Source organism: Cheilinus undulatus, linkage group 6 (assembly GCF_018320785.1).
Source record: "Cheilinus undulatus linkage group 6, ASM1832078v1, whole genome shotgun sequence".
NCBI classification, from domain to species: Eukaryota; Metazoa; Chordata; class Actinopteri; order Labriformes; family Labridae; genus Cheilinus; species Cheilinus undulatus.
In genome coordinates, this window is record NC_054870.1 from 17263472 (window position 1) to 17367221 (window position 103750).

Here is a 103750-nt window from a genome sequence, read left to right on the forward strand (position 1 = left end):
GGTGAAAAGTGACAACGTTGGGAATGCATGTCTCCTGGGTCATCCAGGCATTTGAGAATGCCTTGGATGCCACCATCAATTCTGTATCAGTAAATGGTAAGAGCGTGAAAGCTGTAGAGCACTTCACTTACCTTGGCAGCCTAATCCATTGATCTGCTGACTGCCGGGCTGAGATCAACTGCAATCTTGGACTCATACATGGGGTGATGGGTTTGCTGAGAAAGACAGGCTGGTATCTAGGCATGCAGAAAAGTTAGTGCATCAGCCCTTGGTCCTCCAGATCTTACAGTATTCTTGTGAAGCCTGGGCACTAACTGATGTCTAGAAGTGCCGGCTGGACTCTTTTGTGATAACTTCAGCACATCCTTGGCAAGACTAAGACACTAATAGGGTCTAATGATGATGTGCTCAAGAGAGCAAGGATGGGAAGGGTCAACCGCTTGGTACAGAAACAGCAGCTGTGCTTTTACGGCCTGGTCCAGCTCATCGCATACTGGGTGCCCAGGATCAGGTGGACTGGTCCAGACACTGGCGTGTGTTAAGGAGGGGGGCAGCTAGGGGATTCCTGGAGACGTGGGGTATGGGCCTGGCGCAGGCCTGGACGATGGCCATCGGGAGACCAGAGCTGTGTAGGATCAAGACTGACACAGCGAAGTTCTGAACCGGCACATGGTCCCATACCGTAGCAGACCTGACCACTGAGAGTAAACATTTCTAACTTGTGTTTTGAGGTTTACTCCCTAAGGATGCACACGAGTACTGCTTCATTAGTTTGGTTGCTGTGATTGGCCTGTGATGAATATGACAGACAGAACCTTGATCAAATCATTGTCCTGGATTTTTGAAAGGTTCCTCCCTTCCCAAACACAGACCATTGGCTCTTTCTCAGATGGATGTGAAATATATCTTATGCTATGGATATGTGAAACAGTCTATGTGGTGCATCAAGTCAGTCTTTTTCACAAGTTTCCTATTGAAATGTTATTGTTCTCCTCTGTAAACTGATTCACCTAAGTGCTTTCATGTTACATAAATAAGAAGATTTATTGTTACATTAAAACTAACACAGCATACCTTAAATCTAACAACATACCACCATCATTTACATTCCAAGTGTCGGTTTATGATGCCTGACATGACATTTGTTCATCTTCTCAGTCTGTTGAATTGTTGAGCAACTTGATGCAGACAGATTTTTTTATCAGTAATCTGCAGCGGTTATCACCCTCACACCCCTCCCTTAAAGAAAATTAAATTTGAGTTGGCTTTGATGAAACATTCCAGTCTTGTCATGTCTCCGCATTTTACTCATTAACCCTTTATTCCAAGCAGCACTCTATCTGACTTCATCATTAAAACAATAAATGAAGAGGGCTGATGCGCCAACTTGCTGAGTGCTGTCTAGTTTATAAGACAGACATTAATAATAAAAAAGAGATTATTTCTTTTTCTTTGTTTGAACAGCTTTTTCCCACTGGCTGCTACAGTAAACAAAGCCTTTAGGTGTTATGTAATAAGTAATCTGGATTTTTAAATTTCCTTTTAATCCATTGTCTTAAAAAAATCTATGCTAAAAGGAAAGTGGTGGGCCAGGTCCGGCCCACCAGACCAAATTACCTGGCCCACAGTTAGTCACATCACAACGTTAAACAAAGAGGAAAAAGCATGAAAAAAAGGCCACAATATGAAACACACTCCTATTTTGAGCATATGCCACTCCGTAGACTTGATACTTTCTCATGACACTTGACCTTTTATGCGTTTGTGCACTCTTTGCTGCTCCCAGACAAGCCAAACTGACCAGCTCTCAAACAATTTAAGTCACTGAAGTTCTGCAACTGTTCCAAGCAGTAACAACACGGCCAACTTAACAAGGCTTAAATTTGAATGGGGAGAATTGTCAATTTAAATCTGACTGGACTGAGGGTCTTTTTTTAAAGCGGCATTTTAGCACCCTACATGCTTCCAGTTTAATCCCAGTTTGTTGTGGATTGCAAATGTAAAACCCACATGGTTAAACTTTACATTAATTTTTTAACATTTATATATATTTTATTAGAAACAATATCTGCACACAAAAAAAAAATGAATGGCATCATGGGTGGGAAAAAAATTAGACCTCTGGCCCTTGGCTTTCTTTCCTTAAAACATTTTTGCCCTTGGGTAAAACTAACTGGGGAACCCTGCTCTACAGGGTCTTTTCCTAGTGATGATCACCTGCACACGCTTGAGTACTTAACAGCAGCTGCACACATGGGGGTCGGTGTCCATGGTTGTAGACTGAGGGATGTGGCATGCTGCTAAGTCCATTTTAATTCAGGACATAGCTATCTTAATGCTTAGCTGACATGACTTTACTCAGAGGGGGTGAAGAGGTAAAGAGGAGAGATAAAAAGACTCAGCTGACCTGAAGAAAGATCGGGGATCTCATTTATAAACATTGCATTCTCACAAAACGAGGCCTGAAGCTGGCGTGCACCACTTCCCACACAAAGTAAGGGATCTACACTGAGAAAAATGAATCTGGGCAAAAGTAAATTCAACTTAATTTAATCTTCGATATCAACAATAAAAATCCAAGTTTCTAGCTTGACATAAGTACACCTAATTTTGTTGTCAGTTTATTTTGTTAAGAATAGAAGACACTGTGAAATGTTTCCTAAACATGAATAATTTAGGTAATGTAAGCCAATCTTCCAAAGTTTATCCACACAACTAAGCCTGACTTTGTTACCTTTACTTAGTTTTATTCTGCGTTTCAAAACTACAAAATACTACATTATCCATGGATAAATGGCCCCTGTGATGCATTGTGGGTATTTCAAATAAGTGATAAATGGCTTTTCTAACAATCAGCAATAGATGGACTGCTAACTGAAGACATGGCAGTGATGATAGATCAGATTGGTGGGATTCAAATCTGGAGATATGTAGGCAGAATTCTCCCATGAAGCCCTGGGGCAGAGTGTTTCTATGTGTTAAGATATGTTTAAATGTGATCAGCTGAGATTGAAAAAGGGTGTTTCTTTTGGCTATCAGCATAGCCTTTTTTATTTCGGCGGTGAGAACATTTTCTGCCTCATCTGTCCTTTAGTGGCATGTCCAACATTAAAATCCAACTGGCAGACCTTATAGAAGGCATGACAACTATCGACATGACTGCATGTTATAATAATAAACTCTTCTGTGAAGCTTTATTTAAATCTGCATGTATGATTTGTTTTGTTTCCTAGCGCTGTCTTCTGACATTGATCCACTTGTTACTTGTTCGTCCATCTCCATCTGCTTCCCTCTAGTGCATAATGCAGCCATGCTGCAGACACACCTGTTATATGACGTTGTGGGTTGCCAGGTCACCGGGAGAGAAGCATTTCAATTTCATTTACTTTTGTGGTGTAAATGTGTTCCATCACTTGTAGATGACCTGGCAACTTTGAAGTCTTAGAAAAAAAAATACAAACCTTTTTCATGTGTACATGGATTTTCATTGTAGGGTTTTAGGACCATGAAAATCCTGGGAGTTTCCTGGGAGAAACAGCTAAACAGGAGAGGGGCAGGACATGGCCACGAAAATCAGGAGAATCATGGAAAAAACAGGAGTGTTGGCAGGTATGCCTACTGCTGTCTGCAGAGCACTTTGGCATAAACCCTGTTTGTTTGAACCATGCCTATAAATAAAGTTGACCTCACCAATCACAGATGTTTGTCAAGAACCTCCACTAAACTTTCTAACTCCTGAAAGCCACTCTAAGATGAAACGCTGTAGTGGATTTGAGAAAAACATGAACTCAAACTGCTGATGGGTGAGTGTTTTCTTCATGTGAGGCAGGAGCGAGCAGAGAGGTGCTGAAGCTCAGGGCTTCATTAAGTGAACTCATGAAGTGTGTGAGAGGTCAAAGCCCACGCAGCGCTGCCTAATAAGAACACCTCCACCCCTCCACACCCCTCTCAGACCCTCCACCACCACCATCCGCCTCCCCCTACAGACATCAGGCCTGTCAGTTAGCATCTCAGACCTCCTTACTGGTCCTCTGTTCCGCACCAGTAAGCTTGCCTGGTTACCACTAACCTCTGTGTGAGCGTAGCAGCACGTTCCCACAGGTTCAACTAATCACAATCTGCTGTAACTGGCGGATTTATTTCTTCTAATCTGAAATTGCATTGGCTTAGATCTCTTTATCTGTCTCTTATATGAAAAGTTAGCTAAGGTTGAGTGTAAACTAAGGCAACTGACTTCCTGCTTGAAAGATATTTTGAGAGAAACTTAGTAACTTTTGGTAGATCATGAAATAAATGAAACAATAATACTTCTAATTTCCACATACTTTCACTTGCTGTGATCTGCTCACAAAGCAAAGCAAATCACTCTCTCGTCATTCTTAGTAGCTGCATTACAGTCTGTCTCTGGTGTACTCCAGAAGCACCACTCTGCTTTACTCTGCTGCAGGTACACACCAGGTCTATTTCCAGCATAAGCCACTACCAAACTGCATAAATCCACATAGAGCAGAATGATCCAAACAGCCAGAAAAATGTGCAAAGCATCCAGTCAACTGTAACATAAAACACAACGCACGAACCACTGATAGTATATCATCACTACAGTCATGCACAAAAGTATTGGCACTTCTGGAATTTTTCCAGAAAATACACCATTTCTCCCAGAAATTGTTGCAATTGCAAATGTTTTTGGTATACACACGTTTATTTCATTTATGTACATTGGAACAACACAAAAAAGCAGAAGAAAAAAGCCAAAAATGACATAATTTTACACAAAATTCAAAAGATGGGCTGGACAAAATTGTTAGCACCCTTTTAAAACTGTGGTTTAATCATTTTATTTCAAGCATGTCATACTCATTTAAACTCACCTGAGGCAGTAACAGGTGCTGGCAATTTCGAAATCACACCTGAAGCCAGTTAGAATGTATAAACATTGACTTAACCTTTGTGTTGTGTGCCTGTGCGTGTCACACCAAGCATGGAGAAGAGAAAGAAGAGCCAAGAATTGTTTGAGGACTCGAGAAGCAAAATTGTGGAAAAATATGAACAATCTCAAGGTTACAAGACCATCTCCAGAGATCCAGAAATTCCTTATTCCACTGTGTGTAATATAATCAAGAAGTTTATAACCCATGGACCTGTGGCTAATCTCCCTGGACGTGGATGGAAGAGAAAAATGGACAAAAGAATGCAACGCAGGATAGTTAGAATGGTGGATAAACATCCTCAGTCAACTTCTACACAAATTCAGGCTGTTCTGCAGACTCAGGGTGCAAAAGTGTCAGCTCTGACCATACGTCATCATCTGAATGAGATGAAACGCTATGGCAGGAGACCGAGGAGAACCCCACTGCTGACAAAGAGACTTAAAAAAAAAGCCAGACTGGAGTTTGCAGAAATGTGTCTGAGTAAGCCTCAAGCCTTCTGCGAGAACATTTTGTGGACAGATGAGTAGAGCTTTTTTGAAAAGCACGTCATTCTACCGTTTACAGAAAACAGAATGAAGCCTACAAAGAAAAGAACACAGTACCTACAGTCAAACATGGTGGAGGTTCAAATATGTTTTGGGGTTGTTTTGCTGCCTCTGGCACTGGGTGCCTTGACTGTGTGAAAGGAATCATGAAATCTGGAGACTATTGAAAGATTTTGGGCAGCAATGTAGTGTCAGAAAGCTGGGCCTGTGTCAGAGGTCATGGGTGTTTCAGCAGGACAATGACGTGAAACATACGTCAAAAGCACCAAGAAATGGTTGGAGACAAAGCGCTGGAGAGTTCTGAAGTGGCCAGCAATGAGTCTGGATCTAAATCCCATTGAACACCTATGGAGAGATCTCAAAATTGCTGTTGCAAGAAGGCACCCTTCAAATCTGAGAGACCTAGAGCAGTTTGCAAAAGAAGAGTGGTCCAAAATTCAAGTTGAGAGGTGTAAGAAGCTTGTTGATGGTTATAGGGAGCCATTGGTTTCAGTTATTTTTTCCCAATGGTGTGCAACCAAATATTAAGTTGAGGGTGCCAACAATTTTGTCTGGCTTGTTTTTTGAGTTTTGTGTAAAATTATGTCAATTTTGGCTTTTTTCTTCTGCTTTTGTGTTGTTCCAATGCACATAAATGAAATAAACATTTGTATACCAAAAACATTTGCAATTGCAACAATTTCTGGGAGAAATGGTGTATTTTCTGGAAAAGTTCCAAGGGTGCCAATACTTTCATCCATGACTGTATATCAATATTATGTCTCAACCTGTGGCACATGCAACAGGTCATTGGATCTGTGAGTGTTGAGTGGAGTGGTACTTGCTCTGCAGACCTGTTTATCTGTTGCATTCTGTCCTTGCCCTGTTTGGTGGCAGATCCAAACCAGAAAATGATCAGCAGCTCCTGGGGCAGGTTGAACTTCCTGAGCTGCCTCAGAGGTACAACCTGAGACAGCTTTATGGCCTTTTTTTCAGACAGAGTCTATGCAGGAGGTCCACTTCAGGTCCCGGGAGATTGTAGATGCCAAAAACTTGAAGGTGTCCACATAGACACTGTACTGTTCAGGATGGTGTGGGGGATGGTAGAGGGGGACTCCTCCTGAAGTCCACTGTCCACAGGAAGTCCATATTTTTATTTTAAGAAAAAATCAAGACTGTGGAACCATTTCATATTCACCAAGTCTCTTCCTGCTTAAGAATCAGTGTGCCACCTACAACTTTGTTGTGCCCCCTTTCACACATGCACCGCACACCTGACAAATTCCAAAATCTTGAGCTGCATGTGTGAAAACATGTGTAAGTGAAAACATTGTGGAAAATTTATCACTAACACCTTGGGGGAAAATGTCCAGCTGTAGGAAGCATAAAAGGGTAACTCTGGAGAATTTCAGGGCAGCCTGAATTGAATATAAGTTGTCAGGAGTGCATGAGTGAAAAGGACTTGTGACTGTTTTCGAGGCTTAAAGTCGGGAATGCTTGTATCTGTCGTATTAAAATGAAAGTACTTAAAGTGCTGTAGGCAGTCTTTGGATTAAGTTTGTGCACATGCATACATGCATACATCTTGCATGTGTGCACGGGTCAGTGTTTTTCGGATCAGCTTGCATAAATCAGTGAGACAGGAGGCAGCAGCTCTGTCATCAGCTCTGTCCACTGACCACACACAAACACAAGTCTGACTACGTGCCTAACCACACACATACACACTTACACACAGGCTGTCCCTGCTCTGTCAGTAGCTGGCAGCCTCTCGCTCTTTCAGACTCAGAGCTGATGAAAGCGGTGAAGCGGTTTCTGTGGTTGCAGCATTTTCAGGGAGTGAGAGAGAACTTCATCAAGTGCTACAGTTTGTTTCCACAACAGAATATCAGTGATTATTTTAATGTGTTACTTCCTGGTTTGGCCTCCCCACAGTGACAGAAATCCAAAACTATCTATGAGGACGGACCAGTCAGGCGCCCAACACCTCTGAAGCGTGCTGACAAGAATACAACAAATAAACAACAGCTGCGGGAAGTCTTGTCTGGAATCAAAGTTACACCTCCTATAACACAAATCTTCATGTTTCCTTTATGTGATCATTCAAAGGCTTTCTCTTACAGACATTTCACGTGTTGTAGAGGTCATCAGGAGCACAACAGAGGCTTGAAGTTCATTTAAAGATTTCTAAATTTAAAAATGTATCCACTGTATACAACGGTCAACTAGTTCAACAAAACTGCAACAGCCCTGACAATTTACATCAGGAAAAACATGCTTTAAATTCTCTACTCAGTTCTTAGTTGAAGCACCTTTGGCAGCAATTACAACCTTGAGTCTTTTTAAATATGACGGGACAAGCTTTGCACTTGTGGATTGGAGAATTTTCTGCCACTCTTCTCTACAAATCTTTTCAAGCTCAGTCAGACTGGATGTTCTATAGAGGGCCACTCTCCTGACTGGACACATCACAGCCAGATTGGGATCAAAAATGCGATGTTACTCTAATGCGCCTTTCACTTTTCTTTTTCTTTCTTTTTTTTTTTTAATTCTCTTTTTATTGAGATAAGTTTCATTACATGCATCATTCAAACTTCCCACACTCCCATTTTTATCTCTCTTTTTGACACTATAATCAACCATTTTTTAAACAAAATAAAAATACAGGACATAAGCCAATAGCTGAAAATAAAAATTCCAACATCCCATCTCTAAATCCCAAGTCCTCATAATACTCTTGTTCTTCCTCCGTTTAGTTCGTATAAGGACTAACTAGAGTTCTAGATCCTTGTCCAGTCCTGAGAGATGATACTTTACATTTTAAGTGCATTAAAAAAAATTCAATACAAATAAAATAATAGTATATATCATACAAAGGAAAAAACTACATGAGCATGTTGTAATACTTTTAACATCGTAGCTGTAAACCAAGGGGATCTTCAAGAGGTACTTTTTTGTTTTTGTCTGTGCTCAATTAAAATCAGGTCTAACTGGCGCTATAAACTCAATTCAGTTTTTCCACACAACCTCAAACTTGTCCTGCTCCAGTTGGAGAGAAAAGGTCATTTTCTCCATAATGTAGATATTATGTATGACGCTATACCAGTCTTCCACCTTGGGTGCCTCAGCCCTTATTCCTTGTTATAGCCTTTTTGCTTGAAATTAGCATAATCCTCCACATGTATTTGCTTGCAATACCCTTTTGCTCAATATCTATTTTTCCCAAATAAAATGCTTCAAATACAAGTGGGATTTTCATCTTTAATACCTTTTCCATAGATTTCTGTAGTTCAGAAATTAGTTTACACTTAACTTTTTTGGATTTCTTGTCCCTGGATCTCATTTATCTCCCCTTTAATCCTACTAATATCTCTAATTAACCTTTCCTCCATACTATCCTTGTTTTCTTCCCAATTCTTTTAACTCCGAATATAGACCCTTAAGTTGCTCGTTTCATCTTATTTGTATATGCAGTTTTTGCTGTTATTTTTCCCCTCAATACCACTTTGCAAGCATCCCACAAGACTGATGGAGACACCTCACCATTATCGTTATCCTCTACATATGTCTGAACTTCTTTTATTATTTCCTCTGTCATGTGTCCTTTGAGAACATTTTAATTTAATCTACATAAGTGCTGTTTTCTTTTCATTTATCAAGTTTAAAGTTATGTATACTGGACAATGATCTGATAGATCCCTTACACCTATATTACAATTCTCTACCCTGTATCGATCTTTATTGTACATCAAAAAATAATCAAACCCCGAATAAATTGAATGTGGTGCTCAACAGAAGGTAAAGTCTTTACATGTGGGCTTAAGATCTCTCCAAACATCTAAAATGCCCAATTCCGACATCATCCCTGAAAATTTTGTACTTATGGTATTTTTCTGTTGCTCTCCTTAAGATGTCTCCAGGTGTGGATTTCGTCATAGATTTAAATCTCCTCCCCCTATCAGAACACCTTCTACCTCTGAGGTCATTAAGTCAAAGCCAGATCTTTTAAGTTTTTCATGTTCACTCTGTGTTAGGTGAGTCTCTTGTAAAAATACAACTTCCACCTTGTCCTTTCTCATCTTTGATAAAATCTTAGATCTCTTTGTTGGATTGAGTACTCCATTAATATTATAGGAGGCTATCTTGGTCAGACCCTTATTTATTATCATTTAAACTATACAGATTACCTGTTGTCTTTTCCATCTCCTCTATCCACAGATACCCCTTTTGCTACTAGAACAACAGATAACATTTAACATCTTAATTCCACAGTTAACATTAAACAATCTTAAACAATATAAAATGAGAACTTCCTTAGGTGAGGTCAGTTTTACGACCCTGTTTGAGTCCGGGTGTCTAGTAGGCTCGGAGGGCCAGCCTCTGAATCCCAGGATCAGAGGGCTCTCTTTGCTGTTATTTTGGTCCATATGTCCTTAACAGCACACTAACTAAAAGTGTCCCCAACTTATAAATCAGACTCTATTCCAGGGGGAAAATAAATAAACAACTAAATAAATAAATAAATATAAAGCTTACATAAATTCTCTTGTATAGAGGGCAGTATCTGTACTTTACCTTAATGCTTATTGACAAAATAAGCAAACAAGCATAGATATTTACTGGATCAGTCCTTTCTCCCTTCCTGCTTGTATCCGGAGCTCGCCTCCTCAGTGTGTTGTCCATTCTTTGCTTGTTTAGTCTGCCAGTGCAGCCTGCTCTCTGCTGGTTTGACCACTGTCACCTGTAAGCCCCTCGCCACCATATCCTTAGTCGCCACCTCTGCTGAGTTGTAGGTGCAGGTTTCTCCCTCATAAAACACTCACAGTTTATCGCTGGAAAAGGTGTCTGGAAGTGGAGTTTGTTTTCTTTGAGAGCCTATTTCACCTCGGCATACTCTTTTCATTTTCTTAAAATCTCAGGTGCATAATCGTGATCCAGAAAGACTCTCCTCCCCTCATACTCGAAGCCCCTCTTCTGCCACGCCATCTTGATAAGTTCCTCCTTATTTCTAAAGCTTGATAGTTTAATCACAATAAATCTCGGTGGTGCATCTTTCGGGGGTAGAGAGGCCAGTGCTCGGTGGACTCTTTCAATGTTAAACTCAAAGGTTGGAGAAAGTTATGATTTTTCTCTTAACAGAGCTTCGATGAATGCAGCCATTGACGGTGAATTCTTTTCTGCTTCTTCCTTTACTCCGTGAATCCTAATATTCTCCCATCGCGATCGGCCCTCTTGGTCCGTTTGCCTCAACACAAATTTTTGTTGTAAATCCAAGAGGTCAAGAGTTACATCCTCAACCTCTTGAATCCGTTCCTCTGCCTCCCCAATTCGCTTTTCCGTGTCATCAATCCTACTGTTCGCTTTGAGTACGTCCTCTCGTATTTCTCTCAGTTGCACCAAGTTTTCGTGGCAAAAGTCTCCTATCTCTTTCAGAATGGTGTTCAGGTCTGCCATGCTTTGAGAGGTTAAATGTGTATCCTGCTCACTCCGGCAGCTCTGGGTCTCCTCTTGGGTTAACCTAGGCTGCTCTTCCCCTAGCTTCACCGTATTCCCTGCTAGCTTTGCCGTCCCCTGCTCCGATGTAGTTAGCACAGCCGTTAGCTTATCTTCTCCGCTACTTTCTTTGAGAGTAAACTTCTCTTCTGACGTTTTCCTTTGTCTCCCTCTAGGCATAATCGAACGCCCCACTGTGTATCCAATTACACTATACTTAAATTTCTTTATCTCTCAACTGTTTGGGGCTTCTACATCTCAAAGTCGGGGAGCTCACTTGTTAAGCTGCTGCCATGATGGTGGCACGCCAGAAGTCCCATTCTTTTTCTTTTTCAAGTTGTTCAGACTTATGAGAACTTTAGAGAAGTGCCAGTGGGGAAAGCGAAAGCATTTGGACTTTTCCCTTGGACAATGATAAGGAATGTGCAAAATGACAAGTGAAATGTAAATACAAGGGACGAGATTGCATTATCATTTTTATTTATGTGTCACAAAATACGTATATTTTGAAAATGATAAAGCATTTCTGGTACTGCCTTTTAACTCATCGAGTGCCATGGACGTATATATACATCATTTAAAAGCCGATGCTTGAGTGCCATTGACGTACGTCAAAGTGTTTTTTCAGCAGCTGGCACAAGGGGGCGCTCTCACGCTCCCTGTGAGTAATTTTGGGGCTTCTGGGATACGTAGTCAGAGCACTTAAGAGACGGTAGATCAAAGCCATAGAGATCAGAGGTGGAGACCCTGGGGTCAAAGAGCAGAGCGTTCGTTACAGAGGTAATCTAAGCTAAAAGTTCTAAAATAGAACTAAACTTTTGCCTTAGAAATTGCTTACTCACTGAAACCGACACTGAACTTAACGACAGCAAATCCAGGGATCAGCGCTTTCATTCATCTGCCTATGGCTAAAGAATGCCGCGAGGTCTCCCCCCTGCGTCGGAGAAGAAAGGCAGCCTCTCGCAAGCTGGATGCATACAGCGACGACACTTCAGATACGGACTTTTCCGATCCAGACTCTGAGGAATGGCAGCCAAGTGAGCGGAGAGGATCTTGTTCTCCATCCCAGAGCGATGGAGGTAAGTTAACATTAGGAACCCACTGATTATCCAGCCAGATTTATCAAATGAAACCATCACTCATGCTCCTGTGATTTCAAAAGCAGACTTGAGAGAAGAGCAAGCCCCATGCAGCTCTGCAACACCGACTGTTGGCAGAAAAGAGGTAAGAACAAAAAAATTCTATATTATAGATTATATATAATACATAGCTTACATAGCTATTATATTACTTCTATAATTTACAGGTAGTGCCAGGGGACCGCAAGCAGGAGAGGACGTGGGCGTATAGGGGGTCTCGTGGAGGCCTTGCAGTTCCAGAGTGTGAATGGCATGACAGTGACTGGAAGCATTGTTATTTATTTTACAATAAAATAACATTTGTAATACAATTTTCAGATGTCTTTTATGTCACTGAAGGCAAAATTATAACATTTTAATTTCTGTTCTGCTTCATAGACTCTCTTTTACAAAAATGCATTTTTCTTAGCTTTCTTTTTGGTGAAACTCGCCTCTATTCAAGATAAATCAAGAACGGAACAAGGTGCAAACAAAAGGTTTTTTCCATGATGAAATAGAAAGTTTCTTCTTTCATTTGAGCTATTTGGTGTTTTCAGAGACATAGTACAAAATAATCTGTGGGCCAAAAACGCTGGCACAAGCCACTTTCCATTTTATAAAGGGCTGGCACTCAATGAGTTAATTTGATAAGCAGCCAACCATTTGAATAATGAGTACAATATTGCAGCGCATTTTCAGAAAACTAAAGTAAATGTCTTTTTTATTTGAATAATATCAAACATTGAGCAAAATGAAGATGAAAATTCAAATGAAATCTGAAAAATTGAATATTAGTTTTACTTATGGGCCAAAAAATGCACACACATTTTGAAAATGAAAAAGCATTTCTGCTTTTGCCTTTTAATTTCCAAATTAGACTTTTCATTTGAATAATGAGAGCTAAATAACAGAGCATTTTCAGAAAATTCAAATAACTAATGTCTTTTTCTATTTTATTTTAATAATCTCAAACATTTTGCAAATTGAATTTGAAAATTGATTGACATATGGGATAATTGAAAATTCTTATTTTGGCGTCAAAAAATGCACACACTGTGAAAAGTAAAGGCATTTCTAATAATGGATTTACTATTTGAGTTATGAGACCTATTTAGCGGATCCTTTTCTGAAAATTAAAACGAAAACGTCCTTTTCTTTTTCAATTGAATTATGTTAGGAAAATTACATGCTTGAAGATGAAAATTTAAATGAAAATTGAAAAATTTGAATTTAATTTTATTTATGAGTCAAAAAATGCACACATTTTGAAAATGTAAAAGCATTTCTGTTATTGCCTCTTCAAATTAGACTTTTCATTGTAATTTTGGGCATTATACGCTTCCATATCTTAGTACCTTCTTTCATCTACAGACCTGAGTTAACCTTGCATCAATCACTGCAGGATTAATAGACGTTTTTATCCAAAGTGATGTACATGTACAGCAAGAACAACACAAGCAAAGATCTAGACATGAAGAAACAACATCAGTAAGTGCCACAAAGTGCTTCAGGTCAAAAAAAGTTATGCATTAATCTTTTTGCGGATCTTTGTTCTGTACATGTGTATGAATGCTCGCTAACATTCTGCTTTCTTTAAACCATCTTATGCAATCTCAGACACGAAAAATTAACACTGTCAGTATGACCAGTCTTCATGTTCAAGGTCTCATTTGTTTGTGTAGGTTATTAAGAGACACCCCTATTTCGGTTTGTTTCATATCAACTAAAAACTCCTCAGAAACAGGAACTTTGAGTTAGTGTCTGGACAGAGGTTGAAATCTCATACCACACCTCACATCAGTAGCACCTGTCTGTGTCTGTGCGCATCTTTCTTCTGAGTTACCTCAACATCTCAGAAAGTGATAATAGATGAACACAAAGTGTGTGAGAGAGAAAGACAAAGAAAAGCCCTTTTCAAACCTGAAATATCTCTTTCCGTCTGATGTCTGTTAAAATGATGACCTCTGACCTCCACATAGAGGAGATCTTTCCCTGCACAAGCTCGAACCCAGCTGATGTTAAGCTTGAACATCTTACACCTCATACAATGTATTTAAATTTCACACAGCAAAACTACAAAAATCAACTGAAAATAGCCTTTTATTTACCCCACACTTCTTTTACATGAGCAAATATGGACATCTGTCGCAGACATTAACGCAATTTATCATCTATAATCTCTCGAACCAGCAGAACTGTGTGCAGTAGAGGATTAGTTTTTCTCTTCTTGTGATCTGACAGTCAGATTTATTGCAGAATTTCTATGTAATACAACAACGCTGTTGCCAATTTCAGTACATTTTTCAGAAATAAAATTCATTAAGTATCAAATTGGGATTTTAAAACATTAAATGGTTACAGATATGCATGTAAGACTAAACTATTTAACATAAGAGTTAAAAGTGTACTTGTCTTATTTGAATAACTACGTTTTTTTTCTGGGTGCTGTCTGTGGAAGCTCTTACGAGGTGTCCTGTAATTGTAAATGTTATATTCGTTGTCGTTATTACAGGACAGCAGATTAAATTTACAGATTATGCTTATTTTAGCATATTGATGTGTATTCAAGATCTGTTGATATTCTTAAAATTATCGCTTGTGTTTCACATCTAGTTTTAAGTTTAATTTTTAATTTTCCTTGTTTTCTTGTGTTTCTTAGTGTTTTTGACACAGTTTTCACCTTTAGTTTGTTGTTGTTTTGTTTGATTTCTTTTTCCCTTCTTTTCTATACTATGGTCCTTGTGTTTCTTTCTAATTGTTCCCCAATTTTGTTTCCTGTCTTCCCTGTTTGATTTTATCAGTTTACCCTCACTGGGTTCCTTGTGTTACTTTACATTATTCCTGAAGTTCAGTTTCCAGTGATTCCTGTTTTATTTTCTAGTCCCTAGTGTTTCACATGAAGTTTAACTTCTTTGTCTTTCCTTTTTTTATTTGGTAATTTTCCCGTCTTGTGTTTAGGTTTTTCTTGTGTGGTTTTTTTTAACTGTAAAACCTCTGGTTTGTGGTGTTTTTTGTTTGGATTTTAATTTTTTGCTTTCTTTTTTTATACAATGTTCCTTGAGTTTCGTTCTAATTCTTCCCACATTTGGTTTCCTGTCTTTTCTGTTAGATTTGGGCATTTTATCCTATTATTCATATTCTTATTCTTCTTATTATTATTATCATTATTATTATCCCGCACTGTGTTCTTGTGTGTTTTGTGCAACTTTTTCCAGCTTTGGTTTATGTTGTTTTTCATTTGGATATTTTTTCCTTTCCATTCTTTGTTCCTTGTGTTTCTTTTGATTGTTCCTGAATTTGGTTTCCTGTCTTTCCTGTTATATTTTGTTGTTTTATCCCTGTGTTCCTTGTGTTACCTCATGTTATTCCTTACATTTAGTTTCTAGTGATTCCTGTTTCATTTTACAGTTCTTGTCCCCAGTGTTTATGGGGACTGTGTGCTTGTCTCCTATGTAATTAGACTCCATTCTGGTGTTTGGGCTTTTTTCAGCTTGTTTAATTAAGTTTTCTTTATATTTATAACAAATAATTTTATCATTATATTTTATCGATAAATATTTTTGCTTCTTCTATGATTTGGTCCTTCATTTTGTGTATTTAGATTTTTTCCCCAAATGATCAGATTGTCCAGCGTACTGTAAATCAGTCCTTTGACCCTGTAATGGGTATTGATGTCAATGAGTCCATCAGTAAATCTCTATATGTATAGCATCAGTTTATAACACATTTGATCTCTGGACACTCAGGTCAAGACTGTACTCTAAACAAAAGACTCATCTCTAATCTACAATGAGCACAGCACTAAGCAAAAACTGCCTTTAAACAGGCAGAACCAGACTCATGTTGAACTGCCATCTGCTCAGATTGTGCTGGGTTTACAGAGAGAGAAGGTGGGAGAATGAAAACAGTCAAACAACAGTATAAAACTAGTTTCCAACCATTAAAGATGGGTTAAATAAAGCACAAAACCTTATAATGCAGTTTGCTTTCTTGTAGTGCTGCTCCCTGTTGTTTTAGTATAATCTTTGTGAGGTTTAATCACTCTCCTTTTCAAACAGAAACACGTGCAGACATTTCCTCTCTGTTTTCAACAGCAACTCTATTGACAGGAGCCTCTCATCCCCTCGCTCCCCCTCTCCTCCCCCCTCCGTGTCTCCCTCCATTCTTCAGAGGGGCACAACCTGCACTAATCTGCCACCCGGCGCTGGTTCGTTCCCTCGTTCACCCTTCTCATTCGTGCACAAGAAGAATACCGGCTCCTCTTCCCTCTGTTTTTCTTTCTCATTCTGTTTCTGCAGCTCCGGGGTGAGCGGCAGGTCAGGCCTATTAGCCTTTTTCACTGTACACAGCCCACTAAACAAGACAAGCTTTTATTTCATTCACAGAAAGAGACACACACACACACATGCATGCACACACAAACAAGACAGGCACGAATGTCTTTACACCAACAGGCTCTGTGGATTTCTTTGTTCTTTTGTCATTTATCTTTTTAGGCTTTTTTCATGGTCATCTTTAAAATCATTTACAGATCTAATATCATTTTTACACTCTTTTCTTTCATCACTTCCTCTTAGTAAAGCGTTACTACGAAAGCTCATTAATTAAAGGGATAGTAATCAAATTACTCCTTCAGTTGTATACAACTTGCCTAATTACTGCACTTTCTAAACTTAATCACTTGAAGTGCCCTTTGACCTGCTATTTTTATCCTGTTTTCAGCATAAATGTTGTTCAGCCTTTGTATCCCTAATACCTGGTGCATTAAGCCAAAGACCGTACCAACATCAGACTACATGATTTTTTTGTATGTTACAATGCTCACCGTGTCAGATAAGACCATCACAGAGCCGTGCCTTCACTGACAGACATGACAGACTACAAACCGACAAGTCATCAACACCAACATGAGGGCTTTGGCAGGGAGAGGGCTTGCCCAGGAAAGAAGGCTGTTAACAAACATGCTGTATTTAATGTGCAATACTGCACTTGTCCATAAGTGGTATGATGAATGATGTTAGCATTACACTAATGCTAACAAAGGTTACGATTCTTAACCTTAATCAGCCTTAATTTTCCCTGTCTCATATTTAACTGTTGACCCACATGTGACTCTTTTCGGACTAAAGAGTGCTGCCGAAGAGAAGCAGGAGGTCATAAAACCCTGAGTTATCAAAGCCTGACAGACCCACTGTGTCTCAAGTTGCATATTTCTGCTAGTATATTGTAATACAGTACACTTAGATGCATAGCATTTAATCACAATGGGTTTGTATTGTCACAAATCCCGCAGGAAGTGACAACAGTTTTACTGCCTCTGTTTTCTTCTTTTACTGCTTTCTCTTTAACGGCAAGCTATAAATAGATGTTAAATGATTCTAATCCAAATTTGGCTCACTCTGGTGAACCAGGATGATGTGCGCCTTCAGGCTCTGCTTTGGTGCTGGAAATCAGGTCCATATAAATGTCAGAAAACAGGATTTGTGGCAACATATGAATGTCCAGGAAACAGTATGGACCTCTGTCGAGTCCCTAAATTAAGCAGATATAAGCCTGTTTCCTCTCCCATTTTTACCCACTCCTCATAGGGCAGACAGCCATCAGTGCAAACCCTCTATTGTGTGTAGCTCCAAGCTTTTGGGACGGATAGATAACCTTAACACCCCTACAGAAGGATGCCAAAAAAGTAGGACATATGGGTCAGATATTTGTGACTCGTTCCAGCTTTTGATCATGGAAATTCAAATAAATGCACATTGTGCCCTAAACTGAACCCGACTGCCCACATGACCCACATGTTTCACAAAGTCTAAATCCTTCTTCAGTAACGTTCACCTAAATTCCAACTAAGTTTGAGGTAAAATGTACTAAATGAGCACATCTTTACCTAACATGTCTACAGTAAAAAAATACAATCATAGGCATTTTTATGACTAACACTAGCTTAATTTTAAACAGAACCAATGCTAGTCCCCTTTAAAAATTGTTTGGATGGTAAAATGAACACATTTTTTTGCTTCCCTCTAATCTGTTTTTCAGCTTTACAGTAATTTAACTTTCTTAGAAAACATTTCAAGCTACATGATCCTAATAATGAACATAATTTAAGCAATAATCATATCTAATGCTGACTAGATTTCACACCAAGGTTGCAGGGGTACGCCTGTTCATCTTATACATTTTAAGACATTTTTATTTTTATAGCAAGGTAATTTATTGTTTAATTCATTTTTGATTTTAAACATTCTGTTATTTTCTTTGTGTGGCTGTCTTTTCAGTGATATCACTTCCTGCAGATTCCTAAATCGCTCATCTTATGTTGGCTGAAGGCTCTGCAGAGGAGAAGTAAGCTTTTGAATGTTCTTTTCTGTATGTGATCAAGCAGCTTAACCATTAAATAGAAATGTTACACTTGAATTTGCAGGGTCAGAATTCTGTTCATGGTTATTGTAATGATTGTGCTGAGGTGTAAATGTGTCCTCACAAGACATAAAACTGTTGTCATATTCTTTTCCCTTTTTTCAAAGGTGCATGTTGAAACCCAGTCAGCTGAGCTGCTTTGTAAAATCTAAAAGTTGGTAGTTCAAGCAATAACTGTATTATTGAATCCTAAAACGATACAATGCCCCTGGTGATGCACAAATGTCATGCCCACTTTAGCATGACATTAGTGCAAACACAGGCCTTGTTAGCCAAGATTGAAAGTCAGTATTTTTGTTGCTATGAGTTTAACACTAACAACAGTATGGCTTAGAAGAGCAGCTCCTCATGTATGTTAACCTATCATTGTCATCTTTTATCTCAAATTAAATGGACTCTAAAGTTATTGAATCAAAAGGCACCCAGTGAAGGATCTGTGCGGGCAGATTGAGTCCAGAGAGCTTACATAACACAACAACCTCGGACCACGTGCGGTCAGGAGAAAATGAGGTGCATGATGGGATGTATCAACTGAACAGGGACAAGGGGAGGTCAACTGGACAGGAATCTCATCAGTGCGGATCCCATTTAGGCACTCATGCGATGGCCTCAAGGTCACAGAAGTTGGTTTGTGTCTGGAAGTTTGCCAGTTTGAATCCCCCAGCTGGGACGAAGAATCAGAACAGTAGGTTCCAGGTGTCACTCAGCAACGTGCTTGTGAAATATTTCTATGATTCTGGTCTTGTTGTATGTTGTTCTTATTGTCCTACTCTACATCAAAAGTTGAAAAATCCCCACCATACTTTTTTACATATACATTTAACAGTGTAATGATATAGTTATGATGATTATTATGGATTCACTTGTTCTAAGTAAAGTCTGTTGTCTCATGAAGTTAAAGATGCTTATTCATGATTTTGCATCTTGTCAGCTGGACTAATGTGATTCTTTTTTTCACTTGCCTCAGCAAGTTCTCCTACAATACTGTTGACTGCAGGGCAACTTAGATTACCCCCCCCTTTTTTTCCCTAGATTGGCTTCCAATCAAGCGGCATCCTCTGATGTTGAAAAATGAGGCCAATGCAGAAGTACAAAACCTGCAGTTCTGTGTCCACTTGAGGCTGGCTGCAAAAGCCCTGGAAGTTACATACAGACCAGTGGCAACTTGTGTAATTTTCTTCAGGGGGGGCTACAACAAAATCTCAATTTGATATGTTATGTACACTATATTGCCAAAAGTATTTGCTCACCTGTCTTGACTGGCATATGAACTTAAGTGACATCCCATTCTTAATACATAGGGTTTAATATGACGTCCACCCTTTGCAGCTATAACAGCTTCAACTCTTCTGGGAAGGCTTTCCACAAGGTTTAGGAGTGTGTTGATGGGAATTTTTGACCATTCTTCCAGAAGTGCATTTGTGAGGTCACACACTGATGTTGGACAAGAAGGTCTGGCTCTCAGTCTCCGCTCTAATTCATCCCAAAGGTGTTCTATCGGGTTGAGGTCAGGACTCTGTGCAGGCCAGTCAAGTTCATCCACACCAAACTCTCTCATCCATGTCTTTATGGACCTTGCTTTGTGCACTGGTGCACAGTCATGTTGGAACAGCAAGGGGCCATCCCCAAACTGTTCCCACAAAGTTGGGAGCATAGAATTGTCCAAAATCTCTTGGTATGCTGAAGCATTCAGAGTTCCTTTCACTGGAACTAAGGGGCCAAGCCCAGCTCCTGAAAAACAACCCCACACCATAATCCCCCTCCACCAAACTTTACACTTGGCACAATGCACTCAGACAAGTACCGTTCTCCTGGCAGCCGCCACACCCAGACTCTTCCATCAGATTGCCAGATGGAGAACCGTGATTCGTCACTCCAGAGAACATGTCTCCACTGCTCTAGAGTCCAGTGGTGGCGTGCTTCACACCACTGCATCCGACACACTTTGCATTGCACTTGGTGATGTGTGGCTTGGATGCAGCTGCTCGGCCATGGAAACCCATTCCATGACGCTCTCTACGCTCTGTTCTTGAGCTAATCTGAAGGTCACATGAAGTTTGGAGGTCTGCAGTGATTGACTCTGCAGAAAGTTGGCGACCTCTGTGCACTATGTGCTTCAGCATCCACTGACCCCGCTCCGTCACTTTACATGGCCTACCACTTCATGGCTGAGTTGCTGTTGTTCCCGATCACTTCCACTTTGTTATAATACCACTGACAGTTGACTGTGGAATATTTAGTAGCGAGGAAATTTCATGACTGGACTTGTTGCACAGGTGGCATCCTATCACAGTACCACGCTGGAATTCACTGAGCTCCTGAGAGCGACCCATTCTTTCACAAATATTTGTAGAAACAGTCTGCATGCCTAGGTGCTTGATTTTATACACCTGTGGCCATGGAAGTGATTGGAACACCTGATTTCAATTATTTGGATGGGTGAGTGAATACTTTTGGCAATATAATTTATGTAAGGTACATCAAAAGATGCTTCTACACTGTGTGTTAAGTTATATTAATATGCCTTTTTTTACATGTACATTTGTTTGGTTGGTGAACAAATATTAAAATAAGATGGCTATAATAAGGGTCATCAGCAGCCACCAGTAGCTAACTCTTATCACAGTCAACTGAAATTTTTAACTTATCACACATATAACAAATCAACTTAATACATAACATTATTATTTTAAAGTGCTAATTGAATGTTTATTTTAAATAGAGGCATTTACAAAAGACATAATGGTGCAAGTAGTCACTGCTTCAGTAGTGACTGGTTGAGTAAAAAATGAAGACCTGAATGCACAAAAAATGTTAAAAAACACAAAATTATTATTTATCGATTGATTTACTTACTTACTAATTATTATTAGTCTTATATGTCATCAGTGCACTTTCTCCCTCTATCACAGCTTTGTTGCTTTATCCTGATATCTGGCCGATCTGGTCCAAGCTCTTTAATTAAGTTTCTCCTCCAATGTCTTCTTCTCAAGAGACCTTATTCTTAAACACTCAACTGAGTTTTCATATTGCATTTTGCTAACTATCTTCCTAGCATCTCTTGATAAACTAAACAACGAACGCAGGCGCAATTTCTGGCAGAAAGCCAGAGATGTACCGCAACGGCGCATGACTTCCTCTGTGTGTCTTAAATAACGGAGTGTATCTCTCTGCTGCCACTTGTTGGCATCTGGAGAGTAGTTAGTGGTAATCCTTTTGGGGGTACCGTCATGTTGAGCTCCTATCTCTTGTATTTAAGAGGACCGATTGCACATGCGCAGTTTATAACAGAGGTGTATGGAAGGCTGGAAGGGAGGAAATGAGTGAACAGGAAGTAAAGGCAAATGCTTAGAACGTTCATGATCTACTGATTTATTGCAAATTATACATTTAAATCTCTTAATAAATCATCTTTATACAGTGAATTATAGAGTTTATCTATATTAATAAAAAAATATTAATTGAAATTTAAAGCAAATGTTTAGAAAATGTATGATCTGTCCTCCCTTTGCGGAGAGTGATGGGGGTGGCGCCATAGCGCCCCCTATTGACCAGCTGCCACTGATGCAGACCCATGTTAGAATGACTCATATAAACACACTAGTATATTACTTTTAAAAGGAAAATGGTGTTAGTAGTTCATGTTGTTATTGGCACACATTTTTCAGGAGGTAAATTTATTATACCTCACCCAGTTTGGTTATATTATGACAAAAGAAATGTACAAAGTTGTTTGTCATCCAGCAGGTTTATCTGAGACAGCATTTCCAGTATTATGACTTCCATTGTAGAGCTTTAAAACTGTACTTTCAAGACCTCTGGGTGATCCAACCAAGTGGCAATCTCTGTGGTTGAAAAATATGGCCAATGCAAAAGAGCAAATAATGGCAGTTCCTCAAGTGTCCACTTGAGGCAAGCTGTAGAAGCACCACAAATCTACACCCCATGTTAAAAAAACCATTTTACATCAGAGGACAACATGTTTAATGCCTGGCGCAAAGTTAAAGCCTTTATGGGCACACATGATATGGAGAGAAGGTGTTTTCTATAAAGATATATAAAGATGCTGATTTTTGAATAATAAGGGGCATGGCTGATAGGACTGCAAGCTGGCACAACAGCTGTTTGTAAGGAAGCCTAAGGCGCGCCTCATCTCCACCTCCTCATCCTTTACTAAGATGATTTAAAGTTACTTTGAAGCAGTATTTTCAATGAAGTGGTCACCACAGATTGGCTTCAAAAGCCTTCTTAGCCCTCGTAAAACAAATGACTGATGTCACTTAGGCTGTCCAAATACTGTCTACAGTCTATGGATGTCACTGAGACTTTATTTTTTCCAGTCACTTTAGAAGTCATCTTAACCCTCTTAGACCGATATTGCTATATACAGCAGAAGAGGCACAGTTTATTAAAAAAAAAACTTTTTAACCATAAATATTAGCCACTGACTTTTTTTTCTCGAGAAGCCTTCCATTGTATTGTCGATGCTATCCATGACGTAGTCATAGTCATTATTGTTTACTCTGTGTTAAATTTGAATTTCCATTTAGGTTTTTCTTTTTTCCCAGAACTTTTTTAAAATTCAAGAGACATTACTGCAGTGTATCCTTAAAACCCAGGTTGGATGGTCAGAGCTTGACTGTGCACCACAGAGCTGATGTTTTACATGATTTTTAAGACAGTAAATTTAGGTGAGACAAAATAGTTAAACAATAGCCTGCAGCCCAGAGGATCAAAGATCTTTGCTTCTGTTTATCAAGGCATGTGAAGACACCTGGATCTATCTCTGACTTTCTCCATCCCTTATTAGATCCCTCAGTTCACCTGACCAGGGTCTATTTGATGACTATATCCGACAAACAGCATTGGATTACTTCTTAAGGCGGCCTTACACCTAACGACTTTTCCTATGATTTTAAAGTCGCAGATAAAATCCCAAAGTCTGAGTAATTTCATGAGAGTCTTGCTAAAGTTTCAGCTTGCTCTTGTCTCAGTCATTAGGTGTAAGTTGGTCTGAAGACTCAATTTTAAGGTGGTCTTTCTTCAGTCTTGGCGTTGCAATAATATCAAACATGTTTGATATTGCTGTAAGTCTTAAGTCTGGTCACATGCAAATTGTGTTTATCAGTGACGCTACTGTCATCCACAACCAATGGGAGCCGGTGTTGTGCATAAGCACATTGATTCACTCCATTCTTGAAAACATGAGTGTGAGTGAAGATCAATCTAGAGCTTCTCATAACTCAAGAGACTGAAAACTTTTCTGCTCAGAGCTGCAGTCAGATCTCTGCACCTGTGTGTTTGTGTGCCTTGTCTGTCAATTTATTCCAGGCAGACATGACAGGTACGGTAAACTGCCACTGGGTTTTTCAAAGTAAAAGCCCGATCAGTTTGTTTCTGTGGTGAGACGACCCACGTTCCCAAAAACTGTTGTTGTGAATTTCCAACAGATGCATGATGGGAAATAATCTCAAAAGGAATCATATTCTAGTCTTGTAGTTAGTGTCCCACGGTCTTTGCAAAATCTCAGTCTGAGATTAAAAAAATGAACAGCTTGCCGACATTGTCTTTAGATATGAGAGGGTCTCAGATGTCAGTCTTTTTAGAGTCTTTTAAAAGTTTTAGCAAAGTCTTCTGGTGTAAGGCCAGCATTATTTGCAATCAAGATCAGCAGCTTCCATCATGAAGCTTAGGACAGTGGCAGTTAATGGTTTCTGTCCTCGGCACTACCATCCTCTAATGCTCCAGCCACCACTATTAAACCTACTCTTTTCAAATTGGTTTGGAACATCTGAGGCAATTTGTACAATGGACGTTTCTGGTTTTGTTTTGTTTTTTATTTAATGCTGTTATGTTATTATTATCATCATTATTTTCAACATTCTGTTACCTTTTTGTATTATCGGAGGTTCTATAATGAATGCATTTTTCATCCTTATTTACTTACCTTTGTACATCTCCAAGGTAGTCATTTAATTCATTTATCATAACTATCTACAGGTAACAAGACTGATGCAATGCTTAAGCCATTTTGATCAAACTTAACTGGTAGAATTTTTTCTTCCTCAGAAAACTTACCTTTTAAAGAGGTAGTGAAAACTTTAACATTTTTTTTCAGCTGTACACTGAAGTATCTGAACTTTGATAACACACATCAATGCTGGTGTTACTTCTCACATTTGCACCAAACTGATAAAAATCTGCATTTTATGGCTTTTAATTAGCTCAAACAGACATCTGCTTTGAAAATCTTTTCTGAGAAAGCCCGGCTTTTGTGACAGAGAAACTTTATATAAAAGGTAGAACATTACAGCCTCTAATCAACTTTACAATTCAGAGACAACTCCCATCCTCGCCTGCACCTGCACTGCCTCTGCTCCTGCTTTAAGCCCCATCCACATGGAGATGAATTTAGAAGTATATGCGAAAGTTTTTTGTCATATCGGCTTTTCATCCATACGGAAACTGGGTTTTGTGAGGCTGTAAATGCTGCTTTTTGAAACCAGGTCCCAGAGTGAACAAATCTGTAAACACTTACCGTTTTGTCTCTGTGTGGACAGCCAAACAAAGCAGCAACCTCTGGTCCTGAAAAATGAAGCCAATGTGGAAGTGCAAAAAAATTGCAATACAACAAGTGTCCACTTGAGGCTGGCTGCAGGAACACCGGAAGTCCCATCTGGACACCTTAGACAGTTTTACACTAGAAATAAACTGGTTTACAGCCAGGTTCAAATTTCAAATTGTATTTTCTTCTGTTGAAGCCATTCTCTTGTTGATTTACTTCTATGCTTTGGGTCGTTGTCCTGATGCATCACCCATCCTCTGTTGAGCTTCAGTTGACGGACAGATGGTCTTAAGTTTTCCTGAATTGTCTTGATAAACTTTGGAATTCATTTTTCCATTAATGACAGCAATCCGTCTAGGCCCTGAGGCAGCAAAGCAGCCCCAAACCATGATGGCCCCTCCACCAAATATCACAGTTGGAATGAGGTTTTGATGTTGGTGTGCTGTGCCTTTTTTTCTCCACACATAGCATTGTGTGTTCCTTTTAAACAACTCAATTTTGGTTTCATCTGTCCACAGAATATTTCGCCAGTAGTGCTGTGGAACATCCAGGTGCTCTTCTGCAAACCTCAACATGCAGCAATGTTTTTTTTTTTGGACAGTGGTGGCTCCCTCCATGGTGTCCTCCCATGAAATCCATTCTTGTTTAACGTTTTACTTATTGGAGATTTGTCAACACACATGTTAGCATGTGGCAGAGATTTCTGTAAGTCTTTAGCTGACACTCTAGGATTCTTCTTCACCTCATTGAGCATTCTGTGCTGTGCTCTTGCAGTCATCTTTACAGGACAACCACGCCTAGGGGGAGTAGCAACAGTGCTGAACTTTCTCCATTTGTAGACTGTCTACTGTGGACACATGAACATCAAGATTTTTAGAGATACTTTTGTAACCCTTTCCAGCCTCATGCAAGTCAAGAATTCTTGATCGTAAGTCTTCTGAGAGCTCTTTTGTGCCAGGCATGGTTCACATCAGGCAATGCTTCTTGAGAACAGCAAACTCAAAACTGGTGTGTGTGTTTTTATAGGGCAGGGCAGCTTTAACCAACACATCCAATCTCATCACATTGATTGGACTCCAGGTTAGCTGACTCCTGGCTCCAATTAGCTCTTGGAGAAGTCATTAGCCTAGGGGTTCACATACTTTTTCCACCCTGCACTGTGAATCTTTACATGTTTTGTTCAATAAAAACTTGAAAACATATCCTTTTTTGTGCCGTATTAGTTTAAGCAGACTGTGTTTGTCTATTGTTGTGACTTAGATGAAGATCAGAACACAGAACACAATCCAAGAAATCCCAAAGGGTTCACATACTTTTTCTTGCAACTGTATACTACAGTGTTTTCAGTGGTTCCATGCTTACACAGACATTTCCTAAAATGATCCTGTATTTACAGAAAACTTTTTCAAAACTAAAAGGAAATATATTGTTTTGGTCTCTGTGTGAACAAGGCATTAGTAACACTGGTCCTGGAGCCAATGGCCCAAACAGGTAGTGCTCAGGACCACCACGGTCCACCATACACAACAGTCTGCTTCAGGGGACTGTGGAAGGGAAAAATCCTCCACCTCAAAAGGTCAATCTGAGGCAGCAGTTCTGCGGGACTCTGGGTCACTTTTGGCAAGGTGACGTCACTGTCACTCATGCCTCATCTGGAAAACCCCAGCCTTTTCCCTCCTTCCTCTCAGTATCAAACTGCACATTTTTTGTGCATTTTTCAAGTCTAAAGTGGGCGGGGTTAGGACAGTTACAGTCATGTTGAACCTCCTAAACAACAGGTTTAAAATGTTTTGTTGCAAACAAAATCGGACTAATATAATCTGGCAGTGATTACTGACTGGGGTTATTTTACAACCATATGTATGACAAACTATGTATTTCCTGACTTGAGTAAGTTTGACTCTTCTTGCACCTGAAGATGTTCCCAACATTTTCCTCATGCTGCCTGTGTGCAGATGGTTTTTGTAGCTGTTGTCCCCGCTCCTCATCTCCGTGGGTGAGCCAGCCTGGAGTGGATGTGAACTCTGGGGAGACGCTGGGACTGATTAGGCCATGTCCTGCTGCTGTCATTAGGACACAGTGGAGACACTCAGCTTAATGGGGGAGACACATCGCAGCTAATTGCCTCAATTTGGATGAAGCCCTGTGACAGCTCGCTGGTGAGGAAGGGCACACACAAGGTCAATTGTCCTGCGCCTGAATGCTAAACTCATTTCTGATGTGTTATGATTGACCGAGTAGACACTAATGAACAAGGAACGGTCATTATTTCAGGGTTCAGAGAGTACAGAAACCACAGCCGAGCACAAGGAGCCCGTTTTCTGCCTCGTTGCACCGAGCTCGGTGAGCGAAATCATATCATTTCAACGTTCGTCATTCCAACGTCAGCCCTTGTCATTTGGAAAATGACCTGTTATAAAGTGATTCCCAGGGCCTGCTGTCTTTCTCTCCTCTGAAGAGTTTATTAAACAAACAATGTAATTAAAGCACAAGATGACCACTTGACCCGGACCCTCTGAATACATCAGCAGACTGCCAACCCTGTTATGACGAAGTACGGCTCATTCAAAGACACCATTGTGTGCGTCATTTTTTGACGTACACTTTCATAATGAAATCAAGTGAGAACTTTAACGGCAGGAACAGTGCAACAAAACCGTTTGACTACAATAGACTGTCAAATTCAACTGACGCCACTTTGTCACCACGTAACATTTCGTTTTCGTACATTTTACATGAAACCGAGACAAAAAGGCTGTAGACAATGAATCTGCCAGCTCAGACATACGGCAAACTGTGATGTTGAGCTGAACAATAAAAGAGAGAGATAAACATTAATAATACTTTGTAATAATAACTTTAATTTGTATTGCACTTTGCAATACAGATAATAAAGTGCTGTACAAAAAATATTAAAACATAGAAAGAGTAAACAGACAAAATAAGCAATAATATAAGAGAGCAATTAAACAATAAAAATAGAGAAAAAAGAGATAAAATATGAATAATACAAAATTAAAATCAGAGAGTAAAAGGTTTTTTTGTTAAAGAATGTCTTGGGTAGAGAGATAAAAGTGACAGACTAACTCTACAAATATGATGCCCTCCTGATAGGCTGTTTGTGAGTCTGGGGACAGCAAAAGCTCTATCACCCTTGGTTTTCAGCCTCAACCTTGGAGCAGCCAGCATAGCTCTACCAGAGGATCTCAGACTGGTTCATAGGGGATAAAAGCTCAGAAATATAGGGAGACACCAGCCCATTTTGTGCCTTAAAAGTTAGTATAAGATTTTAGAAAATAAATCCTTAAATCAACTGGAAGCCAGTAGAGAAATCTTAAAATTGAGGTGATATGGGCTTTTTTGTTTATTTGTTTCTTTCTTTCTTTTAAAAGCCGAACTGCTTATTGTATTTTATAATTTTTCAATTTATGCAGTATACAATAAGAGGTAACTCTGATAAGTCTTCTCTAAAATGGCAAACTTTTCTCTTTCACTTTATAAATTTAACAGTTTTACCAGACTGAGTTGTTGAGTGTTCATTATCCCCCTTCTCATTTAGATGTTAATTTCTTTTGTGCTATAGTGAGCCAGGCCTGGCATTTCCGCTATACTTATTTCTGTTTATATATCTATATATATATCTATATATATATATATATATATATATATATATATGGCCATTTCAGAAGCTCCAAACATACAACAACAGACATGAACATCAGTCAAAGGGTCTATTTAGTTTTGTATGTTGCTTTTTATGTTTATACGGTTTTGTCTTAAATACCAATGCATGCATTGAATTTCTCTCTATGTTACTTAATATCATTTCTGGAATGTTATTTTGCATCCCCACTTTTTGTGCATTTTATTTTCTCTTTTCTATTATTGCCTTTTTTTTTTTTTTTTTTTTTTTTTTACTTATTTTGATTGTTGTTATTATCGTCACTAGATAAAAAAAAAAATACTTGTTCTACATTGTTTAGTTATCAAAGGATATATTGAATAAACATAATTTGCAAAAAAAAAAAAAAAAAAAGCTGAGCTGCTGCTTTTTGCACAGTCTGCAGGTGGTAAATAGATTTTTGGCTGAGACAGGTGTACAGTGAGTTTCAGTAATCTAAGCTGGAGGAAAATAAGCATGAATTAGGTTCTCCAAATCTTTGGTGGCATAAGTGTCTTGACTTTTGTTGTGTTTCTGAGCTGGTAAAAGCATAGCAAGAACATTAGTCCTGATTGAAACTTGGATCGAGGTTCTAGAGGAGGCCTTAAGGGCTTAAGTTGCCTGGCAGTGAGGGGATTCTATTTCTTTTAGATGCAGGACCAATGACAATGACTCTAGTTTTTGTTTTATTTAATGCAAGAAGTTGTGATCCATTCATTGTATCTTCACTTTACTTTTGGCTGACGTTATATTGACCAAGTGCAGTATGGAAGCAAACCAAACCCACAAAAGTGCAACAGTGTTGCAATGTGAGTCCTGAACCAAATATAGTACCCAGGACTATCAGGTGTAAAGATGACAAACATGTCAGAGACAAAATTATTATCGCTAAAATGCCATTTGAATACCTGAAACCTATACAACAGGATCGTGTCAGATGTGGAAATTGCTGAAACAGTCTTTACTTTTTCCCAAAAGTCACTTAGTTTGCAAGTTTAACTCTATTTATACAACTCAGCTTTATTTATTTAGCACATTTGATTCATAAACAGAGAATACTTCTTAAAAGATCAGACAGGGATGACCAAAAAAGATGCTGATTATAAATAAAATTGTCATGAGGTAACAATATATCCATGAAAGTTAAATAAAAATAATTACATCAATACAATAAAGGCAAAGTAATACCAGAGATAGTTAATTAACACAAAATAAACTAAAATATTCCTAATTGAAAGCCAGATATACATAAAAGCAAGGCTTATTTCTTTTTAAATAAAACAAAACCAACCACTGAACCCAGTATTTTTAAATCCATAGATTATCAGCATAAAGACTAAAGCTTTCCCCCAATTTTGTCCTCTTATTTTGCAATGACAGGGTCATTTTTCTTGTAACTGCATGATAAGAATATCATAACTTCGATGATTTTTTTTGTATTTTGTAAGTATCTGACAAGTAGGTGAGAAGGATGTCAAATAAGCTTTAAGATCCTTATCTTGTAATTGTGAGATCCTGTGCCAGCATGCCTTTGAAAAGCATTTATGGCACTGGAAACACAGGCAGATGGTGCTAGAGCCTCTGATCTATAAACTGGTCATGAGTAAAGTCTGTGTTTATGCACTGCTGCTAATGTTTTCAATACAGTGATAAAATATGCATGAGCACAGACTGGGATTTGGCCCAGAGACTTTAGATGTTTGTGCAGGGTAACACGCTAACTTTATTAGAGATGAAGAGACAGAGGATTCATTCATGTGTTAATATGATTCATATAAATCTTGGTCTTTTGTTCTGAGTCGGTCTCCCATACTCACTTTTTCTCTCTCTTACTCTATACTAAATCTGTTTGAAGTCATACAAGGAATTATTGATAAAACTCAAAATTCTCAGTCTGATTAACCTTTCAGACACCGTATTGGTTGTTCAGTTGTCTAATCATGCACTATTCATTCATTCATTCATTTTCTTATCCCATTCGGGATCGTAGAAGGCTAGAGCCTATCCCAGCTGTCATTGGGTGAGAAGCGGGGTACACCCTGGCCAATCAATCACAGGGCTGACATATAGAGACAGACACACCGACAGCCAACTTAGAGTCCCCAGTTATTAATCTAACAAGCATGTCTTTGGTGGTGGGAGTAAGGAGTACCCGGAGAGAACCCACACATGCACAGGGAAAATATGCAAACTCTGCTTAATCATCAATATGAAGTGAAAATAGTTGGTTTTAGACAAACTTTTTGGAAATATCTTAAAGATATTTCAAAGCTCCTCACCAGTCTAGCAATGAAATCACTAACTCTCTGAATATTCTTTGCAATATGAACTCATGTTTAAAAAAACCACTTCAATTCTTCCTACCCTGAATCTAGAAATGACATTTTTAATGATGCAAAAAAGCAGTTTTAGCTTTAAGAATTGTGATCATTTTAAAGCCTCAGTTGGGTTCCTTTGAGAAGGTATAGCTGAGAAAAACTTAGTTTGATAAATGGTTGTAATGAGTGGGTTTGGGGGGGGTTTTAACTGTTTTTTTAATCAGAAGTTTACCATCAGGAAAACAGAGTTGTTTCTTAAATTGTTCTGGGATTTGAAAAGTTGAATAGGCAGGATAGAGGTGAATGTATACAGTGTGTGTTTCAGGTCATTGTCTTGCTGGAAAATAAATCTTCTCCCAAGCTGTAGTTCTCTTCCAGACAGAATAAGATGTTCCACCAGGATTTCCCTCTGTTTTGCAGTGTTCATTTTACCCTCTACCTCTACAAGCCCTCCAGGGCCAACTGCCTAGAAGCATCCCCACAGCATGATGCTGCCACCACCATGCTTCACAGTGGGGATGGTGTGTTTGTGATGATGAGCAGTGTTTAGTGTCTGCAAAACAGAGCATCTTGTCTGATGGCCAAAAAGCACCATTTTGGTCTCATCAGACTAGAGAACTTTCTTCCACTTGACCGTGGAGTCTCCCACGTGCCTTTTAGGGAACGTTGGTCAAGATTTATTGAGTTTTCTTCAACAGTTGTTTTCTCTTTGCCACTCTCCCATAAAGTTTTGATTGATGAAGAACCTGGGTAACAGCTGTTGTACGCAGAGTCTCTCCCATCTCAGCTGCTAAAGCTTGTAACTCCTTCAGAGTAGTCATGGGTGTCTTGGTGGCCTCCCTCAAGGTCACTCAGTTTGTGAGGTCAACCTGATCTATGCATTTCTTAATGGTGGATTTAACTGAACTCTGGGGGATTTTCAGGGCCTAACCTGAAATAACCTTTCTCTGAGTTCTTTTTTATTGTTCTTTTGTCTTTGTGGTGTAATGGTTGCCAGGAATACTGATTAACCAGTGACTTAACCTTCCAGACACAGGTGTCTTTATAGTATAATCCCCTTCACTCAGGTGATCCTCACTTCACTTATCGTGAGACTACAAGCACAAACTGGCCGGATTAGTTAGTTGTTTATTTTACCTTACGTATTCTTATTTAACTTGCATTACTTTGTAGGAATCAGTGTTAATTTTAGCAGCTTTTCATAATTTTTAGTGTTAGTTTTAGTCTTTAACTCTAATGCATTTTAGTTTTAGTGATATTTTAGTCATTTCTATCCTGAGTTATAGTCTAGTTTTAGTTGATGAAAACTCAAAACATTTTAGTCTAGCTTTAGTCCATAAAAAGTCCTCACGTTTTAGTCTTTACTTTTAGTCCAAGCATTTATTTTCTTGCCTACACCTGGTAGCAAGTCATGATAGTGTGAACTATTCACCCTGCTAAATCTGGGATCCCTGCTTTCTACAGCTGAGAGGGCAAATAGCCACAGATGCATTGTTTTTTTGACAGATTTACTCACAGTGGAGAAATATTTTGAATGTCCGATGAAAACATTTTAGTCTAGTTTCATTCATCTTGACGCTAACTAAACTTAGTTTTTGTCTGTTTTAGTCGTCACTGATCTATTTTTGTTAGTCTTTGTCTAGTTTTTTCATGAAGAAAAGGAAGAAAGTTGACAAACAATTTTAGTCGTAGTTTTAGTCAACCAAATTAACACTGCTAAGAATCTGTTTTCACTTTAACATTTAAGAGGGTTTTTTTTGTAATAAAAATCCATATTTCATCAGCCATATTAATTAATAGAATCAATAAAAGGGTAAAACATCCACGGGGTTGAATATTTTGTAGGTGCTGTAAACCAAGTTTCTAGATTTAAATATGAATATGAAAAGTTCTTTTAATGTGAATCTAGATGGAATAACAATTTTCTTTGGTTTTATTCAGGAAAAAATTGTAATGTCCAAAATATTCCAAAAGTATATTTTTTATGCCAGAAATCCCAGTAGCAGTGATGACTTCAGCTATCTCTGCTGGTTATCAGACTGCAGACAAAAGGAGAAAACAAGAGGAATAGGTTAAAGGACAAAAGTTAGACTGAGAGGATGAACAACAGCAGTGATTGTTAATGAACAGACGAGGGTAAGGGACTGGAGAAGCAGTCTGTGGAGGAAAAGAGGAGGTGGTGTTGTGGAGGCGGGTGGAGGTAAAGAGACATGTGGGAGCAGGACAGGGTGCGTGTCTGCATCCCAGACACACTGGAGACACTTTAACAAAGACTGGAAAGGAGACGACATGCAAACATAACACACTAATGACCTCCATCTCACAAAACAGGCCTGACAATTACACAAGTTTCATGCCAATCGCATGAATCTTTCAGATCAAATCAAATCACATTTTTTCTGATACCAAACAGAACATCGTACATTGTTTTCACATTAATACACGTCTTTGTCAAAAAGCTGGAAAAATGAAAATCAGGTTTGAAAGAAGACACAAATGGGTAGAAATACAGTGAATGAAATGTAAAACTAAACCTGACAGTGCAAACATAATATATCCTCATGGTAAATGTCTTAGTTATAGTGAGTCATGGTACATTTTTAGTCGTGTTACATTGCAGAACAATGTAGTTGAACAGCGTGTTCTGTTTCAAGATTTCTCTTTTCAAACTCTAAAACGTTCTTTTGCTGAAACTGTTTGCGTCTTAAGTTTTATGAAAATACTGAAGTTAAAGTGATCAGAACATCCAATATTAAGTGGATTCCACTGAGAAGGTTTTTTAGAAAGTGTTAACATCATGTTTTCCATTTTATAGACTGAATTTTTTTGTTTAAAAAAATATTATATTAGGGAAAACATCAAAATAGTCGTTTTTTGTTCTCAATTCTGTAAATCTAGTTCTGGCATAATTTGTATAAATATATTTCTGTTAGACTTTTTAAGTGTTCAAATCATCCAAAAGTCAAAGTTTAGGCAAAAAAAATGCAAATTATCTATAAAAATATTACATATTTGTGCAAAGCTTTATCACTAGCATTTCATAAGGGAACTGATGCTAATACTTAATACCACCCTGGTACTATTTCACATGTGCACATGTGTAGAATGTTTTAAGCCTTAAAATACAGAGAATAATCAGCATTTACCCTTGGAGTAAGTCAGTGGTTATGCCCACTTATTTTTCAATCTTCACTGAGTAATCCACTTTCTCAAGACACTTTCCCATGGTCATAAAAGTAACAAAAAACTAATGTGAGTACAGCGGTACACTGCTGTGCAACACATTATCCCCAACACCACAGAGAGCTATGGAGGAGTACTCTTAAACGTCATAATCATGTAGTTGTCAGTGGGTCAGTGATGATTCTGGCTGTTCATTTCATAATGATCCTGACAGCAGAAGTTGAGTGGCACAGTGTGAGTACTACAAGTCCGTTTTTAGGTGAACCAAATATGAAAGATGGTCTTACATGTCATTGTTTATAGCACAGGGGGGTTATCCTTTGCTCAATGGGCCATTATTAATTAACGCTTTGGTGCTTCCTTTCACTTCTCTTCAGTTTTGTAACATCAGGGCCATGGAGGACAAAGCCAAGTTCAAAACACTTAAAAAATCATCTAATACGTACAAACATTTTTAACCAACTTTATCTGTGGAATCTTTTTAAATCTTTTCATCAACCTTGGCCCTTGACAAACTTATCAGACACTCAAGAATTTTCATAATTTTAACCCTTTAAATGCCAGTTTGATAACCTGATGTCTCACTGTGAGACCGAACATTAAAAGGTTGTTTAGAAAAATGAGCTGTGTTTACTTAGATATCCAAAAAAGCTATTTCAGCTTTTTCTGAGTTGAAACAGTACTTGATAACTTCAAGTATTTTTTGTCAGTGTACTCAGATTTTTTGACAGTTATCTCTAAATCTGTACAGTTTTCCCAGCATGCCTTTGGGCATTAGACACCTTCGCACTATGACTGAAGTTGCATACTTAGTTAGAGCAGTCCTGCCTGTGGAGACCAACTTCACATTTGGCCTTTGTTGTTTGTAGTCAGTTAAGTTAGTGTACACTGTAAAACTGAACAGTGAAAGATTGTTAAAGAAAAAAAAAAAAGCTGTTATCACTTAAAAATCCAAAATAGTCATTCCAGTTGTATTTTTCTGAGTACCCGATCACTCTAAGTATTTTTTGACATTGTACTCAAATTATTTGACAGTCATCCTTTAAACTGCAGAGTTTTCCCAAAATGCCTTTGGGCATTGGACACTTTTGCACCATGAGTGACATTGACTTAGTGAGAGAGGTCCCGCCTGTATGGAGGGAGCTATAATACTGATACTGATAAACTGAGCATGATGGAAGAAGACTGCCTTCAGTGTGTGCATCCACTGTTGTTACATGTCGTTCCTAAGGTTGGCCTACCCTGAGTGCCTTTAATGTTCATGATTAAAGTGCAGGATAGAAATCATGGAAAAATGCAGTTGATGGAGAACACGTGGCTTGAAAATAAAAGTACTTACAAATGTTGTTTTCAGTTGAATTCAAACAGAAATTTTAAGAGTAGGAAAGTTTCCACATTGCAGTTTAACTTATAAAAATTAAGTTAACCCAACAGAAATGTACAAGTAATGATTGCTAAAAAAAAATCTATTTCCACATAAAATCTTTTACATAATCAGTTTCAACAAAAAAAATTGAGTAGTTTTAACTTGTTCAGTTTTACAGTGTAGTGGAGGTGGCATAATTGTTCCAAATTAAAATATATAAGGGAAAATTCCAATGGATGGAAATTTATATATTTTAACTTGAGTCATACCAAAAAAAATGCTACTTGAAAACTTTTACACAGTTATGACAAATATTTTGATTATTTTGAAATTGTTTTGTTTTACAGCACACTGTTGTTTTAGGTGAAAAAGGAAAAAAGTTATTTTAATTTATACAATGAATGATGAGGGGCTGGGGGATTTTTTATAAATGGCAGTCTTGGATAAGTCCAAGATAAGCTAAAAAACTGATTTTGATGCATTATCATTTTTTGTGCAGTGTCAGATTTAAAATGTAAAAATTAATTGAGTTAATTTAAACATTTTAATTGACTTATCTATGTATCCATTCATTTTCTGGGGGTAAATATTATGATCATCTTTAGCCCTGTCAAAGCTACCAAACAGTCAAACATTTTCATGAACATTGTTTTTAGTTATTTTCTGTCATTCATTCTATTGATGGGGGGGTTCAAGTTCTGCATTCTTGGATACTGAAAATAACTTGTTTTTTTTTTTTTTTGTTTTGTTTTGTTTTTGTTTTTGACAAACAATGTGTCATGTTTGAATTTAAAAGGTAAAAATGGTGAAAATTTGAATATTTTGCTGTTTTAAACTGGACTGCAGTTGATTTTAAGAGTTTAACCTTAAAAAGTTGGTAAGAAGTGTATTAAAGACCCGATAAAAAGTTCAAGATCAAAAGTTCAAACTTTACCAAGAAATCACCTTCCTCTATAGAATCATGTCATTTGCAGTAAAAGAGCAAAATGATTCTACACCAAACACTTAAAAGTGACTCATTTGGACAGAAATGCCCATAATGACAGCAGAGTGTAGCCACTACAGTAAGCAACCTTTCACCTCTGAAGTGGCCAACAGCACACATTTAAAGGCTACACCTGTGTCATCTTCTATAACTAGTCTGTGCATTTGTTGAGTGATGTACACTCTTTTATGCTGTGAATTGTTTGTGTCTTGTTTCCAGAACACCTCTTAAATAAAAAGTGTATACTGTGAAAGCATTTTTATTGTGAAAATGATGGATTTCCTTTATATAAGGGTCTTTTTCTGCTCTATTATGAATGACAAAGGCAAAGTGCTGAAACACACTTGCCATGGTCTGTGCGCTGCTCATAATTAAAGATCTTAAAAGGACATTCAGTGCTAACCGCTCAGTTTTAATGTAATTTCAGTGTAATATCAAGCAACTTCAATGCCAGACAGGCCTTGAGAATTTGAGCAAAGTTTAACAAAATACAAGAATCTTATTCCAGGGCAAGTGTGGTGGTGCTGAATTTAAAATCTCAGTATTGTTGTTATAGTTTAATCCATTAAGCCAAAAACTGAGAGCATGTCTCATTCCTACATATGTCACAGACATACAACAGGTGCTGTGCACAGTAAATAACAATTCTAAGTTATTGAAAATGGTTTACTACTTTAAATTTATGAATTATGACGAGGAAATCAGGAGGTGAGAGGTTGAATTGGTAAAAAACAAGTACAACAAAAGCTGAGAGAAACAAGTTCAGGGGCAATAAAGAGAGAAGTGTTTTGTTTCCTGCTGCCCTTTTCCACTCTTAAACACCACTGGTGGCACATTCAACCGCTGAAGCTGCTAGCCAATCGCCTCTCCTCATTTTCCCTGTCACCCCGCATCATTGGGGTCAAAGGGCCCTCTGCCTTCCAATTAATGAGCCAGCAAGCGCCTCAGTCCCCCTCTCTACTCCCCAAACTCCCACAATTCAGCACAAGACTGAAAAAAGGCATAAACATGGAAATTCTTCCAGGATCACCTTTACCTGACCATGAGCCTGCTGCTCTGTCTCGACTTTTGTTGATCCTTTGGTGTGGTGTGGGGGCTGTCAAGGCTGAGAATTTGTTTTCATAATTCAAAACTGATAACAAATAAGTTGGGTTGCACGTTGCGAGTTCCCCTTTCCCCTGGTGGTAACTGTTCACCCTTGTAATCAGATCATGCTTGCTGAAGGGTCAGGAACAAAGACATGCAAATTCTAATTAAATGTGCAGCGTTGGGATAGGCCCCGTTTGATCGCTGAGCCCTTTCATGCCCCCTAATCGCTCCTGACAGCTCCTTCCAACAGATTCTGTGACAAACTTCTCGATTCAACTGAGTGGGATTTTTGAACTTTGGTCGCTCCTGCGGCCTTGGCTCCGGGTCTGTCAAACAATCCAAATCAATGACCCAATTGACCACTGGTCCCCTTGTTGATAACCTCAATGAGCTCTATGTTGCCATTCATTGTGTCAGAGGGCTAAATGCCGATAGCATTTTATGGTAATTAAACACTCCTTTGGTTCCTAGCTTTGAATACAAACACTGAAGGGGGGGTCCGGAAAGCACGGGGCTGTACCGGGGGGGATGCAGGTGCAGGGAAAGGACGAAGGGACGGAGGGATAAAGCAGAGGGGGGCCACTGAGAGACTGGTGCAACCACAGTACTTTCCCACCAACGTGGCTCGGCGCCACCGGCTCACTCATTAGGTCATTACAATAAGGAAGGGGGCATTTTTTTGTTTTATTAAAAATCTCATTAATCCTACAACAAAAGGCACGTACTGACCTCATTGGTGCCCCTGTTATCTGAATATGCCTTTATATAATGGAGCGTCTAATTGCATCTCGGCGCCTAGCAGCTTTCTCTTCGTCTGACCCGACAGTATTTGGTGTGTGAGCAGTGAAAGGGGAGCTAAAGAGAATTGGCCTCTCGGGGCGACCACTGACCTAATGGGAAACCGCCTGGGACGTGAGTTTCTGATGCTGTTGAGGCCTGAGCCAATCGGCAGGTGGGACACTCAAGATCCAAACTCTTTGAGGTGCTTTGAGTTTTAGTAACACTGCCTATTAGAACCTCTTTCTATCTTTTTGCCTCCGTAGACAAGCCAAAGACCAGTTGATTTGAGGGTCTTAAAATCAGCTTGTCATGCTTCTCTCCTTAGAATTCTTTTTCAAATTGTTTTGTTTTAGAAGACAGTGTTTCACTAGATGGACAATTCAGTCCTCTAGAATAAAACTCTGCACAAGTTTTTGGTAGACTTTTACACAGAGAGCTCTTGATGAGTTGATGGATCTTCCTCACTTTAGGGGGTCTCCTAGTGTCACTTTGTGGTGTTTCCTTGTGTCCTAGCTCCTCCCAGTAAGGAACTAAAGTAGACATGCAATGAAGAGACACAAGGACAAAGGATAATTTACCGAATAAAAAATCCTTCACTTAAAAGCGTCACCTACTCTGATGAGCTGCACAGCTGAATCACCACAAACCCGACTGCGTGAACATTCAGGAAACATACTACTCAAAATGTATTTCATAACTTTAAAGATTCTTTCACACAATAAACTTCATAAAATATCCTACACAAGAAATACTATTCACATGTAGCATTTTTACTGAGCAAAGCTGATTATCAGCAGTTTTACTTTGGTGGGTAAATTTGATCACATAACTTCTCTTTGAAACTTGAGAGGGGTCTGGCTGCAAATCGCAGATCTCAGACACCCCCTCTAGAGGACCGCTATTGTGAGATGCAACCTATTTCAGAACGGAAGTGACAACGTTTCTGAGTACAATGTGTACACAGGGGGGTCTGTTATCTTCCGATGCATTTTTTCTGATCTGTAATCCTTGCACACTGAGTTTGTTGCGTTTTATTTGCCTTCACTGCAAAAATGTATAGAATATACCACATTGTATTGTACAGCGAGCTTGTGGCTCTGTCATTCCTTTAAAATCCTGCTGGATCCATCCATCCTGACAAAGAGCTTCATACAACACCTGCTCAAGCATCATAGTGTTGTGCCAAGTTCGAGAGATAGAGAGCAACTTTTTTATTCAGTCTTTGTTATGACCTGTGAGTAGGCTACAAACCTAAGCCTTTATCTGTTATATTTCCATGGTTGATAGCCACATAATACACAGGTGAACTACAGTGTTAAAAGTGAAGTTTCATGCAGGAGAGGGTGAGAGAGAGGAGAGGGATCTGGTGGCAAGAGAGAATGAAGCAGCAGGCACTGAGCTGATCTCATGGATGGCATTGTGTCTCAGGGCTTTTTGGATCACTGAAATCAATCTCATACACCTGTGATAATTAGTTTGCCAGGTGAGCCCAATTTAAGAAAAACTACTAAAGAAGGACGCTTCACATTATTAACTATGCGGCTGCCCGATCCAATGCTCACAAGCAGAAACGGTTGCAGTGGGCCCAGAAACACATGAAGACTCATTTTCAAACAGTCTTGTTTACTGATGAGTGTCTGCAACCCTGGGTGGTCCAGATGGAGGAGTAGTGGATGGTTGGTGGATGGCCACCATGTCCCAACAAGGCTGCAACATCAGCAAGGAGGGGGTGGAGTCATGTTTTGGGCTGGAATCATAGGGAGAGAGCTGATAGGCCCCTTTTGCATCTCTGAAGGTGTGAAAATGACCTCAGCAAAGCATATAGAGTTTCTGACTGACCACTTTCTTCCATGGTAAAAAAAAGAAGAGCAGTGCCTTCTGTAGCAAAATTATCTTCATGCATGACAATGCACCATCTCATGCTGCAAAGAACAGCTCTGTGTCATTGGCTGCTATGGGCATAAAAGGAGAGAAACTCATGGTGTGGCCCCCATCCTCCCCTGACCTCAACTCTGTTGTGAACCTTTGGAGCATCCTCAAGCTAAAGATCTATGAGGGTGGGAGGCAGTTCACATCAAAACAGCAGCTCTGCGAGGATATTCTGACATCCTGCAAAGAAATTCAAGCAGAAACTCTCTAAAAACTCACAAGTTCAATGGATGCAAGAATTGTGAAGGTGATATCAAAGAAGGGCTCCTATGTTAACATGGAACTTTGCCTGTTAAGATGTTTTTGATTGAAATAGCTTTGATTTCAGTAAGTATGACCTCCTAATGCTGCAAATTCAACAAATGTCCATTTTCAGTTCTTTACAACCAATAAAATGTTTTGAAAGTCTGTTGTGCATAAAAATGTGGAACAGTGCATTTTGAGTTTTTTATTTTAGGCTAACGGCTGATGACTTGAAAAATATTCTCACTGTCATTTGCATTGATATTTAGGAAAATCAGAGAAAAATATCATTTGCATAATAATTTGGAACACGGTGTAGCTATGTAGCTTAGTTAGCTTCACAAACATTAGCTTCACCTACACCTTTAGCTTTAGTTATGTTAGCTGCATTAAAGTGCTTTCATGGAGGACATTTTTCCTGTAAGCAGACTACCAATTCTTGAATTCTAATAATGTATACATATTGATCTATCAATCTAGCTGTCTGTCGTTTTGGTCAGTTTTTTTACATTTTACTTGTATTATCCTAACCTTTACCTTAACTCTTACCCTAACCTGAACTAGAAGTTTAATCAGGTTTCATTTGAAAAGTTTCAGCGTGTTCTCATCCTGGCAGAGGCGGCACCTCACAGTAGTTGTTTGCAAGGAGGACATCTGAGACCTGCGGTCTGCAGCCAGACTGTCTTTTGAGTTTTCCTCACATATGCTGTCAACTGTGTCTTAGATATGAAACAATTCTTTTAAGTGAGCAAAAGGAGCGGACTCATGTATGACAACAGGTTTCCTTTATTTATTTAATACACAAAAACCAAACTGGTACCAAATGAGGAGCCGTTTTAAAGCCAAAAACCCAGCTCTTATCAATGAGCTAAGCCTAATGATTCATATCTTGAAAAAGAGACAGATTTTCCATCACAAAGAATAAGTCTTGACAGACATTAGCTGTGAAAACACAAACATCATTAGAGTTTACCATGTTAGATTTTACTGAACCAGACTGGGCAGCTTGGAGGAAATGGACCATATGTGAGTGTCGTCTGACTCCGCTGAACCCATGTTTGCCACTGTTTCTTCATGAGCTCTTCAAAAACTTTTGCCTAGTTTGTCACTACTTTTTGGGCACAAAAGTAACATCTTATTCCACAATTTAACAGCATAAAACTCTTAACTTTAAAAGATTCAAATTTTATTTTGTTCCACAGAGAGACCATCAAACACATAACATCATAAATGATAACAAGTAGTATAGATTTCTAATGTGCATCCTACAGTAAAATTAATCTCAATTATGTTTTTATGTTGAAGTAGTGTTTCACTTTACTACAGGGGCTTTTTATTTTATTTTCAACTATAAATTCGGGTCAGCTTTCAGAAAGATCATACGGAACAAAAGTGATGAGGGGGGTTAGAGCGGCAGAGTGATTAGAAATCATTTTTTATTGTTTTTTTGGAAGTTGATCTTTTGAAAAATTGACAGCCCTAGTCTGAGCTGCCAGCGTACGGGGTTGTGACTGAAGCATTGGGCATCTGTGCCATACAGCCTCATCTTTTAAGACTGTATTATTTTGATCTCATGGTTGTGAACTATCATAAACATGGACTGAAAAAAATAACAGCAAGATATTTATCAGTATGGTAGGCCATAATAAGGACATCAGCCGTTTCTTGAATTCAAATGATGGTTTAACCTTTGCTTTGGTTCCTGTCTGCTGTGCATCACAGTTTTAATCACTGAGCTTCACAGGGGATTTTCAGTTCAGCGTTTGTATGACAGACAAACAAGGAAGGTGGCACACATGAATGAACCATACATTGAAGTATTACCCATGCAAAACATTATCTTTCATGATCAAACTCACATCAAACAGCCATGTGTGTGGAGAATTGTTTGTATCAAGATGTGTGATAAGGGTAAAAGGTCATGGAAAGATGAACAGGGAGTTTGGTATCAGATTATTCATTATTGATTGTTAAAAAACAGAAAGATCTCTTAAAGTTCAAATCTGTTGTTTTGTTCATGTTCTCTCTCTGCTCAGTGAATGGCACCGTCACACTCACACTTGTTTTCTGTGTAAGACTGTCTGCATGGAGTGGGACCAAAACTACAGCTCAACTAAATCTTTAAACAACTACAGCAAGGACCTTTAAATAAGTTACATTTCAATTTCACTTTTAATGTGAGCCATGGGGGCAGCTGTAAGGAATGATGGGAGCAGAGGAAAGTCAGTACTTTGTTGCTCTAAATGGGACCATACAATGCAATAATCATCTACTTTCTATTTAGATTTATGAACACTTTATCACTGACAAGTTTCTGATAAATCCATATTTTGCTGAAGCATTTTAGTCATATTAAATCATTTTGCAATTTAAGCAAAAGCAAAATTTAATGTTATTTTTGTTGCAGTTTTTCCATTGTGTATGTATATTATTGTAATCAGCTGAAAAAAAATGCATCTTGAGCATATTATACTAAGACTTCTTAATATTAAATAACAGCTCTTTAGTACTTTTGTACTTTAACCTTGGGACATCCATTACCAGGGCCTCACGGCATCTCTAACTACCCACCAGGACAGTACCCATGCTTTCTCGCCACATCTACCCTTTACTCCACCCTAACGGAGGGGATTTTGTCCTTTTTTTCAGCAGATTCTCATGCTCATGGTAATGCGAGGACATCCAGAGGATAACCCAGGTTGAGTCAATCCCCCCGAAGGTGCCCTCAGGCAGCTTGCTTGCCACATCTGGGCTTTACTGCAGCCTCAAATTTTGGCCCAAACATGCCTACAACTTGGCCACAGTATGGCTCATGGTAGAGGCCTAAGAACAACTTCTAAAATGGGTGTCATGATCACACCCTACTTCACAACATCCATGTACATCATTTGATTTCCTGAGAGAACAATCTGTTCATAAATATGAATAAATGTCCAGTGCTTGTATTTCTGGGGAGCACAAGACACATAAAGTTCAGATAAAATATCCCATTGGTTTAGAAATCTTATTCATTATGACCAGGTAGGTAATTCAGACTCCAGCTTGAGGCCACATTTCATTGGAAAGTGAACTTCTCATGTTTGGTGTCTGGATTTGTAACTTGGCGTGAGCTGACAGGTGACTACGCAGCTGTCAATCAAACAGTGCTGCTGTCATGGTAACCGTGGTGCGTTGACTGGACAGCCGTCTGCAGAGGTCAATGTGAACTGAGCCCAAACAGCCTGTGGTGACGGAGTGATGAGTGGAGGAGGAGGGAGAGAGCGACAGGAGAGATGAAAGCGTGCAGGAGGAGAGATGAGTGATCCAGTCATCCAGAGAGAGCAGACATCCCAGAGGACAGGAAACACCGTGTTGACCCACAGTCTGACCCACAATCCCAAGCTTTTCATCTCCTACTCTTCTTTTCCTGTTCTCATGAGCTCTGTATCAAACAAATATTACCAACTTTTTCTTATTTCTATTCTTAATGGTGGCATGAAATTTCAGGTTATCCAGACTGGATCCAGTATCTGAGTTTATTCTTGGAAGATAACCGTTTAAAGGAAGAGGGATTTCTTTAAAACAAAAGGTATTTTAATGATGTTTGATGTCTGCGTCTCCTAATTGATGTCCTAACTGATTATGTTGCATCTTTGGGCAAAAGACGTCCTCGCTCTGAGCTCCTCCAGAAGTCTCCTCCATCTGCAGGTCCTTCAGGTGAATTTAAGAAACTGGAAGATCCTTCATCATGGCAGAAGAAGAACAACTTCTAGGTCATTTAAGAAGAATATGTGCAAAGTTACTTGCACATTGTTCACACTTTTAAAAAGTGAAAGGGATTTGTAGTGTTGAAACAGGCCAAAAAATCCACAGAAGAAACAAAAGTAGTTCATATTTTGGCTACATTTTTAAGAATGGTGAGATTTAAAGTTAAAAATTAAATATTGCATCTTTACTCTACAAGGGACCATGTTTTGCTGACCTCTATGACCCCCGTGTAGCTGGGCCTGAGAATCAGTGAAAGGGTGGATACAAACTTTCTTGCAGGCAGCATTCCTAGCTACCATTACATCATAAAGCAAATAGAACACTCCAAGCAACCCAGAGAAGAAGTTTTTGAAAAATATAGGTTGGGTGGATACAAACAAATTTCCCACGCACTGAACATCACCAGTGTTCAGTTAAATCCATTATTAATTAAGAAATAGAGGGAACATGGCACATGTGTGAATCTGCCTAGATCAGGGCATCCTCACACACTGCTCTGAAGACTGCGCTGTCTTCAGAGCTTGTAGGCAAAAGGAAATGTCGCTGATGTAAAGTATCTTTTTGGACGATTCAATGTCAAGTACATAAACATCCTAAGTTTAGGCATTCTAAACTCTGAAATCATGAACAGTTTAAACATGTGTCCCATGTGTAAGTTTTGATCAGACTGTCTGTCATCAATGCAGTCGACTGATTTTTTTTAGTCAAATTTATTTTTTAGGGTTTTTTAATATGATAAAAGATTTTCACTCCAGTGCTACCGTTGTTTTTTTTCCTGCTCTTTAAACCCTCATTCATTCCCCCTCGGTGCAGCCTCCTTTGCCCTGACCTCGGCCTCCTCGCCTCCTGCTGTGGTATCCCAGAGGCCCCCGGGGCACCAGGCTCCTTCTTCCCCTCCAGCCCCACCTCCACAGGAAAGCCCCCAGACTGCCGCCAAATACCTCCGCGGATTCTTCCTCCTGCTCGGATGCAATGAGAGGCCCCTCGCGGCTTCTCCTCACTTCCACCGCAGGCCTCGGAAATACCTGAGAGCCCCGAGTGTGGTCGCCCTTTATCTGCACCGCCGTGACCCAAACTCACTTTCAGGAGGTTCAAACCACAGATGTTCACACTCAGACTGAAATTACGGCTCAAAGCTGCTTACTTTCAGCGCTGATCTTTATCATTCTGAACAAAAAACACAGAAGTAAAAGTGACGTTGAAAAGCACACACCATTGTTCTGTAGCGAAAGGCTCTTAATTTAATTCTTACAGCTTTTTTTCTGTTTAATAAAAAGGTTTGCTTTCTAGTAACATTAATGGGCAGGGCTTTGATAATTTTTCCTTAAAGCCTACACAAACCCAGATCAACAATAAAGCTTTAGCTTCTTTATTGAGGGTCTTACGAACATCAGCATTAGCATCTCAAGTTTTTAAGCTCTAGTTTGGAGTTTTTAGCTGGTTATGTAACATACTGAATTTCAAACTGATGCCACTATATGACGTAAAAAAGCGAATTAAACCAGAATTACAATGAATGACTTTTTTAATGCCTAAAATAGCTGACCGGTGTTATAACAGGTCCAGATTTTTTTATTCTATGGCAGATATTCTTGAGTATTGATATATTTGACTCTGGGAAGACGGCAGGATTACATTTGAAAAAAACGCTGCGTTTGCATGTGCAGAAGTCAGCAAAGAGAGGAAAAGTGCTTCTTTGTCCACAGGGGGCGCCAAGATCAACACAAATCAAAAGTTTCTCACAGAACCTTTAACCCTTTAAAAACACTAAAAGAAATACTGGAATCAAAACCTTGAATATTAATGGCGGACATCCCCATACTTTTTCATTTTTGTCACTTAAATACATATTTTTCATTATTATGGAGAAAATCAGGGGCAGAGAAGTGACCGTATATGCTTCAATTGACCATTTATGGTAAAAAAAAAAATGTAAAGTGAATGTTTATTAGAAGGTTCATAATGGGAAAATAATCATAGTCATTTGTACACATAAACACATACAAAATATCTAAATACATATTTATTTTATACACAAAAAACGCCACCTCTTGATTAAACCTAGGACATGGCAGAAACAGGGACAGGTCCAACCTCAGTCATCTGAGACGGCTACAGTTTCTCCTGACCTCTTCAAAAGGAAAGTCATGACAGGCTTCAGAATACTGTTACTATCAGTGATGGTGGTACCACCAGGTTTTTTTCTAATAACTCCTACAGAAAAGCTATTTATTATTATTATTATCATTATTGAATAACTAAGTGAATTTTAGCAGTGATGAGGCTAACAATGCAAATTAAAACCAGTTTGTGCCATTTAAGTAAAAAAAGAAAAAAACACTGTTGCACTGTTGTATTACTGACTAAAATCACATTTATTCCACTATTTATATCCCTTATTTTTCTTTATAATTCCATCAGAAAACCTTTAAAAAAATCACAAAAAATTGAACTTATGGATAGAATTTAATTAGAAATACGGCTCTTGGTAAGAAATTAAAACTGATATAAACTGCAAAGTATAGCAAAACTGTTGTAAGGTTATAAAACTGACCAAAAATCTCACGCTTTTTGATTATTGAAAATGGCTATAAATTAGTAAAATTTACCACTGTATCACTCTGTAATTGTTTACAAACCTGTGGTAACATCTATGCTCACTGTAGAGTACTATTATCCTACGTTATAATAAGTTATTTGTCAGGAAAACACCCTTAGTATTGTTGCTAGAGGAGTTGGCCATATGTCTTCATACAAACAAGATTTTACACCCCTAAGGGTGTACATCCAAATATGGTGCCTCCATTTTTCATCTACAATTGCAGTAATTGTTTGAAATCCTAAACAAAATTCACCTTTCATGACATTCAGCTGTACTATTCACATTTATTATCATCAGCTAACCTTAGTTAGTGGAGATGTTTGGGTCGTTTGTTTGGGACCAAAAGAAACGTAAAACTGCATTTTGCAAGTTCTGGAGGAAACAGAAAGTTTGAGACACTCTGGGCCACTGCCGATTGGTCGGATCGTGTAATGACACTTTCTGTAATGTCGACTGATCTTCACTGATTGGCTAAGAAAAATCATTCTGGTTCTACTGTATCACAGAGGGTTGAGGGAAGGCCATAAAGGAAGTCAACCTAAGTGATTGCATGTGGTTCCTGTCCCATAAAAGGTTTTCTTCGTTTTAATCCGAACTCAAATGTTTTAAACCACCCCTTCCACCCACCAAACAACTCAAGATAAGAAACACAGAGGATGCAAAAAAAAAATTAAAAATTAAAAAACCCGTGTTGCTCTTATTGTCATACGCACCTTTGGTTTAGTTGACCCAAGGGAGAGGTCAATCAAAAGATTATCAAGATTCTCATTTAGATTTCACAAATGCGTTATGCAACTTGAGTGGTTTTTCATATTGGCTTTTATATTATGAAATCATTTCAAGCTTTATTCCTACAGGCCTTTTGTACACACTCAAATGGCATGTTAGGTCAATAAAGATGCACCTTTAAAAAAACATATATTTGACATTTATATTAGTTTTTCCAATTGGGCTGATTAATTAAGATTAAGAAATGCATTGATAGAGTCTTCAGTGACTAAAACTAGACTAAAACTATTAAAGTTAAACATGGTGACAAAATAATGATCATTTCAATCTAAATACTAAGAATAGATTTAAAATCTAGTTGCAAAATGAACACTGCTGCTGCATGCAATACTCAGGAGACTCAATCCCCACCAGCAGTGGGCACTTTTGGATGAGATCCAGTTCAGGCTGGTGGGACAACTTTGAAAATGAAATAGTCAGGGAAGAGGAGTGGTGGGGAAATGTTCACAAGTGAAGGCCATCTTTGTTGGCTTTGAGTGAACTGCTTCACTCACTCAATGACGTAAGAACTACTGTTTACATGGTGCGCTTTTACATGATGCAACAGTATGTTTTTGCATTTTTGTGTCATGTGAGAACATAGTGTTTGTTAAAAGGTTCTTTTATCTTTCAAATAGAGGAGGAAAACCCCTGTTGTTAAAAATATTCACCTATGAGTGGACTAGGCCTCAGCGATGTTAAGGCCCTTTTTATTCTGTGAATAGAGAGGGTAGGCCATGGCTTAATTCCTCCTCTGGGGCAGCCATTCTCAACCAGGGTGCCTTCTGGCATTGTCAGGCGTACCTTCAAAATGCTTTAAACCAACCAAGAGTCAGCATGAATGTGTAAAATATGAAGTAACCCAGCATAATTAATCAAAATTGTCTCATTTGTCTCTTTCCTGAAACACGGCAGCCATGAGGTCTGTGAGTGAATAGGTTTGCTCCAGTTCAGCAGGTGTGTCAGAATGTGTCAAAGTGTGTGTTTAAGGTCTACACCAGTGGCCCTCAACTGGTCGGGTATCAGCATCCGCGACGTAGATCTCAGGGGGGCACAGGCTACATGAGCTCTGATGTTGTCAAAGTTAGATGTATATCGCTGGCATCAGGTATCTCCAAAATCCCCATTTTTACAAGAATGAAAAAAGCTGTCTTTAAATCTGTTTAACACTGAATGATCATAGCCTGCATTTTTTAGAAACTTTTATTTCTTTATAACCCACTGATATATATAAAGGGTGACTAATAGCACTGATTTAAGAAATAAAAATATAAATCAGGAAAAATGGTGATATGAGGTTTTGGCCCAATGCTAGAAATATATTCTCTTCAAATCATGATTAGAAACTTAATGAATGACAAAGTATAAGGGCCACTAAAAAATTTAGATAATAAATTAATAAGTACATTTTATATCAAAAGGATCTGTTAATTTTGAGCAAAAAAAAAAACCAAAAACAAAACAAAAAAACATTTGGGGGGGGGGGGGGGGTGGGTTTATAAAGTTGTATATTTATGAGAAAACAAATTCAGAATTTTAAGTTTTAAAAAGTTATTAATGTTGACGTAAGGGACTCAAACAATTCAATTTTGGAAAATTGTGTAAAGTCAAATTCTACAAGAAACCAAACTGAAAACAGTGGTTGGATTTTTGATTTTTTTTTTTTTTTGGAACTTATTTTTTATTTATTTTTCAATCAACAACAGTACAATATAGACATGTCCTTCTCTTCCAGCTGTATAGTATTAGTACCCATCACATTAATCAATTCCTTATGGAATAAACAAAGAAAAAGAGAAATAAAAGATTTAAAGAAATGGTCAAACATAAACATATGTATATATGCAGCCAGACACACCTACTCAAGAGCATATACTTATAACCATAAATGCACACCTGTGCACTTAAGCATATGAGTAAAATTAAACAATAAAGAAGAGTAGAATCCCTTTTAGTCAAACAAACAAAACAAAACGAAAATAAAAGGAAACCCCTCATCACATATCATAATCTAGAAAGTCCAGGTGTAAGGTGCAGTATTAAATTTAAAATAATATGGCACAATGATTGTAAAGCAGAGTAGCACGCGACACATACAATGGATCGGTACAAAGAAACTGCATCTTTACTGTAAAAGTAAAGCCATAACAGGTTTCCAACGTGAGGTAAAAATGTCTTTTTGGAGTCTTAATAGGTAAGTGATTTGTTCCATTTGATAGATATCCCAGACTTTTTGCATCCATATATTATAAGTGGGTGGGTCTGGTTTCATCCATCTTATGGTTATACACTTAAGGGCTGCTGTAAATAGTATGTTTAACAAGTATTTTTTGGATCTCCCATTCAGACCCCCGGGTGTGACCCCTAGCAGTGCTACTCTGGGATCCTGTGGAATGTCCTGTTGAAAAATTTCCTTTAATGCATCAAATATCTCCCTCCAAAACAGACAGAGTTTAGGACATGTCCAAAATATATGAGTGTAATTGGCAACGTATGCTCCACAGTTTCTCCAACAGGAGCTGGACTGTGTCTGAAACATTTGTGAAGTCAAATCTGGAGTCCTAAAAAATCTAATGATCATTTTCCATTTAAATTCCCTCCACGTGTTTGAGTTTGTAACTAAATGTGCTTCAGTACACACTTCCTTCCAATCATCTTCCGATAAAGTTATATTTATTTCCGCCTCCCATCTCCGCCTCACCTCCAAAGAACTGCTTAGGGTCATAGTCAGAAATATATCATATAATTTACAGATTATTTTCTTATTGTTTTCCTTCCCCTTTTGTATTAGAATAAGAAACTTTTCTAAAGGGGTAGGTTTTATGAGTTTATCCAGCTCCTTTTGTGTTTTTACAAAGGTTCTTAACTGCAAGTACCTGAAAAAATTTGTCCTGGGAAGATCAAATTCATTTTTCAGTTGTTCAAATGTTTTAAGATCACCCACATCAAATAGTTGATGCAGATAAGACAACCCATACTCTGACCACCTTTTGAAGCCATCATCTAAATTATTTGGTGTAAAGGTCTTCATAAGACCAATACTTGTTAATGATGATATGCATTTAGGCAAGCCAAAGGCTACCTTTATTTTGTTCCAGATTCTGATAGTAATTTTGGTCCAATGTACTAATTCTTTTACAGGAGCATCTAAGAAAGGCAAAATATGTAAAGGCTCTGGGCACATACTTTTCTCGATATTAATCCAGCGAGTATTTGTGTCATTTAGCATCCATACTATCAGAGGCCTCATTTGAGCAGCCCAGAAATAGTACTTCAGGTTTGGGAGTTTAAGACCCCGTCCTGACTTACTTAACTGCAAAGTTTTAAGCCTAATTCTAGGACGCTTTGCCAGATAAATTTTGAAATTAATTTATCCAGGTGGTCAAATGAAGATCTTGGAATTTCTACAGGTAGCATCTGAAATAAATAAAGCAGTCTGGGCAGAACATTCATGCGAACACTTTCAATACGACCCAAGAGAGAGAGGAGCATAGACCATCTTTCTAAATCATTATTAATACAACGAATTAGTTTACTATAATTAGCATCATATAAATTCAATAAAGATGGGGATAAATATACCAAGGTATTTTATACCTTTAACAGGCCACCTAAAACCACTTTGATTTTTACACTTTGAGAAGTTTTATTATTTATATCCAGTGCCTCTGTTTTATCCACATTTACTTTGTATCCCGAATAATACCCAAATTTAGAGATGAGCCCCTTTACATATGGAATTGTTAATGAAGGTTCTGTCAAATACAATATCACGTCATCTGCATAGAGAGATAGTTTATGCACTTCCTTATCTATTACAATACCTTTTACATTGTCATCATCTCGGATTAGCTGGGCTAGTGGTTCTATACAGATAGCAAAAAGCAGGGGTGATAAAGAGCAGCCCTGCCGACATCCACGCTCTAATGTAAATCTCTTTGACACAAAACCATTAACTTTCACAGAAGCTTGAGGTGAAGAATACAATGTTTGTATCCAATTTATAAAGTTAGGTCCAAATCTAAAACGTTGTAATGTTTGCACTAAAAATTTCCATGACACACAATCGAAGGCCTTCTGGGCATCTAAAGAAATTATAACAGAATCTGACTTTATATCCTTTTGATGGGATATTATATTTAACAGCCGTCTAACATTATCCCCATAATATCTTCCAGTGATGAACCCCGTTTGGTCCGGGTGAATAATTTGAGTAATTATTTGATTAACTCGTCTGGCCAAAATTGCAGTCAGTATGCGTAAATCAGTGTTTAGCAGTGAAATTGGTCTATAAGATTGACATTCAGTAGGATCTTTACCCTCTTTATGTATGACCACTATATTTGCCTCTCTCCATGATGGTGCCATGGTTTTAGACTCTAATGCATATGCTTTCAGTAAAAGGGGGGATAATAGATGACTGAATGTTTTATAAAACTCATTGGTATAGCCATCAGGTCCCGGACTTTTATTGTTTTTTAAAGTTGAAATTACTTGCTTAATCTCCCATTCCATAATTGGCTCATCCAATTTCTTAACTGTTGGTTCAGTCAATTCAGTAAGTTTAATATTTTTAAGAAATTCCTTCAGTTTGTTATCATCTGAGCAGGTGTTTGTATTTTTATACAAGGATTCGTAGAATTCAGCAAAAGACTCTGCTATTCTATCTGGTTTTGTAACAAAGGTGCCTTGTGTTTTGATTTTTTGAACCATGTTTGACGACTGTTGTTTTCTCAATCTAAATGCTAGTAATCTACTTGACTTGTTCCCATGTTCGTAATATCTTTGGTTTGTAAACCTTAAGGTTCCCTCTATTTTTTCTGATAGTAAACTGTTAAGTTCTCTACGAGCTGCCTTCAGATCATTTATATTAGTTAGTGGGCATTGTTTGTGTTTATTTTCCAACTCTTTTATTTTTTCCTCCAATTCTCGTTGTTTGGCCTCCTTTTTTCGTTTCCTAGTACACGCAAATGAAATAATCCGGCCCCTAATGTATGCTTTGGCACAATCCCACAGTATAAGAGGTGATGTTTCACATGAAGTGTTAATATTTAAGTATTCTTTAAGCTCAGCTGTTATGAAAGTTATGAATTCTTTATCGTTTAATAATGAAGCATTAAGTCTCCATTGTTTAGAATTGGATCTATAACCTATATCCCACTTTAATTTAATAGGTGTATGATCTGAAATAGTAATAGGCAATATTTCAATATCTACTATCCTATGCAGATCTCTTCTAGGAGTGAAAAAATAATCAATCCTTGAGTATGATAAATGTCTGCTTGAGTAGAATGTAAAGTCTTTATTTCTTGGGAATTTGCTTCTCCATACGTCTAGAAGTTCTGATTCTTTGGACAGGTATTTAAGCATTTTGCTCATTTTTGACAAAGGTGTTCTAGAGGCAGGTTGGCGATCCATTAGCTGAGACATGATGCAATTAAAATCGCCCATTAAAAGCAGTCCAATGCTGTATTGGGTTATTACATTAAACAATATCCTGATGAAGCTGGGTTCATCTTCATTGGAGTGCGTATACATTAAGAAAAGATACCTCTATCCCATCAATTAATCCGTTAACCAGGACATATCTCCCCTCCTTATCTTTATGTATCAACGTTTGTGTGAAGTTAACTTGTCTGTGTATAAGTATGGATACTCCCCTCCTCCTCCCCGACCGATGTGAAGAATAGTAAACTTTATCTGCCCATGACTTTTTCAACTTTTCATGTTCTCCATCAGAAAGGTGGGTCTCCTGTAGAAATGCAATTTGGCAATTTAATTGTTTCAACTGATGTAGAATTTTTTTTCTCTTTACAGGACTATGAAGACCCTTAACATTATAGCTTACCACATTTAGTGTGTCCATTACTTGTTGTCTACAAGATAGTCTTTTATACTCCAAAGTCTGAAGCTGGAAGAGGTGGGTTGCGGAGAGAAAAATTCTGCACCTGGGTCATGACTGCAAGTGTAAATTTTTTGGTAATTAGGTGACTGCGAAGAGAGGTAACCCCCTAAATACTTAATACAGCTGTACCAGAATTTCTTAACAAAAGCAAAGACTTTGTTTGATAAAAAATGTGATACTTTTGTTGTTTTTATGTTTAACGCAGGATCCCAAAGGAACATAGGGATCAGAACACAGAAAACACAGGAACTTATGAAGCAATATTTAGCTTGCAATAAAATAGTGGGATCTAGTCCCGGGCCACAAGATAAGCAGCAATGTGCACAATCTGATTAAATTTGACTGTGCTGGGGCAGTGCTAAGGTAAAAATAAAAAGCAGGTTCTCGCTGATCAATTCAGCCCCTGCCGAACCGTATAACTGTCCATATCAAACAGCCCTTTATGGCAGACCAGCCCTCTAGAGAGTACGCAGAACCAAATCATAATAGCAGGGATATGTATAGTGTCCTTTTCACTTTGTCATTTACAAAAAAACATGACATAGGCAGTAAAAGCATTGATGAAAGGACAATCAGTGCCTCGCTGATACTCTGAAAGGGGTTATCATTAAATCAAATACGCTGGATATTAAACACACCTCTCTCTGAGACTGAGATATACATAAAAGAAAGCAAAAATGACTCCTTAGCACAACATTAAGCAATGTGTTACCTCTATATTGCACCAACATACCAAGAGATATGCTCAATTCTCAGGCTCTGTAGCTGGAATAACAACCTTCTGGACATAGTCCATAGCTTTTCGAGGATCAAGAAACTCCTTTTCTTCGTTTGATTTTTGATTTTTTAATCTAAAAATTCTAAGTTTTGGTTCACATACAGTTAAGACTTTTAAAATTTTAAAAATGCGGGGTTTTCTTGTAAATTAACATTTTTTTAAACTTAAGAAGATTAAGTGTTTTCTTCCTATTCATTTTTTTAGAATGGCTCTTATATACTGTTGTAACAAAAATAGATCTTTTGTCAAGAAAAGTCTGTGGGCCTACTATGTTGAGATTTTGTCAATGAAAACAATTACAATTTATTTGTAATTTTCCAACTAGGACTGAGAGGGGGCTTATTTTTTCTTATATATGAGTGGGGGGACCCTAAGGAAAAAAGGCTGGGAACACAGTCTGGTGGGTCTACACCCAAAAGTGGGTGTAAAAATGTGCCAGGAAATAAAAATATAGCAAAATAGTCTTTGATGTACAAAAGCACAAAGTGATTATACAGCACACATTTTAAGGTTTTCCCATGATGACAAGCAAATTTTGGTCTTTTTTCCAGATTTCAACATACTTATCTCCTTTCCCCAGAAAAAAAAATGCTTTTTCTCCTAAGATAATCAGGATTTTCCTTAAGAGGTTACCACATTCCCATGCTGTCTTGGAAAACGTGTAAAATCAAATGTATGCACACAGGTCCTTATACAGTATAATGGTGTTCCTAGTTAACATGTTTTTTGTCCTGTCTCTATGTTCAAACACGTTTTGTTCTATTCCAATCTGCAAAATTTGTCATGAAATATGTTGAGTGGTTGAACATTGAAACTTTGGGTTATGATTTTTCATTAGGAGGTGGTGGAGGGTCCTGATGCCCAACCAGCTGAGGACCACTGGTGTAGAGGAAAAGTAAAGGAGGTTAAAAAGTACTAAAAAAAGAAAAAAAGAAAAATCAAATATTAACTTTAAAATTGGACCAAGGCCTGGACATCAGATTGCATCCAATGCAGACAGGAATTACAGAGGATAATGGTATTGTGCTCTCTATTAAACAATTTCTAAACAGTTTAAAAACAAAGAATATATCTTTACATACTAAACTATTTTAAAGTCATTTCTGTACATCCTTTTTCAGTATGCATGCTTTTAGAAAACTACTGTAGATAAATTTCCCGTAATCTAGTGTTCAGTCCACTGCAGGTCCCTTGTGTCCTCTGCTGCCCTGAGAACAAAGATGGCAGAGTGAACTTGGTCATAAGACGCCCTCTAGTGATCTGAATCTCACACTGCAACTATAAAACCACTAGAAGTGGAAAAAGAATTAAATTTTCCCCCTTAATCAGATTAAAAACTCTCTGAGATGGAATTTCCTCACTAATCAGAGTTGAAAAGTAACTGTAACATAATTCAAGAGCTGTATTACACAGCAAAATCCCTCCTTTATGTAAAGATCCTGTTAAAAGAAGAGACAGCGCTCCGTTTGCGGAGATATTTATTTACACATTTAACTAGTGGCCATTATATGAAAAGAAAGAACATTTTTACAGTTTATTTACATCACCTGTAAGGCATTATGAAAAAAACTGTACACTGAAATTTAACAATAAAACAGAACAAAAAAAAAAAAAAAAAGTGAATTTACATGAAAATATAAAACAAATCAGAAAGCAAAGATAAAACTTAAATAAAAATGAATACATGGAACATACAGTTTGTAGGAGAAATATCACATTAATCTCATGTTCCCTCTGCAGCTCTCTGAAAGTTTCATCAATAATCTGGAGTGAGGTCAGACGAGGGAGTGTTGCACCGACCTGAAGAGGACTCTGGGTAATAATTACTCTGATGAATCTGCAGCCTAAACACAGACTGTATTGCACTTTTAGTCTTAAAGAGTGAACATGATAACACATACACAGAAGCCTCTTTGTGTGTCTAGTGTGGGATTACACATCATTAAACTCCTCAGTATATAAAGACGAAAGCTGACTGACTGTGTGGGCCATTACTAAATATGAATGCTGAGAAACCACCTGAAAACGGCCTTAACCTCCACCTTTTATCCAACAATGGCTCAGAGATGTCACACTAAGATCTCTTTGATCTGCCTTAAACTGAGTGGTAAATATCATGGCTGTATAAAACTTTCTTACAGGAACAGAAAATGTATAATCAACTGGCACAACCATAAATAGTCATTAAGTACATCTGTGTTCATTAAAACCTGATTTAGTCCAAAATGCAGTATGATTAACCCTTAAAAACCTTAAAAATTAATGCACTGCTGTTGTTGTTTGAACCTTTGTGTAGCTTTCATTTCAGTAAATGTTCACTTCTATTTATTATTTTTTTTCTTAAAATGATATAAAATCACTCTTGATGTCAGCCACAAAACATGGCACTTACTTTCTAAATACTGCAAACTTATTTTTAACATACAGGCTGAGGATTTCAGAGTTTTCAAAGGTTTAAGGGTCTTTGAAGACCCTCCAGGTTTGGTCATTTGTAAAGCTTAGCTTCTATGGTTGGAATATTTTGGGGATTATAAATGCTAAAATCCAAAAAGGTCCACTGAGCTTTGACAGCTCTTGGGCTTGCAGTCTGGAGGTAAAGAGTACAGCCTCCAACACTGATAAAGGATAAACATGGAGAGGGCTCACTGCTTTCAAATTTGTATTTCTATGAGCTTGCATTATGAGCTGAGATTAAGAAACACCTCACAGTTTAAGAAATCAGAGAGCAGATTTAGTGTACTGGTAATAAACATAAGGGTGGATTAAAGTTGGATTCATGTTGGTATTTCAAAAATAGTAATGAGCTTATTGAAACCTTATTATTGGAGCATTGTTGAATTCGGTGTAAATTCTGGACCCGTTAGTAAATAAGGCTCTTTTTTAAAAACTTTTCACCATCTTGATGTGTAGATCTAATAGATTTTAGTTGCTGATACATCTTTGTCTTCTCATCTTCTGGCCATCTTAACAGTGAATACATCACAAAGTGCTTGCTACAACTAAAGAACCTATGAGGCTTCCCCCTTGCTTTAAATCTGATGTTTTTTAATCTGATTCTTTACCTCAGACTTTCATTTAAATCAAGAAAGATTTCAAATCTGTTTTATTTTCAAGTGCTCACTCAATTAACACTTTGGTCAAGTTAAAAGCACACAAAACCTTCTTGTGATGCTGTGTTTTAGAGAAAAGTACAAGAAAACTTTAAGAATTTTCTGTTTTCTAGTCAAGCGTAACACAAACCACCTCTCAAACAAAGTACTCACATCATAAAACATCAACACAAACAGAAGACACTTTCCCCTAAACCAAACTGTTTTTTCCCTTGAACACAGGTATGCTGGTTTATGTCTGAATCATGATCAACAACAATCTTTTAGTTATGGAGTGATCAAATGTAATACTGTTATGATGCAGAACATTGCAGCAGAGAAAAAACCTAAAGTCTGAGAGGATGTGATCCCTCAAACTTTACTGGTTTGTCTTCATTAATCTTTATTATGATTTACTCTGCCAAGGTTCCACTTTATTGCTGTGTAAAATCAGACCTACTTTCTGAATTTTCACTGAGAAGAAACATGTAAAAACAAAACAGCTATGAAGGTCTAATCTTTATATTTATCTCGCCTCTTCTTTGCGTGTGTTTTCTTGGTTGAAAGGAGTAAGATGTACAGAAAGATGTACAAACGAAGTATCAAGGTGGCTATAGTCTGATTTTTGTCTCCTTCTCCACATCACTCCTCTTTCTTTTCCTACCTTCAGAGCTGCTAAATGCCCGCAAGGATTTTTCCGCCTTAACAACCACAAAAAGCTGCAGTCAAAACTGTGACAATACAAAGTGGCAGCTTGGTCCACGTTTTTAAGGCTTGCACATTTGCTGGTGGGTATGAGGAAAATCAAAAGGAGCAGTAAGGATGAAATGTAGGCGAATGTTACATCATAGTGTGAATCAAAGGAGTGTTAACGGGAGGAGACAAGGATGGCGTAAAGCACTTAAACAGGCCAGGAGGCCTGAAGGGGAAACCTTACAGTCTCTAGGATTACAATCCAGATTCATTCATGGAATTATTAAGGCTGCCAATACACACAGGTAGACAATTTGCTGCAGGAGCTAATAATTGAGTGCACAGTACAAAATATGCACAAATCAAGGCTGCCACTGATAGCCTTTGATTTTTTGGAGTGTTATAAAGTAAGTTCTAAGGAAGTCAAATCTACATATAGAGCTGCAATAGTGCTGCATCTCTTGCTTTCCTTAGATAGATTGATTTTCAGTTGACTTTTTACTATACCCCACACTATTTGGTATTTCTCAGATAGTTTAATTCAATTTTAACAGCATTTGGGCTGTTTAGTGAGCAAAACAAGTCATTTAAGGATGTCATCCTGTGCCATTTTCTGATATCTTTAAGAGCAAATGGAGAACTGCATATTAAAACTTTCCTTACAAAACCTGTTTACAATCTGAAATGACAGAAAGTGTTAAAAAATGTTTCAGCATCAGCCAAGCCTGATACTGGATGGCTTCTAATTTTCTGAAACTGCAGCAAGTCCCTGTAAAGTGATAACAAAAGAATCTGTGTTTTAGGTTTGTTCTATGACAGGCCACTGTGTTATGAACCACAAGGCTAAATTTCAGCTTTAAATCAGGGAAAGTAAGGCAGTAAAATCTGCTTTAGGATGATGCGGGCATGTCAGTTAAATGAGCTGAAGCCACGCCCGCTCAGAGAAATAAAATCCTCTCAATTTAAAAAAAATGCTACTGTTAGACTGGAGGAATCATCCCTCTGCTCTGCTGCTGCTGTTACAACTCTCTTTTTGAGCCACCAGAGACACAATCACATTTATGTCATCACAGGCAGGCAGATTAGTGATTAAAAATCTCTGTTTCATTTCCTCATTTTGAATTCAACTCTTCAGCTGTTCCTAATGTCTCATTTTCTGAGTTATGTAAAGTTATGTCTCTCTTCCATAATGAGACGTCTTTCTTGTTAAGTAGCTGCTGAAAACACAATGTTTCCTGATGTTGCTCTTCAGAATTCAATGATGATAAACATTGGAGGCTTTTATTGTGACACACTTGGCAGGAACACAGCACTTCTATCATCCGATACTTTACTTAAGCTGCCTGGCTCTGTGTCAGAGCAGAGAGACAGAAGTTGAGGATTAAATTCACTGTTTGATTGCACAAATGTCTCTGTTATGATACCTTTAATGACTAATAGGTCACCATGGCTGATAGATTTGGGAAATTTACCTCATAATGAACAAAAACACAGCATAGCTAGCTGTTAACTTTCAGTTAGGGCAGTGACATCGGCAAACAAAGGACTATACAGAGATGAGCTGCTCCGTAATTTTATATTGTTGAAGCGCTACGGGGGCGGGGTAATTCCCCCATGGGGCCGGCGATGTCATGGGCTGCTACTTTTATTGTTAACAGGGTTTCTCTCAGCCTGTGGACAAAACTGAACATTTTTCACGTTTTGTTAAAGTAATGTGTGACAACATTTTTGCTCAAGACACTTCAACCACTTGCCAGAACAAAACTAATTTAAAACTGAGTATCTTCTGTTACTATCAGTCTGCTTTAACTAGCTATGTTGGTCCTTCACTTCTGATCCTTGTAACATCTAGCAAAGAAAACTATGAGGCACAGAAAGCCCTGTTTATTTAGTTTGATTCACTCTGTGTAGTTTTACACCTCTAAAGTCCTGTGTTCATAGTGTAACATCAGTGCTGCATTTAAAAGTGCTCTGAGAGGAATCTCTATTCTTAAAACACTGATCTGAAACTGTATCATCCCCTAAATCCAACATTTAACTCTAAATGATTCTGCATGATAATTAGTGAGATTTTTACCTAAACAACATAAAAAGCTGACATTTTAGAGTTGTTTATGCTCTTTACATCTGTTTGGTTAAAAATTAAGAGTGAGTATGACTTTCTAAGTCCACAACCACTCATTAACAGCACTTAAAAATCCTCTTTAGGTTTGATTTTATATTCAGGACAACATAATAAACTTTTTGTGCTATGTAGAAAAGACATCATTACCCCAGTGAAACACATGATAGCTAATTCCTGTAAAACATCTGAATTATGAATATTTCATCACAGTCTGTTTGGACTTAATTAGCATCACTGATGAGATGGGCGTTATTTGTTGCTTAAACACTACATTGTACAAATTTTTCAAATTGCAAAAGTGTATTTAGTTATTTCCCAGGTTCATGTTTGCTTGCCTACAGATGGAAAATGTAAAAATCTACTAAGTTAAAGTAGGAGGCTAATCTATCAGCTATAACCGTAAGCCATGCTAATGCAGATTCCCGTCATGTTCTGATCCAGAGGCCTGGTTCAAACACATAAACACAGCTCATGAAGAACAGTGTGAAATCAAAAGCAAAAGGACCTACATTATTAAGAGTTTAACCACAGAGGTCATTTCTGAAGCCTTAATAGAATCATTAGCACCGAAAAAGAGAATTTTTAGAGTCTTTGAGAATTACACAGGGCGTAGTGCTCGGTGTTAGTGGTGTTTGTTTCCCTGCATGGAGGCAGAATTAGGACTAGCCAGCCAGGAGGGGGGTTACACAAACCATTTAGCAGAAGTTTTCATTTCCAAATCATAATCTGCCTGCTGAAATACTGACAATGGCAGCAGAAGTACTGAATAAAACATCCACCTTTTCCCACAGATCCAAGGAAACTTCTAAGCTTCTTCTTTATTTCCCTGGCTCAATGCAACAGCTGGCCAAAATGTCTCTGCTCGGCCGGGGGTAGTTTGGGGCTCCAATATCAGCAACCACCTTCATGGCTGGCTCATGTTTGCATCAAGGTTTGTGGTGGAGCCTGTTGTAGAGCGTGTTGAGCTCCTAGCGTTTCAATTTAGTCTGAAGAGAGATGGCATTAGTGGTCAAGGCTAGCCAGCGTTAGCTTCTCAAAGCTGGGCTGGTGTTTTTGTCTGTCTCCTTATTTCCATCCTTCATCAGCGCTGAAAACACCTGAGAGAAAGCAGAAAATTAATCAATTTAAAACATCAGCTTGAGGATAATCATTAAGGCGGGCTACAAACTAGACCAGTGGTTCACAACAGGTGAATCAGGACCCAAAAAAGGGGCATGGAGCAGTTTCTAGTGGGTTGCAAATGTGTCTGGAAAAAATGGTGGCGAAAGTCTATGAAGAACATGTATCCATACCTTTTATTTTACTGTTATTGTGATAATGGGTAAATGTAAATGTTTTATCAATATTTAGACTCATTTGTCTCCTTTTCTTGCAATAAAAAGCTGCTTTTACCAAGATAATGAAGTAATTTCTCAAGATCTCTGGAAAATTGGCTAAAATGTACACATTATCCTGGGGAAAGGGGGTATAAAGCATGTCCGTTTCATCCTGTCTTTTTCCTATCATAAATTCTGTTCCTCCAAGATCTTAAGTGCAAAATTTTTATTCACTAAACCTGCATTGTTGAAATCTTTTGGAAAAGTGTGTCAAGATCTGTTATCAAAGATACTGGTGGGTCCTGGGGCTGGAGGAGTTAAGGACCACTGCACTAGACAATCTTCAAATCTTTCACAATTTAAAACACCTGGGAGACCACAGACATGAGGACAATTTCAAAATATTTTTCATCTTATAATTCTCTGAGCACACACACTAGACGACCTGCCAACGACCTCACAGGGAAAATTCCCCACATACAGGATTTGACTGAATCTCACTTGATCAAACATGACTTTAGGATAAAAATTTACAGACAACTATTGATATCCTCAGCTTGCTGTCCCTTCATCACAGGCTGTTCTTGCATGCATTATAATTGCAGCAAAAGTCCGAAAGCAAGGAACTGCCTTGTTTTATAAATGAAATCCCAGCTGGAATGAGGGTACTGATGTTTAATGTTTGTGAGCGGTGAAAGTATATAGCATCAAGCTGGTGATGGTACCTGTCTGCCTGCTCATTGGTTGTTGTGGGTATTTTGTTAAAGGCAACCTAGAACCATAAATATCCAACACATTTGGGTCGTCTTTTCATCTCTCTTTTGGTAAAGGATGGTTCAGTGTTTCCTAGGCTAAAAGGAGATAATAAAGGAAGAAATGAAGCTCCTTTCCTTATAACTTAGAGAATTTGAACAGCCTTTATCATGACTGAAACTGAAACACTTCTGGGTCGTTTCACTCTGTTAAGAACCTTCCTAAGCTAAAAGGACTATTCGAACGACCCTAACTCTTCTCTGAACTCTGAGTATGGTACTGACCTGAGCCCAGCGGCGGTTCCGGCTGATCATATGTGTGTTGGCCATGGCATTGAAGAGTGTGTGTGACTGCAGGTCCTCAGGCAGGCGGGTTAAGAACTGAGCGATGTGGATGAAGTCCATCTGCAGCAGGACGTCCTCGAACAGACGCAGGATGCCCAGCCCCGTCCGAAACAAACTCTCCTCACCGTCCCGGCAGAAGACGTCCCAGACCCGACATGCTACATCCAGAGGCAGGGACTTACTGTACAGGGTGAAGATCCTGCACAGAGATGGAAAACATACATCTGAATCATCAAATCTAGGTTTGTCAAATTGGCTAGTCTCAAGATATTTGAGCATGGATCATGTGTGACATGACAGCGGTTCCTAAACTGACAGCAATGAGACAGAGGTACAAATGAAGCTCAGGATGAAAAGTGCAGCAGATGCAGCTTTTCTTTAAGATAAGATATTCCTTTATATCCTCTTCAGTTTTAATATGAGAAATGAAAAGTCAGAGTTTTAAATTTTACAGTCTAAAAAAATATTTAACTTGATGTTATTGTATCCCATTGAAAATATCAGCTGTCCATTGTAGAGTCTTTGGAGTCTTTAATAAGACTTACCAGTCGATCAAGTAGAGGTCAGGGGTCAAGTTGTTGGTTTGGAAGTGGGTAAAAAGGCGAGGAAGATTCTCCTCAAAGAAAACCTCAAAGGCTGCAAAATACTTTAACATCTGACAGAGAGAAGAGGGGGGAGACAAGAAGGTGAAGCAGGACATGACTAACAAACTGAGCAGCATAAATACCAGGATATATGTATGAAAGTTAAAGTGTGTGTACCAGTTCATGGTCAACTCTGAAGAAGGCCATCTGACAGGGTTTATTAAGCAAGTTGGCGAAGGTGATGAAGGCTTCAGCCTCCTCCAAGTTGAGGATTAACACAGCAGCAATAAACGACATGCCCTGAACCTGAAACACCATCAAGACATTCAGGTTTATGATAATGACACCATTCTTCGTGAACTTTTTAGTTCTAAATACTGCTTCTAAGTTACTTGGACATTTTAATCACATTGTTCCTGGTGGTCTGGCTGGTGGTAATGTGGAAAAAAAATTAAAACTATCACTTATCTAACTAAAAACACATAGAAAACAAATATAGAAACATATAACTTAGCTAAAAGTGGCCTAAAAATATCTAACTGGATTCAAAGCAATAAATTGTCTCCAAGAGCAGCTTCTTTGAATCCTAATTTTACTATTTTACTGTTTTTTTCCTGTTTTTTGGGTTGCTGCTAGAGTTAAGACATTACTTAAAGATTTTAGAATTTGGCTCTACTATATACTTTATTTTTTAAAACAACCCAGTTCTGTCTGCTTTGTATGAAGACATATGGGGGCATATCTAAATAAATAAATAAAAAATAAAGAGGATCATAATCATAAAGTTTAAATTTACAAGTATAAACTCAACAATTTCAAAGTTTACAAAAAATCATACATTTTTGGACTTATAAACTCGATAATTTCAAAGTTTACAAAAATCATACATTTTCAGCATAAAAGTCAAAAACCTTTGAGCAACTAAACTATAAACAGTGGTTGGATAGCCAAATTTTATAGAATGTTAGTCCAGATGATAACGTGATGATTCTGGGCTGAAAATCAGTGGTACTTCCTTATTGTTCAGCTGCAGGAAAAGTAAAATGTGACTAGGAGTTGTTTAGGAACTGTTGCACTTGCACAAGGAAATGACTTATTCTGGCAGGATTTTCTTCAACAAATTGGGTGATTAATGATGTTATGATCTCAAGACCTCTATGTTTCCGTTCTTGTAATTTCAATTTTTCAACTTGATTTTTTAATATATTTTTCAGGCATTTCTGGCTGTTTTTACTTGAAAATGTCACTTTTTTGCTGAAAATGAATAGATCTTCTTTATTTTTGGGGGGGCTGGAAAAAGGCTGGAATGAGAAAATGAACTCACATAGCCGATGTCAGGTCTGTAACATGTATACGCCCCCAGAACACTGTGGAGGAGGTCATGATAGGGACCACCCTGCAGAAAGAAGAGAGCAAGTGTTGAGAAAAATACAATACCTACCATAGATAGTCATTAGAGGAGATGGGGAAATTTTAATATTCACAAAACATACACTATATTGCCAAAAGTATTAGCTCACCTGCCTTGACTTGCATATAAACTTAAGTGACATCCCATTCTTAATCCATAGGGTTTAATATGACGTTGTCAACCCTTTGCAGCTATAACAGCTTCAACTCTTCTGGGAAGGCTTTCCACAAGGTCTAGGAGTGTGTTGATGGGAATTTTTGACCAGTCTTCTAGAAGCGCATTTGTGAGGTCACACACTGATGTTGGACAAGAAGGCCTGGCTCTCAGTCTCCGCTCTAATTCATCCCAAAGGTGTTCTATCGGGTTGAGGTCAGGACGCTGTGCAGGCCAGTCAAGTTCATCCACACCAAACTCTCTCATCCATGTCTTTATGGACCTTGCTTTGTGCACTGGTGCACAGTCATGTTGGAATAGGAAGGGGCCATCCCCAAACTGTTCCCACAAAGTTGGGAGCATTGAATTGTCCAAAATTTCTTGGTATGCTGAAGCATTCAGAGTTCCTTTCACTGGAACTAAGGGGCCAAGCCCAGCTCCTGAAAACCAATCCCACACCATAATCCCCCCTCCACCAAACTTTACACTTGGCACAATGCACTCAGACAAGTACCGTTCTCCTGGCAGCCGCCAAAACCCAGACTCGTCCATCAGATTGCCAGATAGAGAAGCGCGATCTGTCACTCCAGAGAGCGCATCTCCACTGCTCTGGAGTCCAGTGGTGGCGTGCTTTACACCACTGAATCTGACACTTTGCATTGCACTTGGTGACGTAGGGCTTGGATGCAGCTGCTTGGCCATGGAAACCCATTCCATTAAGTTATCTAAGCACTGTTCTTGAGATAATCTGGAAACCAAATGAAGTTTGGAGGTCTGTAGCGATTGACTCTGCAGAAAGTTGGCGACCTCTGCGCATTATGCGCTTCAGCATTCGCTGGCTGAGTTGTTGTCATTCCCAATCGCTTCCACTTTGTTATAATGCTACTGACAGTTGACTGTGGAATATTAAGGAGCGAGGAAATTTCATGACTGGACTTGTTGCACAGGAGGCAACCTATCACAGTACCACACTGGAATTCACTGAGCTCTTGAGAGTGACCCATTCTTTCTTGAGAGTGACTGGAACACCTGACTTCAATTATTTGGATGGGTGAATGAATACTTTTGGCAATATAGTGTAACTACTTAGGTAAATACTCATTTGTGTTCTACTATAGCAAGGGAAGGATTGCTGTATATCTCTATCATGGCTGAAACCCTGTAATGCTCTTAATTCAGCTTTAGTTTGAATATAACAAATCATACATACAATTTATGACTGGTACCTCTGTGCTATAATAATGAATGCACAGCTAAGATGTCACACTGCATAGATTTGTAATGTCATGTTGGATTAAGTTCTTCTGTTACACCTCTATAAGCTGATCCTGATCAAAATAACTGAAACCAAATGGAGAGCTTAGGGTTGGGAAAGGATTTTGAACAGAGGATTTAATGGAAACACTAGGAAATCAGTCCTTTTTGCTTAAAATGGTGATTAAAAAATGCTCAGGTGTGTTACCTTCTGGAAGATGAAGAGGGAGGGAAAGGTTCTGGAGATGTCGAGTTTAATAAGGTCCAGGCTGGACTCTCTGTCAGCAAGAGACGCCCCTCCATCTACAAAGGAAAAAAAGACAATATTCAACAGTTGAATACAACAGTTTTTTCCTTCGGCAGACTCTCCATGTTATTAACTGTTATTTATAACTAAATTAATCCCCAACAAGTTTTGATTATAACAGTGACTTCTTTAAGTTTTAAAGATGACATATCATGTCTCTTTTCCATCTTTGAATACAGTCCCCTATGGTCTGAATGAAACACCTGTGCCATGCTCTTGTAAAAATATAAAACGGCTCAATCAAGAACCAGAGAGAGTTTTTGACCCTGTAAAAAACAGCTCTGAATAACCTTTATCAGAGCGCTTACTTGTGTCTCTTTAAATACAACTTTAATGGCTATGGTGGAGATCCCAGGTCAGGGGCAGGTATTATTCCAATGACTTTCACTGTGATCACAGGGAGCACAGATTCGAAGTGGACTGTCAGATTTTGTGTTTAAACAAGGGAAGACGACTGAACACAGGACTTGGCAAATACTCAAGATACCGAAATATATATGCAAAAATACTAGAAAGTATGTTTTTCATGGTATGTCCCCTTTAAAAGTTTAGGTAAATACAGCACCATACCACTCTCATTGTCGTTGACTGAGCTTGTTTCACTGTAACTCCTCCACTTCTCTTTGGCTCTGCACAGGAAGATCTCATACAACTCTGCACAACCAGAAAAAAGGCACATCAGGCTCAAAGTGTCAATTTAAAAAAAAAACAGCAAACCCTCAATTTTACTGTACAATTAAAATATTTGCTTTAATTTTTTTTTGCAAAGAGATAAGATTAAAGTTTTACACAAACAAACAGGATGAGATGATGCATTTATTGAGGACTATTTTCAGCAGCAGATGAATCTATGCATAGTTTTTGGACAGCAGGAAAATGCTGAAGGATTGAGCCAAATTAACTGTATGATCATGGTGTTTAAGGATCACTTCACTTAATGCAAGAGTGCAGCTCACTAATGTGTCACCATAGCGAAGTCTGTACCTGGAGTGATGTTGAGCTCGTTGCCAATGGCGAGGCTCCACACTCGGCCTCTGATGCTGGGAGGAAGTCCCTGCCACCACAGCTCCCTGACCCTCCTTGTTCCCTTCCTACACACAGAAACAAACACAGGATGAGCTGATCTCAAGTTCGACATAAACAAACTGTATAACCGATGCACAGAAAGCTGTGGGGACGTACATGGTGTCCCAGTTAGGCAGGATCTCACTGTTCCAGATGACCATGGCGTTGGAAATGCTGTCCTCTCGTCGGTGCCTCTCCTTCATCTGACGCTTCTTCCTTTGGGCTTCCTTCAACTCTGAGGGGTGAAAAGGATAAATGTTTGGAAAGATGCCATCAAAAACAAAACATGTAAGATCCTAGTATTAATGTACGTAAGGCTATCCCCCAAATTCCACATACAAACTACGCTCGTCTACATAGCAAACTGCTTGTGAAAAGCACTATGGAGCAAATGGCTCCCTTTCTAGTCAGTCTTTTCAATTCAGCGTCACACACTCTGGCCTTTCTCTGGGGATATATTAAACCACACATCCTTTGTAGCACTGGTTCCAAACCTGGGGCCCGGGACCCACCAGGGGGCTATCAAAGATCTTAGGGGGGTGCGAGGCTTTGTCTGCTCTGAGGCTGCTAAAACTTGATTTGCAAATATTGACTAAAATCATGATAAAGCAGTTATTAAGCAGTTTATTCAAAGGTCTTTTTTATAAGAAAAGCATGCAAAGGCTTTTTTTTAGGGTTTTATCAATGAAACAATTAAAATCTACAACTTTACAACTTAAAATAAGTTGTATGTAGGCTGCTCAGGGTTATACTTGAGTGTAACTACTCAGCCACAGTGATGTGTAACCACATCGAGCATGACATTGATCTACAAAGAGGAACAAAGGCAGGCAGAGCTAGCTGCTAATGTTAGCCCAGCACACAGCATATCAGGCTTGCATTATACCTGCTGTCACAATGACCCCTTGATGAATATGCAATAGGTATGCCTTTTTATTAACAAGGTCCAGCTGGTGCAGTTTTTTTATTTTATGAAAATAACTTTTAGGTCTCCCATAACCCATACTCCACCCTACTTCCTTTATCCTCTATTTGTTAATACAGATCTTTCAAAAGGTTCAATCATTTTTAAGACTATGGACACATACGTAATGTTTTTTGCACATGTTGGTATATTTAAAGCGCAATTGTTGTTTAAAAAATGCCAATGTCATTTTTTTCTAAGTCTTCATCGGTTGTTAAGAGTTTTTTTTTTTTTTTTTTAAATACCACAATAATATTCTGTACCGAGGACTTGTCACTGATGTAAAAACCCTATCATGAGATTTTGATACCGTTACATCCCTAGTCTATAGTGTTTATATTTCCAGAATTGTCGAGGCTGTCCTTTCCAATATCCTTTTTACTGTTTTTTGGCAGCTGAGGTAAGGAGTTAATTTGAGACTATGGATACAATCAGCGTCTTTGATGTGCTATGTAAGAGTGTGTCTTTGTGAGTGTGTGTTTGTGTGTCTATACCTCTCCTCTTGGCTCCTGCCACCATCTCCTCGTACTCCATTTTGTGCCTCTGAGTTTCCTCCAGAGACTTGGCAGGTAAGTTTCTGAAAGAGAGAGACAGTCCATCAGTCAGACAGACAGACAGACAGTAAAACAGGCAGCCAGCCAGTAAGACAGGCTGCATTTTTCTTCCTGTCAGATGTTCAGCCACACACATAGAGACTCTCTGTGTTTCATTGAGATTCCTCGTCACGCTGCGGCTTACACAGATGCTCGCTGTTACTGATCGACTATTAATAGTCTGTTTGAGGAGCACCTGGCAGCACTGATAGACAGAGCTGCTGTCAAATAGTCTGAGGAAGGTTTCTAAATGAATGAAAAAAACCTGAACTATAAAAGTTTGAGCAATTTTAAGAGTTGTTTAAAACCTCTATTTGCTGAGCAAATTCACTTCTGTGCTTCCTTCTTACATTCTTTTACACTGGACTGTCTTTCATGAATGTAAATTAAGTAATATAACCCCAACATGTTACTGCAGCTGAAACATTTATATTGAGATGGTTTGGATAAGACAGGATAAGAACCTCCAGAATATTTCAAGAAATTTTGTAGGTGAACAGTTGTTTTACATTACAATTTTACATCCCCACTTGATCCAGACTTGGCACAATTTCCTTAAGAGGGGTGAGCCAATATGTGAATGCTCTTGGATATATACTAGAAAACTCTCACAAGCATAATGATGGGGTAATAATATTCTTATCCAACAAACACTGTGTGACCAGTCTGATCTTCTTACACATAATGAAGCTGCTTCATTCTTTTCTGATCCCCAGTATGAGCTTTTACACATCAAAGCACATATAGCGTTGATGAAAATGGGGAAAAAACTTTTAACATGGCATGTGTCTCTCTTTCTTCCACACCCAACACTTAGACTACTGTGACATCCTTTTATAGCCATATCTTTCCCTCCTACAGCGCCCCCTCCTGTCCTACAGGAGAAATTTCAAACAGAGAATGATATGTGTTTAAGGACATCTGAGGAAGATTTCAGGGGCAGAGGGTTTTACAAATTTCCAGAAACTTTCAAAGGGAATGGGTAATAAAAATGTCTCTGGCAGTCATTTACTGAATCTGTGTGCAATGAGCTATACCACCTCCCACTTAAAAACTACTTGATCACTAGTCTTTCTGCTAAGAGAAAAGCAGTATACAGAAGTATATTGTACTGAATTTATAATTAAGATTATTCAAAAAAGCTAACCTAAGCTTACTGATTTATCTTCCATTGACTTCTCAAATTAACTTAATATTTTTCAGGAGTACAAAATATTGATTGCACATCAATGGTAAATGATAAGTTTGAGTTACAACCAAGACTACAACTGACACCATCCTGGCTAAAATTTTACTAAGGAAGAGCAAGCATTACAGGAGCACTTACAGGTGGAGCCAAAATTAGTTAACCATTCTTGTTGGAACAGTTAATTACAAATCATGAACTTTTAAAGGTTGAAACAGGCCTACTGACTTTATGCAGTGCTTCCAAAAGTGTGGGCTGGTGCCCACCAGTGGGCCCTGGGGGCACTGCAGGTGGACCACAAGACAATGTTTTTTTGTTTTTTTTTTAATATTTTTCTTTAAGTCCAAGAACCAACAAAACACAGCCAGTAGATTTAACTTAAATTTAACCTTTCTAACATTTACTGTGTCTAATGTACAGAGTGGGTGTCATGGTTTAATTGGTGCTGAATTAACTGGTGACAGTTAATATTCTACTTTACTGCCTTAACACACTTTTCTTATGGTCTAACTGCCTAGTCTCAAACAAATCATTCAGTGATCAAATCCTTAGAGTGTGTCATAATTTCCACAATGTAAAGTTTGTGTTTAAATGCTTAAATGAACTTGCTTCTCCGCCTTTCTGCACGTACATAAGGAGACTACACAGCTGCAGCAAATCCACCAGAGCAGCTTCAGATGGAAACTGTGTTGTTTTATTTTGCAAAACATTATTTGCTCAGACTGCTTTCTCTGTAAGAGCAGTGAAATCCTGGAACTCTCTACCAGAACAGCTGAAACTTACTACAAACTTCACTACCTTTAAGAGAGCTACCAAATCCAGGTTAATTCAGCAACAGAGCTGCACTCATGTTTGATTTTCTGTAACATTGTTGAATGTGTTTTTACTGTCTCATGTTGTACCTGGTTCACCTTCTCCCTTTCAATCAAACGTTTTAGCTTTTTATTCACATAAAAGCCCTTCTAGGGAACGGATTCGCTATAAACACTATAATATTTGGATGGGATGGCTGTTCTGAGTTGTCTATGTATACTCCATGTGTTCACAACAAATAAACTTTAAATAAGAATAAATAATGTTACCAAGAAAGAATTCATGAAGATACAATGTGCATTTTGAGAGATTAATACTAGTAAAAGAAAACATAAGTGACTTTGCAGTGCCTGTTTATACAGAATAAATGATGGTGGCTTATTAATTGTACTTAATGACGATACAAACACTTTCTTGTGATGTTAATGTCTCTCAAAACTGGGCATTTTCATTGTTTATGAAATAAAAAATAATGATGGAAATACTTTTAGTCTCATGTTATGGTCCAAATGAAAGTCTTGGTGGTCCCCAGAGGATTTTCAGGTCTCAAATGGGGCCACAGTGCATTGAAGTTTGGGAAAGGCTGCTTTAATGTGTTATTGTGTCCTACAATGGTCACCATACAGAAATATAATCTTCAGATTAAGGTAGCCATGTGGCCATTGTCCCTATCTTTAAAAAAATGCATACACATTTTTACCCAAGTATGAAAGAAGACAATCTTTACTTTCTCTAAAGGTTTTATGATCATAAAGATGTTTTTAGGCCTAATATGGGCTGTTTGTGAGTTGCACAAAGCTGTTAACCACAGGCAGTGTATAAATAATTGAAACAACTAATAAACCATCATACGACATCTCCAGTGCATACAAGATTCATGTTTTCTTGCATTATCAAATTTAAATATCAACTAAATGAAAGATGATATTTTAGCTACACTTGTGTCTGATTGGTACTCACGCTGGCCGGTCCTCCAGGATCAGAGCTGTGGTGGAGAGAGGCTCAAACTCCAGATTCTTTCTCCTCCCTGCAGCCAGAGGGAGCTGAGGACACGAGGACACACCAAAGTCCCTCTCCTGCTCCTCCTAGGTCATCAAACAAAGAAAACGGGGCTTTAGAGGGCTGAAATCCTGCTTCTTTCTCAGACAGATTAAACACAACTAGCTTCTGTTGTTTTCCTTCAGAGGATTGTTTTAAGGATCCCAATAAAGTACAATGAGTGATTTACAGTCTCCTTTTTAATCAAGAAACCCTAGATGTATAAACACTGACTAAATCATCTCCAATCTACAGTGGAAAGCACCTGCATTAAAAAAATGCCTGTAAGTTTTTAATAAAAGTAAAGATAGAGGGGTGCTGCACAATCATTGGATGCCAAAAAGCCATACTTTTCAAAAATCACTAATGGAAACTATGAGAGGTGGATTTTTCCCTGAAGTATCAGAGAATTCAAATTTGATAAAAAACTACTCACCCGAATATCCATTATTTTGACATGGTCTTCCTAAGCACACAGTATTAACCAGATTGTCATGGCATTGTAGATGTTTACATTTTTATACTTTTTGAGCAGCTAACAACTTCTCCCAGAGCAGCCAATCAAAATATTTTTGGGAGCTATATCCATGAAGCAACAAAAAAAACAGGAATTCTACGAAGAGATAAAAATACTCTGTTTAAAAAACTTACAAGTCCATGAAAACTGAGCAAAATCCATCTGCTGAAGAAGACTTAAAGACATGGAGCAAGAACTGAACATTGTTCAAGTCCCATGATGTTTAAAATGCTGTTTCAACATCAGAAAGGAACTACATAGTGTGTGTTGCTATTTCTAGAAGGATGAGTGACGAGTGCAATGACTTAGTAAAATGTTGCTAGCTTGTACTATATTAACCAGTAATAGCACTGGTGGAGATAACAAGTAGCTAGCTTAGCTATGCTTAGCTAGCATAGCTAATAATAGCCTGGAAAAATCATACATAATTATTATGGCAAATACAGCGGGCTTTTAAAAATAACACCAGAAAATAGGAAATTATACAAAAGTAGTCCATGTATCTTTATGGGTGTAATTATATTTTTGGACTAAATATTTGACTGGATTTAGATTTTTGGGACTCTATCTGATACAGCAGGACTGTTTTAGTTGGAAAATTATGTTCAGGAGAGCTTGTCATGGTGAGCTGTGTCTCTTTTATTATTATTATGTTTGTAGCCTGACAAACATTAATTGTGGCTGCTGCGTGGTTTTATCCTTGAATAGTTAACATGGCCAGAATCCTGAGATTCAAAGCTTCTCGATGGTGTGAACCAAGTTATATCTACATTTTGTAAATAACTGAAGAGTAAAATAAAATTCTGCCTGCCCACTGGTGGGCACTGGAATTTTTAAGGGGCCAATCCCACATATTTACCTATAAAAGAACCAATGACGCAGTGCTTGCCTGTCAAGCTTAATTCTCTTTTCATCTATGCCTAGAGCGTCAACAAGATTTACTTTGGGTTAGCCAAAAACACTGTTAAAATCCCAGCCATTGTTTCAAAAATTTATTATTACATCTATCTATTTCTATGTCCACAACTTGTAGCTATGATTAAATGAGCCTTCAGCTTTAAGGCTGGTCCTTAAAAAAAGAGCATGAACTAGATTGACTGTATGTTTAGTTTCTCAAGGTGTTAAAACTGTATGCACTTTATCTGTGCATATTTACCCTAAAACCCCCTCTGTGTATTTATCTAAATCTTTTAAGTGCTGCCTATGAGAATTTTAGTAAACAGGAATTTACTATAACATTCATATTTTACTTCAGGATATCTTTGCCATTAACTGCTTGTACTGAGATCCTAAACAAAACTGTGATATTCAAACATCTATACACCAAGCCTACATACATTAAACACAAATGGAGTGATTGTTCATCAGTTCTAGCATAGGGAGAAGATGTGGGTTTGTAGGAAGAAAGAATCACTGAGTCTGAATACATTTCCACCAGAGTTCATATGTGCACAACACTTGTACAAGCATGTATGAGAGTAGAACTGCCTGTGCATTCACATGGCCTTTTTATAAGCTGCTTTAAAAACACAGTTTTTGCATCCATGTGTGAGCTGTGCTTGTCTATTTAAGGTCTAACGGTTGAACGAATTAAGTGTGTATGTGTAGAGCCAGCACAATAAACTGTTCATGCCCGGGCAGCTGCGGGTCAACAGGACAACAAGCCTTTTATACACAGATGTCAGAACTTCACCAGCAGAGGGCGGAAGAGTTTCTACTGTGATTCTGGAGCTCCACAGCTGCTGTGTCATCAGTTCAAAGAAGAAGTGAGAGTCATATGTATGAAATCATGTGATCCAGTGATTTCTAAGTTAACCTCACTTAACAGTATCATTTACAGAGTGTCAGTAAAACGCTGTAAACGTTCTGGTAAGATTTCAGAGTTGCTTATGTGATGTAAACATTGTAAACCAACTGCTGAGAGCAACTGAATGAAAAGTAAAACTATTTATATTCTACTTCCTTCTCCTTTATTCCTTATGGCTGGTGCACAATATGTCTGCATTTATTGTTGGATACTGTACCATCATATTCTTTGTTCTTTAACAAAATCTGCTTTTCTCTTCAACTATATCTGTCTCTTGGTTTTGTAGGATTGACTTATGAGGTACAAGATTTAAAAAAAATGTTTAGACAAGCAATACAAATCTGCTACCTTTTGACTGCTAAAATGAATTAGCTTTCAGTCTGTGGACACAAGCAGCACCAAAATATTTTATAACTGTGCTGCCTTTGCTCTTCTGGTTTCTGTTTTCCTCCAGAATAGTATTTGCTCCCAATAAACCACAATAAAGGCACTCTTACTGCTGAGCCTGAGGCAAGCATTTGTCTAAAATCTCACTGTATGTGTTCGCATCAGGGTTGTCAGAACAAAGTGAGCAAAATCAGGTCATTCAAGTTAATTGGTGTTGTAGTTTAGTGGTTTATGTCGCAATCAAGCAATAATACACAACAGGAATGAGGATCTGCTGTGATTTGGTTGTAAGCATGAGCACCAAGGCTGAACTCTGAAGATAATCACAGCACTGCTGATATCCAGTACGACATATAAACACTGAATGTGATATTACTTTTATACAGCAGTTCAATGACCAGCATGGTCCTTGATAATGACAGATCAGCTACTTAATCTATCTCTAAATATGTACAAACAGTCTGTTAAGTGATTTAAAGGTAACAGCTACAGTTATCAAGTCAAAACTGTCTGCTATAATGTTGAATTACTGTATTCAGGAGAATTGGCTTAAGTGGAGGCTTTTTTTAGCCAGTAGTCTTAATCTTTATCAGAGTCAACACTTCAACTATTCTGTATGTATCTTCAGAAGGTGCACAATGTTGTTTTGTTGTTGTTTTTTTCACGTTTGAAATAAACTTTACTAAAGTAAGACATGCTTCTAACACACCCAACTGCTAAATCAAGTATGAGAATTTTTACTGGGCAGAAGAAACCTAATGGACAAACTCAGATCTGTTTTTGTGGTCAGTAATGAAGTGATGAAGACAATGGTATCAGCATTAGCCATCAGCTAAATTGCTATTTTCAGTATCAGTATTTGCCATTATTTTCACAATTGAGGTATCTCAAGTTAAACAAGATTAATTTGATGATGAAATCAGTGAAATGAGAGTCTGCTGTGTGATTCTGATGTAAAAGATTGATTAATATGGATAACAATGTCATAAATTAAACATAAATTAGAAGTATCAAGAATACTTGGCTTAGGAGGAGGGATGGGAATCGAGAACAGACCCATTGCCATCGTTTGCATTTAATCTTAATGATTTCCTCATAAATACCTTACTTCCACATGCCTTGAAACACAGGAGGCAGTCAGCAAAGTGAGCAAGAACAGAGAAGTCTAGGAAGTAAACATGACGGACAGTCACAAAAACAGGCTAAAGCAGTTATTGTGTGGCTTCATCTCTCAAAAAATGGCGCAGACAGCGCCACGTGCAACATCTGTCGAACAGTGATTCCATGCAAGGCATACATCTTTTTGCAAGAACTGTTTATTTTGTACAAGGACTCAATTTATTTACATCCACAGATCTAGGATCAAGAGGCTAGTGTTATATTTATTATAAGGCTTTATCTTTTAAAGAAAATGAGTGGTAGAGTTGATTTATAATTCAAGTTCAGAGATTGAAGATCCAGAGAGCAGCTTGTTTTAACTGAGACATTTCCAACAAAAAAGAGAACTTTTGTATATTTTAGCATTTTTTCCTCCCAAACACTTTCTGTTTAACATTTATACTTATGAAAACTGTTTAACATAGCCAGTAATCAAAGTGATCTTGTCACTGACTCTCACTCAAGGTGGAATACATTTTTTTTGGTGTTCAGAGAGAAAGAGACTCAATAAAATTTTAGACTAAAACAAGCAGCCAAGTTATCAATTATGAAGAACTGGAAGATTTGATTTAAAATAAACTAATAAAATGTAAACAATTCAACCCTGTACAGTAGTGATGTTGAAAATAATCATTTCCAAAAAGCATTGTGATGCAGACGTACGTTTCTGCATCGATACAGAGGCAGCTCATAATCGATGCAGACTGATGCTGCATGCACATTTTCAGGCTGCAGTTGGAGTTACCATGAATACTCAAATATAACCAGCTTCCTTTCTTAACCTGGCTGCTTTCAATGCACAGTAGTCTATCTTAAATGACGCCGCTTTTTTTCACTTTGCAATAACAGTAGTCACACATGACGCTATTAAACTAATCAACTCCTTTGTTATGAGTCGACCCAGGATCTCTCTAGAGTATGTAGATGTGGAGTGAGCCAGAGAAGATTTGAGAAGAAGACAAAGAAAAGAAAGAGATGTTTAAAGAGAGGATAAACAGACGGAAATATGTTGGTTTTGTTCGTTATCCTCACCGACAGTTTAAAAGCAGCGAGTGTTGTACGTTTTAGGGCTGTCGCAGTGAATGTAAAGAAATTTACATTGAGTTTGTTTTTTAATCTGACTGCTTGCCTCAACTGATCAAAAATAGCCCTGTGCAATAATATAGCAAAGGGATGCATTGTGATACTGAATAGAATTGTTGGAAGAGGAAGTCAAGATCAAGACTATCAAGACCAGTCAAGATCCACAGCTCTACTGTACACTTATGACAGAGAGAAAGAGCTGTTGAGACCAACCCTGCTTTTCTAAGGCTGTAAACAAGTCTTAGGCTATATTATTTAGTTAGCTGAGGAATAGTACCAAAATTTGTAATGTGTGTTGGCTACAGGAGTGATACTCCTGATATCCTCCAGATGTCATTTAAGCTGAAAATGAGGTTTGCAATTCATAAACAGGATTAACATTTTGGCAAAAATCATCGTTTGCCCTTCAAAGCTGCTGAGCTAATTTCTGCTATAACACATAAAACCTGCAGTCAAAGTAAATAATGAATGATGTCAGCCCTAGTCTTCCTCGTCTTTTCTTCTCCTTCACAGCTTTGTGTCTGACGTGTCAGGCAACCAAGGCCAGACCACATCTGGCAGGCTCCTTTCCTGATGAATCATCTGACTCTGGCTGCCATCATGTGAGCAAAGGGAGTGCAGAGAGCAATGTGTCTCAGTCCGTCTCCTCTGCCTGAACACTGCTCAGTAGGTCAGAGGTTCTGAACAGGGCTGGAATGAGGATTGTAGGTACTTGGTGAGTTATTACAGGGAATATTAAAAGATGGGATTGTGCCATGGCCTCCAAATGTGATCTAACTGGTTCAGTGTGTGACACAGCTGCTTCTTCGCAGTATTCAGTCTGTCTAACATCAAAACCAAATATCATTCATCTATATTCAACCACAGACGGCCCTCTATGCTGAGTATGAGTCTGTGTGTATATGTATGCCTGTTTATGTGTCAAGGATACTACCTGCTCTATGACAGCAGATGAGCAGCTGTGTGTGTATGTCTTTCTAACACATACAAAGCTAAGGGTGGAGAATAGAGGGAGAAATCATGCTGGAGTGTGTTGGGGGGTAGGGGTCTGAAGGGTTAGTGGGGGGGCTTACAATCTGCATCCTGAGCTGAAGGCAGTGTGTGGAAGTTGCCTAGCGACCACACACACACGCACACACACACACACACCGTAAATCCATTTTACAGTCTCATACCAGCCACCATAATGCTTGTAAACAGAAACAGGCTAACATCATTAGCCTCTGGAGTCTCTGCAGTATCATCCTAGCACACACGCATCAACAGGCCAATCAATCAGACATCTAACAGGTAACAAGGATGCATTTTCACAGAAATACAATAAAGCATCTGGATTCAATACTCAACTGTTTCCAAAAATGCCGTAACGTATATCCCACACTTCTTATTTTCTTTTCTAAGGTTCTAGGGTGACAAACAACAAATGTTCATTTCTTCAATAAACTGATGAACTCTTTAGTATAAAAATGTCAGCATATTCTAAAACACTAAAATAATCATTTTTAATGTATTTTTTTCTCTGACCAACATTCAAAAACATGAATGTTGCCTTGCAGAATAAACCCCACCTACTTCAAAAATCTTGTTTTTCTTCACAGTGCTGACGAAAACTGCCTAAAGAACTTATAAAACATTACTGAGTGCTGACCTGTCAGTTTTCTCAACTGTTTGATATGGCAACCTGATGACGAATAACAACAAAACCCACAAACTTGTGAAATAATTACTCAGAAAAGATTAACAGGGGTGAGACTCTGAGACAAAGAACAGACATTCACTTAATAACATTCAGATATATAACCTGATATAAAATGGTACGACCCTGCACAGGATGATGGTGATGTCAGTGTGTTTTTAAAAGCCAACCTGTTCAGTGGACACTGGGGAGGCAGGGTCTTTAGTTTGATCACCCTCTTTGGCTGCTGTCTTGCTAAACAGTCGCCACCCTGATGCATTATGGGGCAGCGCCTTGGGCTCTTTGGGTTTCCTAGAAAACAGGCTCCTAGAAGAGAAAGAATCATTTTGTCATTATTAAAGCTCATATTAAACAATACGCATCTCTTCAAATGAAAAACAATCCAGACAGAGGTTTATTTCAGTTTTTACAGAGAATTAAAAAGCAACATCTTTTTTTTTTATTCGTCTTGCAGCATCAGGACAATATGTTTAATATAACCCACAAAATGTTTGTGCAGCAAGGTCACATCCAAATAGTTACATTTTATATACTGTGTTTATCAGAATTTTATTCTTGTATTGATAATGTGACTGCTGCAGGGAACTACCTCTACTCAGGAAGACACAAATCTGAACTTAAAACATTTTTCTCTTCAACAACAACCCCAGGAAACAACCCAGAAAACTTTCCACAGGCTGCAGGACAGACATTTATTCATCTTCAATAGGCCACACTTTCTACCAGCCGTCAACAATACTATGGTGCACAGTGGTGTTTATAGGCAGTACTACCTACATAGAGACGGATCTACATATCACCTTATTATTTATGTGTTACATTGTATTTAAGGTCCAGTTGTCATTATGTCATTTATACAATAAACATTGGGGGAAAACGTCTTCTACTTAATTTACTATTAGACTAATTTTGTCCATTAAAAGTCTGGTAAGTGACATTTTTATAGATTTTATCATCTGACCTGATTGTTAAAGAAAGAAATGGAGGACACAATTTCCATTATTTTTTATAAATTATATATAAAGAAGTGTATAACGTAAATCCACACAACCTCTTTTTTTCAGACTGATTGCTAGGTCTGGAGTAAAGTTTCTTTTTAATCAGCAACTATGGCTACAAAGTCACAAAAAACACACAACATCAAAACATCAAAAAACACAATATCATTTCTACTTTCTTTTGTAGCAATTAAGCGCACAGTTCCAGGAACCTGTCCAAACATATGAGGGTATAAAAATGATGTTTTACACATATTGTCAATACAAATTCACATTTTTACAGGCAACATTTTTTAAGAAATTGAGTATCTGTAACATTCAGCCTTTCAGGGTGCATGTGGCCGTGCCATTGGGTGGTGCTCAACATGACCAACAGCTCCTTTCTCTTCTGTCATTTCCTGCCCTCTCTGTTTGATTTCCTACCTTATCAACTGTCTAATCAAATAAATGCCTTATTTAGAAAAAAAAAACAAAAAAAACTTTTTTTCTAAAGTTCGGCAGATTAATTCTGTTTGTAACATCATTAGTAACAAACTAATAAACTAACTTTATGTCATTGTGATTAGAAATTATATTTGGATAATCATGATTTTGTACATTTCTAAGTAATATGAAAGTATTTCATATATATTATAGTTCATCATTTGTTTTACTTGTCATATTTCTTATTAGATGTGGCCGCCTGCCATTGGCTGTTACCTCTATGCAGCTTAGGCCAAAGCTCTGTTATGAAGCCCTGAGTAAATCTTAGAATCATTGCAAACTTTTGCAAACATTTACCCACAAAAGTACAGGAGACTTTACTATCTCCCTTCATCTTTGAGACATTTTCTGTTTTGGTAATCTTTTAGAATTGATTTTAAGATTCTTTCATTGTTTTTTTAAGCTCTTAAGGGTCTTCTAATTTATCTGATTTGCTTTTACCTTATGAGCCCAGTAGAGCCCTTAGGTCTTATAGAAGCGCTCTGTTAATAGTACACTAAGTTAGAATTAAAACATAGGGTTAGGCATCTTTCATCACTGTGGCCGTCTGTGGAACAACTTCAGAAGACCTGAGGGCAGCACCTGGAGAGCTACGGTGGGTGACAGAATTTTTTGTAGTCTTCCTATGATGGGTGCATCGTCAGCTGTGAGGCCTTCTATGGAAAAGTGTGTGCTTTTTTTCTAAATTGTGTCCAATCAATTTAATTTAACACAGGTGGACTACAGTCAAAGTGTGGAGCCATTTCAGCAAAGATTAAAAGAAATTGGAGGCATGTGAGCTAAATTTTAAGTGTTTTTTCACAAAGGGTCTGAATACTTATGTTAATGTGATATTTCAGTTTTTATTTTTAACAAATGTGTAAGAAGTTCTAAAATTCTGTTCTCACTTTGTCAAGATGGCGTACTGCGTGTAGATTAATGATATTAATAATGGTTTTTCAGTTTTGACTGTATCATCAGGCTGCAAAATAACAAAACTGAAAAAGGGAAGGGGGACTGAAAACTTTCTCAATGCACTGTAAATAAAGTCAGATTGTCTGTTTATTTACCAACGGTAAGTGTTGAAATTACTCATCTCTTTCTGTTTATAAGGCCTTTATAAATGTGTTTAACTGCCATAAACTGTCTTGTAGTCACACAGGCGATGCTCCTGTTGTAAATTTTCTAAATACTTTACAGTCACATCACTTCATTATCAATCCTGTGGCCTCTGAAATAAGAAATATTGAGGCCAGACACTTTTCAACAGAAAAAACTTTCAGTTCCTAAAAAACTCCCCAGGAGGGCAGAAATGCAGTAGTATTCAGTGCAGATGTGATGCAGTAAATTAATCCTGCTCATCGTCCTCTAAACCACAATCATGCAGCTGCAGCAGTTTTTCGTGGATACTGGAGAAAATAAAAATGCAAAATCAACAGTTTTACATTCATTTCACTGGAAGAGCTGCTGCTCAGCTACTGGCACGACAGAAAGAGGGAACGAGGGAGGGGAACTGAAGGAATTATGAAAAGGAAGTGGAGCTGCTAAGGAGAACAAGAGTAAATACACACACGCACACATTCACATACGCAGCACCCCAAGAAGACAGCCAAGCAAATATTTTTCCTTCTCTACGGCTCTAGTTTCTTCACTCTCAGGTGCTTTTGTGTGTGAAAATCCATCTAAGTGTTAGAAACAAGTGTTGTGATGTCTCAATATCAAAATAACTGTCTGGAGAGGAGCCTTTCCATTCATAAATAAAGCTTGACATAATTGTGTTTTACTTTCTAACTAATGTGCAGGATCTCTTTTCAGAATTCAGAGATCTGGAGTGATCTATCTGATACTTTACATACACAACAACAGCCATTTGTCCTAATAAGTCAGATACAGCGGGTTAGGTTGTCACTTTTCTTTCTCAGTATGATGTGAAAATAAACCCCAGTGTTTTCCTTTGTTTCGTTACATCAAGCTGATCCACAGATCAGACGCAGCCTTGTTCTCCACAGAGTCCAAACAGCACACCTGTAGCTGCACATTTTACAAAGGCAACTCACAGTGGCTCTTTTTTATTAGCTAGAAACTTAATTCAATCTAACAGACACACAATGAGCCTGCCTGTACAAGTAAGTGTGTGGTGTTGAAGTGATGTGTGATGATCGAATCTCACCACCAGAAATCAAGTGGTCAGGATGTGTCTGTGTGTGTGTGTAAACAAACAGCAACAGCGGTTATCAGCTAATCAAAAATTTGATATGGATCAGGTAGGGAATAAAGACTGAGCAGGAGTATGCTATGATTTTTTTGGGGTGTCATTTTGCCGCCTGGATCACAAACTAAACAGCAAAAGTCTGTCCATCCTTGTCTACCGTGATAAGAATTTCAGACATTTCCCAAGATCCAGATCATTTGGTTGAGTTTACTGATACGAGCCAGTCTTCAGGCTCCCAAACAGCACTTCATTTGGTACCATTTTATCTTTTCTATGTCTATTATTTGATGGGACTGGGTGGTACCCATTTTAAAATACCGTTTAACCTTCTCCAGATTTTCCTGCAGTTTACATCACTAACACCACGTAATCAAAACCACATAATACATGAAGCAGCTCAGACCAAGCACATGCTGATGTGCATAACGTGCTCCCAGTGAGAGTGTGCACTTCCAGGAACATTTCATTCATTCTTTGGGAGAATGCGTCTTTTACAACACTAAAAACACTACAATTAGGACACTTAGTTTGTATAACAGGGACCCTGGCAATCATTTATATTTGTTCAAAAACTTCCCTAGCAAAGGATCAAATAAGTTATGTCCCTGTCTCCTCTCATTCTGTGCACAAAGGTGCACATGCTCTCTCATGTACTCTCTCTCACTCTTGCTTCATAAACACTGGGCTGTGTCCACTACGTTTGAATTACCATCCATGAGCTTAATAACAGAAGTTTGTTATATTGCTCTGTATGAAGGGGTCATGAAGCACGTTCATCAGTTTAATGAGACCTGCAAGGTAACTTAATGCATGCCTGTTCCATAACGGCAAGCTCCATCCCATTGTAAGTTGAGCTTAAAAGCCTTTAATTTAGGGCGCTTTCACATGTCTAGATCGGTAGATCCGGTCTAAAACAAGAACCAGTTTGTTAAATTGCTGCATTTGACTTTGGTTTGCACTTACTAAACAACAGCAGAAGACAAAATTCAACAAGAGAAAACCAAAAACAACTGTTCATTTTTCATTTAAAAGAGGGACAGAATCAGAGTGCTCCATAGCACAGTGTCTGCGCATCATGGTGGGAAATTAGCACCTGCTACCACCAAAATGTGGGTATTTTAATCAGTTTTTGGCAAATTTGATCAACCTACTAGCCACTGGGGCAGGTAAATAAAATTACCAGAATTAGTTTGTGGCAGTATACACATAAACTGAGTCCTGTTTTTTGTTTGTTTCTACAAATTTTATAACCAGAACCAAGCAGACAGAATCACTAACTGTCCGATCCTCCCTGTGTCAAAGCTGCTTGACAGTGGGCTGTAAGCTGGAATGGTTTGACACAGTATCATATGAGTGGTGCTGCAACTGGTCTGCCTGTTAAAGGTGTCTTTAACCCGATGTTTCATTCGATTTAAGTCCAAGATAGTTAAACAAGGCCTGAATTCAAGTGGCCCAGTAAGTTAAAGGGGACATATTTTACCCTTTTAAGACAAGTTTATATTGGTCTCAGAGGTCGCCAAAACATGCCAGTGAAGTTTATTGCTGAAAAAACATTCCAGTATTGAATTTTTGCATGTCTAAAAACCCCTCTGTTTCAGCCCTGCTCAGAACAAGATGTTTCTGTATCTGTGGCTTTAAATGGTAATTAGCTGTCTGACTCCGCCCCTGACCACACACCTCTCAGGAAATGGATGCAGCACTCACAATATTACAGACACTTTTTTTTTCCAAAGTTCAGACTGGGATTCAAACCATCAATCTCCCAGACCATAGTCAGCAGGATAACCCACTGAGCTATCCAGCATCTCAGCTGATAGCTGAGAGGATCAGTAGAGGAGGGTGGAACTTTCCTCCAAGTGGGGGAGGGCCAACAAACCTGAGGAGCGGGGGCTTAGGCCCCTGGTGAGGTCACTAGATGTAAAATCTGAGAACAGCTTGTTTCAGAATACAGTGCAGAATTACTTGAAATGATAAGGTCATTAAAATAATTTTGATCTGTAAATAAATATTCTGTTGCTAGTTTTTTCTTTACCTAACAGATGGCTAAACTGAGTTGTTGTCATAAATGGTTTATTAAAAGAAGACCAAAATGCTGTAAGAGAAAAATTTAAAGTTTTCTCTGTAAAGCTGCTAAAGGTTAAAGTTGTTAAATAAGGAAACATTCCTGTTTGTATTTGTTCTGATCCTCTCCGCTGACCCTCCCTGACTTGCCCTCAGCTTTGTGAACCAAACAGCCAGCGTGGAGGTTTTCCAGCAGGGCTGTTTTCTCTCCTCCGTCTGTCTGGATTTCCTCTCAGACGCTGTAACATTTGAGCCAGCTGCTGAGGCCTGCTTCCAAATCCAAAACCAGGCCTGAAACAGATGGGGATTTAGCAAACAGAAATTTTCCTACACCTGCCAGTCAAGCCAGATTTGACTGCCTTAGTAAACACATAGAAAAAGAAACCCCTCCGGCTGAGCTGCTGAAGTTCAGATTTTCAACATCAACTACATATATGTCTTAGCAGGAATGTTGTCAGGGTGCAGTTCCCCTCCCTTTTCTTCTCATGTCTTATAAAGATGTTGATCAAATATTGACTCTATTTTACAGCGTTTGAAGTAGCAATGAAGGCCTTGACTGTAGTAGAAGGTAGTGCTTAAGTAGGTTACAACAATCCTCCCACTTCGAAGACAGAAGGCTCCTTCAAAGATAAACACATTATACAACAGGGTGGGACGAAATATCAATACACCACCATGGCGTCATGTTGACTTCTCTGACAGAATTGTCAAAAGCTGGAAACAAATAGTATATTCATTTAAAAAAAGAATGGTATTGTAAATAAATTCCCCTGCCAATTCAACTTACAATATCTCTACTTCCTGGTAATGGTGCTAAAGACATGAATGAAGGTCACATGACCTGAAGTGAAGATGCCAAAGAAGTTGACAGCAAAGCTAATTTGAATTAGTCAATTCCTCACATATCACACTATGTTTTATTACATGGCCATCTTGCAATTTATCAATCACAGAATCTGTAATATCCTGTATCAGGATATTACTGTTAGACCATGTACCATAACGCATCATTTCATGGTATCATATTTCATGAGTGAGCTTGCAGTTAACATCCATTATACAACAGCAAGCTTTCACTTGAAACCCCTACAGTACAGATCAGACTTAATATTCTCTATCAATGGCCATCAAGCAGCAGCAAAATTTAATTTATGTCCAAATACAGAGCTAATTAAGCAGTTTCATGTAGTCAGTATTAAGACATCATCATGTCCTGCTAGCAGTGATAAAATTATGACACCTGCTGGTATCAGGCTGGACTGTAAGTTTCTTTGAAAGGAAAGGGAAGAGCTCATTTTTGCAGTAGTGGGCTATTTAAACTTAGCAGCACTATCTTCTCCAGCTTATTTCTTAGATTTTACAAAGTTAGGAGATGGCTTATGATCTTAACTCTTGATAACAAACTAATTACCCTGCTGATGTATATGTATTTCCATCTTGCATTTTTTTTAACTATGAAGAAAAAAATCTTTCAGTCTAGCCTGATGTGTTTATTTTTATAGGTCAGGTCTTAACTGCAACTGCCCAAGTATCGGTGAAAGGTTTTTAAAAAAGTATCTCTTGCTAGGAATTAGCCATATTTGAAAGGATGCTGGGATTTAATCTACAAATTTGTAATCACTGGAATCCACACAATAGCTGTTTCTACACAGAGATTCTGCAATAAAGGCGAAAAGAATGCCCGTCTCTGTTCAGCAACAAGCATTTCACACAAAGGTGTAACAGAGCTGCACACGCCCGGGCTTACACACACCCTAGCGTCCCGTAATCGGATGGCAGCCGCTGCCTGTGTTGGTGCTTTCAATGAAACTCGAAACTCTGGATTTCTCGGTTCAAAACTTTGTGTTTTCCAAATGCAATACGGGAAAATAACATGAACATTCATTTTGATCAACTAGATCCAATAGAGTTTTTTTCCTCCATGTTTCTGAGTTGGCTGTCCGACTTTAAGCAGTGTCACAGCACACATATTTACGTCGGAGGTCGGAAACTTCAGAATACCGAGCTCACTTGAACACATCATGGAACTTTTCAGACGCTGCCGTGAGCAGAGATGTGTCTGCTCTCTCCTCTCCTGTACAGAGTGTGATCAGCTCTCTAACCGCACAGTCTCTCCAGTTAATCCACATTATTCTTCATTTTATCCCCGTTGTTTTCTCAGATGAAATGCCGCTCGATTGAACTGCGCTGGTTTTTAAATCTCCCGTTTATGGAGACAGCAGCGCACACTCACTGTTGCGGAATGCCCTGACGTCCTTTCACACTCATTGCGGAAAAGTCTGTTACGGCTCTGATACTACCTCTCGATCCGGATCAGAGGTGGGGCGATACAGCGGGGTCCCCTCATTGCAGAGCGGTCACTTTCATACAGAACGGCGTTGCTGAACGAAGGCATGACAGACACGGAAAAGAGAGGCAGTATGAAAGTAGCTAATGTTTAACCTCCTCAGAAGCTATGATGTAGTAACTTGGAGCAGTTCATTTAATGTTTAATTGATGACCAATTCATCCCAAAACTGGTGCCACTCATCCCCCTTCTGCCTGCAGAGACTGCACCTCTCTCCTTCATCCAAACAGTCAAAAAGTAAAACACCAGAGCTATATAAAAGGCTCATCATCATACTGGAGATGTGGGCAGCAATCAGGAATGGAACTTTTTTGCCTAACTGCCACTGTGGCTGGAGCAAATTTATAAGCAACTCAATTTCAACAGCCTCTTTATTCTAACAAGCACAGTTGTGTAATGACATTACATTTAATAATAATGGCTCATAGCATCCAAATGAAAGGCTTTTTTATTGAGGCAAATATATTCTAACTGTTAAAGAAAACACAGATATGAGTCTTCACTGCAGCAGTTTCATCAAAGCTCAAACATTATGCAATCGTACAATTTTACCTTGACAGTAGGAGTTTCATTTTGTGATTGAGCATAATCTCATGTTAATGTGTGACAACCCTTGCTAACACTGAACAAGGCTTTGAGAAACTTAACTCATGTGTTTGCATGAGACCAGAGAAATGTTTAAAAGATGTTTTATGATTAGTGATCACTGCTCAGGACTTTGTTGCTTCTAACTGAATCAGTGTAGTTTGAAGGTTAGTTCCCTCTTCTAGTTGTTTTTCAGCTGTCTGAGTTTGTTAACTAACCAGTGAAAATACTCTGTTTCCTGACATGGTTCTTACAAAATAAAGAATCTTCAGCTGACTGATATGATGTCTTCTGGTCATCAAGTCCTGACTGGCGAATGTTTTTCCCCTCACCTCAGTAAATAAATAAACGCTGCATGCTGTTTGCTTTATGTTCGTAAATGACACAGCGCGAGCTGGATCAAGTGATCCTGTTAATAGTTACCATTATAAACGAATAAAAAAATTAATCTGAGGTTATTTTGTAGCCTAAATGAGTTTAAAGAGTTACAGCGCCAGGATCACAGAGTCCATATGGTCAAATGCAGAAGCACACTGATGGTCTCTCAATATTATTATTTTTTTTAATACAACATGATAATCATAAAAATGTATTAATGCTTTAAAAGGCCTGTTATTTTAATTTCAAGATCACTTAGACTACCAAATAGATGCAGTTAAGAACCTATCATGGATTAAACTGGCCCCCAACTAGGTAATTTTTTTTTTTTTAAACCTGAAAGACCAATCGATTGGTTGGTGCCTGGGTGTAATTTCAGTCTACTAAGTTTTTCTTTGGTTGACTACAGGCCTACAAAAACACAGTAGTACAGCAGTAGCACTTTGACGGGATTTGGACTTCCTAAGCACCAACAATAGTGTCATAGTTATGGCAGGAAAACAAAAATAAATGCTCAGTGTTAAAAGTATATGAGCCAAATCACATTAAGAGCCTGTAGAGTTCACTCTATCTTTAACTTCAAATATTTGAGCATGCAATGTTCTTTATGTCTTTCTTTCTAGTCATCGTGTTTGTTTGACAGTGCTGTGCTTTAGGCATAGGTGCATCAGAGATACTGCTGTAAAAGCAAACCCTCCTGCAGTTTTAAAGGTTTGAACAAATAGCCTCTTTGCTATCAGAGGTCTCTCTGCCTCCAGATGATGCTTTGATCTCCACAACATCTGACTTCTGTGAATTCTAAAAAGACTCAGCATCAACTCCCCATTATCAGTTTGTGACCACGGACCACTGACACCGATTTAGAGAACAGAAACCTTTTTCTGGCCTTTCAGTTCATTTCTTTTGCTGACTGAACAGTGACTTACAAAATAGCCTTCCCTAGAGTTGGCACAAACATGCAACATAAGCTGAGATTTAACAGCTTATTTTAAAATCTATAGGCTTAAAACCATACATAAAGGTGCTAATCTTCTTTCAACAATGCTGAACACCCATCGCTGATAATAAATGAAAAAAGAGATCAAAAATAAAAAAATATCAGAGTATCACTAGGAAAAATTAAAACCCAGCATTAAGAAAGTTTACTGAAACTTCACTATGTGTAGAATGTGTAGTGGTGGTTGTGGTGCTTCATTTTTGTGGCTAATTTTACAATCATACAGAAAAATCTTACCCACAAGTCTGTCTTTTTGACATGTTTAATGATTTTTGTTGGTGATTTGGCAAACAATATGCCTCAAAATATTCTCTTTTCAGGAAATTTCAGATGCAGTATTTTTCACACCTGGAAGGCGTACAGTCAAAACATGCATGCTGCAGCGTGGAAGCAGTAGTGCAGAGGTTAAATAGTGTGATGAAGCAGCTTGATGCCTCAGAAATAGAAAGCAGAAGAGCAGAGGGAGTAGTGAATGTGGGCTAAGCCCTGAGGAAAGAGGCAGCACTGAGTCAATGCTCACTGAGGCCTGCTGTATCACTTACTGCACATATACGTAACTAGGGCATGATTAACATGCAGCTTATTGCACAGCTATAGGCCCCAAACTGTGGCTCTGAGACTCTGTGAAAAGAACACGTCAAATGGTCAACTCGCCTGGCTGACCCCCTCTTTAATCCCTCTCTTCTAACAAAACGTGACATTAAGAAAAGGGTCGCTCAGTGTCAAATCACACAAAGGCTTTTTGTTGACATTTTAGATTTCTCCCACCCATTTTGTGTATGCTATTGAAGTCCATTAAAAACATTTAAAATAACTGGCTGAACGTTTCATTAAATGTCCTCTAACTGACTCCTTATCTTACCTATTTTGCTGTGTTTAGCACTTTGATTTCCAGATGATGCTTCATGTTTTAGTTGTTTCACTTGAATTTCAATTGAGGCTGGGCAATTAATCGACATTTACATTAAGTCACAATAAAGCCTTCAACAATTTTCAAATTGCAGAAGGTTCAATATTCCTTTGACCTGAAATGTATGTAATAATACTGGTTTAATAAAACATTTTTGCAGCAGACACGTTATGCTGTACACATCAGAAAACACTAAACTGTCAATTTTCTTGAATAGTTTGCATAATATTTATAAAATCAGCCCTTGTTGTCATGATGTTTACTTCAAAGGCTGGAAGTTACACAAATAAATCAGTTAACTGCTGTGAATGAAGTAGATGAATAAAAATATGTCGTTTATATTGAATCATGCATCTAGTTACCTCTTAAACAACAGTTAATTTATCAACAATCACAACACAAGGAAAACATGCAATAAGTTTGATTTTCGAAATTGTTTAGCCCTAATTTATCATTGTGGGTTTTTTTTGTGCTTCTGCTTTCAGGTGCTTCTAATCTTGACAGCACTGAAAATTAAGGAAACCTAATTGTCCTATAGAGAAACAGAATCAAGGTTTGAATTAGAGATGTGCCAATAGTGAAAATCAGGGTCAATATTGATACTGATGTTAAAAAAAAAACTCTGCTGACTGCAGATAGCAATTTTTTTTATCTTTACTACTGTTGCTGTAAGACACCTGCTATAAAACAACATTTTCTTTCATGTTTGACCATGAAAATAGATTTCTGTTTCCAACAGGTGACTTTTATGCCCAATAAAAAATCTCTCACTTGATTCGGCAGTTAGGTAAAGGAGATGTCAGCAGTGCTTTGATTTGTTACATCTAAAATTGGCTACTGATATCTGTTACGCCACATTACTTTTGATGGTTCAATATCCAGACAAAAAATACAACTCCAACAGCTGTCTACTTTTTGTGGAGGCATACACTTATGACTGAAAGGAAAATGAGATATCATTATTTTAAGGTTTAATGGTCCTTGAAATTTGAAACTCAATTAAGAAGTGAGAAATCAGCGGTTAAGGGGCCTAAGGCAATCTTGCATAGTTTGACTACTTCATAATTCTTTAACTTGGACTATAAGAACTTTTAAAGGCTTTTAGAAAAGGAGACAAATATTTATCAGATGTGTGTCAGTGGACATCCTCAACACCAACAAAGCCAAGAGACCGAGATAGAGCAAAGAGTTAAACCACTAATATCGCCAAATAAAATCAATTTGTCATGTTCCAGTTGCTGAACAAACGCCAGATCCTCATTACAACTCGAGATCTGTTCTTGACTGAATAACATCCAGAGCAGATGGAGGAAGACTCATGGTGGGAGCTGGGAGGACAGAAGATGAGGGTGTGTTTGAGGGGAGAGATTCAGATATGGCACAAATTTCTACCAGCTATGGCTTCTGGTGCACCCGTTTCAGCACTTTCACTTAAAGCTATTGAATGAACAAACTCAAAAATGTATCAGATCACAATTCACCTGTGCTGGTCTTTAACCCTTGAAATGTGAGAGTAAAGACACTCGTCAGGTGTAAGATAACAGCTCAAAGGTATTACTGATATTGATTATGATGCATGACAGTTAATGAGAGGGTTGGAGAAGGGAGTGACATCAAAAATAAAACAATTGAAAAGCCATTTTTTGACAATTTAATGTTATCAGCATGTTAGCCATGTTATCTTCAGATATTAGGTTCTAAAATACAAAATATCAACATACCATCATCCTGACTTATATGATACAATAATTACATCACTAGTGCCAAATATCAATGATTTTGCTGTTTTAGTGGAATGAATTTAAAAACAAATCAGGAATACAGACAAACTAGATGTTAATTTCTTACTGTTTCACAGTAGTTTCACTCTAAAAGTAGGGATTAGGGCTGGGCAATTAATCGCAAATTAAATTAATTTGCAATATGGACCGCTGCAATTTTTAAATCGTAGAAGGTACAATATTTCTTTAACAAAAAATAGTTTAATACCTTTTTTTTGCAGCAGAGATGTTATGCATTACATAACATGCAATCATTCAAGTGCCATTTCTTAACAATAATCTACAAATAACCCTGCTTTCTCCATTTTTGTAGGTTTTTCTTATTGAATATGAGAATGACATCAAAATGATCACTCCCTTTAATACAAGAATTCATGTCCAATTTGCTCTATGAGTCAACATCATCAAAATTAGATATGTTTACAAACTTTTTTAGCCTTTGTTTAATCTAATATTGTGTTGGTTAGAATAAAATGATTATTTGCTTGTGTTTGGTGGAAAATACATAAGATGAGGAACTTAAGAAATAATTGCATATCAAATTGCAATCCCAATATCAGGGGAAAAAAATCGCAATTAGATTCTTTTCCCAAATCATTTAGCCCTTGTAGGGATGCACCAATACCTCTTTTTTAGTCCAAGGGCAAGTACGAGAACTTACATCTTGGCAGTCACCAAAGAGTACAACTGTGATCCCTTAATTATACCATTACACTTCTTATTTTGAAAGTATGGATGCTTTCACATTAGGCACAATTGATTTGAACCGCACAACTGCATGATTTGCCCACCCTCCCTTACCCCCCACTGGCTTGTTTTCACATTAGGAACATTATGATCCATGCCTGGGCCCACTTGCATATGTGCTCAGATCATTGAAAAAAAAATGTAAACAAACTGCTGAACCAAAGCTGGAGGTACTGCTTTTACGATGACCTCATACAGCTGACACAACTCCTGTATCAGGCATGGTTGCATTCACATCTCATTCGAACCATGACAGTCCACTTGACCTGCAACCACTTCGCAAAGCAACCCTGGCCCAGTGGCCGAGCGTGGTTCATTTGCATTCACCAAAACAAACCAGACTCTGGACTCGGGTATACTCTGACCCAGGATCAGATCCCTGGTGTAAAAGCATCCTATAATCTACTCATACATTTTACTAGGTCCCTGTTGCATCAAGTCAAAATTAAAATATCAATGGTGTCTGCTGCAGACAGAGAGATCAGAGGACAGAGACAGTGATATTACTGATATTACTTGGTCCCCTAAAGTTTTTCCTTTACGTTCTGAACTGTGGATTTTTTACAGTGAGCTTCACGCTCTGGCACACACGCTGACCCCCATAATATCCTAAATAAGAAAACAGGAAAATACAGACAGCATACAATTCTTCCAAATTATTACTGGCAGTTTATTTGGTATTTAATTTGCCTTTCATTGCTATTAAGATTGTGTCTTTTTGGACCCAATAGTGTCAAGGAGGTATACTTTTTTTATTTACAAGAATCATATAGATATTCACATTTCTAGTATTGTGACAACTCTGCCATGTCCTACGGTACCCTGTAGTTCCCATTCCTGTCTGTGTGTTCTTTCAACCCTCTGTACCATTTTTCTCTGGGCTTGTTTCTCCATCCCTTCATGTCTGACCACAGTTTCCCAGCCTACAGACTGTGCCAAGCTTCAAACCAACTACAGCTGCATATAACATATTTGACATACCAAACAGGCATCTGAAATCTATTGTGTCTGGATTGTGTACCCAGCATGTGTTATATGACTGTTCTCAGAAAACAAAAAGATTTGTTTTTTTTCTGATTCTGAAATAAATGTGATGTAAAAAAAATTGTAATAAAAATCATTATGCTCCTTCTGGTGAGTTTTTGATTAATTTTCAAATGCACTTTTGCTGGGGGCTGAGGGAGGGACCATGTTTCTTTACCTGGTGAAGAAGTCCGCGATGCCGAATCTCTTTGGCATCAGTTTTGGATCTGAGCTGTCAGCCTGCTCGGTCAGGTCTGGCAGCTTGTCTGGGGCGCTCTGCCTTCGGCCTGCATCCAAAACGTTTCTGAAGTCCTCATCGTAACCCTCATCTCCGAAATAAAATCCACCATCATCGTCTGGGGACAGTGGAGTGGCGTCGCAGCTAAGGGACACTGCGAGGTTGAGGTTAGTCCTCAAACTCTGGGGCCTGACGGGAAAACTAAGGTCACTGAAGTCCTCCTCATCCTCTCTGATGTTGGGTTCAGAGAGCGGGCTGTCACCGTTCAAGTTGGAGGGGGAGGGTGATAAGGGTGAGGGGAGTTTGGCACTTGATCCCAAGAAGGGAGAGTCCTTGGACGGGGATAGGGAGGAGGGCTCGGGGGAGCAACTGAGTTCTTGCGACGCTGGTGCATCCTCCCCCGGGCATGAAGGGACATACGTCCCGCTGAAAGCCCTTTGGCTCCTGAGACAAAATCCTGGCCCTGCCCCATTTTCCTGCCCTAACCCCAGGTCGAAATCAGTGTCAGTGTTGTTTTCATGCAAACAGTCCGAGTCTGGCCAGTCACATGTTTCTCTTTCGGCTGTAAGGATGTGTAAACCGCCGTTGGCTACTTTCACTTCCTCGCAGTCCACGTCGCATAGACCAAGTCTCTGACCCAGCAACTGGCTGGAAATCATCCCAGTTTGTTTGCAGTAAGCTATGTCAGCTTCTGGATCTCTGTGCCCCGGGCTGTCAACATCCCCGTTGGGCATGTTTACATTTGGACCCGAGAGAACAGCCGGGGTGCAGGCGCAGTTCCGTTGGTGCCTCCCCGTGCATGGCAACCGATCAAGTAGAGCAGAAGTCCGGATGCAGCCCCTGGACTCCTCCACGGGGGTAACGTCGTCGGAATCCGGAGTTTCCCCTTCACTCTGCCTCGCAGGGTGCTGCCGCATCTGTCGGCCTGTCCCCACTGAAACCCGAGCCCCGAGCACAGCTGGACAGGAAGCGTCTATGGTCCCCGTGAGGCCGAGCCCACCTCCTTCTCCTTCCCCTTCTTTTCCTTCACCTCCTCCTCCTTCCAGCCCGATAATTGTCGGCTCTTCCTCACCGAATGACTCAGTAAATCCGTTTACCAGGCCGCTGTGGTCGCTGCAAACCCCAGATATCACACAGCTGTCAGTCAACTGCCCGGGAAGGTACTTCTCCCCCGCGACCAAATCCAACATTATCTCCCTCTTGTGTGGGGGTGGCTGTATTGAGGCGTCTCTGTTTACATTCCTCCCGTTACCGGTCAAATAAATATGACCCTTCACGGCTTCCTGACCCCCGCTGTCACCGGTCAGCAGCGTTGTACCATGGTCTTTGACTGCGATGTAAGCTTTCTGGCCCGCTCTCCCCCCTCCTCCCTTTTCTTCGTTTTCGTTCAAGTCGACACCAAACGGCCCTCCGTTCTCTCTCGTCGTTTCCATGACCACTCAATCGGTCAAACAAGCCTCGTTCCCGAGCATGAAATCCGCCTGCTCCGTCGGCCGAGCTCCGCAGCAGCAACAGCAGCAGGTTTTGTTGTTCTTGGAGGAAGGGGCTACCATTTTTCTAGCCAGAGATATTCCAACGTTACCTGACATTCACTGTACGTAACATGTTACTATATGGTGTCCAAATGATAATATTTCATCAGTCTTGCGAAGTTAGCTTTGACGCAGCGGCAGAAGATTAATTAAATCCCTCAACGTTTAGCTGGCTGCAGCAGCGGCATCCCGGCCACAGTCCAGCGCCATTTTGAAAATACCCCAACACTGACGTCAGGCCCCCCCCCCCCCCCCGCACTCGCTCGCAGCCTGTTTTGGTTCGCTGAAGGGTTTACAGTGACGCCTACTGGTCATTCCAAGTTACTACGCCAGGAATTCCTGACCCCGTTGACCCCTTCTACAAACGACAGCAAGGAGGAAGCCAGCAATCACAAGAACACAAGTTTGCAACACAGTAATGTTAATAATACCCAAATCTGTGCAGCATTTATTGTTTAAAAGTTCAAACGTTTGTACATTTCATTAAAAAAAATGTACATAAAGTAAATTAAAAAAGGAAAAGTAAATAAACCAACATGTTCCATTGACTATTGTAGCCAAGATTATAATAGTTTTGGATTTTTTTTAAATCAATTTTTATTCTCATTTAGTTTTTGTTTTGAATGTTCAGTTAAGTTTTAATTTGTCAATGTTGCTGGTTTGTTTGTTTAGTTAAGTTTTCATTAATGTTAGAGTTAGTTTTTCATTCTGCACTACGGAATTTTTGTCAGAGGCGAGACCGAAAAGGGCTAGAAAAGTTAAACTTCACACAATTTAAAACACAATCACACATTCAAACAGGCTACTCTTCAATACTTAATATTATTTATTTAAACATGACGTTTAAATACAACTCAAGACCTAAAATTAACAATTGTGTGAAGTTCTCTTCAATCAAATCAGGAAATTTAACAATCCCAAGGCTTGGGTTGACTTGTCATTCACTGCACCGCACATCACCAAAAACACGCCGTCCCCACTGTGAAGCATGGTGGTGGCAGCATCATGCTGTGGGGATGCTTCACAGCAGCCTGCCCTGAAAGGCTTGTAAAGGTAGAGGGTAAAATGAATGTGGCGAAATGTAGAAAAATCCTGGAGGACAATCTTATTCTGTTCAAGAGAACTATGGCTTGGGAGAGGATTTATTTCCCAGCAAGAAAATGACCCAGAGCAATGACTCAGGTCTATGTATGGTCTTAATCTATATTTTTGTCTGTGGGCAGAGCTGACAGTCATATATCGCATAGTTTACATTACAGTTAATTCAATTTGTGATGTTATGGTCCTTTTGAATAAAATAAAGTACTACATGACTTAACTCAAACTTAACTCAGCTGTAGGAATGAAGGCAGGATGGTTCAATTTAGGAAACTATTGTCATATTAAATATTCTAATTCACACAGAGGGAGATTACAACTACTCAGCTGAGTTTGCAATAATCCACTAAGAGCAATATTTCACTGCCACAACAGTGCAAAATAAAAAACAATAGGCCTTATATTTATTAGTCACGTAATAAATAACTACTGTTATTTATAAAGCAGTTGTACACTTCTATTTAGAGGCCTATAAAATACACACTATACTTAATAAATTAACCATAAGTAATCCTGAAGTAATGTTAAGTGGGAAATTTCTGAGGAACGACTTTCATGGGACGATGACATAGCAGACATCTGCACAGCTACAGCAACAGCACCACAGCTTATCATTGCAACTTATTTAATTCTTATATCTTACATTTATTTTTAAGCACGGGATAAAGACAGGTGATTTTAATTCTTAGATTAGCTTTGGGGCCCCCTAGTGGCTGGTGGGGCCCTATGCATTTGCATAGTCTGCTTAAATTGTCAAAATAAGAATTGCATATACTAATATGATCATGGCAAAATTAGACTTCAGTACCTTTTAAAAATGTCTTTTCATGGTAAACATATGTAGACCTATTTCTTAGGATTTTGCCCACAAAACAATTAAAACTGATGTCGATTCTTGAAGGCAATCTTAGATACAAGTATGGGAGGCTCCAAGGGAAAAAGGCTGGGAACCACTCTCTTTGAGTATCATTAGTTTGGGTCTTGTTGAGGTGACAGCATATGTTTGTACAGACTTTCACAGCCAGGCATTTTACCATTAGGCAAAGGAAGGCAACTGTCGGGAGCCTCATGTACTAAAGGGCCTAGAAGTGGAGATTTCCATTTACGTGGGGTATATAGCCATCAAAACTTATTTCAGTAATTGAGATGTACAAAAAGGTACACAGAATCTAAAAAAGAGCTTCAAAATAGAGTGTGATTGTTCAAAACTTTCCTGGGAAAGACCAATGGCAATAATGAAGTTCAAGTCCCTAAAAAAACATGGCATATGACAAGCAAATTATAGTAAGGTTGGTCTTCAGAAGAATCAAATTAATAGAATAATAGATTACTTCATGTAGATTTCAAAAAGTCCTCTGTATATAAAGCATTTCCATATTTTTCTTTTTAATAATAGTTGCATTTTTAATTTTATGTGGTCAGTAGAAACAACAGATTTAGACTCAAGGATGGAGAAGACTTTTTAAGGGTTATTCTCAGACAAAGGTTACATTTGAAACAGCTTTACAGCAGGGATCCCCATAATTCTGTTTCAAATCAATAGTAACAGGCATTTTGTTTTCATGTGTGACTTATTCACATTTACTGTCCTTAAATAAAAAAACAGACTTTTGTAAGAATAAGGGAGGAAAAACAATGTTTTCTGTTTTTCTGCTTTCAGAAGCCAATATAGTTTCCAAACTGTCCTTCCTCTTGTTCTTCAGTTACATTTTGCAACATGATGTGACTGTGTGAAGATATAAGCCAACTATCACTTTAATAAAGTTGATAAAACAGAAATGTAACATTCTTCTTATAGAAGGGGAAGGAATTAAAGCAAATGAGTAGATTAAAGCTAAATTTAAGTATTTTGAAACTGGTTTCAAGTTTTTCTTTTTCAATATCCATGCAACCAACAAACAAGGGATAAAAATAAAAATTGAAAATCTATTTAGTCATCACAGACTTACACACTTGCAGTGACTGTCATGTCATAATAACCCTTACAAGAACAACAAAAACAACTCATAGTGATGATCACTTTATTTATATAGTACTTTGTTTTGTGTTTTTTACAGATCAGAAATGGCAGATATAGTCAGAAACAAAGGGAAACAGCAGAGGAAGACCAATAAATCATTAAAGTAAAACAATAAAAACAGCTCCACCATCAGTATATCACTGAATAATGATGTGATCAGATTAATCAGAATAAAAAGAAGTCTTGCAGTTTAGATACAAAGTAGTCCCAAAAGGCTCAAATTCAGTCAAACTCAACAACATGCATTAGATCCTGCTGGCATGGAAGTGTTTTTCATAGATTGTAATAAAACAGGGCATTTGACTGGTATTCTGTATACTCTAGCACAGTGTTACTCAACCCTCTTCCATCAAAGAGCCAAATTTTTGGGGAATAAACCTTCTGACAGAACCACAATCCAAACTGGGGGGTGTGAATTCTAACCTTGCAGAGCAGATGGATACGTCCATTTCCGTGTACAAATCCATCTGGCATGCCAGGTTTTGTGAATTCAATAAGTACTGAAAATATGTGTATAATCAGAGCATGCAGAGAGCTTGGTTTCACCTTTCATTTTATACTTTTATTTATCTACAGTCAATTAAGTTTGGGTTTGTTTGTTTGGGTTAAAAAGCTTCTTTAAGCCATCTCTGGTATTTTTGGTTTTGTTCATCTTACACAGAAAAGGTTTTTTGACCCGCTCAGATTAAACCAAGCCAGGAAAGAGGAGAAAACTTTCTTACAGTCTAAATCCAAAATTCAGTCACACATAGATCTCAGTGTTTTCACATGTTTAGAGCAACCTAACTACAACATTTCCAGTCAAAATAATAAATCAAGGTTTTCCCTGCAGTCTATTTGTATCTGCCAGTTTGGTTTTTGCCAGTGTGATGTTGCTATGACTGATGCTTATAAGTCGGTTTATTGAGTGTAGTTTTCCAATTAAATCAGAATAACATGGAAATCAAAGGAAATGTATTTGGGTTTCATAATAGCCATAAATATCTCTGTAACACTTCAGACAAACCATCCGATCTTTCAAAGGTGTTTCTGTCTTGTTTATTTACAGTAACTGTACATCTGCATGACTTGGGTAAGACACTCTTGAAAAAGATTTTTTTTTAAACACTGACAAGCTTTTTCTGGCCAGTGTTTACATAAGGATAGACTAAGACCAAAATAGCTTTATTAATATTATTAATACTCTTAGAACCTGAACCCCCAGGCTGCACATAAAATGTAAATGTTAGACGAGTAATTTTGAACTATGCTATCCCCAAGAGCTTCAAAAAGTCGGGATGACAAAAACAGTGAAGAAAAAAGGATGTGTGTTATCTGTTTGACCCCAATTAAATTTAATTTCATTCAGCTCCAAAATCTAATCTAATCTGGCAAAAAAGACATGCAAACCAAAAGGCAAATAGGCATCAACAGCACTTCTGATTTGATGATGTTAAAACTCAAAGCTGACTGATACTTTTCTATCACTGCTTAAATATTTCAAACATAATCAAGAAAAGCTTTACATACAGTTTATGAGTGGTGTTTTGATTTGATTTTTTATTTTTTTAAGACTGGAGTGGAATCTTGTAGAATCTTCATTCATCATCAGAAAATCTTTTTATGTGCCTCAGATTGAGCTGTCAAAGGTGTTTTCAGCTGTACATGAACACATCAGTTTCCTGAGCGTTTTTTGTTTTATCCATGAAAGAAATACGAGAAATATCACAAGAAGTGCGATCACAACCAGGATTTTGATGATAACTAAAACCTGATGATGAACAGGAGGTTCACTCTTGAAGAACGGGTTGTCTCTGCCTTCACTTTGTTGCACACTGACCGGGTTCTCCATCTGACATGTGTATGTTTTTACCTGAGCTGAAGCAGTCTTGGTGATGTTTATGATCTTCTCCTTCCACTGCCACTGCCCGTCTCCCTCCTTCCAGCTGTAGGTGACAGGCCCTGCATCTGTAGTGTCTCCTTCACAGCTCAGCGCACACTGAGAGTGCTTATCAGGGCTACACACCACAGGCTGCATCCATACTTTTGGCTTGGGCACCTCCTTGATGGCTTTGGAGATGAAGTGCTGAGGAAGGACTTTGCTGTTCAGTTCGAGGGTAAACAGGCCCTCATCCTCTTTAGTCAAGTTTTTCATGACCAGTTTTCCAGTTTTTATGTCCAGGTCTGTTCGGTCTTTAAACCTGCCATAATATTCCAATGGAACAATGTTCTCAATCCACTCAGCCACCATATCACCATTGAGTTTCCACAAAATGCTGACAATGCGGTCCTCAAACTCAGGCCTCAGCGTCAGGTCACCGCCTTCCTTGAAGTACTCCGTTTTAATGAGAGCCAAAGAAACGTTCAGCACTGCCGACAGCAGCACCGTCAAAAGGCAAAAAACTGTCAGCTTCTCCATGACAGAAAATCAGCAAAAGATTAAAGGAACACTGCAACAGCTTCACTTCTGCAGAAATGAGAAACATACAGATCAGTGGTTTCATTTCCATCTCTTCACACGTCCTCTTCATTTACTTCCTGTGGTTGTTAACATTTCACATCTTGTGAGCACATCTGATGTGAAAGAATAAGTAATCTATCTAAACAGTGTTTCGATCAGTGCCACAACTGGTGTAGGCATATCAAGCAAGATGGGAAATTACTTGTCACTTACAAGACTTATTATTTTTCATACAGATTCAAATCCATTGTCATCAAGTTATTACATACAACTTAATACATATAACCATGGGTTTGTGTGTGTGTGGGTGTGGGTGTGTGTGGGGGGGGGGGCTGTAGGGGCAATGAAAATCTGTTTTTAATTTTTTTTCTTAGTAATTAGTGTCATTTTTGAATCTCATAAATGGGGAAATTATTTTTCAAAAATACATTAAAATGCAGAGATATTTGTAAAAATGATACGTCTGTTGATTGGCTAGCTGGTTAAGGGGGGCCCTGTGTAATATTCTTTCTGGGGGCCCAAAACCACTAGCTACGCCCCTGCATACAGCTGCATCTAAGAATCATGAAAAAGTTTGTTTTTTCCCTTTGATTTAACACAAAAAGTTAAACTTATAGACTTACTACACACAAAGTGAAATGTTTTAAAGTTTTTTTGTTTCAATTTCAATGATTATGGCATACAGCAGTAAAAATCCACAATCCCCCATCTTCTCTAATCAGCTCATTAAATCAAAACACTTGCAAAAGTTTCCTGAGCCTTCGTTCTCTCACTCTGTTTTAGTTTACATCACAATCATGGCGAAGACTGCTGTATCTTGGAATACATTTTTCAGGAAATGATCTGACCAAACATTTATCAGGAAATATAAGGTTTGAATTACCCTAGGGACAGGAAGGTTCCCTACTTAAAATGTATTGACACAAAACAATTTTATAGGTTCAAGGAAAGCGAGAAATGTACATATGATTTACAAATAGGATAGTTTAAAAGATTTTTAGCAGGGGGAAAACCCAAGACAAAAACAAGTTACGTTTAAGACAACTACTTTGTCATCTTGGAGGATAGTTCAGTCCCAGACTGTGGAGATAAGGGGTTGCTGGTTGGAAAATCTCATTTCTATATCTGCATTGAGATTGCCAACAACAGCAAGAAAGTACTCATCAGACTCAATCCAGTGTACGTGTGGCTGACACCAGTGAAAATGGGCCTGATGGTGAAGGGCAGTCAACCATATACCTGGGGTACCACAAACACAAAACAAGAGTCAAAAGCAACAGAAAAAATAGTCTGTTTGGCATTGGCAGAGAAGTTTTGGCACATTTTTCATAGGTGCAACCCACATACTCAGCTCTGTTGCTCATCCCATAAATACATGTTCCTTACAATGTGGCACCATTTAAGAGGGAAATAAACAGGCTTTCCAACGATATGGGTTGTATTGCAAAGAAGGATTGTTACAACAGAGAAATAATCTACCAAACACAAATTTTCTTACTTTCGGTGCCAGGTTTAGTTGCCCGCACCTTTTCTTGAAAAAGCAGGAAACTCTCCCTCACTACCTCAAGAGGGCAGCAGTTTCACCTCATACATTAGCCCTCACATTTAGTTAGCCTTACTGCTGGCTGACTTGGACAAGACACTTGAAAAAATATGTTTTTAATCTCAGCTAGTCTGCAACCAAAATAGCTTTATTAACACTGTATAGCCCCTTGTGGCACAGCACACTGAAGAACTTAAAAAGGACAAGGTAGATCAAATCAAGCTTCAAGTCCTGTATGAACATTTCAAAATAATACCAAAGCTTCATGTCATTGCGTCCCAAAGCAGCTGTTGTATTTCAGAGTAACCACTTTTACTTGAGTATAATGATCTTGTACTTTTTCCATCTCTGGTTGGTGTTTTGATCCCTAGCTGCTATAGTCCCCTATTGCCCAGGTCAAAGCTTTATGGGAGAGTGGCAAAGAGAGATCCACTGTTAAAGAAAACTCATTAAATCTCAACTAGTTTGCCAAGTCATGGGAGACTCCATGGTCAAGAGGACAACAGTTCTTTAGTCTGATGGGGTGTAGTAGCAAGTTTTAGCTTCCTTTGTCTGAACACCCACCACCGCTCTTTCTCTGATTCATATCCTCTCACAGACACGATAAGTGTCAACCTTACTGCACATGTAAAGAGAGAACAACAGAGGCTGGCTGGGCCAGGTTTCCTGTGTAGGCGTGAAACCCTCTTCCAGGTGTGACCTTTCTGTCCCTTTGTGAGATCTCCAGACCCCCCAAACCACCACCCCCCACCCTGTGCAGATGTGGAGTGGGCGCATACAGAGGTGTAGCTCAAACACATCCTGGGGAGGGGACATAGCAAGCATACAGGTCCTTGTCCCTTCTCTCCCTGTCCCTGTCCCTCTCACTCTCTCCCTCCCTCTCTCTCGCTCTCTTTCTCTCTCCCCCTTTCCCTTACTTACTCTCTCTCTTTCTCTCTCTGTCTGTCTGTCTTGTAATGCTTACTGACCGCTGTACATATGATTTACCTTATAATAATAAACCTTTTTGTCAGCTGGCAGATTGTCTAATATTTCTTTTGTTCACCAGCAGCAACAGAGAAAAATTTCTACCACAGGGGCCAAAATGGTATTATAAATCACCACAAACACACCATACCCACTGTGAAGCATGGTGTCAGCCCTGATGAAGACCATATTTGGAGTGCCTGGTGTTTTCTCTGATTTTTGGACTTCACTTGTATGTTTTAGATTTTGCTAAATTCTGGTGGTTTTCCTCTTAAGTCAGGGGTGTCCAAACTACGGCCGGGGGGCCAAATGCGACCTGCGGCCCATTTTTGATTGGCCCGGAGCAAATTCTTGAGATAAATGAAATATGATCCACATTAAAACATTAAGCTTGTGCTTAACTGTATTATACTTCTTGTTATCAGCACTAGGCAGTGCTACCATACTCAATCTGTAAACAAACATTTTGACAAGAAGATATCTTGATTAATAACATCCTGATGGATTATCACACCTAATAGCAGCACCAAAAACTTTTCAGGGGCAGAGCCAGTGGTAGCCAGAGCTAAATGGGCCCCCAGAAAATCTGATTGGCTCCCAAAAATCCTGAAAATGCCTCTCTATTTGCCCTGTCAGCCATTAACCAGCCAGTTAGACCTACTCAGTCT

General features: G+C 38.5%; 2 protein-coding genes across 2 annotated transcripts; both read right to left on the minus strand.

The window, feature by feature from the left end:
• Positions 1-55881: 55881 nt before the first annotated feature.
• Positions 55882-95213, minus strand: tbc1d12a (TBC1 domain family, member 12a). The gene is made up of 13 exons (XM_041789250.1): positions 93424-95213; positions 78915-79050; positions 72019-72143; positions 68961-69043; positions 67620-67737; positions 67422-67528; positions 67008-67091; positions 66339-66433; positions 64637-64708; positions 63490-63618; positions 63274-63383; positions 62669-62927; positions 55882-61412 (listed from the first exon to the last, which is right to left on the minus strand). Exons 1-13 carry the CDS (start codon positions 94914-94916, stop codon positions 61341-61343), a joined length of 2883 nt encoding a protein of 960 aa, XP_041645184.1. The 5' UTR covers positions 94917-95213; the 3' UTR covers positions 55882-61340.
• Positions 95214-98185: 2972 nt separating this feature from the next.
• On the minus strand, positions 98186-100531 carry LOC121511235 (CD48 antigen-like). The gene has a single exon (XM_041789837.1). It carries the CDS (start codon positions 100529-100531, stop codon positions 99743-99745), a length of 789 nt encoding a protein of 262 aa, XP_041645771.1. The 3' UTR covers positions 98186-99742.
• Positions 100532-103750: the final 3219 nt, after the last annotated feature.

Excerpts from the sequence above, each read along its gene's own strand:
- tbc1d12a (XM_041789250.1), bottom strand. The coding sequence starts at position 94,916 with ATGGAAACGACGAGAGAGAACGGAGGGCCGTTTGGTGTCGACTTGAAC. Across the intron at positions 64,709-66,338 it reads CCCTCTTCATCTTCCAGAAG|GGTGGTCCCTATCATGACCT; the intron begins GTAACACACCTG and ends TTCTTTCTGCAG. Across the intron at positions 63,619-64,636 it reads ACAGACCTGACATCGGCTAT|GTTCAGGGCATGTCGTTTAT; the intron begins GTGAGTTCATTT and ends ATGGTGTTTCAG.
- LOC121511235 (XM_041789837.1), bottom strand. The coding sequence starts at position 100,531 with ATGGAGAAGCTGACAGTTTTTTGCCTTTTGACGGTGCTGCTGTCGGCA.